At 39.3% G+C, this 144,179-nt stretch overlaps 7 protein-coding genes and 1 long non-coding RNA gene across 9 annotated transcripts; 3 read left to right on the forward strand and 5 right to left on the reverse strand.

Moving 5' to 3' along the window:
• Positions 1-10,494: 10,494 nt before the first annotated feature.
• Positions 10,495-13,023, reverse strand: LOC104232710 (G-type lectin S-receptor-like serine/threonine-protein kinase LECRK2). The gene has a single exon (XM_009785970.2). It carries the CDS (start codon positions 12,960-12,962, stop codon positions 10,587-10,589), a length of 2,376 nt encoding a protein of 791 aa, XP_009784272.1. The 5' UTR covers positions 12,963-13,023; the 3' UTR covers positions 10,495-10,586.
• A 552-nt stretch (positions 13,024-13,575) lies between these two features.
• Positions 13,576-15,963, reverse strand: LOC104232709 (G-type lectin S-receptor-like serine/threonine-protein kinase LECRK1). The gene has a single exon (XM_009785969.2). It carries the CDS (start codon positions 15,961-15,963, stop codon positions 13,576-13,578), a length of 2,388 nt encoding a protein of 795 aa, XP_009784271.2.
• Positions 15,964-17,048: 1,085 nt separating this feature from the next.
• Positions 17,049-21,534, forward strand: LOC104232708 (uncharacterized). 2 transcript variants are annotated; one of them, XR_712397.2, is made up of 5 exons: positions 17,049-17,138; positions 18,423-18,497; positions 19,517-19,604; positions 19,688-19,804; positions 20,937-21,534. It is a non-coding gene; the product is annotated as an uncharacterized lncRNA (long non-coding RNA). The 2 variants fall into 2 exon arrangements; XR_712398.2 differs by lacking the exon at positions 19,517-19,604.
• Positions 21,535-32,399: 10,865 nt separating this feature from the next.
• Positions 32,400-34,284, reverse strand: LOC104232707 (small ribosomal subunit protein uS13z/uS13y/uS13x-like). Its single transcript, XM_009785968.2, has 4 exons — positions 34,154-34,284; positions 33,883-34,043; positions 32,928-33,116; positions 32,400-32,730 (listed from the first exon to the last, which is right to left on the reverse strand). Exons 1-4 carry the CDS (start codon positions 34,154-34,156, stop codon positions 32,625-32,627), a joined length of 459 nt encoding a protein of 152 aa, XP_009784270.1. The 5' UTR covers positions 34,157-34,284; the 3' UTR covers positions 32,400-32,624.
• Positions 34,285-50,225: 15,941 nt separating this feature from the next.
• On the reverse strand, positions 50,226-51,353 carry LOC138868867 (uncharacterized). The gene has a single exon (XM_070146442.1). It carries the CDS (start codon positions 51,351-51,353, stop codon positions 50,226-50,228), a length of 1,128 nt encoding a protein of 375 aa, XP_070002543.1.
• Positions 51,354-56,365: 5,012 nt separating this feature from the next.
• Positions 56,366-57,877, forward strand: LOC138868868 (uncharacterized). Its single transcript, XM_070146443.1, has 2 exons — positions 56,366-57,173; positions 57,327-57,877. The coding sequence occupies exons 1-2, from the start codon at positions 56,366-56,368 to the stop codon at positions 57,875-57,877; spliced, it is 1,359 nt and encodes a 452-aa protein (XP_070002544.1).
• A 2,847-nt stretch (positions 57,878-60,724) lies between these two features.
• Positions 60,725-61,654, forward strand: LOC138868869 (uncharacterized). Its single transcript, XM_070146444.1, has 2 exons — positions 60,725-60,959; positions 61,095-61,654. Exons 1-2 carry the CDS (start codon positions 60,725-60,727, stop codon positions 61,652-61,654), a joined length of 795 nt encoding a protein of 264 aa, XP_070002545.1.
• Positions 61,655-132,377: 70,723 nt separating this feature from the next.
• LOC138868870 (uncharacterized) lies at positions 132,378-134,052 on the reverse strand. The gene is made up of 4 exons (XM_070146445.1): positions 133,901-134,052; positions 133,532-133,808; positions 133,035-133,151; positions 132,378-132,800 (listed from the first exon to the last, which is right to left on the reverse strand). The coding sequence occupies exons 1-4, from the start codon at positions 134,050-134,052 to the stop codon at positions 132,378-132,380; spliced, it is 969 nt and encodes a 322-aa protein (XP_070002546.1).
• Between the last annotated feature and the right edge of the window lie 10,127 nt (positions 134,053-144,179).

Genomic DNA, 144,179 nt, shown 5'->3' on the forward strand with positions numbered 1-144,179 from the left:
CTGCTCTTGTAGAAACTACTAGGCCCTCTTGTGAAGAACCTGACCCCTCTCCGGAAGAAACAGATTAGGGAACTCACTCCTAGGCCAGTTCTGCTCATGCATCTCCTCCTCCATTTTCTATTGAGCCCTTGGACATTCTACTTCCTGAGATGAGGTCCAGTGATGATGAGGATCTGGACAACGCTTCTTTTGATGCATTCATAGTCAAACTAAGGGTAGTGATCACTCCTGAGTCTTCTACTAAATGACCTACTACTAGGTTGCAAGCCAACGTAGCTTATGACTCTGCCCTTCAAAAGAGCAGGAAGAGCAGTAAAAAGAAAAAGAGGAGACTGGTGAAAGACAATGAAATAGTGTGTGATAAGGTTGTCCCTGTGGTTGAAGTTGAGGTGGAAACAATAGAGGACCCTAGTTCCTTAGTGAGAATCAAAAGAAGAAGTAGTCTGCTTCTGTAGAAAATGTTACAACCCCTAGTTCAAAATTGAAGGAAGTTATGCGTGAGCCCTCAGTTTCTGATGAGGATGTGTTGGTCAAGCCTAAAGGAAAATCAAAATCAAGTGGTATAAAGTTTGGGAAGAGGAAGATGGAACCCGTCAAAGAACCTGGTTCTGTGAAAAAGATGAGGAGTGAATCCAGCCCTGTGTCAGAACGATTAAGGAACCAAAAGGTCTTGATGGGTCACACTTTTGACCCAACAATTTCTGCTATGGCTGGTATGAGACAAGTCCTTGAAATGGTTGAGTTTCAATAGTGGGGACATCTCTTCCAAATGGATGCACCCAAGGTGTATGAGGAAGAAGTTCAAAGCTTCTATGCTTAACTCTTTCTCGTTGATACTGACCATATATGTGCCTTGGTTAATGGTGTAGATATTGTATTTGATGTGAGTCTGCTTGGAGAAATTCTTAACGTCCCTATTATTGGTGTGTCTACTGTGAAAGATGGGTGTGGATCAAACTTTTGAAATGTTGTTATGAAGGATAATGCGAACCAAAAGGGGGACCAGATTTACAAGAAGGCCTTACCCTCTGTCTATCAGTTGCTCTTCGAGTTGATGAACAAAGTTTTGTTACCCCGTGCTAAGAGGAGGTCCATGACTTCCAAGTCTGACCTATTTCTAATGGAGCAACTGGATGTCTTTACCCCTGTGAACTTACCTGCTATCATGATTGAACATATGCAGAAGGTAGAAACCTTCAAGGATGGCAATCATGGTCTTCCATATGGGTTTCTACATACGCAAGTGTTTAAGTTTTTCAAAGTGTCACTGGGGCAAGGCAAGGTAGGAACCAAGAAGTAGACTTTCTCTCAAACAACCTTGGAAGAATGTGAGTACATTGAGAAGAATAGGGGGACAGGAAGTACATCAACAATCTCACAGCTCATCAACATGCAAAACAGTGCAACTGAGGAGATTCGAAGGTTGAAGGCTAGAAATGCTATCCTGGAAGGTCAGCAAGCCCAAGGGGCCCCAGAGTCGAATGAGGAAGTGGTTCATTTGACAAAGGAAAACATTGATATCAGGGCACAAGTAGTGAACCTGAAAGTAGAACTGCTTAATAAGCAAAAGTTGGCCAATGCCCGAATAGACCTAGTTATCCAAACTCTTGTTGCAGCTTCCAAGTCCTCTACTCCTAGTTCCCCCTAAGCGACCCTTTCAGTGACCAGTTTCTGGATTGTCTCTTTGTTGTTTTAATGACTTGGTAGTTGTGTTTGTTTTCTTTTGTTTGATGTGGATGGGATGTATAGTACTGCTCCCAACTTTAACAGCCCAATCTTGCCTTTGCTTATAAAGCAAAGGCGTATGTTTTATATATAAAAACTATGCTCTTTTGTTGTTTAAATGTTTGTATTCCCTTTTTCTCTTCTCTATCATATTGTGTGCACATATGTGGTATGAGTTAGATTGGCTGGACTTCTTTATGTTGTTTGCCTGCTTGTGTATTTTTAATGATCCCAAAAGGGGGAAGATATATTATCTGAAACAAGAAACAGGGGGATCTAATTAAGGGGGAAGCATAAAGTCAGGGGAACTTCTGAAGTTCTTATTACTTCATCTAGTTATGTTTTACTCTAAATACATATTATCAATATCTAAGTTTGTCATCATCAAAAAGGGGGAAATTGATGGGTTTTCAATGTCTTTGCCTTATGTTTTGATGATCTAACAAACTTACTATCAAGAACCAGATAGGGAACCTGACACACTTGGCACACATTACAAATGAGCAGATTCCAGCCAGGACTCCAGCTAATGTGAACTGCTGCAAGTGTAAAAAATAGAGAAACAAGATAAGGACCTGATCCTTTGTGTTTCCCTAACAGCAGTATGAAAGTCAACTATGCACAGCTAGAAAGTGACTGCCACAGGAACAGTGCACACGGTGCAGCAGTTTTGCAGTTACTTGCCCTTTGACCAACCAAGTGCTTACATCATTCAAGTGATGTCATCAAAGGTGCATTAACAAGAGCAATATAACAAAACATTACTTGAACGCTTGAGAATTCACTTCAATCATTCAAGTCTTCTACAACAGTGAACTTAATTCTCAAGAGCTTGAAGAACAAAGTTAAACACTACAACGGACCAGTTCCAAAATCTAGTATTTTGTTGTCCTTAGTTGAGTTATAACTTTGTGATTGTTCTTATTGTAATTCCTAAATTGCTAAGCTAGAAACATGCTTAAGAACCCCTTTGTAAAACCATAAACTTTCTGAGTTTGTGTTGTGACTAGAGATAGTCATAAGTTAAAGTCTTTGTAACTAGTGAGTGACAAAGTGGCTTGTGGTAAGTGTATCACAGGTTAGTTGAGTTGAAGTATTTTTAATAGAGTCATTACAAAGTGACTTGTAATAGTGTATTTATAAGTTAGTGAATTTGAAAGCCTACAAGTGTAGGTTGTAATTTTTTTGTCCCCTTGAGTTGGAATTTTTCCACATAAAAATTCCTTGTCTCATTTACTTACTGTTTCATTAGTATTCTCAGTGGAAACTCATAGAGAACCAAGTACTCTATAGTTTGGTGGACTCATATAAACTAATAGCATTTACAACCATTGTCTCGCATTTGCGGTATTCACAATTGCGAACATGGCTTCGCAATTGCGACACCTGCAGCTGGGTAAAAGAGGGGGAAACGGGACTTAGCTCATTTCACACCATATTTCTACCCTAAACTCTCTAGATGCGATTTTTCAAGAGACTTTTCTTCCCAAATTCATTGGTAAGTGACTTCAATCCATCTCCATTCAATTACCCATTACATTTCATGAGATTCAACATCAAATTTAGGATTTACATGGTAGAAATTAAGAAATTGGGTAGAATTGGGGGGTTTTGTAAAATTGAGATTTAGACCTCGAATTGAGGTCGAATTTCGAAACAAATTACATAACCGGGCTCAGAGTGAATGGGTAATTGGGTTTTGGTCCGAACTCAGATTTTGACAAAGTGAGCTCGGGGTTGAATTTTGTTGACTTTTTCAAAAATGATCAAAATTGAACCTCTTTCATTTGTGGATAATTTTTAAAGCTTATTTTGAATAATTTGGTCAATAATTTGCTAGATTTGATTGGTTTGGCTGGAAGTGGAATTTATTGATATTAGGGACGGATCCCAATTTCGGAAGTCGGAATAGGTTTGTGATGTCATTTATGACTTGTGTGCAAAATTTGATGTCAATCGGAGTTGTTTTGGTATGAAGCGGTGTTGGTTTCAAAATTCGGAAGTTCATAATTTTCTAGGTTTAAATTTGGGTTGTGATTCGTAGAATTTATGTTGTTCGATGTGATTTTTTGCCTCAAGTAGGTCTGTTATGTTCTTTGGAACTAGTTGGTATATTCTGACGGGGTCCCGAGGGCCCCGGGTGTTATCCGGAACAAAATTGGACTTGTTGGATTGCTGAAGATTTGCAGCTTCCGGTGTCATCGCACCTGCAAATGGATTGTCCGCGGTGCAGAATTGTTGGTGCAGGTGGTCATGCGTAGAAGCGTAAAAGAGAGCCTAGAACTGGTGTGGAGAATGGGCGCAGGTGCGCCTCCGCAGGCGTGGTCTTTTCCTTCATAGATGCGGAAGTTGAGAAGGGGCTTTGGGGCTGGACCGCAAGTGCGGTCACTTTTTCCGCAGAAGCCGGCTCGCATGTGCAAGCCTTTCTTCGCAGAAGATAAAACCTTGGAATTAAGTGGAGTCCACACTTGCAATGGTTTTCCCGCAGGTGCAGTGTCGCAGAAGCGACAAAATACCGCAGAAGCGGAAGTCACTGGACAGAAAAGGGAAATTTGAGGGTTTTGATTGATAATTCATTTTGGACTTAGGGAGCTCGGTGGGAGGTGAATTTTCGAGGGTTCTTCAAAGAAAACTTTGGGGTAAGGACTTCTAATTCGTTTTTGATTAATTTACATGAGTCTATTGATGATTTCATCATTTAAATTAGTGTTTTGGAGTTGGAAATTGGAGAAAAATAGTAGAAACTCCTTAGGCTAAATTTTGTTAGCTTTGAAAATTTGAGGTCGGATTTGGGTAATACTTGTATGGTTGGACTCAATATCGAATGGGTGTTTGGATTTTGTAATTTTGGTCGGGTTCCAAGACGTGGGACTGGATTTACTTTTTGGGTTGATTTTTCAATTCTTTGCAAAGATCGTATTTTCATTGTTTGAATTAGTTTCCTATAGTTATATTTAGTTATGAAATTATTTTGGCTAGATTCGAGCCGTTCGGAGTTGGAAAATCGAGGGAAAAGGCCTTCTAGTGGATTGATTTAGCTTGGTTTGTTGTAAGTGGCTTGCCTAACTTTGTGTGGGGAAACTCCCTTAGGATTTATGATGTCCGTGATAATTGTGATGTGTAAGAGCCGTATACGCAAGGTGACGAGTGTGTACAGGGGCTAAACATAGAAATTACCAATTTTTAGCTATGTAAATTCCTTTCATGTCTTAATTGAGTTATCTTAACATGTTATAGTCATCATTTTTAGTCAAATTTCATATGTCTACTTGTCTTATCTCTCGCTTGCTAATTGCTCAACATGTTTAGTTGAAATTCTTATTTCTCTTATTTCGTATTCATTATTTAAATGTTGAATTCTTTACTCGAAATTGCTATTTCTTGGATTATCGTGTTGTTGAAATTGGTATTGAGTTGCAAAGGCCGCGATTCCTATTGAGGCAAAGTGTAAAGTTGTTAAATATCATTCGATTGAGTTATTCTTCCGGTTGTTATTTGTTGAGACTTTGTGTACATTGTGGTTGAGCTGTGGGCTCCTTATTGTGATATCTGTTATTGTTTGGTTTCTCTGGCAAGTTGTGATATTGGGTACTTGAGGTGCGAATTGTGATGCATTGTGATATTGATATGCATGCGGTGGTATAAGGTATGGGTGTTGAAATACATGCGGTGAGATGTGGTGGGCTTGATACGCGTGGCTAGTAGGGGAACTACTAAAATCCATGCGATGTGACAGGTGGACTAAAACACGAGATTCTATTTCAAGAAAAATGATTTTCAAAACTAAATGTAAAGCCTCCTGCAGTGATATAAGGAGAGATTGTGAGTTACTTTTGTGATTTGGGACTACGAGGCGGTACCTCAGTAGTGGCCCTTGATGATTTTCTCTATTTGTTGTACTTGTCTTGGTTGTTTGTTTCCTTAACATGTCGATCCTTGTGTTTCTTCTGTGTTGTATTATCTGCTTTGATTTTGTGTAGTTAACTTTTGGTAAATTCCTTATTGTTTCATTTCCATTGTCATTATCATTGTATTGTTATATCTTTCGTCATGTTTCCTATTATTTTTGGTAGGGCATTGACTTGACCTCATCATTACTCTACCGAGGTTAGGCTTGGCACTTACTGGGTACCGTTATGGTGTACTCATACTACGCTTCTACACATCTTTTTGTGCAGATTCAGGTATATCTTATCAGTCCCGGCACTAGTGAGCTGAGTTGCATTTTAAGACTTAAAGGTATACCTGCCCGCGTCTACAGGCCTTGGAGTCCCATCCTATCCCTTTTTATATTTCCCTTCTTTACTAGACATAGCTGTATATGAATTGTTTTGGTATTGTCATAGAGCTTGTGACTTGTATTACATCGGGTTTTGGGCTATCGTATATACTTTGAGCTGTAGAGATTTCTCTTTATATATATATGTTGCTGAGTTTTTGAGATTTTAGATTATTGTTTCATTCACTTCCGCATGTTTATTAGGCTTACCTAGTCTTGGAGACTAGGTTCCACCACGATATCCTAAGGAGGAAAATTGGGGTCATGAAAATAGCATTGTTATAAACCCTCTATAACCTCGTGAATGACCTTAATCCCTTCAAACTCATCTGAAGTTACTACGATTCATCCTAACGCTAAAGTACGAGATGTTACATTCGTCCCCCATTAGGAACATTCGTCCACGACTGTTGGATCGCAGCTTGGTGCTCTAACACATTACTTTTACATCTAGAGTGTACCATTCTGACAGGGACTTTGAATTTACTTATCTCTCCAATGGTAATCACATGAAGCAGAATGATTCTCTAAAGTCACAGCTCTACAGCACGATCCAGAGTACGAAAGAAAGCTAACATTTTCTAAATGCCATGTAACTTCCCAATTATAAGTGTGGCACACAACACACTCATAAGTGAGACTCTACTAGACACGATTTTGTAGACTCTCTAGGACACGACCTGCTCTGATACCACTTTGTCACGCCCCAACGTGGGGAGGCATGGCTGGCACCCGGTGTCGTACTGGCCTGAGAGAACCACTCTGTAACTCATGATCGTCCAAATAAAACTCAAACATACATAGGTTGAGTTGGCTAAAATCAGTCTTTCTGTAATCATCATGGGCCAACATGGCTACAACTCGTAATGCATAATTGTAAGTAGGCAAACATTGTATCAGAGATCCATCATACTTAAAACATAAATACACACGGGCCGTCAATGCCTATGACATACTGTACATAATGAACCCGTGTCTACAAATCCTCGAAGAGTATTCGATATCAAATGGGATATGGCCCTGGCCTACCCATAAGTTTATGGCAAAACTCTAATATGATGACTTATAGACTCGACTGCACTCCGTATGAAATGCAGTATTACCAATCCTTTGTTGAATGCTAATCTTGTCTACTATGAGCGCTCGACAAATTAATTATCTACACCTGCATGCATAAATGCAATGTTCACAATAAAGAGGATGCTAATACGAATAATGTATCGAGTATGTAAGATAGAACTAAAATATAACAATAAGTAAACATCAATGAAAGAGATATACGAATCAACTTGAATCTCTGAAGTGATATTGAGGACCATGATATGGATACTAATTATACTTATATATTCACTGCATCTCTTTGGGACTATTATTAATACCGTAACGTAGAACTTTTGAAATATTCAATTACCAATAAATCATGGGCATTTTATAAAGTTAATACATGCACTAACATTTCAAAGAGACGTGAAGGTTATAACATTGGTAAAAATTATATTTCATCAAATTCTAATGTTTCCCATCTAATCTCAATAATACAAATTTTTGTACTACTAATTCTCAAAATGGGAAAAGATAATTTTTATTATGAGAAAATAATTTTTGTCTTTATAACAAAGAAAATCCCATTTATAAACTTTTTCATATGAAGTGTACAATTTAAATCATATCTGGAAGTAGTAATAATAGTAACTATCCAAAATTATACTTAACAATTCTTTGTTAAAAGGTTTTACTTATAAGTAAATATATATACACCCTATCAAAATAACGTCAAACGGTATTAAGATTGTAAAACAAAATAGCATTTTCATAAACCCTCTCTAACCTCATGAATGACATTAATCCCTTCAAACTCATATGAAGTTACTACAGCTCATCCTAACGCTAAATTACAGGTTGTTACAAGACTGCCTTGACTGTAGCTCTAGTTCTATTTTTACCTTCGAGATTGGGTTCTTATACAGTCTATTGTGATGCTCACGGATTGGCATTGGATGTATGTTGATGCAGGAGGGTAGAGTTATTGCTTATGTTTCGCGTCAGTTGAAGCCCCATGAAAAGAACTACCTTGTACATGATTTGGAGTTGGTATCAATTTTCACACACTTAAGATTTGGAAGAATTATCTTTACGGCATGTCTTGTGAGGTGTTCACATATCACAGGAGTATCCAACACTTATTCAAGGAAAAGAATCTAAACTTGAGGCAACAGAGGTAGTTAGAGCTACTAAAGGACTATGATATCATCATTCTTTATCACCCGGGGAAGGCCAATATGGTGGCCGATGCTTTGAGTAGGAAGGCTGAGAGAATAGGGAGTCTTGCTTATATTACAGTTGGGGAGAGACCATTAGCATTGGATGTTCAAGCTTTGGCCATTCAGTTAGTGAGGTTGGATATTTAGGAGTCCAGCAGAGTTTTTGCTTGTGTTGTATCATTGTCGTCCTTGTTGAGCGCATTAAGGCGCGCCAGTATGATGATCCCCACTTGCTTGTACAAAGGGACATGGTGCTTCACAGTAATGCTAAGGAGATTACAAATGGAGATGATGGGGTATATAGGCTTCAAGGCCGGATCTATGTTCCAAATGTGGATGGAAACTACCTCAACCTTTTCTTCCATGGCTAACTTTAATTTTCTAGCTTGTTTTGTCTTGTGTCGGTCGCACCCAATTATGCAACTATTGAATATAATTTGGTGTATATATATATGTGTGTGTGTGTGTGGATGTACTATCAAGTTTGTGTTTTGCCCTCCCACTTATTATCCACGTCTTGTAGTTTAAGGGGATACCATATGATCTTCTAATAATGCTAGAATGAGTTGTATTTATAAAGTAATTAAAAGTCAAACGGTGTCACGTTGTATCAACTAATGTTAAAATAAGTTGTAGATATGCATGGTAATTAGTTGTTTTGTATTATTCATAATAAAATTGATCGTGCGTAATTAGTTATTTGCCCTCCCACTATGATCAACTTCTTGTCAACGGGAGATCATGATAATGCTGGAAAGGGTTGTAAAATATTAATTAAGTTTGTTGTTATCCTGAAAGTATTCATCCGCTAGTTGCTCAAAAGTCGTGCAATTAAATTACTAATCGTGAGGAACACAGTATTCTAATCATCCGGGGACCGCAAAGATGTATCATGTTTTGAGGCAGCATTATTAGTGGCGGAAGATGAAGAAGGATATTTTTGTTTATGTTTCTTGGTGTTTGAACTGTTAGCATGTGAAGTATGAGCATCAAAGACCCATTGGTTTGCTTGATTAGAGGCTTGACATTCCGAAGTGGAAGTGGAAGCATATCACTATAGATTCTGTAGTTGGGCTTGAGGAGATTCGATACAGTGTGGGTTATTATATTATGCTCCGCGGGAGCATTATTGTCCTTTGCTCTTATATCTATGCACTTGCAACACATTTACGAAAACAAAGAAAGCAACTAAGTTTCCGTAGTTGTGTGCTTCTGAAAAGTTTTCAAGAATTGAAGACAGAGGCGAATCGAGGATTGAAGGTTCATGGTGCTATATTATTTTGAACATAGACCTGTTGTTATTTACACATGCCAAATAGAGAAAACATTTGGTAAGTTTGATCAATTTTACACTTCCGTTTAGATTATTCGTCTTTTCAATTTATATATACAAATAGATCGAATGAAAAAATATAATAATTATTCCAACTTGACACGAAGAATAAAACTTTCAACAATATTAATGTCATAAAATTTTCTTCCACATAGTAATCTATAAATGACTTCATTAATGATCAATCTTTAGGTAGAACTTTCTAAATTTTCAAGCACTCTTTCGCATGGCTAGCAAGATGAGATCAGGCACTCTTCTTTGAGTTCAAGAAGTGAGGAGACAGAAGAAACCATGCCCTTTGTAAATTTTCATACATATACAGAAAAGAAGTTCATGTTGGAAAACTAATTCAAAGTTGTAGTAGGAAACCTAAATATTGTTTAGGATTTGATATGTGCTAGTTTATTTAATTTATGTCTAAATAGAATTTGTAGTCAGAAATATATAGTAATAAGTTTTCATGTTTCTAGTTGAAATAAGTTCTGTACAATTATAAATAGGGGTATTGATAACTTATTTAATATGCAGATTATGAGGAGAATTGTAATGAGCATTTAGAGATTTAATACAATAAATTTTCCTTCAGTTCAGAATCAAACATGGGGTAGTCATGCTACCATATGACCAAGTTTATGTGCTTCAAGTTTATCATACACACAAACTGCTTGACATCCATAAGGTTGAGTAACTTGTCAAAGTTGAAAGCCATATTTGTTGATAATGAAATTGCAGACTGATTTAAGGGAGAGTAACGCATACATTTATAGGGCGTAAGCATTTGTTGAAAACGATAAATGCCTTTATAATGTTCTTTCTTTCTTTCTTCTATTCACTCATTCAATCACAATGTGAACTAAGGTAGAACTTACTATTCTCATTTGCGATTATTGCAGAAATTTCCCTTTAAGATCAAAAGATATTATTGAAGAAAACAAAAGTAAACTAAACAATCATGCATACAAGTTAAAACTAGTGATTTTACATGAAATTAACTGCTGCTAATTGGACATGGAGGAATTGGAATATCAATAATTCCCTGTAACATCTGTAATACTTGTTTCATGGGAGGACGAAGAGCCGGTTCGTCCTGAATGCACCAGATCGCCACTGAGATCATTCTCTCCAAGGTATTCTTGTCTACTTCTTCACTTCCAACAAGCTTGTCTATTTCACTTTCTACAAGGCAACTATATGCCCATTTAGAAAGCTCGATTTCTTCTATTTTAGTCACATACACTTCAATGTTTCTTCTGCAGCAAATGATTTCTAGCAATACAATACCATAACTGTAGACATCTACTTTGACAGAGATAGGGGCATTTGTTTGCCATTCTGGTGCCAAATACCCTCTAGTCCCTCTTACGCCGGTGAATGTTCTTGTTTGATCAGGCATTAGTAGTTTGGCCAACCCGAAATCTGAGATTTTAGCTGTCAACAACTCGTCGAGTAAGATGTTTTGTGGTTTTATATCACAGTGGATGATTGGAGCTTCACATTCTTCGTGGAGGTAAAGGATTCCCCTGGCAACGTCTAGTGCAATATTTACTCTTACGTTCCAATCCGGCCGAGTAGCTCCTCGGAACAAGAGATTTGCTAGGCAACCATTGCTCATATATTCATAAACTAGAGCTCTTTTTGAGCCTTCAGCACAATATCCAAGCAATCGAACCAAGTTCCTGTGTCGAGTTCTGCCAATGGACTTCATTTCTGCTCTGAATTCCCTTTCACCTTCATCGACTACTTTCTCTAGCCTCTTCACCGCCACAAGGTTTTTACCTTTGTCGAAGCTCCCTTTATAAACTGCACCGAAGGCACCCTTTCCCAACTCTTCTTTGAAACCATCAGTTGCTTGTTTTAGCTCTCTGTAAGAGCAAGTTCTGAGTATGAAGTTTTTCGTTAAGCCTGTGGTTCCTGTCTGCAATAGCTTCCTGTACTTTATTATCCTGAATTTGAAGACGTAAAATCCTGATAATGCAAGAGCAGTACCTAAATACAGAACGAAACTTATCGATAAAACCAAGATCACTACCCATGGTGGCTTCACTGAATCTGTTGTTGGATTTTGCACGACTATATTGCTGACTTTGAAAAAACCAGTGTGAGATCCTTCAGGAGCGCCTTTGACATACCTCAAAGGCAGCTTATGTTTCATACATTGGCCATTTTCGTCGAAGAGGGCAGCATCACAATCACAGTCCTCAAAACAAGATTTGACACAATCTTCTTTTCCTAGAAATGATGTAGCAAAATAAGGAGGATCGTCCCAAGTAAGATTAGTCGTAGTAGTAATCTTATAGACACTTGAATCTTCTTTGCCATGAATGCACTTTCCTCTAGTGAAGTTCCTTTGACAATCACCAAAGCTTGGATCATTCTCTTTCAAGTATGATCCTGGTAGACACATACAAGAGTGTACATTGTGAGTTGTAACACAAAAGCTGTTAAGGCCGCAGAATCCCTTCACAAGACAGAGATCATCGATCGCCTCCCACTCCAACCGTATTTTGGAATTACCATTGGAGTCGAATTCATGAGAATAGAGTCGAAAATTTCCATCATGATCGAGTGTAGCCCGATAAATACCTGTGTTCTTCTGCATAAGTGGACTATATAATCGTCGAATTACTGAAGAATCAGTGTCATTGATCAGCAATAAGATGCCTGTACTGTTAAGAAGCAGATGATTTCTGCAACCAGAGCAATAGACCTGTGAAGCCCAATAGGCATCCACTGCCTCATTCAAATTTTTGGGGTATGCAACAAGGTTCCCATCGCCCTGCATCACGAGGCGAAATCTCCCTGAGGAATGATTTGTGGAGGAGAAACTAGAAATCAATTTAACCCCACTAGCTAGAATCTGGCCACCTAATATTGTATCACCAGGAGAATTGAAACTCTCATAAATAGACTCATGATCTTGGTTGTAAAGAACAAAGTTACCATTATCAAGCAAGTTGGCATAATATGCAGATTCTGATGAACTAGCAATAGTCTTATCCTCCTCATTACTTGTTTTCAGAATTACTTTTCCATCAATAAAGGCCAAGGTGGAATCTGCAGATATTTCTGGATCATCACGAAACGCGGTCCAGACAATAGTATCATTGTTATTGGAGCCTCCCACTAGCCAAATTCCTACCTTGTAACCACTTCCTTGTGGATAAAAACCAAAGGCGAAATGACCAGAAGCTGAGTACCATGCTGTAGGCTGAGTAGTGGGATGAAGAGAAGATCCTAATCCTATTGTATTTCGTGGCTTTGATTGAGCTCTAGCTGATCCAAAGATCACATACAATACAAGGAAGAAATATAGAGACATGATATTGGAGTAAGAGAAAGCAGCACAAGTTTTAACTTTTAACATGGTTTTAACCCCATCCTTGTCAAAATAAGAAAAAGAAAAAGAAAACTAGAGAAACAACAAAGACAAACAGAAAATCTCTTCTCAAGAAATATCCAAGAAGAAACTGGGAATATTACTTGGTCAAGTCAACCATTAGGTCTTCTTAATGAGTTAGCATCAACAGAAAACTATAAACAAGCAGGGAAATATTTTAATCGAAAAGTCTTCCCTGAGAAAAGTCGATGAAAGACCTGAGAAAAGGACAATTAATTCTATCTTTAAACTTTCCATGCGTAAAAATTCTAACTTTGAAAACAAAGGCTGAAAAGGACTACAAAGAAAGAAACTTTAACTACTCCCTTTGGTCCATATTAGTAGAAAATATTGTTTTAAATTCTCCATTTTTCATTCTTTTGTTTTCCTTTCCCTAGTTTACAATCAAAGTACAAAGGTCTGATATGAAGGCCAAGATCAAAGAGGTTAGAACATATTTGACGACAAAGCGCCAAAGTTATGCTCGACATTCAAACTGGTTTTGGTTCACATAAATAAAATGCTTGACATTCTATTACAAAGTAAAATTTATGCTTCATTATATATCAGTATGTTACAATATACAGAAGACATAAGAAACCTAAACAATGTTTGTGTATGCTAAAAATGGTATGTCCATAATTCCTTCTAACATGAGAACCACATTCCTCATAGAAGGGCGCAGATCAGGATTATCATGAATGCATAACAAACCAACCTTCACCGTCCTCTCTAAGGACTTCACGTCTACTTCCTCATCTCCCACTAGCTTTTTGAGATCATTTTCGACAAAGCATTTATGTACCCAAGTAGGAAGAAAGATCTCATCCTCAGTTGAGACGTTGACATCCATATTACTTCTACAGCATATGATCTCCAAGAGCATCACTCCATAGCTATAAACATCTACCTTGTCAGATATCAAGGCGGTATTCTGCAACTCTGGTGCCAAATACCCTCTTGTTTTGAGCTGAAGTTGGTTTCCTACTTGATTAGGAACCAAAAACTTTGCTAGCCCAAAATCAGAGATTTTAGCCGTCCACAAATCATCTACAAGGATATTGTGTGCCTTTATGTTGCAGTGAATTATGCAAGTCTCACATTCTTCATGCAAATAAAGTATTCCTCGTGATATGTCAAGTGCAAGCCTCATCCTTTGCTCCCAAGAAGGACTTGTTTCAGAATTAAATAGGATATCTGCAAGTGATCCATTGCTCGTGTACTCGTATACAAGAATCTTTTCGGATCCCTCCAAGCAAAAACCAAGCAAATGAACCAAGTTTTTGTGACGAGCTTGCCCAATTGCTGTCATTTCTGCTTTAAACTCCCTTTCTCCTTCATCCCCCATCTTCTCCAGTCGTTTTACAGCAATCGTTCTGTTACCTTCTGATAAAATTCCTTTATAGAGGTTTCCAAACGAACCATTCCTTATCTCTTCCTTGAAATATTCAGTGGCTTTTTCAAGCTCTTCGTAAGAAAATGATCGAAGAGTGAACTCCTCGTTTGGCCCCAAATATGGATTTTCCAACAGTTTTTGATATTGGCCCTCACTGCTTCTGTAGAAAAGATAACTGCAAATTGCAACAACCGTAAGCAGAAATGCTACGGAGCCAAGAGCCAGGGATAGAATCAAGATTATCTCTTTCCGGCTTTTATTTCTATTCCCAGCTTTTCCAGGATAGGGAACAGTGTGACCTGCAATTTGGGAAATATTGTAGCTCTGCTTGACAAAAGCCTTGACAGACTGATCAGTTGGATCAAGTGTTGAATATACTAATGGAAGCTTGAATTTGCAGCAAACTCCATTGACATATTGAGCAGCCCAACAAGTACAATCTTCCAAGCAAGATTTTCTGCAATCCTGCTCAACAATTGAAACCTGAGAAAATGGATATCCTCCAAGTTTCAAGTGTTGAATCATGGTGAGATTGTAGGCCAATAATGTAGAGTTGCTGCTTCCACAAGACTCTTCATAAACAAATCCCCGATAGCACCCTTGGAATTTCATTTCATGGTTGGCATATAAAAATCCTGGTAAGCAAGAACAAGCACCTGTGCTGCTGCTGCCATTTCTTGCAGTACAATAACTGTTTACGCCACAGAATCCCCTGGCTTGGCATTGATTTTGTAGCGATGACCAATTGATTTCCAAGCTCGATTCATCTCTGCCTTCAAAACTGTGTGTATAAAGCCTAAAAATACCATCAGGATCAAGAGTAGCGCGATAAATCACTGTCTTATTTGGTGTTCGAGTTGAGCTATTTGCTATTTCATTCACTTGAAAACCAAAACCATTAGAAGCATTTCTAAACAGTTGGCCTCTTGAAGTAAGACTCACAAAAACTGAATCAACATCACCGAATTCGCCTCTACTTTGTAACATGAAAGCCCAATAGGAAGCCTCAGGTCTATTTATGTAATTGGTTGGATATGCAACAAGATTCCCATCAGGCTGCATACTCAAATAAAATCTCCCAATTGAATGATCAATTTCACTGACACTAGAGACAAGGCTGTGGCCTGATATTAGGCGCTGGCCAACGAGGAGGGTGTCCGTTGGATAATCAAAACTTTCCCAAACGACATCTGTTTTATTATAGATAACAAAGTTACCAGAATCAAGCATGGAAGCTGAAGTTAGTGGCTTTGGAGATTCTGCAATGACTTTCATGTTCTGCTTTGTCCATAGAATAAGTTTGCCTTCTTTTGTAAACTCGAGGTATCCATCCGAATGAACTGGAGGATCATCTCTACTAGCACTCCAAACGACAGTTTTTTCGCTCGTGGAAGCTAACCATATGCCAACTTGAAATCCATCCCCTTTTGAGTAGAAACCAAATGCAAAATGGCCTGAAGAAGATAGCCAAGAACTCGGATTTCGGTTTGGATAAAGAATAGAACCTAAGGTTATGTTGGAAAGTTGCTTCTGTGCTCCAACTTCAACAGCTGCAAATAGCATTGGAAGCATCAAGAACATGAAAGTAGCCATGGCAGAAAGATGGGAAAATAGTAATATTTGCCACTTTTCGTATAAGGATATTTTGACTAATATACGCAGGGGCATTTTCAATTTTAAATGGTACCAATGATTAACACGTTAACAGGGAAAAGAGGATGTAAACGAAGGCTAACTAGGAAATTTCTTATGTACTGAGACGTTAAGATTTTGCCAATTCCTATTTGAATTTTTCTACCTTCATTTGCGTGTTAGGTGATTTAAGTTTGTCTTTTGCGCGTTGGATGGTTATATATGTTTTGATTTCATTAAACGGATATTTCTCTCTTTCCCCCTTCCATGTTCTTTCTTTCGTTATAAAAAGAAAACGATTAATCCAAAAAAAGAAATGCTACAAAGAATTGCATCACTAGAAGTCATGGATTACGTAGGGCATGGTTCCCTCATATTGGTCTTGTTTGACAGAACCAGCTAGGATGAATTTTGCTGTTACAAAGGTCAGAAAATCGGACAAACCATTTACCCTATTTAACTATGTTTTACTAAGTATAAAAACTAAATGTATCTTTTTTATAAATTTTACACATTCCCACAAAGGACTCCTTCTAACTAGTTATTACCTTTTAAAATCTGTGATTAGTGCGAATCAGTGATATCTTCTGCTTAAAAAAAAAAAGATACACAAAAATCACATACAAATAAGGTCAAAAAGTAATTGAACTAAACGATTGATAGTTGTTTAAACAACTAATTAAATTGCTTGAATAACCACTACTAAAAACACATCATTTTCTCATGGAAAAATTTTCAGTAGCAATTCCCACCGAAATACAGTGGGAAAATTAAAATTCCTTTTCCTAGAAGAATAATAACATTTGTCATTGACTATCCGTGGGAAAATTTTGGCACAAAAATGCGCAGGATTTAGTTTCTTTGGGAAAAATCATTTAAAAAATAATTATATAAAACTGAAAAACTTTCCCAGTGAAAACAGTGGGAACTTAAACAATAAATAATTTTTTTTTTACATATTCCCATAGACTCAGTGTGAACGGATATTTTTAAAATTTTCTTATAATCATGATAAAGATTTCCCAGTGTAGTAGCGGGAAAGTTTTATTATTATTCCCATACCTTAAGTTTTCCCTCATTCTATTCCACAGACGCCTCCCTCCGTCACTGCGTCTCTCACTTCACTCCATTTCCAGGTAATTCGACCCCTCTCTCTCTCTCTCTCACTCACTCACCCTCTCCTAAATCATTTTTGATTTCCCCCAAAGTACTTTGAAACTTAGAAACTTACGGATTTTATACTATTTCAAACCCTAGGTTTAAAAAAATTAATGTGAAGCGAATCTGATTTGTCATGGGGGTATCATTTGTCACCTAATCTTCTGTCTCTGTTACTGATTTGGGATGTATTGGCCAACCATCATTACTCCCTTTTTTATTTCAACTTTCCCTTTGACCGTATGTGCCTTTGTTCTCTTTTTGAAACTTAGGTTAAACTGATTTGTTCAGGTAGTATGTGCCTTTGTTCTCATTTTTGGTCGCTAACTTGTGCTAAATTGTGATATTACTTTTGAGGTGATGAATCTAAACTTACACTCTTATTTAAACATGAAATACACCTGGAGCTTCTATCTGTCACTTTTTAATATGAAAGGATAAACAGATTTAATTAGACATCTGGAGTATGTGTACTGAGTGACTAAGACCTTTGTTTGAAACTTATATTTCTGCTGGAAGTGGTTTTCTCCATGAAAATCGGTTTAACAATGCATATTGCAGAAGCATCATATTGAATAACAATGCAGACAGAAGATTAGGTGACAAATGATACTATTTCAAACCCTAGGAAAATTAATGATGGTTGCCCTCTTTTGCAATTTTTCTAATTTTGTCTTTGAAGTTATTAAATTTTTATAGTTCATAGCTGGTGGAATATAAACTCGTGAAATTATGGTTCAAACTTTGAATTTTTATAAACCAGCGGAATGAAAATGAATAAAGAGGGAAAATAGCTTATTTTTGAGCCCTACAGTTAGTTCCTCTGCGTGGTCCTATTTTTGGTTTCGGCTGTTGAGCAATTGGTATTTCTATTTCCCATTGGAATTGAATAACATTTAGAGCTATTTAATTGTATGTTTGTGTTAATTGAATTAAGGATAGTTTGTCTACTTACTACTCACTGGTAAGACGAGATAAGCATATCTTGATTGTTCTTTCCTCAGGACTTTGGTATCTAGTTAGGGAAGAAGCTTGAAATTTTTAATACTCTCATCTAATGCAAATGTGTTCTTCAAATATCACTCTGTCAACAATTTTCGTGAGGAAAAAGAACCCTTCTTTCATGTCCATTTACGCACTGATTTTTTTCTGGAGGTTCAACCTATATATGTTTTGGAATTTTCTATCCAAAACCCTAGCTGAAGAAGCTGCTTGGAAATTTGCAAAACAGAATGAGATTGACTTAGTTACACTTCATCCAGGTCTAGTCATCGGTCCACTTCTGCAGCCCACGCTCAATTACTCTTGCGAGGCTATATTGAACTTCATAAAAGAAGGTAAGTTTGTTCAGAATGGTTGGTAAGCTTTTTAAGCATTTAATATCAAATGCATCGGACAATGAAGTTAATAGATTGTTGCTTGAGTATTATATGTAACCATGGTCTCTTTGTGAATGTGCAGCACCTTTGATCTTTCCATTATACTCCTAACTTTTACAATTTATAATTGACATATTTATGCTTCTGTAACTACTGTATTAACAAATGCTTGAGAAGGCAAGTCTTCTGTCTCACCTATGGTATAAATTTTAAAAATTGATCAACCATAGAATATGAAACTTTGTTTAGTACATATTAAGGTCGGTATTAAGACTAACCAACAATTCACTTCAAGTTAAGATAACTCAAGGGAAAGAAAAGGATACTACACTGAAATAAGCAGAAAATGATATTAATCTGTCTATGGAATTCAAGTAAAACATAAGGTTAAGAATTTTACAGTCTAACTTAATTGTCAAGAACGTCTGTTTTGACTAATCTTCTAGGAAATAGATTAGCAGGATATTATTTCTTGCATATTGTTCGTTCTTTTATTACCAGATTTTAAGCTATCGTCAAAGTGCATAATACCACTATGCGAATATATATTTCTCCTTCTTCCCACTTTCTTATAAGGAGCAAGACTAGCAACTGAAAAAAAAGATAGGTTTCTTAAGCTTAGAGGAAAGAATTTAAGCATCCATTTGCTATCAACAACGCAGAATTCTAGGAAGCGCTGAGCATCTATACTCCTTTTTTTTATATAAATGTGTAGAGCTCTTCCAGAAATGGAGATAGAAAGTTGACAATTTTAAAATACACAGTTTAGTTTTTTTGGTTGTCGACTTGTGTAGTTATCTTTTAACAAGGACCATTAATCAACTAAAATATAAGAAAACAAAGTACATGATCAGTATATAGTGGTCAAATCCAAAGTAGTCATCTTTATCAATTTTTATGTATAAGGAATAGTTTATGAAACATTGTTTCATGATGTTTCACTGAGCGAATAAAATAAATTATGCTATATTATTTAGATGGCTCCTCAAGGTAAAGATGGTCCAGCGGGTACTGCAGCGGAGAAGGGTAAAACAAGAAAGAAAACAAAAGTTTCTAGTAACTTAGGTATCACTACCTCCCCCCCACATGCACAGTCTATTTATAACTATTTTAGTTACCATTTTTTAACATATTATTTATTTTTTCAGGAAAATGCTAAAGGAAGACCAGTTACTCATGATGAGGTATTTGAGGAAACCCACATGAAGAAGTTGAAGGATGGAACAAAAACGACTTGGATCGAGCCGCGCGCCGAGACAACCCATGTAAGATTAACAACATTCTTCACATATATGAATTAACAATATCGCTCTCTTATTGTTAAGTAAGTGATTTCCATGTATACATGCCAGCTTTAAAACCAGGTTCTCTATATCTCAATGCCTTGTGAATTTTCCCTTGACCAGCAGTTATATTCCCATATAGAGAGCTAATTCTCGATAAGGAACACCCCTAAATAGCAGCAAAACACTAATCAAATTAAGAGGATCAATCATGCACATTTTAAGCAGCTTTCTTTCGTGGGTTCACATAGTAAATTTGTTAGCTGCCAAATTAGTGGAAAGATACTTTTGAAATAACATAAACTTGATAAATAGTCTTACATGGTAAAATTCTTGACCATGAGATAGAAAATCTGAAACCATTCCGTCCTTCAAATTTCATTAGCTTTATGTCTTCCTACAGAACACATCTTGTAATAGAAGAGGATTATCTCCATGATTAATAAAAGCTTCTACTTCATTGTGTTTTCGATTGACTATTACAATCAAAACTTAAAAGTAATTAATAAGAGTGATACCTTGTAATGATGGTAAAAATCTACTGATTTGAGTGGCACGCTCGAAGGACTTGATGCATGAGTCATCCATCTGCCTTCTATCTGAAGCTTTTATGCTTTGAATCAGAAACATAGCTTCTGTAATCTTGTTCATATGCATCAAACAGATTGCCAGATTACTTTGCTTGTTCTTATCCGGTTCGAGAGAGAGTGCTTTTCTGCATTAAAGAAATTTCCTTATAAAGCCAATTTTCTACAAATAAAGGCACATCTCTATAGTACTCTTCTGCCAATTTAAAGTTATTCAGTTGTATGTGTGACCATGCCAAGTTCCCTAACAATCTGCAATTGTGTCGAAAATTCAAAAACGGAATCATAAAAGTAATTAAAACTTAAAAGTGATTAAAGTATTCATTTTAAATGAATTGTAATGTCTAAATTAAATTCCATGAAGTTCAGGGGAAGAAATATGAAAACAGAGTAAGCATAATTGCACAAGTCTCTATTTGATATTGTCCTAAGTTAATAAGTTTCTAAAGTAATTTAATTTAGACATGATGAAGACATATTTTTTGGTAGGAGCTTTTAAACTGATAATACTTGTAATTTTTGTACAGGACAATTTCAAACAAATCTTGGAGGAGTTCATTCAAAGCTAGCCGATTGATGATCAAGGTAGGCCAATCCAACCAACCCAGGAGGAGATCATGGATACGTGGATTAAGGCAGCTAGTGGCGTGCATAAGGGGAGAGTCTACGGCCTTGGATCAGAGTTTAGTCTCGGCCGTCGTACTTCTGGATTGTCTGGTTCTTATTCTTCGTCACATTGCTCGGTTGATCTAGATGAGTTTGAGCAATTGAATAGGAAGGTAGCGAAGATTACGGAGTTGTATCTTCAAGAAAGGGCTGCAAGGGAAGATGCATTAAGACTTGTCACTCGTGTGTTAAAAGTCTCAAGTGTCAGATAAACTCCCTCTTAGCATCTGGCGCATTTCCTGTGCCTCGTTCTCCAGCATCTGATGATAACTAAGGAGTAGTTTCTTTTATTAGTTTGTTTTGGATGGTACTTGGATGTTGAATATTCAATGTTGGATTTTTTGAGTTTTTGTTCTACTTTTGGATTAATTATGAAATGGATTGATTAGTTGTTTATAAAATGAATTGGATGGCATGTTGAATTAGGTATTTGAATGCTTAATTGTATTTAGTCTTGTATTGTTGGTTGTACTTTCTGTTTGGCAGGTGGTGTAGTTCTAAAAACAAATTTGGCCATGAAGATATTTTCTAGATTTTCCACGAATTTCCCATCGACTCCCTAGGAATTTTGTGCATTTTTTTTCCATCTTTCCCACTACTTCCATGGGTAAAATAAAAAAAAATATCTAAAATATTTTTAGTACTTCCTACGGATTCGGAGGGAAACTTAAGAAAATTAAATTATTTTATTTTCTTACTTCTCCCATGATGTTCGTGGGAAATTACACCCTCAGTGGGAAACTCGCTGAGAATTACCCGCGAATGTCGTGGGAAATTATTTTCCCACCAGCCATTTTCCCACCGAGCGTCTCCCCTGGGAATTTCGTGGGAATATTGAAATTTTCCACCGATTTCCCACCGATTCTTCCGTGGGAAAAGTCTGTATTTCTAGTAGTGAACTTTGCTAGTTGTTTAAATAGATAATTGATTTGCTTAGATAACTTTTGTAGTTGTTTAAATAACTAATTGAGTAGTTTAAATAAGTGATCGAGTTGCTTAAACAACTCTTGTTTGAGAAAGTGGTGAGTACATTAGATGATCGACGTGGGTAGGGTGGGTAGCTATAATTGTGATGACCTGATAGGTCGTTTTGAGTACTAGCTCTTACTTTCGTGTTTCGAACCTCCACTAGATTCATTTGGTGATTCTTGATTTGCATGCATGGTTCGTGTCTTTTTCCGAAAAAAATTGCGTAAAAATTTAAAGAAAATGTGATTTTTGGCTTTAGAAACAACTTGAGTTGACTACGGTCAATTTTTGGGTAAACGATCTCGGATCGATATTTTTTGATGATTCTGGTAGGTTCGTATTGTGATTTTAGACTTGGGCATATGCCCGAAATTGAACTCAGAGGTCCCTAGGTTGATTTGATTTATTTTGCCGAAAGTTAGCAATTTGAATGTTTGAAAATTTTCTAGGTTGGCCATAGGTTGATTTTATGGTTATCGCGTTCCGATTTTAGTTTTGGAATTTGGTATAGGTTCGTTTGCTATTTGAAACTTGTCTGCAAAATTTAGTGCAATTCAGAGTTAGTTTGATAGGATTCGGACATTTGGTTATGATTTTAGAGGTTCTTGAGTTTTCTTTTGAATTTCATACGTTTTGATGTCTGATTCATGGTTCTAGATGTTATTTTGGTATTTTGATCGCGCGAGCGAGTTTGTATGATGTTATGACACTCGTGCGTATGTTTCATTTGGAGCCCGAAGGACTCGGGTGAGTTTCAGATCATTTTGAACTTGGAGGACAGTTGTACGAAATAGGACAAATAGAATAGTAAATGTAACAATCATGCATAATGGCAAAACCCAATTTCAATTGAAACTAATTAGTTTAGTTAAAGTAGAAATTTTTTCTTCTCAATAATTATTTTTAGCTGCATATTCGAAAGTTGAGACCAAAGAATACAGCTTCAGTGAAAGTTCAGTGGAGAGGCTATCCAGTCGAGGAGGCTACTTGGGAGACCGAGCGGAAGATGCGGAGCAGCTATCCACATCTATTTAAGACTCCAGGTATGATTCTAGACCCGTTCGAGGACGAACGTTTGTTTAAGAGGGGGAGAATGTAACGATCCGACCGGTCATTTTGAGTATTGTAGCTCATTTCTCCATTTATTGCTTATTCTATATTCAATTGTGGTTATGTGACTTTTCGGGGTGGTTGGTTTGGTCCAAGGATGTTTCGGAATAAATTGGGACACTTAGTCCCAAGGTTGGAAGCTTAAGTTCAAAGAGTTGACCGGATGTTGACTTATGTGTAAACAACTCCGGAATGGAGTTTTGATGGATGTGATAGCTTCGTGTGGTTATTTTGGACTTAAGAGTATATTCGGATATTGATTTGGAGGCCCGTAGGTTGTTTTGACTTGAATTGGGGAAAGTTAGAAAGTTGAAAGTTTGGAAGGTTGAGAAGTTTGACCGAGAGCTGACTTTATTGATATCGGGCTAAGATTTTTGTTTTGGTAGTTGGAGTAGGTCTGTTGTGTCATATATGACTTGTGTGCAAAATTTTAGGTCAATCGGAGTTGGTTTGATAAGTTTCAGCATCGATTTAGAAGTTGGAAATTCATCAGTTTCGTTACGCTTGAATTGGGGTGCGATTCATATTTTTTATATTGTTTGATGTAATTTGAGGCTTCGACTAAGTTCGTATCATGTTTTAGAATGTGTTGTATATTCGGATGGGGTCTCGGGGCCCTCGAGTGTAATTCAGATTGAAATCGTATTAAATTTTGGACTTATGAAAAATTTGTTGGGTTCAGTTATGGTGTAACCGCACCTGCGAGGAATTGGCCACAGGTGCGGAGCCGCAAAAGAGACCAAGGGGCCGGAGAAGTGGTTTTAGGTGAGCTGGGCAGTGACCGCAGGTGCGAGGTTATTTCCGCATCTGCGAACCAGCAGATGCATGTTTGTTTCCGTAGAATTGGAGGAGGAGCTGGATTGGAAGTCCGTAGACGCGGATAAATATACGTAGAAGCGCATCCGCATGTGCGGTCATTGGTCCACAGAAGCGGAAGGGTACGGGGGAGAAAGAGTCATAGAAGCGGATATTTTCCACATGTGCGGGGTATGGACCACAGATGGTTGACCACAGAAGCGGCGATTGTGAATGCAGAAGTTGTTTTGCTTGATAGAATGATGTAGTCGAGGGGTTGATCCTTTTTCTTCATTTTTGGACTTCAGAAGCTCGGGTAGTGGCGATTTTTTAGAGGGATTTCACTATAATTCACGAGGTAAGCAACTTTTGATCACTTTTGTCCATTGATATTGAATACCCATTGATTTTTTCACCTAGATAATGTGTGTTTGAGTTGAAGTTTGGGGGATTTATGGTTTATGTATTGGAGAGTAAGATTTGGAGATTTGAAGTCCGATTTGTGGTTGGAATTGGATGATTTTGGTATGGTTGGACTCGTAATTGAGTGGGTGTTTAAATTTTATCAGGTTCTAAGGTACGAATCCGGGGTTGACCTTTTGGGTAAATTTTTCGAATTTGGTTAAAGAACGTAGCTTTATCGTATATAATCGGTTCTTATAGCTTGTATTGATTATATTAAGTTATTTGTGACTAGACTCGAGTCGTTCGGAGGCCGATTCGCGAGGCAAGGGTTTGTTGAAGTATTGAGTTGCGCACTTTGAGGTAAGTCACACTTCTAAATTTGGAACTGAGGGTATAAATCCCTGGAAAACTGTTATATGGTTTGTGTTGGGGTGACGCATATGCTAGGTGATGGGCGTGTGGGTGTCACCGTGGTATTCATGATTCGGTTGATTCTTTTGGACTGTGTTGTTATCAAGTCTTGTTCTATCTATGAAATCCTTACTTGTTAGAGTAATTGAGCTATAATTTATGTAAGAAAACATGTTTAGGCTATATGCTTATTCAGTTGAGGCCTACTGAGAATATTTCTGTTGTTTTGAGTTGTCTGGTTTAACTTCAATTATGTGCTCAGTCATGATCATTTGTTTGCATATCATATCTAAGTCTCTGTTATCATTCACTATTACATCACATATTATTATTGTTTGGGCTGAGTAGTACAAGGTTGTGAGACTTGAGACTTGAGAGATTGGTGACTGAGGTGGGCCTGAGAGGGTTGCATGCCGCAGTAGGCCTTATTGACTTATTTATTATTATGGATCGGGCTGCACAACGCAGCAGGCCTTATAAGCTTTATATTAGCGCTTGGGCAGGATCCGCCCCTCCAGCGTCTGACATACCAGCAGTGAGCGCAGGCGCAGATATATATATATATATATATATATATATATATATATATATGTGTGTGTGTGTGTGTGTGTGTGTGTGTGTTTTGGTGAGGGACATTGATGCCAGGTACCCCTACAGTGCGGAGTGATTTTTGTATGTGTGTGATGAGTGGGTAATTGAGACAGACAGATTTAGTACTCTGATAGTGTGAGTACCTAGGGAATATCATCGTGATTCAATACATTTGACATGCATATCTGACATGTAGGCTCAGAGATGTAACTTTTCTCATGTTAGATGTACTTGACTATTTTATCAGTGTTGGGCTTTAATTGTTGAACTTAAAAGCATGTCTAAATATTTGCACCCGAACGAGTTGATTATGGAAATTTCTCTGAGTTATTTGTTGTCATTGTCATTATCTTACCTGTTTTGACTTTATATTGGTTCAGACGGTATCCTTTTGAGCTCGTTACTGCTTTCAGCCCAGGGTTAGTTCTATTACTTATTGAGTACATTGGGTCGATTATACTCATACTACACTCTACGTGTAGTGTGACTTTATAAGGAAAGTCACACTCAACACTTGAAACCCAAATGAAGGGAAGCTAGGCCCAAGCTGGGAAGGACCGTACCGCGTCCTCGGAGTAGTAGGCAAAGGGTCCTACAAACTTGGCACCATGGAAGGCGAGCAACTTCCAAACAACTAGAACATATCAATGCTCAAACGCTATTATTGCTAAGGTATAACCTTCTCCCTTTTCGCTTTATGTCTCATACTAATTTCTTACAAGTGTTCGATGGGAGACGTCGAATCACCCTTCGACTCGAAGACCTTGGGTTAAAAAGCATGCGTTGCGCTCTTTTTCCCTTCGATCGAGTTTTATCCCAAATAGGCTTTACTGGCGAGGTTTTTAACGAGGCAACATCTATATGCTACCTAAGGAAAACTCAACAAGTATTCAAGGCTTCTTCTCAATCAGCCTCGAATACTGGGGGGCATCCCCCTTGGAGGTTATATTTTCAAAAAAATCGAGTTATGCATAAGAGGACCTCGATAGAAAATCATTGTATTGGGCCAAACGGTCAAATGAACCGTGTCCATGTAGAATAATCGAGCCTCTGAAGGCAAGAACATGTACACATATATCAAGTAATCAAAAAAGCCTCTCCACTTGTAAAAACGTTGTGTGCCTCAAAGAAGTTTACTACTCTCACGAAAACCGGCTCAAGGGCAAAAAATCCTCGAACGCTCGGGGACTGTCACCAACAGTCAGCTCATCGAAGCCATCAAAAGCTTAAAATCCGTAAGACCTCAATAAGGCAACTTTGAACTCGTAAGACCTCAGTGAGGCAGCATCTAAACTTATAAGACCTCAATGAGTCAATAACGAGCTTATAAGACCTCAACGAAGCGTACTCAAATTTATAAGACTTTAAAAAGGCATAACCCCGATATTAAGGTCAAGGCTATATATCTGAACTTGTAAGACCCCTAAAAGGCCATACCCTCGATATAGATGATAAGGTCACCACACGCGGGGACTAAAGGCTACGGCCAAACATAAATACTACGTCATATCAAAAGGCTTCGACCAAATTAACGAGGCTCGGAGACGTCTGACCGCCGCCATAAAATTAAAGGCCTTCAAATACTTCAAAAATACTTCGAAAAGAACCGGTTAATCAGGCTACCCCCTGCATAAGCAAAGGAGCTTCGATCATATCAGCTCCAAACAATGAAAAGGCTTCGAAACAATCAGCCTTCAGCAAAAAGGCTTCAAAAATCAGCCTTCAAGAGAACCTCCCGAGGTACTCAATTATCGTCGCATATCGACTCATAATCGAGGTTCTTATTTGAGCCGTCGAAGAGTCGGACGAACAAAAAACATGCCAAGGCATAATCAAAACTTCAAAGTCTTTAGCCAAAATGGGGAAAACTATATCCATATTAGAGGTCGCATCGACCCAATCTAAACGTGTCTAAGGGCCAATGCGTAAGAGCCTAAGGGCCAACCTAAAAATCCTCAGGGCTATCTTTGTTTCGAGTTCAAGCAAACATTCAATCGACTATTAAGCCTAAGGGCTACCCGAGTTCGAGTAAATTCTCACTCGGGGACTATTTACGAAGCCTCAGGGCTATCTTTGTTTCGAGTTCGAGCAAATGCTCACTCGACTATTAAGCCCAAGGGCTACCCAAGTTCGAGCAAGTTCTCACTCGGGGACTATTTACAAAGCCTTAGGGCTATCTTTACTTCAAGTTCAAACAAATTTTCACCCAATTAAGGGCTACCGAGTTCGAGCAAGTTCTCACTCGGAGACTATTTACAAAGCCTCAGGGTTATCTTTGTTTCGAGTTCGAGCAAACACTCACTCGACTATTAAGCCCAAGGGCTACCCAAGTTCGAGTAAGTTCTCACTCGGGGACTATTTACGAAGCCTCAGGTCTATTTTGTTTCGAGTTCGAGCAAACGCTCACTCGACTATTAAGCCCAAGGGCTACCCGAGTTCGAGCAAGTTCTCACTCGGGGACTATGTACAAATCCTCAGGCCTATCTTTGTTTCGAGTTCGAGCGAAGGCTCACTCGACTATCTATAAAGCCTTAGGGCTATCTTTATTTCAAGTTCGAGAAAATTCTCACTCGAGGATTGTCAACAAAGCCTAAAAGGGCTAGCTTTATTTTAAAAATCGAGACCCATCTCTCATTCAACTCGGACTCGGAAGTCCTAGCGACCTAAATCCGCATCAAATCAATCCAAGCTTGGTCCGAGGGATAATAAAGGGCTTTAATAAGCATCATATTAATCAATTAAAAACCTAAGGGTTTATTATGTTCCAGGTCTAGTATTCGGGCTAATCGTTAGAGTCATACACTTGGATTTTTCACAAACGAAGGCAGAATGGAGTTCAACACAAATCGAAGGCAAAATAAAGAAATTCTTATAGTAATAAAAGATGTTTACAAAGCCCACGAGGGGCCCTTACACAGAAACAAAAAACAATAGCCAAAGGCCTAATCTACTTTCGAGGGTATATCCTCAAGAGCAACATCTTCGAGAAACTTTTTCTCGGGGACTCCATTTTGATCTTTAAAGCGGCGTCTTCGAGAACCTCCTCCGAAATAGCAATGGATGAATATAAGGCTATAGCCTATCAAAGAGCAAAAGCTTTTAACAAGCGAAGAAAATTGTGGCTTGGTGAAAAACTTGACGAGTATGGGTCTCGTCAGCACTACTATTGTGAAGTCACTTCTTGAGACATTGTACTGGGGTAGGATGCAAAAGTTAGTAGATAGTGCCACCTAACTCCATGGAAAGCAAAAAGAATGAAGCGCCACACTAGGTTGAAGTTAAGAGAGATGAGCAGCGGTATAAGGGCCACATATCTTCTGATACGGAAAGAACTTGGTGCCCTTCTCTCATTATTTCGGGCTAACAACAACAACAACAACAACAACAACAACTCGGTATAATCCCACTCAGTGGAGAAAAGCTTCGAAAAAAAGTCATGGCATAACTGGAAAGTTGTTACCGTATGACCTTGTGGTCACAGGGTTGAACCGTAAAAATAGAAGTTTAGAAGAGGATATAGAGAAGGGAAAGGGCTAAAGGCTGTTGAAGAAAGAATGAGTGAAGTTTTGGTTCAAGCAATCCCTCATATATAAAGAGACAATGACGCAACCGATAGCGTAATCAATGCTTTTGTGGAAACGAATCAATGGCGCAATCAATGCTTTTGGAGAAACGGATCGACGGCACAATCAACGCTTTTGGGAAAATGGACCAGCGGTATATTCAATGCTTCTGGGGAGACGAACCGATGGGACGTTTCGATCACTTCGAACGCTTACATCACGAGTGTGACATCATCACGAGAGGCTCGAGAAAATCGAGGTCATAGTCGTTTCATATCATTCTATTCTAAGAAACGCGGGGACTATCTGTATACGGCCAATATCGGGGAGTTCGACTTAGGGGATACAGTGGCACTCCACGCCCAACCTCGAGAAGCTCGAAGCAGAGTATGGAGTGTGACCCCGAGGTGCGTCCCTCGAGGGAGCACATAGAAGGTTCACTATGATCAACCTCGAGGCAGTATAAAATCGATGACCATCATGGAAAGGCGGAAAAACTCCCGAGGACGCGTGGTTAGAGCTGATAAGGTCTGTAAAGAGAGTACAAGTCTGTTACACAGCTACACCAATAGCATTTCTCTGTCATGTTTAGACTTGTATTGTGTTGGGATTCACTCCTCCTATATAAAGGGGACCCAAACGTTCTTGGAGGGGCACACTTTTCACTTTGTAACACACATGAATATTGAATACAATAGAACATTCTCTGCTTTCCTTGCCTAAACGAGCTCAACAACTATTCTACAGCTTTATTGCCACTCATTTATTGTGTTCATTAGTTGTTTTTCATTTATTGTTCATTTATTGCTCTTCATTTATTGCTCATCATCAACCTCTAAAGGTTGTCCTCGAGGTCCCATATCGCTGAGCTCGAGGCCCTCAGTCTTGTGACCACACTGGTTTGCTTATCATTTCTTGTTCATTTACACTTAACATTATTCACATAATAATTAGTATTAAGATAAATCACGTATTTTTAGAACCACAAATCAAATATAATTGTTAATATCATTTTCAAGGTAAACACTTTAATGCAAATTGATTCTCGGTCTTTTGCTGATCTTGAAGTCGCAATTTTCTTTCTCTTTGTCTTCGTTCAAATTCTTTTTTCTTTTTCCTTTTCATAAATCATATAGAAAATTTTGACGATGAAAATCTCAAATTCGTGCCATTTCTAATTTTTGTGTTCATCACTTAGTAGTTAGTAGTACTAAATTCATAAAATATAACAAGAAAGAGAATTTATCTTAATACCTTCCAGTTTTACTCTATGGTGAAGTTCTCATTTAGGTTAATTAGGTATTTTCATATATTAAAAAAGATGGAGTATATATATATATATATATATATGAAAGAGTATATAAAAATAATATATTTGGCAAATTAAATAGCACGGTTTAATAATCAAACATTTTGCTTTCAGAATTAAGCTGTATTAAAGAATCAAATCGTTGGAAAATATCTAAAACATTAGTGAAAGAATTGGGTTAAATTCAAAAATAGCCAGATTTACAACTGGTCGTTCAAAAATAGCCCAGTTTCAAAAGTAATCGAAATTTAGCCACTTTTCATGTAAAGATAAATCTGAGCGAAAACACTATTTAAAACCCGAAAAATACGCCAGCATATTATGCTGGAGTTCCAGCATATTATGCTGGAGTTCCAGCATAAGTATGTTGGAACTCCAGCATAATATACTGGAGTTCTAGCAAGTATACCGGTCCAGCATAATATAATGGAATTTGGAGCACCGGTGCTCCAGTTTCCAGTATATTATATTGTAGCCAGCAAAATATATTGGTCCAGCATAATATGCTGGAGTTCATATACATGTGCACCGAACTCCAGTATATTATACTGGACCGGTCTTTGTTGCAGCAAAATAGTGGCTATTTTTCATTGACATGGTAAATGCTGACTATTTTTGATTGACCAGTCCGAAAACTGGTTATACCGTGCTATTTTTACGAAAGAATTAGGAGCTTTGGGTTGCTGCAATTAGAAATTTAGAACAGGAGAAAAAATTGAATAGAGATATACAAAAAGACAAAAGAAATTAACAAAATAAACAAAAGGCATTGGAGAAACATATGTGCGTTTGATTACTTTTTCTTCTTTTTCTTCATCCGTTTGCCTTTGCTATTTCTCTTTTTGTTTCATTTACTTCTTAGCTTTTGTTTAATTTTTATTTGATATATCAACCTTATGACACCAAACGGGAAAAACATAGGGATCAAAAATTCATACTAGGAAAACAAATAGCGAGAAAATGGCCTTAGATCAAGGAAGATGAAAGATTCTGATTTGCATATCCTCCAGATTTTTACACTACCAATTTTCCTTCTTCGGTATTTTTTTCTATTTTTCTTATTCAAGTTCATATATATTCGTTTAAATGGATTATTTCATATTTAGTGTGGAATATTTCTCATATTCTATTTGTCCGAGAATTTCATACAGGGTACTACTGAGACAACTATCAAAGAATATTTAATTATATTTTAATTTTTTCAGTACAACGCGAAGCGCAGACATATATAGTACTAATTTTCAATAGCTACTTTTTGCTGCTTTTTAAATTTCTTTTTTCATATGTTTAGCTGTTCATCCCATCCGTCAATATTTATCCAGCCAAATTTCTGATAAGCCTTTCCGTTGCTCCGTTACAGTGGCATAGAACCAATGTGCGTCATTGGCTGCTAGGCTTTTGTACAAAATCCAGAATTCACTGCTACATTTTTTATTACTCCTATAAGTTTATAACTAAGGGATAAAACCACCATATCTGAAACGACCGTTAAAACCAGATGCGTCACAGATAGAGTGAATAAATAACATTAACGGACATTGGGGCTGACCTAACAGGCCATTGCAATGACAAAAACCTAATTACATTGCTATTTGTCCACATCATCCCATAAACGTATAATATCTGTTCTAAGGCTGTTGATCATTGTCAGGCTACTAATCAACACCAAAATTGTTCCCAAATTTTAGCTTTACTTGGCACCCAAAAAATAAACATTCCTCATAAATCATACAGCAGCAACGAAAGCCAAAATAAAGATTAGCATTCTCTTCTGCTAAAGGAAGACCAGCACAAGTTCTCCTACCTGATCGAAATGGAAGCTCTCAGGCTTGAGTTTGTAGGGCCTTTCAACACACTTAAGGATCCCTATGAATTGCCCATACATTCAATATTGCTACTGTACTTGGGTATATCCTACGAGTATCAAATATTAGCCTTGGTAGTGCATGGTTTAAACGAAACACCCCCGGGGTAGATCAAAACATCCAAAGAGATCTCTACTGATATAGATTTAAGTCACACCGGGGTAATCATTCGTTGCCATAAGCTCTAATACTAGTCTTCCTAATAGCTAGTTTACCTGAGTGCTGGGAATAACCTAGAAACAACATCGTGATGCTCAAATTCAGGCTCCCAACCCGTCATTCAAACAGTCGAAAGAACAGAATACATTTAAGGAACTACTCATTCAATTTAATTCAAGAGCATTCTGCAAAACCTAGATCATAAAGCAGAGAAATCCATCTCACTTTCGAACAAAATTATACTGTAATCCACCAACGGAAAAGAAAATTTAAGCATACCAACACAAAATCCCCTAAAATATCTTAAACATATATCGCCCGGAGAACATAAAGAGAAAGCACATAACAAACTGAAACTGGCAAGTAGATGATTTATCTCTTTTTGGAGACACCAACAGTCTTCCCCCTGCGCCCTGTGGTCTTTGTGTGTTGACCACGCACTCGGAGACCCCAGTAGTGACGTAAACCACGATGATTCCTGTAACCATCAGATGATATAAATTTAGTAAAGATGAAAAATAAAAAGCAAGCACAGCGAAGCAAGATTTAGAAAACTACTACTCATTTACCATATGTTTTCCTTGGTTGAGAACTACAAGTGAGAATTCACCATATTTTGATTACCAAAGACAAAGAGGAATACTTAAACAGCAAAAGCATCGGATGACAGACTACCTGATCTTCTTCAGGCGTTCGAGATCATCCCTAAGCTTCATGTCAAGAGCATTAGAGGTAACTTGTGAAAACTTGCCATCCTTGTAATCCTTCTGCCTATTCAGAAACCAATCAGGTATTTTGAATTGACGGGGATTTGCAACAACCACCATCACACTGTCAAGCTCTGCAGCAGTAAGTTCTCCCGCCCTACAGAACAGAGCATAAAAGCAAACTCAGGTTTCAAGAAATAAATATAAAGCAGTAAAAAATCTATAGGATTGTTAACTCCTGTTTTACCCTCATATCATGCCCAACAAACTACAGATGAAATCAACCTTCACAAAAATCTCAAAGAACAATGCACAGAAAATTCTAAAGCGAGCTGAAAGAGAATCTTTAATCCTTGGCCAAAATTTCATTGGATAGGTAAGAACAAATAAGACTGTTTGCTAGCAAGAAAAGGGGGATGGAAATTATCCCTGCTTGAAACTGTTAAAAATGTCTTAAAGATGTTGCACATGCCATATACTAGAGAGATAAAAAACAATTAAAGATACTAGTTCAGATTCCCTGCTAAAAGAGCCATTCTGTTATACAACACTTAGTAATCACTCTCGGTCCCAAAGAAAAAACAAAGCGCCATCAGGCTCTAGGCAAAATATATTCTATCATCTTTATTCATGACTATAACTTAATTTAAGTTTCGGGTTAATGTTTAACTCAATAATGCAAGACAAAAACAATTACAAAATAAAACACCAATTAATCTTTGAAAAGTTAAAAAGCAACATACATCAAAAACCAGCAAACAAAACTAATATTTCTCTGTCAAATCAATAGTATAATAAGGTGGAATCTTTAACAAGGCAATAAGCTAAAAGGGGGAAATAGAAACACCATTGCAAATGGACATTTAATACACTTGAGGAATCTTCAGTGAGAGCTAAACAACTGCCAGTTTAAAGGGGCTAACCTCTTGTTCATGTCGATATCAGCTTTCTTGCAGGCAATGTTGGCGAAACGACGACCGATACCTTTGATTGAGGTCAAAGCGAACATGATCTTTTGCTTCCCATCGACATTGGTGTTTTGCACACGAAGAATGTGCTGAAATTCTTCATTTGCAACGAGCGACTGAGATCCAACAGCCAAAAATCAGAAAATAAGTTCCAAAACATTGATCAGTACAATAATCTTAGCAGTATATTAGCGAAGAGAATAAAGAGTAAGTGCTTAGGGCAAACCATTGCTAGGTTTCAAATCTTGCTCTGTGCGGCGGCGGCTTCTTCTGTATTCAAGAGATGTGAGCACCAAACCCTACTGGCGGAGAGTAGTGCCTACGCTTTTTATATAGAATGAAAAGGGGTAGTATCGTAATTAAGTTTAGGGCGCAAAAGCCACCTACATATTTGTTCGTCTCTTTCTCTTTTTTCGCACACGTCATGCTTTCACAACACACAACTAGTAATTAGACCGTTTTATATATTTTTTGCTTAAAGATAAGCATTTTGATTATAAAAATTTTAAATAAGTATACGAATATTAAATAAGCTTTATTCGCTTATTATATCTATATGCGTGTATCTCCTAAATATTAAAAATACTTTCAAATATTTAAAATATATTATTTTATTTAAAATTAATTTAAATTATTATAGGTAGGGGTGTACAAAGGAAACAGACAAACTGCATCAAACCGAGAATCTGAGTCAAAACGAGAAAAAAAACCCGACTATGGTTTGGTTTGATTTGGTTTGGTGTTAGAAAAAAAACCCGACCATAATTAGTTTGATTTGGTATTAACTAAAAAAGTTAAATCGGAACTAAGCCAACCCGACATTACATATATACAAGTTTTAAAAATATTTTATACATAAAAATAATTATTGTAATGTAATTTATAAATATTTTTTAAACTCTTTAATAGTTCTCTTTTTTAATATATTATTTCAAGCTTGGATTTAGAACTTTTGAATGGTCAAATACGTTTTATAACCTATAAAAATTAGTAACTCAAATAAAGCCCAAAGCATAATCAAAACAATACTATTGCTAACAAAAAAAAATTCAAGTCAATACTAGGAATGACAATAGTATTGAATATTTATATTTTTAATTTTGCATCGGCTTAGATAGTGAAAATGCATTACTTTTAATATTATTTAGTCATGTAATCAATACTTAGTACTACTTAGTCGTACTTATTTTAACATGACTTATACTTTTAGATTATGTTTATTTTTATTATGGCTTATGAATTAGCAATATTTATCTTATGCGATTTTTTGAGTATTTTAATATAATGATGATTCACCTTATATTATTTTGTATTATTTGTTGGGTAATATCTTATATAGTTTATCCTAATAGGACCTAAGAAATATTAGAATATAAATTATAAATTTTATGCTATGAAGATTTTGTCGGAAAAAATCCGAAGAAACCGAAAAACCCGAGAAAAATCGCGATTGAAAAATTCGACTTTTGTTGGTTTGGTTTATAGATTTAAAAATCAGATACAATTGATTTGGTTTGGTAATTGAAAAATATGAATCAACCCGGCTTATGTACACCCCTAATTATAGGTATCTAATGTATTAAATAATAAATAATATCTTCTTACAAAAATAAGTTTAAAAAATCAATTGCAGTTTTAATTTTTTTTTAGTTTAATCAAGTTAAAATAATCTACTTTTTTACTTGTTTCAATCTAACAAATAAAAAATATATATTTTGATAGACATGAGATTGAATGTATTTTTATAAATACAATTTAGTTCTAACCGGACCTTCTGAACACAAGTCCGGAACTTGAATAACAATTTTTGGACTCAAGAGACCAAAATAGGTGCTTAAAAAATTGGCATAATTTTATATATAGCATATGTATTACATGTGTTATACGTTAACGGAAGCTTGGAGCTTCTCCGTCTCTCTTCAAATTAATGCCTTCTCTTCAAAATAATATGATTTCCTCTACAAAATAACCCCCTTAGGCCTTTTTATTAGAATAGAATTAGGTTAGAAATTTTTCATAAATACCCCTCCGATGTCGGGTCTACGATTGCGGAAAGGACCGTGAAACATATATGCGGTCTATGAAATGGCCCTCCAGATTTTTAGTTGGAACTGGACAGATCTGTGGCGGATCCGTAATTTGCAAATGGTTCTGCAGTCCGTACATTGAACCGCGAATTCTCCATTCTCCTTCAAAAATTCACCAGTGCCTCTACTGATTTCGCGATGGATATGCGATCCGTGAAACAGTTATGCGATCCTCATACCCACCGCAAAATAACCCTCAAAATTTAGTTGCTCCTGCTTCAATCTGCAATGATTTTACGGATAGAGAAATCGACTCAAGTCCATATAACTAATCGCAGAATCGCCCTATCCTGCCGATTTTTCTACCCACTTCACGATGCATTGCGGAATCCATAAATCTATATCCTGACGAGCTTCTACAACCTTCAGAACATAATAGCTTGACTTTGGCACCATAAAACCTTAAATCTTTGGCGAACTTTTACAGGGCCTTACAGTCACGATGCACCTCAACATAATAGCAATATCTACCTTTTCCGCTTCGCACCCGATAAAATAGCAATATCTGCCCTTACCGTACGCGATACAATAGCGATATCCGTTCTGCACCCAACACATAGCAATATCTGCACTTATCGCTCCGCACCCGACACAATAGCAATAGCTGCTCTTATCGCTCCACAATTAATACAAGAGCATTATCCACCATTATCGCTCCGCACCCGATAAAATAGCAATATCAATCACATTTGCACGACGAAATCTCGTGTCAACGCCCAAACAATCCGCCCAACATGTTTACATGTGTCATAATCACAATAATACAATAAGGCAAATCATTTACAAAAGAATTACGCCCACAATTTATCAACAAAGTGCACAAAGGCATGAAAATAAATAAATGTGAATGAAGGTTCAACAAATAAAGCATGACTATGGCCAAATCAATTTAGTAATGATCCCATAAATGCCCAACTTGGTCAATTTAGGAAATGAAAATCCTAAAACATGATCTTTAGCATGAAAAGGGTAAGCTCGTGTAGTCATACAATAAATTATACATGTATCAAAGAGAGGCCACAATCAAATCAAGACATAGTAGAAACTTAAAGTCTAATCCGATTATTTTCATATATAGCACCTACATATGCACTCGTCACCTCGAATATCCGCCATATCACAACATCACAATTAAATGAATACGACACAAGCCTAAGGGTTATTACCTCAGACAAGATTAGGCAAGATACTATCTCAAACAAGTCTAATCAATACTCTAAAAAGCCTTTGCCTCTCGAATCAGCCTCCGAACGGGTCAAATTTAGTCAAAAATAACTCGATAACACCAAACATGGCTATAAAAATTGATTCCAAGTAGTAAAGCTCCAATCTTTATCAAATATCAAAAAGTCAACATGGGCTTGCCTCCTGGAACACAACAAAAGTCACAAATCCTGATCACTCATTCCAACATGAGTCCAAATATACAAGTTTCATCCAAATCCAACTTCAAATCGGGGATTTGAAGTTTTTTCAAAACTGTCACGACCCAAATTCCACCATAGATAGTGATGGAACCTAGTCTTTAAGACTAGGTAAGCCTATCATATAACGATATAAATTAGAATATAACAACTTTAAATTTAACAAAAATTACAAAATACAATAATATGAACAACATGGACATAATAATCAACTTTTCAAAATCCAATAATACTGAGTCATAATCTCTATATGGAATACATAACAAGTCTCAAAGAGTACAATACTATTTGGAATACATAAATAATAGAAAAAATAAAGTAAAGAGGGTGCCTCCTCCTATTTAACTACTTAAAGGTTTTGATCTAATTGAATGACTGTTTGGTTTATAAAGTGAATTCTTTTCCATGTCAAGATACTTTAGTTGTTCTTCCCTTAAAGAAATTGGTATTGTTTTTGTTGTTAGTACTGGAGCTTATGGGCATGTACCACTGCCCCAAGAAGAGGCCTGCGAACGGAATAGCAAGGGATACCTTGAAGTCTCTACCAAGCTCAAACACATCTCTCTAACGATCAGCTCGATCTCAAGTGCCTGGATCTATACAAAGAATGTGTAGAAGTGTAGTATGAGTACATCACAGTTGGTACTCACTAAGTATCAAGACTAACCTCGGTGGAGTAGTGACGAGGTTCAAGTTATGATACTCACTAGTCAAATAACATGTGCAATATATCAAAAAAAACTAACAACAGAATGTAACAAATACCAACAATCTCGTAGAGCGTATAATAACAACTCAATGTAGAATAACCCATCTTTATCAACAAAATATCAATAGAAGTTGAGCATGTAATAGTATGTAAAAATCAACTAAAAACTCATAGATCACAAGACGGGAACATTTAAGAAATAAGTATGTGAACAAATATTAACCTTGTTCCAGCACATGAACAACATCAAAGGAAAACCCCCCAAAATATCACATAACATCATCAATATTGCCACCCTTATGCCACCGCATGCGCATCACAATTAATACCTCCCTTATGTCGCCGCACGTGCATAAGCCACCCTTATCTCGCCGCATGCGCATCACAATAAAATGCCTCCCTTACATCGCACGATCTCAAATATATATTTTTCAAAGATGAAAATTACCCATGACACCATGAACTCAAATATATAATTTATTCCTAATTCCATTTTCAATTTCGTGGTCAAAATTAAAAAAAAATTACCAATTCTAGGTTTTTCTTAAAAAATCCCACAATTTTCCATATTAAATCCTTATGAAATTCATGAAATTAACTTACAATATGCAAGAATTACTTAATTACCTTGCAATAGATGATGAAAATCTCCTATTCAAGAGCTCTACGGATCTCCCAACCAAGAGAAAATAAGAGAAGAGTGAGCCAAATCCCGTACTTAACAAAGCATTCTGCCCAGCGATCATCGCACCTGCAGCCAAACAGTCGCACCTGCGGAAATTTCATCGCACGTGCGACTTCCACTTAAGCCCAAGCAAATCCGCTCATGCGAAGCACTGACCGCTCCTGCGACCCCACTTCTGTGGCGCACGATCGCACCTGCGGTCCAGTAGCAAATGCCCAGATTTCGCATTTGCGGTTCCTTCTCCACTTCTGCGGATGCGCATCTGCGCGCCAAACTCCGCACCTGCGACCCTTCCCCTGGGTGGCCCTCTTCGCTTCTTTGATGACTGTCGCGCCCCCTTTTTCTCGCGAAATCGGGTTTGTGACATTTGGTATAGGACAACTCGTTCCTTTCAGGAACTGGGTCTTGCATTTTTGAAGAGTCACCACCTAATGATTTAAGGTGCATTAGGACACCAATGGCCTTCAATTCTAAGTCATTTGAATAACCAGAGATAGGGTAAGGGCTTGAAGTTATCGCAAGAGAAAGATGTTAGGCACCCCTCAGGATCCACTAGTGTGGTTCCCGGCCAGACAGTTATTGTGAATTTAGCAGATATACAAGTACGGGCTCAAATATTAGGGGATTTAAACACATAAAAAAAAGAACAATTAAAAGAAGAGTTAAAAAAAAGAGTTTGCAAATAAAAGGAAATGGGATCCTAGGTTTATATTTAATATGGATCACATACGGTAATCACTCCTCAAAAGAGGGGTTACACGTGGTATTAACGCACTGGTCATTATATCCATATCTACCCTTCCCACCCCGTTAAGGTATTAAAGCGTGGATTGGTCTCGATTACTATTGCATGTTATTACCCGTCCCATTCCTATCAGTCCCGGAGACACTTATGACTACTAGTCCTAAAGGGTGGATATTAGGCTGATTGGTTTCAAAGGATAAAAATCTAAGGCGACATACAAAACACACATACTGCATGTTGGGGAAGCATATAAACAGATAAAGGCTCAATGCCCTCTCTCGAATCTTTGCTCGCTTGTGTCTTGGCCTTGAGAACATAGTCTCCGACTTTGAGTGGTTGTATTTTGGCTTTTTTGTTGTAGTACCTTTCTGCTTGTTGTTTTTGGGCTACCATTCTTATGTAAGCCATGTCTCTTCGCTCCTCTGCCTCGTTGAGGTCTTGTTTTCTGTTCTCGTCATTGTTTTGTCCGCTTTCATTGGAGTATCTCAGGCTGGGTTCCCCGACCTCGACTAGTATTGTGGCTTTAGTCCCGTAGACTAGTGAATATGGCGTTTCGCCTGTGCTTGTTTTTTGCGTGGTGCGGTAGGACCATAGTACCTCTGGTAGCAATTCTGGCCATAGTCCTTTGGCGTCCTCGAGATTTTTCTTCAAGATGTTCAATATTGTTTTGTTGGAGGATTCGGCTTGACCGTTACCGGCGGGGTGATATGGCATGGAGAGTATTCGCTTGATGTGCCATTTTTTGAATAATTCAGCGTTTTTCTTTCCAGTGAATTAGGGCCCATTATCACAATTGATTTCTTTGGGGATACCAAAATGGAATATGATGTTTCTCCATATAAATGTGAGGATTTCCGTTCGCGTATTTGGGTGAATGCACCTACTTTTACCCATTTGGAAAAGTAGTCAGTTAAAACCAAAAGAAAACGTACATTATCTAGCCCTGCTGGGAGGATGTCCATTCCCCATTTGATGAACATGGCGAAGTAACATAGTGGAGGTGTTCGCCCGCTTGATGTATCATATGTGCATACATTTGGCACTGTTTGCACTTCTTGACGTAATCGATGGCTTCCTTCTTCATTATAGGCCAATACTAACCTGCTCGAATGAGGCATCTAATGAGGGCTCGGTTGCCTATGTGGGCACCGTAGTGGCCTTTGTGTACTTCCTCGAGCACACGTCTTGTCTGATTCGGCCCTAGGCATTTCGCCAAGGGGCCTCCAAACGTTCTTTTGTATAGGTCATGATTTATGATGTTGTACATGGCCGCCTGAATTTGAAGCCTTTTAGCTTCCTTTTTGTCTGCTCGGAGTACTCCTTCCTACAAATATGTTATAATACAGTTGCGCCAGTCCCAAGTCAAATTTACAGAGTGTACCTCGAGCTGGTCTATTGATGAGTGTAGGAGGGTGACCACGTTTTCTTTTATGATGTTTTTGGTGGCCGCCGCTAACTTGGCGAGATCGTCTGCCTCTATGTTTTGTGCCCGATGTATCTGATCGAGTCGACATTCGTCGAACTCTAGTAGCAGTTTATGAATTTTTGCCTGGTACTTTTGCAGCCTCTGTTATTTGATTTGGAAAGTCCGTGTGACTTGGTTCATAACGAGTTACAGTTGTATCTAAGGACGACTCGTCGTGCTCCGTATTTGAGAGCTAGCTTCAATCCTGCAATTATGGCCTCGTACTCGGCCTTATTGTTAGTCATATCGGAACATCGTATGTATTGGCGAATGACTTCACCCGTTGGGACTTCGAGTACGAGTCCTCGTCCAGATCTTGATACGTTAGATGCACCATCAGTATATAGGACCTATAGGTCGGGTAGACAGACGAGGTACGAGAAGTTTCATTACTATTTTGGCACTGAAATCGGCGAGTACCTACAATTTTATCGCTGTTCGTGGTTGATATGTTATATCATTCTCTCTCAATTCTAAGGCCCATTTGTCCAATCTCCCCAACAGATCGGGTTTATGCAGGATACCTCGCAGGGGAAAGGTCATCACCACCGATATGGGTGGCATTGAAAATAGGGCCTAAGCTTTCGTGAAGCTATGGCCAATGCCAAAGTCAATTTCTCGAGGTGAGGGTACCTCGTTTCGGCGTCGACGAGGGTTTTGCTAATATAATATATCAGAGACTGTGTATCTTTATCTTCGCGGACCAATACTGTGCTTAACGCGACCTCTAATACGGCTAAGTATATAAGGAGACGCTCACCGAGTTCTTCTTTGGCGAGTAGCGGAGGAGATGACAAGTACGCCTTTAATTCTCTTAAGGCCTCGATGCATTCTGTATTCTATTGGAGCCTATTGTCCTTTTTGAGCATGTTAAAGAATTTGTGGCATATAGTAGAAGAACACGAGATGAACCTTGACAGGGCAGCTATACGACCTGTCAATTTTTGCACTTGTTTCTTGCTAGTTAAAACTTCATATATTCCCTCAATGGCTTTGATTTAGTCGGGGTTGACCTCGATGCCTCTTTGTGACACTAAAAACCCGAGGAACTTGCCTGATGTTACGTCGAAGGCACATTTTTCAGGGTTTAGCTTCATACCGTACTGCCTTAGTATTTCGAAGACTTTTTTCAGATGGTCGATCTGGTCTTCCTTCCTTTTCGATTTGACTAACATGTCATCTATGTAAACTTCCATAGTTTTGCTGAGCTGATCCTTGAACATTTTGGTTACCAATCTTTGATAAGTCGCCCATGCGTTCTTTAAGCCGAATGGCATGACTCGGTAATAGTATGTTCCTTGGTATGTGATGAAAGTAGTCTTTTCCTGGTCCTCTTCCTCCATGAGGATTTGGTAGTAACCTGAGTAGGCATCCAAGAAACTCAACAACTCTTGTCCTACCGTTGCGTCAATGAGTTGATCGATATTGTCACGACCCAAAATCCACTAAGAGTCGTAATGGCGCCGGACACCGCTGTTAGGCAAGCCAACCAAGATACTTAATTAAATTCTCGTTTTAATACTTTTGAAAACTATGATTTTCCTTCAATTTTACCAGTAAAAAATAATCATTTCAAATCGAATATGAATGTTAAGAAGTTAATACAAGATACCCCATAATCATCCCAGAATCCGGTGTCACAAGTGCATGAACATTTACTAGGAATAAAATAAAATATAGTAACTGTCCGGAATACAAGTGGACAGAAATGAAAAATACAGTGCAATACTCTGAAGGAGACTCTGCTGGTTGCGGTCGTCTCAATAAATGCAACTCACCTGAGTCTCCGTATCAACCATGCCGCTATGCCACACATAAACCTGTACAACAAAAATGCACAGCAAGTGTAGTATAAGTATGAAAATAACGTGTACCCAATGAGTATCTCGTCTAATCTCGAAGAAGTAGAGACGAGAGGTCGACTTCGGCATTTACTAGTAGTCTAATAGTAATATATTTTTAATGCGAGTAGTCATGGAGCAGTAATTTCAAATAAGTCACGAACAGGTAAAAGTTCCTTTTTATATTAAAAGTCTCCGGATTCATAATCTATTAATTAACAATTATCTCAAGTCGGGGAGAGCAAATATCAATATCAATAAATCTCCAGGCAAGCAATACAAGCATGCGCAAATCATGCCGAGGTCGTATGGCCCGATCCAACATAAATGTAAAATGTGCACTGCCGAGGGTCGAACGACGCGAACCATAGATGCATCTATTACCCCACTCGCAAATCATCCATGCAACGCGACCAACATAAAATAAACAAACACCCTGCTCGCAAATCATACATGCGATGCAGGTACACATAGAATCACATATTCAAACAGTTAATCAAGACTTCATCAGGGAACAACTATCCAAGGAAAATCCAATTCTCTTTTTACAATTCAAGAAAATGAAGCTCAATCTTTTAGAAATTCACTTACTAATCTGATGTTATTTAAGCAATTCAAACTGTCAATAGGATTACAAATATTTCCAAGTACAACATGCTTTTGGATCCTAGACTACTCGAACAATAGCATAATAGTAGCTACGCACGGACTCTCGTATCCTCGTGCGTACGTAGCCCCCACAAATAGGAGCACATAATCAATTAACTCACCTATGGGGACAATTTCCTCTTACAAGGTTAGAAAGGAGACTCACCTCGCTCTGAAGCCTATATTCCGATTCAAGAACGCGCTCAAACCTCCAATTTGGAGCCGAACAATCCAAAACTATTCAAATAGGGTAAGAACTAGTCAATACATGCTCAAAAGTTCATATTCTAATTATTAAACCAATTTCTCAACCCTAAATGCAAGGTTCCTAAATTTCATCCTCATGCCCACATGCCCGGATTCTAGAAATTTTTGAAGAAAATTGTTACCCACAACCTAAGGATCAAGAATATATGATTTTTACTCCATTCCCTAACAAATTTCATGGTTAAATCTTGTTTTTACCAAATTCTAGTTTTTTCATCTAAACCCCTTAATTTTTCCTAATTTTCACATGTTAATCTACCCATAATCTATGTATTTAACTTATGATGTGTAGAAATTACTTACCTCTTTGATGATGATGGAATCCCTCCTCAAATGCTCTCAAAAATCGCTTAAGGCCAAGTGGGAAATGAAGGAAATGGGCTAAGTCTCGGGATAAAAAGCCCTGAGTTTCAGTCGCAAAAATGTCGCATTTGCGACATCCGGCGACATCCGGCTCGCAAATGCGATGTTGTATTTGCGACAATTGCATCGCAAATGTGAAGCCTAGCCCACCCTGCCCTGGTCGCATTTGTGATAAAATTCTTTGCAAATGCGAAGGTGACATCCTCGCAAAATCGATCATTCATTCGCAAATGTGAACTTTCCACTAGAAGACCAGGCTCACAAATGCGAACAGAAACTCGCAAATGCGAGGTCGCATTTGCGACCAATGCATCGCAATTGCGATCATACCAGTACCAACAATCCTATTTCTTAGCAAATCACTCCGAAGCTATCTCAGATCACACCCGAGCCCCCGGGGCTCCAAACCAAACACCCGCACAAGTCCAAAAGTATAGAAAGAACTTGCTCGAAGCCTCAGATCACATCAAACAATGCTAAAACCACTAATCGCACTCTAATTCAAGCTTAATGAACTCTAAAATTTCAAACTTCTACTTTCAGTGTTTAAACCTATCAAATCACGTCCGATTGACCTCAAAATTTTCACACAAGTCATATTTGACATTACAGACCTAGTCCAACTTCCGGAATCAAAATTCGACCCCGATATCAAAAAGTCCACTACCGGTCAAACTTCTCAAAAACCTTCAAATTTCTATCTTTAGCCAAATGACTCCAAAATGACCTACGGACATCCGAATTCACTTCCGATCGCGCTCCCAATACCAGAATCACCATACAGAGCTATTCCTAGACTCGAAATCCCAAACGAACATTGATAACACTAAAATACACTTCAACCCAAACTTATTAGATTCTTCCAAAATGCTAACTTCCACAATAGGCGCCGAAACATTCCCGGGTCTTCCAAAACCCTGTCCGGACATACATCCAAGTCCGAAATCATCATACAAACCTGTTGGAACCTTCGAATCCCGATTCCGAGGTCGTTTACTTAAAAGCCAATCTTAGTCCATTCTTTCAACTTAAAGCTTCCGAAATGAGAATTCTCTTTCCAAATCAACTCTGAACTTCCCGGAATTCAATTCCTACCGTGCGCTCAAGTCATAATACCTGAAGTAAAGTTGCTCATGGCCTCAAACTGTTGGACGACGTGCTAGAGCTCAAAACGACCGATCGGGTCGTTACATATGAGGTAGGGGAAATGAGTCTTTTGGGCAGGCCTTATTTAGGTTTGTGAAATCCACGCACATTCGCCATTTTCCGGTTTTCTTTTTTACCATGACTATATTGGCGACCCATTATGGATATTTCGATTCTAAGATGGAGCCGTAAGAGAGTAGTTTATCTACTTCCTCGTTGACGGCCTCGTTGATTGCGGCATTGAATTTTCTTTTCCCTTTTTGTACTGGGGGTAGAAGGGGTCGACGTTCAACTTATGTGTGGTAATATCTTTTGGAAAATCTGGCATATCTGCGTGGAAAAAAGCAAACAGATTGGCGTTATTGATTAAAAACTCATGAAATTTACCTGGCTCAGAGAGCTTATGGCCTATATAAGCCTTTTTGTTGTTGTTGCTTCTATCCAGTTTGACGGGATCTAGATCCTTTATTGTTGATCCCATGGCTTCCACTACGTCGGGGTCCTTGATAACGTCTTTCTGATCGTTGAGTTTGGACCCCGACTTTGATAATTTCTATGCTTATGAGTTTGTTCCTTTTAGCTGTTGAGTAAATGTGTAGTATTAGGCGATGCGGTAGCATTCTTGGGCTATCTGATGTTCGTCTCAGATGCTGAATATGCCCCATAGGGTAGGGAATTTGATTACTTGATATAGACCGGATAGCTCTCATGGCGTGTATCCATGGTCGTCCTATGATTGCATTGTAAGTTGTATCCTGGTTCATGACATGGAACGTTGTTTCTAAGGTGACGCCCCCAGCCAGAATGGGTAGCGTTATTTCTCATGAGGTTCGTTTGACTGCATTGTTAAAACCCGTTAGAGTTATGCAGCATGGTACTATTTTGTCCTCGAGTTGCATTTGTGCAACCACTCGAGGGTGAATAATACACACGCCACTTCCGTTGTCTACCATTATTCTTTTAACATCAGTATCTGAAATATGTAAAGTGACGACAAGAGCATCAAAGTGAGGAAAATCAAACCTTTGGTATCTGACTTATCAAAGATGATACTTTCTCCAAGGTCATCATACCGATCGTGGGTGATTGACCACTTCAGCTTGTGTGTGGTGGTAAAATTTATGTGGTTGATTGTTGTTTCATCGCCTCCACCAATAATCATTTGAATGGTGCGAGCAGGAGAGGGCGGCTTTGGAGGGCCTTGGTGCTGTTCTCATCTGCGGCCGAAGTTGGCTCGTCCTCGGTCACTCATCAGCTCCTTTAGGTGCCCTTGGTTCAGCATGTTCACTACTTCCTGCCGTATGGCTATACAGTCCTCAGTTTTGAGACCCCGCTCCTGGTGAAATTCACAAAGGACGTTCAACTTTTGGGTACTTGGGTCAGACTTCATTTTTTGCGGCCACTTCACCTTTATGCCAAGCTTCTCTAGTGCGTACACTATTTTTGAAGGAGAAATACAAAAATTGTGAGCAGATAAGAGTGGAAGCATACCTCTCTCATTTCGCTGAGTCCCTGTGTGCGGCCTGGACGGCCTTTCCGTATGTTGAGGGGATGGTGGAATGGCTATTCTAACATAGGGTTGTTGTATGTCTCAATTGAGGTGTGGGCCTGACTGGTCTCTTCGACTGTCATTACGACGATCTTTCCTCGGCTCTGTTTGGATTGACGTCAAACGTTGGGTTGGACCATTAAGGTCATCGTCGTCTACTCTCACCTTGACACAATAGGCGTTGTGAATTTCTTCCCAAGTGGTGGGAGGGTATTTCATAAGCCTGCTTAATAACTTCCTGGTTGCCCTCGACCCATTCCTGTTCAGCCCATTTTGGAAGGCTGTTACCGCCATCCCTTCCGATATGTTTGGTAAGCATATTCTTACCCTGTTAAACCAAGCGAGGAAGTCCCTAAGTCCCTCTCCAGGCGATTTCCTCATGGAGAATATGCCGTTCACCATGGCCTCCGCTTTCTTAGCTCTGACGTGGGCGGTGACGAACTTGTCAGCTATTTCCTCGAATGTTGTTATAGACAGTACTAGTAGTTGTGAATACCAAGTTAAGGCTCATCCGGTTAAGTTTTTGCCAAACCTTTTTAGTAGCACTGATGGTACTTGCTCCTTTGATAGGTCGTTGCCCTTTACCACCGTGACATAGTGAATGATGTGATCTTCCGGGTCTGTGTTGCCATCATATATCTTCAAATATGGTGGCATTTTTAAGGTCTTGGGTATGGCATTTGGGCTGCCTCCTCGCTATACGGTGGTTCCACGAATCGGCTGACATTCCGCTTTGGTAGTAGTTTTGGGGCGTCTGGTATCTTATCTACCCTTTCTTGATGTTCTCTCATTTGGTCGCGGAGTGCTTTATTTTCGTTTTTCCATATCTTCCATTTTCTTTAGAATGGTTGTCAGTGCATCATTACCTGCATCAACTAGTGGTATGAGTGTTACATGTCGGGGGAGCGGGCTGTTCACCGGTAGTCGTCGTGGTATCAGCTGGCGCGACATTTCTATTCGCCCTTTGAACGAGTTTGTCGAGTATGTTATTTAGGGTACTTGTCAGCCACTCCTCCAATAATTTCTTCACTACTGGTGGTACTTCCTCAGCTGTGGATGTGGAAGCTCCCCTTTCGTGTGAAGCGGTTACACTTTCATGAGGGGGAGGTGAATCACTCCGCCTGGGCGTAACGCTCGGCGTCACATTCTCATTGTCTTCTCGGTCATCCTCATTGATGGTGTTAAAAATGTTGGTAGTGACACCCGCTATTGCTTTCTGCCTTGCATCTCCTTTTTCTGCCATTGTTAGTTTGTGTCCACGAGGAAAAGATGGTTGTCCCTTTTTTATGATCCATAAGAAACTAAAATTTTAACTAAAAAACTCCCCACAGACGGCACCAAATTGTTTGACCAAAAAAGTGTTGAACCTTTTAGTTAAACTAATTAATGATAAGATATAGGATGAATCTTCATTAAGGATAATAAATTCTAGATCAAATGTGTTGAGGAATTGATGTAGTGAGCGACGTTTGATAGCGTTAAAGAGCACGTTTATATTCAATGAATGCTAATAATGTGATAACATAAACATGCAATAAATGTAGAAGATAACAATAAATGTAATAAGAAGGAATCTACTACCCAATTATTGTGTGATTTGGATGGTTCCTTCCCCTGACAACAACGTGAAAAGAAGAGAAATGAACATGGTTATGGAATCTTTAGATCTTGTGGATCAAGATCGAGTAATATGTACTTGAATAATATAATCAATGAACAAGACAACTTTTCGTATATTCTCTTGAGTCAACCTTTAACAAAGTCTTTTTCTCAGAAAAGTGAAGATCCCCCTTTTGTTCTCTACCTCTTCCTATTTATAATGGATATTCCCAAGAAATCCTAAAAAATACAATGTGAGGAATATCCAAGAGAATATTCCTGGTTTCCTCTTCTTAGCATATCCTACTGTTACAATTATAACCCAGTTGCTCATCCTCGGCAATGACCCTTCTGAGGACGACCCCTCGTCACAATGCCGTGGTCGACCCCGTCCTCGACATGACTTATCTACAATTACCTAGTTGCCAAATTTTGACCAAAACACTCACTTTCTTAGTTCCACGAGTCTATCAACTTAAATGTAGTTTGACCAGAGCTACCAATAACGCGCATATGATCTGTATGTATTATAGGGTTATCATGTTCAAAAACTGTAAATTTGTACTATTTGGGGGTTAATTTTAAACTCTATTTCTTTACCTTCTATTTATAATGAGTTGCATCATTTTTTTTAGTACTATCATATTTTTGTGTTGAAGGGTTGCGGAATTTGTGCCATGAGAAGATGGACAACTATGAGCCAAAGTCAAAAAATTTACTACATTGAGTACATACATGCAGATGAGTGGATATGTTACTGTCTTGAAGGACTGAGTATCTTGTTGTCACAGGGGTGATTTGTGCCACTCGAACTCAGCCCGAGGTTCACCTCCGTGCGGCAGTCAAGCCCAGCCTTGACTTCAGCCTTTCCAACACTTAGTTTTATTTTTAGGGACGTTTGAACTTGGAATGAAAATAGGCAGCAAAATTTGTAAATAAAGGCACACGATATACAGAAATTTCTTCCCAACTTGTATTAATGAGTGAATACAAGAACACAAAAGTCAACCCTATGGCCAAGACAAAGAATTCCCTAATTCCCTGCCCCAAAATAGTTTTCCCACCCTTAGGAAAATAACTTAGACGATTTTTGGCTAACAATGCCTTAGACTAAGTTTCTGCCCCGTTTTGGACAGCCTAGGCAAATATTTAATGGTACAATCAGTTGACAAAGCCCCAACTGATGGGAAACAAGTTAAGACAAAGTACAAAAACGTGGGCACACTTTTAGGCCATGATCAGCATGTCTTAGAAGAGGTTGCAACTGCCAACTGCTTCCCATGTGCTTGGCACATGTTTTTCCAACTGCTGCTTGTGCATAGCTTGGTCCGATTTCGCCCAGCTGCTTTGTGCCAAGGCTGGCATTGCGCCCAACCTTGTCTTTGACACTGCTCCACGCCAATGTCATTGCCACAGCTCGCCATCCACTGACTTAGCCGCACACGTTCATTGTCAAAGCTGCCCGCCCATGTCAAGTCGCCCCCAACTTGATCAAATCTGTCCGTATCATTTGTCTTTGCTTGTCCCGCCTTGCCTTGCCTTGCCTTGCCATGTTTTTGCCCCTGCTTGACATGGCTTTGCCTTGCCATTGTTTTGCCAACCCGCCCATCTAAGTAAAATGCGCCTTGCTTCCGTTCAAGGTGCGTTTGTCGAACCCCGCATTGTCCGTCATGCCGAGCAGCCCTTCATGATGTTGCCCCATTTTTCAGGTTGTGTGCCAAGGCCATCATGAAAATCCTTGCCACAACCCACACATGCCGAGGACCTTTGTCAGGGGGTTAACAAACCACCCCCACCAGAAGAATTCGTCGTCCTCGACGAAGCAGCTTCCGCATTTTTCAGCACCACCATAGGTCCCAAATATGCTGTTGCTTGCACATGTTCTTCCTCGTTTTGTTCATCTTCACTCTTTTCTTCTTCAAACAACGCTGAAAGCTTTTCAATTCTCGGACAATCCCTCTCCATGTGTGGTCCTTTGCAAATAAAACAGCCATCAAACTTGTTGTTTTGTCCCTTGTTTGTCAAAGGTCCATCACATTGCTTTCCCTTCTCATTGCCATTGCCCTCAATAGCATTTCCCTTGTCATTTCCGTTTTTCCTCCACTCTTTTCCCTTGTCCTTGTTCCCATTTTTGGACTTTAAAGTAGTAGAGAAATCAAAACCATTTTGTCCCAATCGGAAATCACCCAACGCATCCGCAGTAGCAATGGCACTAGGAAGATCTTTCACATTTTGCCTTCGGAGTTCCATTTGCGCCCACGACTGCAACCCGTAAAGGAAATTATGCAGCTTGTCCTCCTCAGACATGTTGCTAATATCCAGCATCAAAGAACTAAAATCCTTGACGTAATCCCTGACCGTTCCAGTTTGTTTTAACTTCTTCAAACGATCTCTAACAATCCAGCCCGCATTGCTAGGAAAGAATTGATCCTTCAACTCTTTCTTCAGCCCTTCCCAAGAGTCAATCTTCGGCCTACCAGCACTTACATCATCTGCCACGCGCGTACGCCACCATAGCTTCGCATCATCCACCAAGTACATAGTCGTAATGGGGACTTTGTCTTCATCTTGCACTTTGGCAGCATGGAAGTACTGTTCCATATCCCACAGGAAGTTTTCAAGTTTCTTGGCACTCCTTGTGCCATTGAACTCTTTAGGCTCCGGAATTCTGACCTTGGTACGATCTGCCCCACGCTGTGCTTCTTCATTGCCAACAGCACGACGCAGCAACCCATTTTCCGTTTTCAGATCTGTGCACTCCTCGCTCAGTCTGTTCATCTCGGCCTCAAGATAGGCGAGACGAGTTAAGATAGTCAGAAATTGATCCCCATCAATAGTTCCGACAAGTGCCTCTAATGCAGCAACCTTTTCCCTTAGTTCTGCGTTGCCACCAGCCATTCTTCACAAAATTCAACCAATGAACGTTGTGTCTTCGCCCCGATCCAGCCACGCTCTGATACCACTTGTCACAGGGGTGATTTGTGCCACTCGAAAACAGTCCGAGGTTCACCTCCGTGCGGCAGTCAAGCCCAGCCTTGACTTCAGCCTTTCCAACACTTAGCTTTATTTTTAGGGACGTTTGAACTTGAAATGAAAATAGGCAGCAAAATATGTAAATAAAGGCACACGATATACAGGAATTTCTTCCCAACTTGTATTAATGAGTGAATACAAGAACACAAAAGCCAACCCTATGGCCAAGACAAAGAATTCCCCAATTCCCTGCCCAAAATAGTTTTCCTACCCTTAGGAAAATGACTTAGACGATTTTTGGCTAACAATGCCTTAGACTAAGTTTCTGCCCCGTTTTGGACAGCCTAGGCAAATATTTAAAGGCAACAAATCAGTTGACAAAGCCCCAACTGATGGGCAACAAGTTAAGACATTGGACAAAAACGTGGGCACACTTTTAGGCCATGATCAGCATGTCTTAGAAGAGGTTGCAACCGCCAACTGCTTCCCATGTGCTTGGCACATGTTTTTCCAACTGCTGCTTGTGCATAGCTTGGTCCGATTTCGCCCAGCTGCTTTGTGCCAAGGCTGAAATTGCGCCCAACCTTGTCTTTGACACTGCTCCGCGCCAATGTCATTGCCATTGCTCGCCATCCACTGACTTAGCCGCACACGTTCATTGTCAAAGCTGCCCGCCCATGTCAAGTCGCCCCCGACTTGATCAAATCTGTCCGTATCATTTGTCTTTGCTTGTCCCGCCTTGCCTTGCCTTGCCTTGCCATGTCTTTGCCCCTGCTTGACATGGCTTTGCCTTGCCATTGTTTTGCCAACCCGCACATCTAAGTAAAATGCGCCTTGCTTCCGTTCAAGGTGCGTTTGTCGAACCCCGCATTGTCCGTCATGCCGAGCAGCCCTTCATGATGTTGCCCCATTTTTCAGGTTGTGTGCCAAGGCCATCATGAAAATCCTTGCCACAACCCACACATGCCGAGGACCTTTGTCAGGGGGTTAACACTTGTCTTGATATAAGAGACAAGGACGATCGTTGGATTCGCATCTTGGATTAAGGTTGGTGATATGATTGTCCAACCGACCTGCTGGAATTGCAACAAGCAGGGCGGGCTCTATAGGTGTATGGGTTAAGGGGCCCCCAATTTTGGGAGACCCCATTTTTTTAGGAATATTATATATTTTATACGTTTATAAGTTTTTCTTTTTTAAAAAATAAATAATATATATAGTACTTTTTTACTTTTCATATATAAAAAAAGAATTTATTTTAATATATTAATAAAATAAAGCTTAAAATAGTACTAAAAAAATACTTGGATTTGATTTGACAACTCTACTTTTTGCTTTTCTTCCCAAATAATTCCAAGATCCAATCTAATATTTTAATTTCATTTCATTCTTCATATTTCATATAGGAGAATGAGACATAGTGACATACCTTCTTCCTTCCTTTTTATTCATGTTCATCTTCTTTTTACTAGATTTCTTTCTTTCTCCGAGACTCCAACAAGCCAACAACTAGATATTTTGGAATCAAAGTCTTCAAACTTCTTGAATCAGTTAGTCGGGTAATATCATTCTAACTTTCTAGTATCATTTTTATTTGTTATTTATTATTTTATTAATTTTACTATGTACATATTGTTTAATTTTTTTTAGAATATAAACATGTCTATAAGAAAATATGCATCCGCATATTTAAAAATCCAAAAGAAAAGAAAAGTTGAAAATTTAATAAAATCTCAAAAAGGAGCTCTTGAGAATTTTTTGACAAATAATGAAAAAACTAAATCGCAAAATGTAGGAGAATATTTTGTAGATGAACAAGTCATTAACTTTGAGTCAGATGATAACAAAATTCAAATTGAAGAAAAGGTTTATGAGAACTCTGACGAAAATACAAACTTTGGCCTTAGGCCCTATATGAACTTGAGCCGCCTCTGACCACAAGTTCATCCTGGACAGCGGGAACTATATCAAGGTGTGTAGAAATTTGAGTCTCTCTTTTATTTCGCATAGAATAGAAGTGTTGTGTTCTCTGGCTTTAAAGTTTAAACTCGAGCTTCTTAAATCTCCGTGGTGACTGCCGAATTTGTTATTACTATTTTTTAAGTAAATTGGATTTAATTTTGAAGTGTTAGACATTTTTTTCCAATGCTAGACCGATTATGGTGTTCATAGGATCATAATAGATTTAGCCTGTAGCTCACTAGCGTTGGGATGTTGGAGCTGCTTCAGGTCATATCATCTATTTACAGGCAAACATTAATTAATTTATAAATAATGGAGTTTTTGAAACATGCTAAATTTTAATTAAGTGGGTTTTTGAAATCAAGGATAACTTAAAGTTGTCGTTTTGATAAATAGGTAAGGCTGATTTCTTTCAAAGCTTTTAGTATTTGTGTGTGCTTGAATGAGCCCTGGCATAGATGAGTTATATTTCAAGCTGTCCAACATCTCTCAGATCTGGTATAAATACTAGAGAGTGAATTGAGTTACAGTGAGAAGAAGTACATTTTACATGCTCTTTGCTTTATTCTCTCAAATTACTAAGCTTTTTCTTTCCATATTATCTTAGGCATACGAAATTCTAAATTTACACGACTTGAATATGTTGAGATTCATGAGCGTGCTTTTCTCTTTATGCATTTGAATGTGTCCTTTTTAGAGAGAGATAAATATGTCAAAACTTTCACATTTTGAGGACTTGCATCTCATTTACATGAAAAATATATTAATGTTAAAATAATAATAATAATAATAATAATAATAATAATAATAATAATAATAATAATAATAATAATAATAATAATAATAATAATAATAATAATAATAATCTATCAACATAGTTAGGAGAAATTTGAAGTTGGCCCATTAGATTTGTTTGATTTCTTCTACCTTTAAAATTTGGAATTTTCCTCTTTGTTAGGAAAATCTTTATCGTCTTTCTTCGCTTCTTTATTTGAGATATGAGCACTGATAATTTATCACTACTTCATAATTGTACAGGTATTTTTAGTCAAAAATTGTAAAGAAGAAGAGACTGTATGGTAAAAGCATCACTGTTTGCCATATGTAAATAGTATTGGAATGTTAATTATTATCCTACATATAATGTAAAGAGTGTGACACTTTATAATGTTATGGATGTAAATAATGTATGCCAACAATAGAATATCTATTAATGGATATTTTATTCCAAAATATATGTGAATAATATCCAGCTGATTTGCATCAAGTTTTATTATCTGCAAATTTCATATCAAAATAAAGTTAATGAAAATAGCAACACCAAGTTTTACAATACCGGGCCTCAACACCAGTGTTTACAGTATTGACTCTAGCTCATTTCATCCATGATTCCTTTCATGTTAACCTGAGTTTTAGCAAAGCATTTTCCTATTATTAATGACCTTTGCAACAGTTTCGAGCACATTTGAATTGGCACACTTACTGGGTTCTCCCCCACATGTTCTTTCTCGCACTCTTTTTTGTGTTTATTTGAGGTCTTCTATGCAGATTTCAGATTTTATTATTGAATATCTATTTGTTTGGCGGTTGAGCTACTAAAATTAGTTTTGTGCCAGTTTTAGATTGACATTGATGTTTAGCTCAAAGTATATACATTTTATATGCATATCGTCTTATGTTTTACTTTTTATTTCGTGAATTTAGGATGTAAAATGTGTTGATTTATATTAATCTGAGGTGTTTTATGTGTAGGAATGATCCGGGAGCAATTGGGGACGAAAGGTACGAGATTAGATCCAAAACGGACTTAAAAGCAAAAAACGGCATTTTCAGCGCCACAAGTAGCGCCCCACGCTACCTGTGGCGCCAAAGGCAGTATGCTCCAATTAATAGCGCCTAGAGCTGGGCTGGGTGCTGGTGGCATGAATCATGTCTAATTTTGCACGGGACAAGGTTATTTCGGTCCTAGACCTACCCAACACGTATAAAAGCAAGACTAAGCTTTTAGAAGGGAGGCGCCACTTTGAAGAGAATTTACATACGAGAAACATTCGGGAGAGAAGAACATCTCAGATTTCTTCATCTTTTCATAGTATTTTCAATTATCCAATACTTATGAAATTGTTTGCTATAATCATGAGTTGCTAAAAATCCATAGTTCTGAGGTTGTGATTCAGCCATGAATATTGTTGTTTAACGTTGACTTAACCTTGATTATAATTCACTAATATATGTTTATTTCTTCAATACTGTGATTAATTGCTTAATTAATAGGCCAACAGTTAGGTTCTATTTACTATCTATGCTATGCTTGGAAAAGCCATGTTTAGATTAGAGAAGAATTGAAGAGAGCACGATCTTAATTCTTAGGGGGCGAATTTGTGGTTAGGATAGGAATATATCTAGTCACCGTGCTTAATTAAATATCATAATCTTAATGCGTTCTCAATAGATTGATTTCATCGGAATATAGACGTTAATCTATTTTGAATAGGCGAGTAGTACTTCGGGAGAAGGCTATGAGAGCAGCTATTGATTAATTAGCAACCATGAGTGAATTGTATGAAAGGGAGAGTTAACTAGAACACAATATAATTGGTGAATCGATCACAACCCTGGAATATCTGTCTCTACGGAATACACAACAACCATTTTACTGCTTGATAATTTAGTTAGTACTTAGAATTATAGTTTAGTATAATCACATTCTTGAACTTGATTTTGGCTTGACTGAATAACCATCTTGGTGATTTTAGTGGGAAGTTGATACAAGTCTCTATGGGTTCGACACTTGACTTATCATTTTATTACTTGTACGATCATGTATACTTACGTGTGCATTTAGGAGCAACAAGTTTTTGGCACCGTTACCGGGGACTTGAATATTGACTACTTTCTAGATTTTGCTTTCATTATTTATTTCATCAAGTCTAATGATACATGATTGTTGCTCTGATCTGATGAACTTTGATTGAATGCGCAAGGTCAGAAGCCAGGACCGACTTCTAGGCTTTAACCCTGAACTTGAGAGAACATTTCATATGAGGTTGAGGGAAGCAAGGGACACGAATAATATTCAGGCACTAGTTCAATTTCTTGTGAACATGGCAGAGAAACATATGACTGTTCAGGAGGTGGCAATGCCCAGTATTGCTAATGTCACCTCCAGCATTGTGAAGCCCAGGATCACTGGGCACTTTGAGCTGAAACAGAGCATGATCCATCTACTTCATGCGAATGGGCAGTTTATGGGTCTTCCACACGAGGATCCACAACAACATATCCTGAACTTCTTGGAAATTAGTGATACTTATATCACAAACGGGGTCACTCGAGACTATGTAAGGCTCACAATTTTTCCATTCTCTCTGTTGGGCGAAGCAAAGCGATGGCTAAAGGCAGAACCAACTAATACTATTACATCATGGAATGATCTGGCAAGGAAATTTCTGGCAAAGTTCTTCCCTTCAGGCAAAACTGCAAAGATCAGAAGTGAGATAGTCGCCTTCAAACATAAGGCAGGGGAGTCTCTATACTCAACTTGGGAGAGGTTCAAGGGGCTACTCAGAGATTATCCTTATCTCAATCAGACAAACGAAGTGTTAGCTTACACTTTCATAGAAGGGCTCCATCATGAAACAAAAATTGTGGTAGATGCTGCAGCTGGAGGTCAAGTGTTGGAGAAAAGATTTGATGAGATATATGCATTATTGAACAAATTCTTCAAAAGCAATCCGGATTGGCAAGGAAAAATGGGCAGACACACGGTGCAAAAATTTGCAGGTGTTCTCGAGTTAGATGTCATCTCGGTATTATCAGCGCAGATTTCTACACTGACCAACCAAGTCAATCATATGACCATATTTATTAACAAGTAACAAGATCAACCAGTGCAACAATTATGCCCAGTTAATCCAAAGTCTGTCTGCTTTGTAGGTAATGCAAATAGGGGCTACACAAACCAATATGGGAACACTTACAATCTCAACTGGAGGAACCACCCAAACTTCTCTTGGGATGGAAATCAAGGTGCTCAAAATCAATACCGACCACAAGCACCTCAACAACAATATAGACCACCTCAGGCTGAACAACAAGCAAACTCAACAAGTCACCTTGAGGAAACGATGAAGAAATTAATGGTTGATCAGCAAGCCCAAGCCACAGCAATGAGAAATTTGGAGCGCCAAGTAGGACAACTTGCTAGTGCCCAAAATACTAGACTAGTTGGAGCTCTTCCAAGTGACACTGAAGCTAATCCTAAGGCATCCATTAATGTTGTGTCATTGAGGAATGTGAGACAATTAGAAAAAGTCCAATCGAAAAAGAGAAAACGTGTGACTTTTAATAAGAGGCCAGACACTATAGAATCAAAATCAAAAAAATCAAAGGAGTTAGAGAAGCCAGCTGAAGAAGCAGTGGCTGAGAAACCCCCACCATTGGTTGTGAGGCCACTACCTCCGTTCCCTCAAGATTGCAGAAAGTGAAGGATAATGTCACTTATAAAAAGTTTCTTGATATGTTGAAGGAGGTGCAAATTAATATTCCATTGGTAGACATCTTGCAAGAAGTGCCCAAATATGTAAAATACATCAAGTACATAGTGGAAAATAAAAGGAGGCTGACCGAGTTCGAAACTGTGGCACTCACTGAGGAATGTAGCTCAAGAATTCAAAGCAAGCTACCTCAGAAATTGAAATATCCAGGTAGTTTCACTATCCAAATCTCGATTGGTAAGTATGCAGTCAGGCGAGCTTTATGTGATCTTAGAGCGAGCATCAATTTGATGCCGCTATATGTGTTAAGACAGTTAGGGTTGGGTGAACCACGCCCAACAACAGTAATCTTATAGTTGGCTAACGGCTCCCTTGCTCATCCTGAAAGAGTGATTGAAGATGTGTTAGTTCAAGTGGGTTCTTTCATATTCCCTGCCGATTTCATTATCTTGGACTACAAGACTGATTAGGAAGTCCCATTTATTTTGGGGCGTCCATTCTTAGCCACAGTCCGAGCTATTATTAATGTTTGCGAAGGAAAGATGACGATAAGAGTAGGTGATCGAGTGGAGGTATTCAATGTATATAAAGCACTCAGATTGCCATCCCACTATGAAGAGCTATCCATGATTTCTATGGTGGAAAGTGATGCTACATCCTTAGTGCCTTATATGAGCCCTATAGATCCTCTTGAACGAGCTTTGATTAGGGATGAAGAAGATAGTGAAGATGAAATGATGGGAGAACTTGAGCAAGTACTTGATATGTCATGCAGTTATGTCCATGGGTTTGGAAAATTTGAGGAGTTGGACGGGCCTGTCACTCTGACCCCTCCTAAACCATCTATTGAAGAAGCTCCGAAGCTAGAACTTAAGCCCCTACCAGCACATCTACGCTATGATTATTTAGGGAACTCTGAGATATTGCCCGTGATTATCTTATCTAGCTTGACTAATATACAAGAAGAAAAATTGCTCAGAGTACTTTGCGATCATAAAAAGGCTATTGGATGGACAATTGTTGACATCAAGGGAATCAGTCCATCATTTTGCATGCATAAAATCTTCTTGAAAGATGGACACCGCCCTAGTGTTCAGTAGCAAAGGAGGTTAAATCCCATTATGAAGGAGGTCATGAAGAAGGAGGTAATCAAGTTGCTCGATAAAGGTATTATCTTTCCTATTTCTGACAGCAACTGGGTAAGCCCAGTTCAATGTGTGCCCAAAAAGGGGGAATGACTATGATTGGTAATGAGAAAAATGAGCTAATTCCTACTCTCACTATGACGGGGTGGAGAGTCTACATTGATTATAGAAGGCTCAACAAAGCAACCCGCAAGGACCACTTTCCACTTCCATTCATTGACCAAATATTAGACAAATTAGTGGGGCATGAATATTATTGCTTCCTTGATGGTTATTCAAGATATAATCAGATTGTCATATGCCTAGAAGATCAGGAGAAGACTACTTTTACTTGTCCCTATGGCATTTTCGCCTTCAAGCGAATGCCGTTTGGTCTTTATAATGCACTAGCTACCTTCCAGAGATGCATTATGGCTATTTTCACTGATATGGTGGAAAAAATTATGTAAGTTTTTATGGATGATTTTGTCAGTCTTTGGGTCTTCTTATGATGATTGTTTGAAGTATTTGAGCAAGGTGCTGATCCGTTGTGAAGAAACAAAGCTGGTATTGAATTGGGAAAAGTGCCATTTTATAGTACATGAAGGCATCGTGTTGGGTCAAAGAGTGTCTAGGAGCGGTATTGAAGTTGATAAGGCGAAGGTGGAGGCGGTTGAAATTACCTCCACCTATTTCTATGAAGGGTGTCCGGAGTTTCTTGGGACATGCGGGATTCTATCGGCGCTTTATTATGGATTTTCTAAAATTGTTACTCCTTTGTGCAGGTTGCTTGAAAAAAATGTAACTTTCAATTTTGATGATGCTTGCCTCAAGACATTTGAAGAACTCAAAAAGAAGTTGGTGGCTGCTCCCATTATTGTGGCACCAGATTGGTCTTTACCATTTCAACTTATGTGTGATGCGAGTGACTATGCTATTGGAGCAGTGCTAGCCCAGAGGAAAGACAAGGTGTTTCATTCCATCTACTATGCGAGTAAGACTCTTAATGATGCACAACTAAATTACATCACTGCTGAAAAGGAGTTGTTAGTTGTTGTGTGGGCCTTTAAGAAATTTTGGGCATATTTGGTGGGAACAAAAGTCATAGTCCATACCGATCATAAAGCAATCAAGTATTTATTTATAAAAAAAGAATCTAAGGCTATATTGATGCGCTGGATTTTGTTGTTGCAGGAATTTTATGTAGCAATACGAGATCGAAAGGGCACAAAGAACCAAGTAGCTGACCATCTATCAAGGCTGGAAAATCACGACTACGTGGAGGAGGGTGGCCAAATTAAAGAAGTATTTCCTGATGAGCAGCTTTTTGCTATTATCTAAGGCCCTTCCCTATGGTACGCAAACTTTGTAAATTATCTTGTGAGTGGGGTACTTCCTCCTGAAATTGAATCTGAAGCTAAAAAGAGGTTTCTATATGATGTGAACTTCTACTATTAGGATGAGCCATATTTGTACAAGCAATGTGCTGATCAATTGATGAGGAGATACATTCCAGAAAAGGAGGTAGAATTAGTGTTGTATAATTGTCATGCATCGCCTTATGGGGGCCACCATGGAGGAGATAGAGCAGCTGCAAAGGTATTACAATCCGGTTTCTTTTGTCCAACTTTTTTCAAGGAAGCCCATTCATTTGTTAAGAAGTGTGACCAGTGTTAGAGAATAGGAATAATCACTAGGAGGTAGGAGGCATGAGATGCCTTTGAATAACATCCTGGAGGTTGAGATTTTTGATGTGTGGGGGATAAATTTTATGGGACCATTCCCATCGTCCAGAGGAAGCAGATACATTTTGCCAGCAGTTGACTACATGTCAAAATGGGTAGAGGCGATTGCATTACCAACAAATGATGCCATGGTGATAGCTGCGTTTGTGAAGAAAAACATATTTTCGAGGTTTGAGACTCCACGTGCTTTGATAAATGATGAAGGTACACACTTTTGAAATTGGTTGTTGAATAACCTTCCAGCTAAATATGGAGTCCGCCATAGATTTGCGACAACATATCATCCTCAAATGAGTGGGCAAGCTGAGGTGTCGAATAGAGAAATAAAATAAATTTTAGAGAAGACGGTGAGTGTGAATAGGAAGGATTGGGCTGCAAAGTTAGATGATGCCTTGTGGGCATATAGAACTACATACAAAACACTAATTGGGGAATCGCCTTATAAGCTTATTTTTGGAAAGGCATGTCACTTGCCTGTTAAACTTGAACACAAAGCATACTGGGCCATTAAAAAGTTGAATATGGACCTTGAAGCCACAAGTGAGAAAAGACTCTTACAATTGAATGAATTGGATGAATTCAGGTTGCACTCTTATGAAAATGTTAAGCTATATAAAGAGAAGACTAAAAGATGGCATGACAAGCGTATCAAGCCATGTCACTTCGAGCCAGGACAACAGGTATTATTGTTCAATTCTAGGCTCAAGTTGTTTCCTGGGAAGTTAAAGTCGAGATGGTCAAGCCCTTTTGAGGTGGTAAGAGTCACTTTTTATGGTGCTGTTGAGCCACACGCGTTAAATGGTGAAAGAAATTTTTTAGTGAATGGACACAGGGTAAAGCACTATTGGGGAGGAATAATTGATCGTGAGAAGACCAAAATTGTACTCGCTGATGAGTAAGCGAGGCCCGGCATGTTGCTGCGACGTTAAATCTGGCGCTTGTTGGGAGACAACTCAATTTTTATTGCTTTCATACGCTTCTTAATTTTTTTAGTTAGAGTAGAATGGATTTTACATTTTCTTTGTAGGCATAGAAATTATAGGTAAAATAGTTTAGGACATGTAAATTGGGTATATAAAAGGCTCGGGGAATTGAAATGTTATAAAAAAATCTCGAAAATAGCGTCGAGGCCAACGCCTCATGCTACCTAGGGCGCTGAAGGTAGTATGTTCAAGACCCCCAATGCGGAGGCGCTGGCCTGGGGCGCTGAAGGTAGTATGTTCAAGACCCCCAGCGCTAGGCATAATGCAGAGCGTTGGGCTGAGGGATGGCCAAGTAATTAATTTTTTTCTTTGTTTAATTAGATAAATAACCCATAACCATATAACCCAACCCATATACCCATATACACTAACATTATAACCTATTTACTAACCCATGCCCACCCCCCATCGTTAGTTAAAACACACATAAAAACCAAAGCACCTGTCTTCCAACTTCTGTTTTTGCTGCGACTTCTTCTTCTCTTCTCTCAAATGTTTTCAAGTTTTCTCTTGCTCTCATCCTAAACTCTACAGGTATGTTCTTCTTCTTTTTGTATTTTAATTGGTAGTTAACAATGTACATCCCATCTCCTAAGTGACCTAATCCTCAAATTTTCCCCCATGTTGTTTCTTAAGAAATTTTTATGGTAGTCCACATTGATCGAAAATTGTGTGGTTATTGTGTATACAGAGTAGTAAACTATAATTCCCTCTACTTCGTTGAAATTTGGGAGGGCCACCTATGAGCACGTGATTTTTGTTTACGCGACAATTACTCCAAAAGAAATCAAAAAAATAAAAATGATTTTGTTGTACAATTTTTGGATTTTTACGTGGCACTTTTGGCAGTTATTTGTAGTTTTGTTTGTGATTGTTTAGTTTTGTCGAACAAAATACAAAAATATATGTCGCATGTGAGTTTAGGATGTCATTCTACTATTAGGAATTAATCAAACTATAATTTGGTTTTAAAAGGAAAAATCATAAAAAATATGCATCTTTTATTCTATTTTCATTAAGTGATTTATTTTAATGTTTAATGTGAGGGATAATTGTTGTTTGAGTATTAATTAATATTTGTATGGTTTTATTTTGATTTTACAATTTAGTTAGGAATTTTATTTAAATCAAAAATTAAAAGAAGGAAAAAGAAATGAGTTGAAATCGGAATTGGGCCATTAAATTGGACCCAAAATCAGGCCAAAAAAAAAACGCTGCTTTGCCCGGTCCAGATTAGTTGGCCTCAGGGGCATCCAAACGACGTCGTTTTAATCATGCTTGATCTGGGCCGTTGATCTCAGAATGATCAACGGCCAAGATCACATCTCCATACCCACGTTTAAACCCGACCCGTTCAACCCCGGACCAACCCAACCCCCTTTTAGTTGGAACGACACCGTTCCCCATTAGTTGAAAGATCCTAGCCCTCAATCTTACTTCATCCAACGGCCAGGATCTAACCACCCACTACGTATATAAACCCCAAATCTTACCCCCACGCCTCCTAAGCCAGACCCCCCTTTTCCTTAGGTCGTCTCCCTCACCAGACCCAAACCCCACGAAACCCTAGCGCCGCCCCCCTTTCCCCTCACCGTAAACCCGGCGGAAACAATGCCGGTGACCCCCAGACTAATACCCCTAGGCCACCTCGACCCCCTGAACACAGATCTACTAACCGTAGGTCTCGAATCTTCCCCCACCGTCTCGAATCTTCATTTGAAGATTCGAGCCGGAACCCAACCTATGCCAAACCCCCCCCCAAATCCATACCAGGTGTCCCCCTGACCTCCCTCGTGACCAAACCAGGCTTGGTTTGGTCCGAATCTATCCAGAAAAACCTGAATCCCAAATCTGCCCTAAGAACCCTAGAAATCCAAAATCCGAGTTTTTTGTCCGTTTAAACAAGAAGGTTGAGGTCTAATAGACTTTAATCGAAGTATTCTCAGTTGAGAACACTTCGATTAAAGTCCGTTCAACCCCAAAAGAGGTTCGATTCCAAATCCGGGACAGGGCAGTCTGATTTTTAACCCTTTAAGGTATTTCTCCTTCTTTTCTTTATTGTTTCCATGTTTGTTTGGTTTTGTTATTTGTTCGTATGTTGAGTGTAAGTTTGATCTGTTATTGTGTCAACTATTCCATCCATCTCACCCTGATCTTTATTTGGTCGAATTGGTTTATGTGTGTTTATTATGCATAATTACAGTTTGTGTAATCGAGTCGAATAAGTTCCGTCAATCAGTTATGTTTTCCACAAATCCCTGTGCATGTCAACATGAAATCATAATCTGTGTTTGTTCAAGTTTGGTTATCTGCTATTGATTTGTGCGTATTGTAATTCACACAGTCGATTCGATACATGTCGTCGATTAGTTTCAGTTTGGAATGGTATTTATCTGACTCATATGGTTGATTTGCTTACTGAGGCTTCTGAGAATTGATTGCACTATGCTTAGCCTGTTTATTTGAATCAGAAATCACTTAAGGATTGGTTATAGCTGTTAGTGTTAGCATAGGTTTCAGATTGTAGTTTAATTTAATGACATGTATACTCACTTTTGACCTTGGGCAGCATGTGTTTTGTCAGTTGCTAATGAGTTAGAGTAGAATGGACAGCATGTGCTGTCAGGGCATATTCAGGCTGCCATACTTGCTTAATTTAATAAAGGATAGACCACTTTAACAATAAAAAGGGGGTCTGTCAGGGGAATCTGATGGGGAGGGCTTTTCTTTTAGTCTGTGAGTGGAAAAACAGGAGGAGAAGATGGGGGGAGTTTGAATTGTTTAACAGGCTGGTGGATAGGTTGATTCTAGGATATAAAAGAGGAGGTTTCCAGTAGTTTTAGGGAGATAGAGGAGTTCAGAGAAAAGAGAGAAAAGAGACCAGAAAAGATAGAGAAGGGAGAGTTCTGAAAGAAGACGGGAAGAGTTTAAAGAGAGATAAAAGAAATGAGACATTAAGGGTTAGAGAAAAAAAGGAGAGAAAAGAAAACAGATATAGTTGAAAAGAGTGTGTGAAAATCAGAAACTGTGTTCTATTATTGTGTCGGATTCACCTATTACCTGTTGATTAACATTGGAATTTCCTGGGTCTCAACTGAGCCTTTTTGAGTCTTTTACCTGGATATTGGGTACTGTTTCATTGAGTTACTGCTGGTTTATTCTGCCTGGGGGTGCTACTGCTGCTGTGTTTGTTGTTGTTGCTGCTATTCTTCGTTACTGCTGCTGACTTCTCTACCTTCTTCTTCTTTGCGTTTCAACATCCAGGTACACACTAGAATTTCACATTGTTGTAACAGTGAAAGCATGAAATGAAAGATGCGAAGAAGTTTAATCATTTGCTGCAGTAATTACAGCTTTTGTTAAATGTTGTTAGATTTGTGTAACTTGCTAGGTTGTAACTCACTAACATAATACAGTAGGTAGCTTTCGTACTTAACTGAAGCTTAGTCTATTTAAGTATTGTGATTTACAGTTGTTTGGTTGTACGAATGATATAATCATGCAATTTGTGGAATGCACGAGTAGTTGGCATATTGATAACTAGATTTCCTTTCAGCTATATATTGTATGTATAAGGTAGAATGCTTTAAACTTGCCGAATACAATGTAGTTTTAATCTTTTGAGTTTTAACTTTATCGGTTCCCGTTAGGCAGTTTATAGGACCACGTTCGAATCCCATAAGTAGCAGTTTCTAGTAGTTGATTCCATTAATCTAGTTCAAATAAGTTAGTTTAAATTCGAACTTGAAGAACATTTAGTGTAAGTTTAGCAATTTTATTAATCTTGTATGTAATCTCCTTTAGCAAATTAACAGCATGTTCACCCATGAAATAAGGCACGAAACAATTCCCGCCTCATAAACAATTAATCAGATAATTAACAAGAATCCGTAGTTGGCCAAGCATGCAATTCAATTTAGTATGTATTTTCTTTTTTCCATTCCTTAGAGACGAGCATAATAAAGATGTAGTCATTGTAGGTTTATCCTTTCGTAAAATGAGACGAGCCTCGCCAAATGAAATGCACAAACTGCGGGGCCCTCATAAATGCATATATTAAAAATACTTAGAATTTGGGATGGGCCGTTTAAGCGAATTTCACGGCCTTCCTCAAAGATAATAACGTGTTAGTCTCTTTAGGCACGTTTTTAATAATGTTATTTTCCTAAATTAGGGTGCGCATTTATGTGACCCAAATTCAAATCTCAACGGAGTCGGAATGTATTAACAACCACGGGTGCATTGATTGTGACGTGGTTCAAGATACATTTCCACGACGTTGCAATTCCATAAAAAAATAAAAATAAAAGCGGTTTAAACTTAATGAAAGCACATAAGTCATAACATGTATTAAAATCAGATATTTAGCCATTATAACAATTTAAGCGACCGTGCTAGAACCACGGGATTCGGGGGTGCCTAACACCTTCCCTCGGGTCAACAGAATTCCTTACTTAGAATTTCTGGTTCGCAGACTTCATTTGGAAAGTCGAATATTTTCCTCGAATTGGGATTCAAGATAAACCGGTGACTTGGGACACCAAAAGCCAAACCTTTCCCAAGTGGCGACTCTGAATTAAATAAATAATCTCATTTCGAATATTGTCACTTAAATTGGAAAAACTCCCTCGCGCATTTATCCTTCGGGGTAGGCGCGCAAAAAGGAGGTGTGACAGCTCTGGCGACTCCGCTGGGGACTCAACCCAGAACCACTGGTTCAGGGTTCAAGAATTCGAGCTTAGAATAATTGTTATATTTGGCTTTATTATCTGATCTTTATTACATGTTTTTGCATAACGTGCTAAATGTTGTCTTTTACCGCTTTGATATTATCTGAACTGTATATAAACTGTGCCGAAACCCTTCTCTTCTTACCTCCGGGGAGAAGCTCGCTGGTCGAGACTCCCTATTCTGTTAGTGTCAATACCTGAAATAAGAAAGAGGCCGGACAAGTTACAAAGCCGGACGATCTCGCGGGTCCCCGGTACGTAGCCCCCTCCTCGACTCGAGTTGTCCGCTCGGGTACACAGTCTAGAACATATACCCAGGTTATAAACCTAGCATAACAAAACCTCATGCCGGATCCCTAGTAGGAACGTTTATTTGCATCATGTTGCATTTGACATAGGGGACTCAACACAGGGGTTGGGTCCGTCTAGGACAGGCAACCTGAAATGAAAAGACCATCCTGCTGCATCCCGTTTGTTTTGCGCATTTATTTGCTTCAGTTCTGCATGCTGACCGGTTTCTAAAAAAAAAAACTTTTAAAATAAATAGCAGCGTAGGGAGATAATTACTTATTTTTGGAAAAAATAAAACCAATGTCCAAGTAGTGTCAAAACCTCGCCGAAATTTTCTTAAAAAAGAAGGAAAAAAAAATGAAAACAAAATTTGTCTTTTAGTTTGATTTATTTAAAAAATATATATATAAAAAAAAGAAATTTCCTTTTAATCACTTTCAAAATAAAAAAAAAAAGGTATTTATTTAAAAGTAAAAAAAAGGGAAAATTCAAAATTCAAAACAAATATTTTTCTTTGTAGTACCTCTCTCATTAAATTCAGACTAATAGTCCAAATACTTCCTTAAAAGATTTTTCGAAATTTCAAAAAAAAAAAGTAGAAAAAAAAGTTCAAAGAAAAAAATATTTCTTTAGTCTTCATCTCTTTTCAAAAAAAAAAAATATAAAAATCCAGAAAAAAAATATTTTTCTCCTTTTCTTTAAAAGATTGTATTCAAAAATGGGTTTAGTTTATTTCCCTATTCCTGATCGGCCCGAACTACGCCGGTTTGATTCTCACATGGTATGAGATACGTAGGCAACCCTCATCGGGTCCAACCTCCCCTTCTCTTTTCAAAATTAGCCAAAATGTCAGAATTTTAATTTATGAGTCGGGTGATGCCGTCTTGTCGAGAATAGCCAAATGTTCCCGAGAGGGACGCCGGAAGGCTGACTTTGCACAAACGGCCATTTTTGGTCATTTTCATTCTTCTGACCAAATTGCCCAACGACCGTAAGATCCTCGTCCCCGAGGCTCTGCGAGGCCGTGTTCCCCATGTTGGTTCATTACTAAAAAAGAGTCATAAATAAATCAAGTGATTGTTTTTGTCAAAAATAGCCAAATGTTCCCGAAAGGAACGGCGGAAGGCTGATTTTGCATAAACGGCCACCTTCGATCATCTTTTAGAGTTTTGATCGGTTGACCCTCACAGCCTTAAAATCTTCATCCCCGAAGTGCTGAAAGGCCGTGTTCAAAAATCGGATCTTCTTTTTAAAAAAATATAGTCAAAATATTTTTGAGTCAAATCATTTTTGCTTAAAGTCACCGTAATAAATGTGCAGGATGAGCACAATGCAAAATGAACACTTTTCGATAATGACTAAAATCCCTGTCAAGTTACGGCTATGGTGGAATGATCTAGGTGCTGAAGGGCAAGATGAGGTCAAGAAATATCTGAAAGGTCTCACGGGTTTATTGGAAATCCAGCCTCGGGGAGATATCATAAGAGCTTTGGTCACCTACTGGGACCCAGCACACAATGTTTTCCACTTCTCCGATTTTGAACTCACCCCGACTCTGGAGGAAATGGCTGGGTACATCGGAAATGCTGAACTTCCATTAAGGCAAAAATACCTGGTTGCCCCAAGAGCTGTCACGGTGCATCGATTTCTAGACTCACTAAAAATACCCAGGACGGTCCATAACCCAGATTTGGCCACCGGTTTTTGTAATCCATGCTTCATATACGACATGTATGGTCATGTAGGAGGATTCAACAATCCGATTAACAAGCTATGCAGTAAAGGTAGTCGTCAGAAGTGGGATGAGCACAGACGAGTGGCTTTCATGATAACATTTTTGGGCCTTCTGTTATTTCCGAGGAAAGATGGAAATATTGATCTAAAAATATCCGGGGTCGTCAGTACTTTGCTCACTTAGAATGACAGTACTCTCGCGCCTATGGTGGTATCCGATATCTTTCGAGCTCTCACAGCCTGCAAAGCCGGGGGGAATTTCTTCGAAGGGTGTAACTTGCTGCTACAAATATGGATGACTGAACATCTCTGCCATCGTTCCAAGCTTTTGAGCCATGGTTCCTCGAAGAAAACTTGCATAGAAGAGTTTTACACGAGAACCAAGGAGGCCAGTCTGCCCAAAGGAGTTATGGCATGGACCTCATTCTTTCAGACTCTCACTGCCAGCCAAATACAGTGGACACTGGGATGGTTGCCTGTTGATGAGGTCATGTATATGCCAGCAACTAGAACTCATTTCCTACTGATGGGACTTAAGAGCATTCAACCTTACGCACCCTGCCGAGTCTTGAGACAACTCGGAAGATGCCAGATAGTACCACACGAGGAAGATCTTAGTGCTCAAACAATTGAGATAAGCCTTGACGGACAATTTCCTGAAGCAAAAATCCGCCAGATCTGGAATGAATGTCAATATTTGAAAGCATATACTTGTGTGTAGGATCGGGCCAAAAGTGAAATGGCGCCAGGTTACCTTGCATGGTACATAAGAGAACTTGAACACAAAAGGCCGGCTAAAAGACCTCACATCCTGAATTTCGCCGAGTCGTCGCAAAAGCAGTGGGATTGGTTAGCAAAAGAAAGAGGCTATCGAGCCGAAATCAGCAAATTGAAGCAACAAGTTGAAGGTCTGAAATATGAGCACAACGTGCAAGTTGCTACCAATCTGGGAGAAAAGAACAGGTTGACTCAGGAAAACGAGATGCTCAGGGCCCAGATCAAACAGATGAGGGTAGATGCTGATAACCAGCAAAGGAGCCGGTCGGATGAAACGATTGATAAAAGATTTAAGGATGGAAATTGGGGAGTGCCGGAGTGAGTCAAAAAATACCATAACAGGGCTCGAAGCACACTGGGCAAGAAGGACAGAAAAGTGTAACCGGCACCTGCGGCAGTTGGAAAGGGATCACGAGCGAACCATTGCCAATCTGAAGGAAAAGGTGGACAGAGCGTTTGAGCAAACCCGAACCCTTGGAGTTGAAAATAGACATTGCCGCAAGCTTTTAGCCCAGATGGAAGTAGAAATTCAGCAGTGGCAAAATTAATGCCTCCAGGATTCTCGGGTTATGACAGCCCGTAAGGATCAAATAGAGCACCTACTCAAAGAAAGAAGGAAAACTAGGGATAAGATTAAGACCATTGCCCATGCCATCATCAGAAGGTGTCTACGATGTGAAAACATGACCAGCATTACCGTTCTCTCGGTAGTGATGATTTATGTCAGGCAGACCATACATGAGCTGGAACAACTTGAAAGGGACCTCACACCTAAGACCGCGGCAAGGCCGAACGATGCCCCGCAGGCGCCAATTCTCGGAACCTTAATGTATTCATAGGTCGAGTCGGTCCGTCTTTTGCATCAAGGTGTATTAGTCTGTTGAGTCTATACTTATTTCAAGGCTTGTTATTTTCCTTTTTTCGAAAATGTTAGTTTGTAATAGATTGTTTCAGTAATAAAATGTGTCCTTCTTTTACACTCATCTGTTATGAACTACGTGATGATCTGATTCACGCGGCATCGTGATACGTAGGCAATCCTCATCGGATCCGGTCACATCTTTTAACTGCAAATAATGAAAACAATAATAATAGGAAATAATAAAATAATAATAATAAAATAATAATAATAAATAAAGGAAAGCCTAAAAAGGAGCCGGAATGACGCATGTCTTCGTTGCAAACATGTAGAAATTCACTTAACTGTATAAGTGCATCACGCCCCAACGTGCGATTACCTATCTGTTATTTGTTTCAAACTAACCGTTTGCTTGCTGCTGAGCGTTTGTCATCCAGGTTTTTAGAAAAGGTGGTTTGGTTCGGTGGAGGTCTGGCCTCACATTCATACTTCACGAGGTCGAAAGGAAGTGTTCAATTACCCGTCATTAAGTCGAGAGGGAGTATTCACACTTACTTCACAAGATCAAAGGGAAGCATAGAGATGTCTTCAGAAATTCCTTTGCCGACAATTCCTATCTCCGATGAGAGTTCAATCTCGGCCGTCATGACGCCCGAGTCAACAACTGCTGAGGAAAACAGAATCCTACGGCTCCGCATGTTGGAAATGTTGGATGACTGGAATAACGGAAAAGAGCCACCAAGTGTAATCCCTGGGTTCCCTGAGTTGTTCTCCAGGACAAGTGGGACTTCCAACGTCCCCATAAGCTATCCAACTACCCCATTCGGGTACCCGGCCATTTCAGCCCACTCTGCTGGATCACCCTCTGATTCTTATCCCCGGATGTCAACAACAGATGTAGCTACGAACATATTCACTGCACCTCCCTGTCCAGTCGTGGCACAACTCGCTACACACAGGCCGAATTTTGACTCGTCCTCATTCACATTTCAAGCACCATCCTTCTCACTGGAACCAACTCGGTTCACCACCAGCACTCATCCTCAACAACCTCAATACGAGTTTGCACCTGGGCAGGATCAAAACCCCAAAGCTGCTAAACAAGATTAGATGGCAAAAAGAATGAGGAGCCTCGAGCAGAGTTTGAAGAACATGCAAGGTTTAAGCGGGCAAAAAAGTGTTTCCTATACCGACCTATGCATGTTCCCTCACGTGTACCTACCTGTGGGTTTCAAAACACCAAAGTTTGAGAAGTATGACGGGCACGGCGACCCCATCGCTCATCTCAAGAAGTATTGCAACCAGTTGCGGGGAGCCGGCGGCAAAGAAGAATTGTTGATGGCATACTTTGGAGAAAGACTGATAGGAATAGCTTCAGAGTGGTATATGGACCAAGACATATCTCGATGGCATATATGGGATGATCTCGCCAGAGATTTTGTGAGACAATTTCAGTATAATATCGACATTGCACCAGACAGAAATTCTCTGTCAAACTTGAAGAAGAAACCTTCAGAAAGCTTCAGAGAATATGCTATTAAATGGCGCGAGCAGGAATCGAGGGTAAAACCTCCCATGGACGAGATAGAAATGGTCACCACTTTCCTCCAGGCTCAAGAATCAGACTATTTCCAAAATATGATGTCAGCCATGGGAAAACCTTTTGCGGAAGCAATCAAGATCGGCGAGATGGTAGAGAATAGTTTGAAAACGGGTAGAATCTTAAGTCAGGCGGCCATAAGGGCAACCTCCCAAGCCGTCCAAAGCGGGTCCGGAGGAATGGCAAGAGGAAAGAAAAAGGAAGAAACGTCCATGGAAACATCAGAGGCGAGGGAATATTGTAATCCCAGGCCCCGTTTTCCAGAAAGAACCCCACATCATTACTACCCCCACCAAAATGTGACTTATGCTCCTCAACCCTACATGGTCATGAATACCCAGCCCTATGTCCATCCACCGCAACAAGCCAATCGAGGCCAAGCTCCACCTCCTAGAAATCAGCCTCCCTACCGGAACCACTATAATCTACAGCCCCCTCAAAATAACTTCCGCCCTCAGGAACCACCTAGAAGACGGACTTTCACACCCATCGATGAACCATATTTTACCTTGTTCCCAAAGCTAGTCCATATGGGTTTCCTGCAGCCAGTCCCTCAGACAAGGCACAATCCGGCATCACCTGCTTACAAAGCCGGTGTTAGGTGCGCTTATCATTCAGGAGCAGAAGGGCATGATACAAATGATTGTTGGGCTTTGAGAAGGGTAGTTGAGAACTTAATAGAGCAGGGGAAGATAGTACTAAGGGACGAGGAGGTCCCAAATGTGACTAACAATCCGTTGCCCGCTCACAATAACGGGCCGTTGATTGGAATGATTTGCGAGGACAAAGAATTTGATCCTGCTTTAAAAGCTATAATCGCCATTGTCGATGCAGGGAAAAAACCTAAAACCACCCCGAAGCTAGAGAAAGGGGAAAAGAAGGTCAGTACTGTCAAGGTTGAGCCCGAAGAGAAGGTTGAGGAAAAGACAATGAAGATGGTGCCTGTGAGGAATGAAGTTCTTTACGTTCCACGAGGTCGAGCAGAGAAGCCGCAGAAATTCGAAGTCAAAAGGGCAAAACCAATGTACGTACCAAAAGGGGCCTATGTGGTCCGGGGGACGATTCAACCATCTCGGCTGAATGAGCCAGTGGTTCTCAGACGCGTACCACAGAAGCCAATGACAGACCCGTCCACAGTACCGTGGAACTATCAAAGAACGTTGGTTACGTACAAAGGCAGAGAAGTCACGGGAGAACTTCCGGAGAGTACTTTCGTGGGAAGGTATTCGAACACTCAAGAGTTAAACGACGCCACACGGAAACGCTTCCCACCCAAGGAACCTGTAAGCGTTGAGGAAGCGGAAGTTTTCTTCCAAAAGATGAAAATGCCAGACTACGAAGTGGTAGATCAACTACGCAAGTGCCCCGAGCAAGTGTCCATGCTATCTCTGCTAATGAGGTCGGCCAAACACCAAAAGATCTTGCTCAAGACCCTGAACGAAGCATACATACCAGTTGAAACCTCAGTCGAACAACTGGAATGAATGACAGAGAGGTTCTTCGCCGTTAACCAGGTCTCTTTCAACAAGAACGACTTACCTCCAGAGGGAGCAGCTCACAACAAAGCCTTACATCTGACAGTTAAATGCGAAGACTACTACGTCAAGTAGGTAATGTTGGATGGAGGTTCAGGTGTTGACATTTGTCCGCTCTCCACACTGAAGAGAATGGAAATTGGGACCGGAAGAATCCGCCCCAATAATGTCTGCGTAAGGGCTTTTGATGGCGTCAAGAGGGACACCCTCGGGGAAATAGACTTGGTGTTAACTATAGGACCAGTGGAGTTTGAAATAACTTTCCAGGTGCTTGACATGGATACGTCTTACAATTTTCTCCTCAACAGACCTTGGATTCATGCGGCAAGGGCTGTGCCTTCCACTCTTCACCAAATGGTGAAGTTTGAATATGAAGATTGGGAAATTGTGGTCCACGGAGAAGACGAACAGTCTATTTATCGGGACCCATCCATCCCATATCTTGAAGCAAGGGAAGAGAGCGAGCACACGATTTATCAGGCTTTCGAAGTTGTGCTAGCAGAACAGTATGAAAAAGGAAGACCTTGCCCCCAACCTTTCTTGTCCAACGCCTCAATCATGGTGGCTAAAGAAATGATCCGACATGGATTCAGGCCAGGGAAAGGGCTTGGACGAGCGCTGCAAGGAATAAAGGAACCCATCACCTTGCCTTCCACTAAGAAACTTTTTGGGATAGGTTTTCAACCCACTCCAAAAGATGAAGAGTGCGCAAGGAAGAGGAAAAATGAGGGTTGGAAACTGCCTTGGCCATTGCCAGATTTATACGAAACTTTCGTCGGACCGAAAAACATCGAAGAAGAAGACGATGAAGTTTTCACGGCCGAAGAGATCGAGGAGATATGTGGGGCAATGAGTGGAGTGCTCTACGAAGCTCACATGGTTCAATCGGGAGAAGGCACAAGCACCGCTGAGATGCTATATGTGGGGCCAAATGCCAAGCTTCGAAATTGGGAGGCCACGCCATTCCCGACTAGGCAGGAGTCCGGGTAGACCTATCCTGCCACCTTTCCTGCATCACGAGTTATACCCAGGATGTAACTCAGATGTTTTTCCTTCAGTTTCTTGTTTTGAATTCCTGAAATATAAACTTTGTTATCTTCCAAATCCTAAGAAATAAAAATCAGTGTTTTCTCATTTTTCCTTTATTCTGATTTTTGTTATTTTTCCTTTATCTTTTCTTTCAGTTATAATAATGCGGCTTTAAATAATATGACATGCTTGCGAACTTCACGCCCAGATCACAACGAGCTGTTTAATTGTGAAATAATGAACAAGAATCAGAATATGACGAAGAAGAGGCTTTTAGGGAAATAAATCGAGAATTGGAACACTTTGAGAATAAACCTAAGCCGAATCTGAATGACACTGAACCGGTTAATTTGGGAACTCCTGAAGAAATTCGAGAGACCAAGATAAGCATTTACACGGACGAGAAAATGCGAGACGCGATAATTCAACTCCTTTTTGAATTTAAAGATGTGTTTGCTTGGTCATACGATGACATGCCAGGATTAGGTGTTGATCTAGTGGTGCATAAATTGCCAATTCACCCTGATTGTCCTCCAGTTCAACAAAAGCAGAGAAAGTTCAAAACTGATGTCAGTGACAAGATTAAAGAAGAAATCACCAAGCAGTTGAAAACGGGAGTAATTTGGGTAGTCCAATACACCACGTGGTTGGCGAATGTAGTTCCAGTGCCGAAAAAAGATGGGAAGACTCGGGTATGTGTGGATTATCGAGATTAGAACAGGGCGAGTCCCAAAGACAATTTCCCATTTCCCAACATCCACATCCTTGTTGATAATTGCGCCAAACATGAGATACAGTCTTTCGTAGATTGTTACGCTGGGTATCATCAGGTGTTGATGGATGAAGAAGACGCCGAGAAGACTGCCTTCACTATACCTTGGGGCACTTACTGTTTTCAGGTTATGCCATTCGGTCTGAAGAATGCTGGGGCAACTTACATGAGAGCCATGACTGCCATTTTTCATGACATGATGCATCAAGAGATAGAGGTGTATATGGACGACATGATAGTCAAGTCCAGGACTCGGGACAATCATATCCAAGACTTGAGGAAATTCTTCGAGAGACTAAGAAAGTACGACTTGAAGCTGAACCCAGCCAAATGCGCCTTCGGAGTCCCATCGGGCAAGCTTTTGGGTTTCATAGTAAGCAGGAGAGGTATCGAATTAGATCCAACAAAGATAAAATCTATCAGAGATCTACCTCCCCAAGAACGAAGAAAGACGTGATGAGTCTATTGGGCAGGTTAAACTATATCAGCCGATTCATTGCCCAGCTGACTAGCACATGTGAGCCCATATTCAAGCTATTAAGGAAGGATGCGGCGATCAAATGGACGGCTGAATGTCAAGAAGCTTTTGACAAGATCAAAGAATATCTTTCAAATCCCCCAGTTTTGGTCCCGCCAGAGCCAGAGAGACCCCTGTTCTTGTATCTGACAGTCTTGGAAAATTCTTTCGGTTGCGTCCTCGGGCAACATGACATAACCGGAATGAAGGAGCAGGCAATCTATTACTTGAGCAAGAAATTCACCAGCTACGAGGCCAAGTACACTTTGCTGGAAAGAACGTGTTGTGTTTTGACGTGGGTTGCTCAAAAATTGAGACATTATCTCCAAGCTCACACTACTTACCTCATAAGCAGGTTGGATCCTTTGAAGTACATATTTCAGAAACCAATGCCTACTGGAAGACTGGCCAAATGGCAAATCTTGCTTACTAAATTTGACATAGCCTATGTCACCCGCACGACAATGAAAGCCCAGGCATTGGCAGATCATTTGGCCGAAAACCCGGTTGATGAGGAATACCAACCGTTGAGTACTTATTTTCCGGATGAAGAAATAAACACCGTAGAAGTAGTCTTGGAAAATGCTCATGTTTGGAAGATGTTCTTTGATGGGGCCGTAAATGCCAAAAGTGTAGGAATCGGGGCAATTTTGATCTCACCATCTGGTCAGCACTATCCTGCTACAGCTAGACTGCGTTTCTTTTGCACGAACAATACAGCTGAGTATGAAGCCTGCATCATGGTCATGCATATGGCGATCGATCAGGATGTTGAAGATTTATTGATTATGGGGGATTCTGACCTAATTATCCGGCAAGCCCAAGGTGAATGGGAAACTCGGGATGTCAAGCTTATTCCTTACTGACAACACGTGGAGGACCTCGGCAAGCGTTTCAAATCAATAGAGTTCAGGTATATCCCGCGGTGTCACAATGAACTAGCAGATGCACTTGCTACCTTAGCTTCAATGTTACCCTACCCAGGCAACGCCCACATCGATCCTTTGGAAATCCAAATCAGGGAAAGAGACGGTTACTGTAATGTAATCGAGGCAGGATCACGTACACAGCCATGGTACCATGATATCAAGAGGTTCTTGAAGACACAAGAATACCCCGAACATGCTACTGGAGATCAAAAGAGGACTATCAGGCGGCATGCAGGAGGTTTCTTTTTGAGCGGTGAGGTACTGTATAAAAGGACCCCGGACCTCAATTTGTTAAGATGCGTTGACGCTGAGGAAGCGGGAAGGATCATGCATGAAGTACACGCAGGAGTGTGCGGGCCCCACATGAACGGGTATGTTTTGGCAAAGAAAATCCTTCGAGCAGGTTATTACTGGATGACCATGGAAAAGGACTGTTTTAGTTTCGTTCGAAAGTGTCATCAGTGTCAGATACACGGTGATTTGATTCATGCACCTCCCACAGAATTGCATCCCATGTCCGTACCTTGGCAATTTGTTGCCTGGGGCATGGACATCATTGGTCCGATCGAGCCGGAGGCCTCAAATGGACATAGATTCATATTGGTTGCTATCGACTACTTCAAGAAGTGGGTAGAAGCTGTCACTCTCAAATCAGTCACTAAGAAGGCTGTGGTGGATTTTGTGCATTCAAATCTTATTTGTCGTTTCGGTATTCCTGCAACTATCATCACAGATAACGCGACAAACCTGAATAGTCATTTGATGGGGGATGTATGCGAACAGTTCAAAATAACGCATAGGAACTCCACTCCTTATTGGCCCAAGGCCAATGGCGCTGTTGAAGCAGCAAACAAGAACATCAAGAAGATTTTGAGGAAGACGATCCAGAGTTCCCGACAATGGCATGAACAATTACCCTTTGCATTGCTGGGATATTGCACCACAGTACGCACGTCAGTAGGGGCAACCCCTTATTTGTTGGTTTATGGGACCGAGGCCGTGATACCAGCAGAGGTAGAAATTCCTTCGCTCCGAACCATTGTCGAAGAAGCAATTGAAGATAGCGAGTGGGTTAAGACTCGATTGGAGCAATTGACTTTGATTGACGAGAAACGAATGGCTGCGGTTTGTCACGGGCAGTTGTACCAACAAAGAATGGCCCGTGCTTACAACAAGAAAGTCTGACCCAGGAATTTTGAAGTGGGTCAACTGGTATTAAGGCGCATTCTGCCACATCACCAGGAAGCGAAAGGAAAATTTGCTCATAATTGGAAAGGCCCATACATCATCCGGAAGATATTGCCAAGAGGAGAATTGTATCTGGGTGATATTGAAGGAAATGATCCTGAAACAGCAGTGAATGCGGATGCCGTCAAAAGGTACTATGTCTGAGTTCTACTTCAGTGGTCTTGGCACGTTTGAGATGATGAAGGTTTTATTACCACTGCCCAAACACTATCAACTCTCTCCACAAGCCCTTTGAGTCGGTTACATTCCTTTGGCTACCTTTCAAAAAAAAAAAATCAAAAAAAAAAACATTGATTGAGCTTGAACTACGTCTGACTTGATTCCAAAAGGATACGTAGGCAGCCTCTCTCTGGGGTTCAGTCATACCAAAAATAAAATCCAATTTACCCTGAAATTGAAACCGGGGCACACCAAACGGCTTAGAAGTTGTAGTTTCTACCATTCTTTTACCAAGTACAAGTCCTTCGGATAAATCGCCAAAGGCAGGGGAAGCCGAGAGACATCATGATTAAAGGCCGGCACATTCAAATTGAGAGAAATAAAATGAGAGAGTCTTATCGGTGAAAACCTTCGAGCACCGTAAGGCGACGAGAGTAGAAAAATCGAAAATGAGAGAGCTTGTTTAGTAAAAACTCGCAAAGAGTGCTATCAAGCGACAACAAGAAGATAAATGATAGAGGTCGACTAGCGAAAACCCGCAAAGGGCGCTGTCGGCCGAAAAGATGATTCCACCTCAGAAAGTCTTGGCAAAGTTCCACCGGTTTGGAAACATAGATCCGCTTTGGTTCATGAGGAAATGCAAGTTCGTGAAGGTCAGGTGTCCAGTCCAAAAAGCATGTCATGTCAATTTAAAGTCAGCATGTTTTCCTCAGATAAGTCTTTCTTGTCTCGAAAGGGACACTCCTCTTTTAAATTTGTTTTCTCCGTTCTTTGTTTTACTTTTCTTTGAATCCTTTCATTTTTAACCCCAAGTTTCGAATATACTGGAAAGAATAGGTGGCAGGACCGGTTTCACGGAGCTCCGTTTAGTAAGAAGTAAATACCCCGCTTCAGTGGTACGTCTGTCCAGTCCCAATCGATCACGATATTGGTTGCCTTCGAAGTAAAGCCACACACACCCACACACATAAAAAAAAAACCGACAAATCCCCGCAGGGTCTCCCTTTGTACAAATCCCAACAGGGTCTCCTTTTGTAAAAATCCCCACAGAGCCTCCCTTGTAAAAATCCCAGTCTGCCCCAGCTAATCCCCAACGAGTCTGCCTTGTACAAATCCCCACAGAGTCTCCCCAATAAAAATTCCCACTGAGTCTGCCTCGGTAAAAAATCCCCAAGCAGAATGGGATGGAAGAACTAAAGCCTTACACGGGCAAATCATCACAAAATCCGGGAATGCGAGTTTGAGCAGTTTTTCGCCTGTTGAATCCAACCAATGGCAGAGTTTCTCAACAAGAATAAGGACGGGACAAAGCAATTGGAACAATCAAAGCCATCGAACCAACCACCATTTCCAAACTGACAATTGTTCTTTGTTTGGAAAATTGAAACAGGTGTGATCCAAAGCAACCGTGCAAGAAGTAGGTGTCGCCCAAAAAGAAAAGAATGAGTGCAAGAAACAGCTTTGCAATAAGGAATCTACCCCAAAGGGAAGCTTCCCCAAAATTCTCTCCTGCATTTTACTAAACAAAAAATAATAATAATAAAAAAGAAGTAAGAAGAAAAACTCAAAAAAGAGGGTTAGTTAGAATCCGCAGTTTTCTTTAGCCAGCATTAGGGCTCCAATCATTGAATTGAGCATTTTTCTGTTAAGCCAACATTAGGTCTCCAATCCCTGAGTTGAGCACTTTTCCATTTAGCCAGCATTAGGGCTCCAATCCCTGAACTGAGCATTTTTTCTGTTAGCCGACATTAGGGCTCCAATCCCTGAGTTGAGCGCTTTTCCATTTAGCCAACATTAGGGCTCCAATCCCTGAACTGAACATTTTTTCTGTTAGCCAACATTAGGGCTCCATCCCTGAGTTGAGCACTTTTCCATTTAGCCAGCATTAGGGCTCCAATCCCTGAACTGAGCATTTTTTCTGTTAGCCGACATTAGGGCTCCATCCCTGAGTTGAGCACTTTTCCATTTAGCCAGCATTAGGGCTCCAATCCCTGAACTGAGCGTTTTTCTGTTAAGCCGACATTAGGGCTCCAATCCCTGAGTTGAGCACTTTTCCATTTAGCCAGCATTAGGGCTCCAATCCCTGAACTGAGCATTTTTTCTGTTAGCCGACATTAGGGCTCCAATCCCTGAGTTGAGCATTTTTTCTGCTAGCCGACATTAGGGCTCCAATCTCTGAGTTGAGCATTTTCCTGTTAGCCAACATTAGGGCTCCAATCCCTGAGTTGAGCACTTTTCCATTTAGCCGACACTAGGGCTCCAATCCCTGAGTTGAGCATTTTGTTTTAGCCAGCATTAGGGCTCCAATCCCTGAAATGAGCGTTTTTCTGTTAGCCAGCATTAGGGCTCCAATCCCTGAACTGAGCATTTTTTCTGTTAGCCGACATTCGGGCTCCAATCCCTGAGTTGAGCACTTTTCCATTTAGCCAGCATTAGGGCTCCAATCCCTGAACTGAGCATTTTTTCTGTTAGCCGACATTAGGGCTCCAATTCCTGAGTTGAGCGCTTTTCCATTTGGCCAGCATTAGGGCTCCAATCCCTGAAGTGAGCATTTTTTCTATTAGCCGACATTAGGGCTCCAATCCCTGAGTTGAGCGCTTTTCCATTTAGCCAGCATTAGGGCTCCAATCCCTGAACTGAGCATTTTTTCTGTTAGCCGACATTAGGGCTCCAATCCCTGAGTTGAGCACTTTTCCATTTAGCAAGCATTAGGGCTCCAATCCCTGAACTGAGCGTTTTTCCTGTTAGCCGACATCAGGGCTCCAATCCCTGAGTTGAGCACTTTTCCATTTAGCCAGCATTAGGGCTCCAATCCCTAAACTGAGCGTTTTTTCTGTTAGCCAGCATTAGGGCTCCAATCCCTGAACTGAGCATTTTTCCGTTAGCCGACATTAGGGCTCCAATCCCTGAGTTGAGCACTTTTCCATTTAGCCAGCATTAGGGCTCCAATCCCTGAACTGAGCATTTTTTCTGTTAGCCGACATTAGGGCTCCAATCCCTGAGTTGAGTGCTTTTCCATTTAGCCAGCATTAGGGCTCCAATCCCTGAACTGAGCATTTTTTCTGTTAGCCGACATTAGGGCTCCAATCCCTGAGTTGAGCACTTTTCCATTTAGCCAGCATTAGGGCTCTAATTCCTGAACTGAGCATTTTTCCTGTTAGCCGACATCAGGGCTCCAATCCCTGAGTTGAGCACTTTTCCATTTAGCCAGCATTAGGGCTCCAATCCCTGAACTGAGCGTTTTTTCTGTTAGCCAGCATTAGGGCTCCAATCCCTGAATTGAGCGTTTCTCCGTTAGCCGACATTAGGGCTCCAATCCCTGAGTTGAGCACTTTTCCATTTATCCAGCATTAGGGCTCCAATCGACATTAGGGCTCCAATCCCTGAGTTGAGCACTTTTCCATTTAGCCAGCATTAGGGCTCCAATCCCTGAACTGAGCATTTTTTCTGTTAGCCGACATTAGGGCTCCAATCCCTGAACTGAGCATTTTTTTTCTGTTAGCCAGCATTAGGGCTCCAATCCCTGAACTGAGCATTTTTCCTGTTTAGCCGACATTAAGGTTCAAATCCCTGAGTCGAGCGTTTTTCCTTTAGCCAGCATTAGGGCTCCAATCCCTGATTTGAGCAGTTTGCTGTTAGCCGACATTAGGTCTCCAATCCCTGAGTTGAGCGTTTTTTTTTCTTTAGCCAGCATTAGGGCTCCAATCCCTGAGTTGAGCAACTTTCCTTTAGCCAGCATTAGGGCTCCAATACCTGAGTTGCGCATTTTTACCTTTTGTGACATTAGGGCTCCAATCCCTGAGTTGCGCTTTTTAGACTAGAGTTGTCCCATGCCCTCATCAATCCTATAGATTATTATGGCAATTAACTCACGAAATTTTCCTAGTGAAACTGGGGCAGAAAAATTTCGTTCGTTTGTTTTGTTTGTCTCAGCAGGTCTGACCTCGAGGCGCATGGATCGAGACGACCTACGGGATGAGTCTCAATCCAGAATAAAGAAAAGAAGAAAAGAACAAAAAGAAGATGTTCCCAAATATCGGAACAAACAAAGGACAGGTCGCTCAAAATTTGATCAAATCCCCGAGCTCCGCCAATCCCGTCTCACTCAATACTGCAGAAATAAACAAGTGCCTACAACCTGCAAGCATCAAGATTCGGATCGAAGTCTACAAGCAGAATCAGCTAAGACCCAGGATCAAGTTGTAAAAGAATTATAGATAGGAATTTTGTAACTAGCGGTTGACAGGCATAAGTAGTTATTTCAGTTTCAATTTTCCTTTGGTTGTAATAAGGCGGTCATTAAAGCAGCAGTGGCAACAGCAACAGCAGTAATAGCAAACATCGCAATCCCAGGGTAGTCCCAACTACCAAAGTTTCCCGAACTACATTGACCTGATTCCTGTTTAGCCCAGGATATGTAGGAAATCTTTGAAGCAAAGATTCGGTCAAATCTTTTAAAATATGCTTCACATGGAGTATTCCAATGGGCAAAAATCGCTCATATCCGCTCACTTTATCTTTGCACGAAAACTCTTCGTGTTTTCGGGCAAAGAGGGGCAGCTGTGAGCACGTGATTTTTGTTTACGCGACAATTACTCCAAAAGAAATCAAAAAAATAAAAATGGTTTTGTTGTACAATTTTTGGATTTTTACGTGGCACTTTTGGCAGTTATTTGTAGTTTTGTTTGGATTGTTTATTTTTGTCGAACAAAATACAAAAATATATGTCGCATGTGAGTTTAGGATGTCATTCTACTATTAGGAATTAATCAAACTATAATTTGGTTTTAAAAAGAAAAATCATAAAAAATATGCGTCTTTTATTCTATTTTCATTAAGTGATTTTATTTTAATGTTTAATGTGAGTGATAATTGTTGTTTGAGTATTAATTAATATTTGTATGGTTTTATTGTGATTTTACAATTTAGTTAGGAATTTTATTTAAATCAAAAATTAAAAGAAGGAAAAAGAAATGAGTTGAAATCGGAATTGGGTCATTAAATTGGACCCAAAATCAGGCCCAAAAAAAAACGCTGCTTTGCCCGGTCTAGATTAGTTGGCCTCAGGGGCATCCGAACGACGTCGTTTTAATCATGCTTGATCTGGGCCGTTGATCTCAGAATGATCAATGGCCAAGATCACATCTCCATACCCACGTTTAAACCCGACCCGTTCAACCCCGGACCAACCCAACCCCCTTTTAGTTGGAATGACACCGTTCCCCATTAGTTGAAAGATCCTGGCCCTCAATCTTACTTCATCCAACGGCCAGGATCTAACCACCCACTACGTATGTAAACCCCAAATCTTACCCCCACGCCCCCTAAGCCAGACCCCCCCTTTTCCTTAGGTCGTCTCCCTCACCAGACCCAAACCCCACGAAACCCTAGCGCCGCCCCCCTTTCCCCTCACCGTAAACCCGGCGGCAAAAACGCCGGTGACCCCCAGACTAACACCCCTAGGCCACCTCGACCCCCTGAACACAGATCTACTAACTGTAGGTCTCGAATCTTCCCCCACCATCTCGAATCTTCATTTGAAGATTCGAGCCGGACCCCAACCTTTGCCAAACCCCCCCAAATCTATACCAGGTGTCCCCCTGACCTCCCTCGTGACCAAACCAGGCTTGGTTTGGTCCGAATCTATCCAGAAAAACCTAAATCCCAAATCTGCCCTAACAACCCTAGAAATCCAAAATTCGATTTTTTTGTCCGTTTAAACAAGAAGGTTGAGGTCTAATAGACTTTAATCGAAGTATTCTCAGTTGAGAACACTTCGATTAAAGTCCGTTCAACCCCAAAAGAGGTTCGATTCCAAATCCGGGACAGGGCAGTCTGATTTTTAACCCTTTAAGGTATTTCTCCTTCTTTTCTTTATTGTTTCCATGTTTGTTTGGTTTTGTTATTTGTTCGTATGTTGAGTGTAAGTTTGATTTGTTATTGTGTCAACTATTCCGTCCATCTTACCCAGATCTTTATTTGGTCGAATTGGTTTCTGTGTGTTTATTATGCATAATTACAGTTTGTGTAATCGAGTCGAATAAGTTCCGTCAATCAGTTATGTTTTCCACAAATCCCTGTGCCTGTCAACATGAAATCATAATCTGTGTTTGTTCAAGTTTGGTTATGTGCTATTGATTTGTGCGTACTGTAATTCACACAGTCGATTCGATACATGTCGTCGATTAGTTTCAGTTTGGAATGGTATTTATCTGACTCATATGGTTGATTTGCTTACTGAGGCTTCTGAGAATTGATTGCACTATGCTTAGCCTGTTTATTTGAATCAGAAATCACTTAAGGATTGGTTATAGCTGTTAGTGTTAGCATAGGTTTCAGATTGTAGTTTAATTTAATGACATGTATACTCACTTTTGACCTTGGGCAACATGTGTTTTGTCAGTTGCTAATGAGTTAGAGTAGAATGGACAACATGTGCTGTCAGGGCATATTCAGGCTGCCATACTTGCTTAATTTAATAAAGGATAGACCACTTTAACAATAAAAAAGAGGTCTGTCAGGGGAATCTGATGGGGAGGGCTTTTCTTTTAGTCTGTGAGTGGAAAAACAGGAGGAGAAGATGGGGGGAGTTTGAATTGTTTAACAGGCTGGTGGATAGGTTGATTCTAGGATATAAAAGAGGAGGTTTCCACTAGTTTTAGGGAGACAGAGGAGTTCAGAGAAAAGAGAGAAAAGAGACCAGAAAAGATGGAGAAGGGAGAGTTCTGAAAGCAGACAGGAAGAGTTTAAAGAGAGATAAAAGAAATGAGACATTAAGGGTTAGAGAAAAAAAGGAGAGAAAAGAAAACAGATATAGTTGAAAAGAGTGTCTGAAAATCAGAAACTGTGTTCTATTATTGTGTCGGATTCACCTATTACCTGTTGATTAACATTGGAATTTCCTGGGTCTTAACTGAGCCTTTTTGAGTCTTTTACCTAGATATTGGGTACTGTTTCATTGAGTTACTACTGGTTTATTCTGCCTGGGGGTGCTACTGCTGCTGTGTTTGTTGTTGTTGCTGCTATTCTTCGTTACTGCTGCTGACTTCTCTACCTTCTTCTTCTTCTTCTTTGCGTTTCAACATCCAGGTACACACTAGAATTTCACATTGTTGTAACAGTGAAATCACGAAATGAAAGATGCGAAGAAGTTTAATCATTTGCTGCAGTAATTACAGCTTTTGTTAAATGTTGTTAGATTTGTGTAACTTGCTAGGTTGTAACTCAATAGCATAATACAGTAGGTAGCTTTCGTACTTAACTGAAGCTTAGTCTGTTTAAGTATTGTGATTTACAGTTGTTTGGTTGTACGAATGATATAATCATGCAATTTGTGGAATGCACGAGTAGTTGGCATATTGATAACTAGATTTCCTTTCAGCTATATGTTGTATGTATAGGGTAGAATGCTTTAACCTTGCCGAATACAATGTAGTTTTAATCTTTTGAGTTTTAACTTTATCGGATCCCGTTAGGCAGTTTATAGGACCACGTTCGAATCCCATAAGTAGCAGTTTCTAGTAGTTGATTCCATTAATCTAGTTCAAATAAGTTAGTTTAAATTCGAACTTGAAGAACATTTAGTGTAAGTTTAGCAATTTTATTAATCTTGTATGTAATCTCCTTTAGCAAATTAACAGCATGTTCACCCATGAAATAAGGCACGAAACAATTCCCGCCTCATAAACAATTAATCAGATAATTAACAAGAATCCGTAGTTGGCCAAGCATGTAATTCAATTAGTATGTATTTTCTTTTTTCCATTTCTTAGAGACGAGCATAATGAAGATGTAGTCATTGTAGGTTTATCCTTTCGTAAAATGAGACGAGCCTCGCCAAATGAAATGCACAAACTGCGGGGCCCTCATAAATGCATATATTAAAAATACTTAGAATTTGGGATGGGCCGTTTAAGCGAATTTCACGGCCTTCCTCAAAGATAATAACGTGTTAGTCTCTTTAGGCACGTTTTTAATAATGTTATTTTCCTAAATTAGGGTGCGCATTTATGTGACCCAAATTCAAATCTCAACGGAGTCGGAATGTATTAACAACCACGGGTGCATTGATTGTGACGTGGTTCGAGATACATTTCCACAACGTTGCAGTTCCATAAAAAATAATAATAATAATAAAAGCGGTTTAAACTTAATGAAAGCACATAAGTCATAACATGTATTAAAATCAGATATTTAGCCATTATAACAATTTAAGCGACCGTGCTAGAACCACGGGATTCGGGGGTGCCTAACACCTTCCCTTGGGTCAACAGAATTCCTTACTTAGAATTTCTGGTTCGCAGACTTCATTCGGAAAGTCGAATATTTTCCTCGAATTAGGATTCAAGATAAACCGGTGACTTGGGACACCAAAAGCCAAACCTTTCCCAAGTGGCGACTCTGAATTAAATAAATAATCCCATTTCGAATATTGTCACTTAAATTGGAAAAACTCCCTCGCGCATTTATCCTTCGGGGTAGGCGCGCAAAAAGGAGGTGTGACACCACCATGTTCCACTATTGTTAAACTAGAATGCACATACTTTATTCCCACAAGACGTTTGTTAAAATGTTTGAATGAAGATTTTGGTGTACCAATGAAGTCTGAGTAATCGAGTATATTTGTGTATGAATTTGGGCTAAGTATGGGGTATGTGGGGATGATTTTACATGCTAGGGAGCTTGGCTTCGATGCAAACATGTTGCTACACCATGTATCTTGTATAATGTATGTTATAGAATATTGTAGACTTAGCTAATTTAGTGTAGTTGTAGTAGTTGTAGAAAGGAGAGTAACATATGCCTCTTGCTTGCCTTAAGGTGAATTCACTAAGCCATTATCACTCACTTGTGTGTGGCATTTATGAGTGCCTTTTAGCTATTGTGTGGCGTGGGGAAGTCTTGAGTACCCATGGCTTTTGAATGCAACACTTGAGCATTTTAGATCTAAATTGTGAAGCATTGTACATTGTGCCTTCGGTTTTAAGTGTAGGGTCATTTATGACTTACGCGACAACCTTAGGCATATTTCTTGATGAGTTTTGACATTCATGCTTATTTGTGTTGCAGGATATTATGGCTCGTGATAGTTTATCAAGGGCAAGGGAATAGGCAAGTCCTCCACCACTGCCCCTATGCCCAAAATGCTCAAGCAGGGAGAAGGATCTTCACGACAAGCAAAAGGGAAACAAGTTGCTGAGGGATCACAACATGCTCCATTGCCACCAAGGCCTAGCTTGAAACTAGTATCTGATGTGGCTATTGCATGGCATAGAGATTTTGTGCCATATGGGCAGTATGTCTCCAAGATGGGGATAAATATCAAGGCTTTGGAACGAAACCTCTCGGATGTCCTTAGCCGGTTGCACGCATTAGACATGGATAAACTCATAGACTGCCCTGGGCATACAAATTTGAGCATGGTTTGGGAATTTTACGTTAACTGGAATTACAAATTGCCTATGTCACATGTACGTGGGAAGGACATGCTATTAGATATGCGGACCTTATGTGAGTTTTAGAGGTTGAGAATGCTGACCCAAAGAGGCTCCAAAAATTTGTCAGAAGCCCAAAATACACGTTGATACGTCACACTCTTTGTGGCATGGATTCAAATGCTAAGTGGACCAAGAAGCACGACGATATTCACCTTTCGATGGTTCGCTATGATTTCAACAAGACTACCAAAGTGTGGTAGAATTTTGTGCAAGCCAGACCCATGCCAGCGGAGCACAACAGTGATTCCACTCGAGCTAGAGTGCGTGTCATATTCTTTTTAATGACTTACAGACCCATTAATGTGGGTGAGATTATGCTCGGTGAGATGGCCCGCACAAGATTTGGGCGGCAAATTAAGAGGTTCTTCTTCGGGAACATACTCACACAATATATGCTCTCCCGGGATGCGCCGAAGTATCCAGGATATGATGAGGCAGTGGAGGCTCTTACAGGGTTATTAGACATCACATCATTGTTGGAGACGTCATCAAAGCTCACTTAGGCATCAAGGAATGAATGAGACGAAAACTTCATCAAGTACCTCTTAGCTCTTTGAATTTACTCATGAGCAAGGATGATATTTTAGACGTAGAGCGTATGCATTTACACAATGACTTGTTGAACTCATCCAAGGAGATGTTGGGGATGGCACCTGGCAGCCCCGTTCACTCGTCGGAGGATGTAAACATTGTCAAAGGGCTCAGACATAGAGGACGGGGTTGGTGATGATGTTACGGGACCTATGGCTTTGGTGCCTCTAGGACCGGATGATGATGTGCCCAGAGCTGCTGGTGGAAGGCACGCTGAGGAGGAAGACTCCGATTAACAGGGAGTTTTCTTTTCACCCTACTCTGTTTTACATTTTTATTTGCATCGGGGACTATGTATAAACTAAGTGTGGGGTGGGAGGAATACTACCTGTGATGTAGTTGTATATCTTGTATCAATTTACTTCTTTTATTAGTTTTACTTAGTCTAGTTTTAGTTTAGTTGTTTTAGAAAAGAAAAAAACAAAAGAAAAATATAAAAATACAAAAAAGTAAAAAAAAATTAGAAAAAGCTCAGTCTTTTCCCGACGATGGATCTTTTGGAAAATTTTCTTGAAGGATAATGTCCGATTAAAAATACCAAGAAGATTGTTTTTTTAGGATAGTTAGGTAGTATCCCTAGGTTTTTCTTTAGGCGCCAGTTCTTTTTTAAGGGTGTAGCTAGAATCGGGTACTTTATTTTTTTTAGGAGTAGTATAGGAAGAAACTGAGTTGCTCGGAGCTACCTAGTGACATGTTTGATGCTGAAACATTAGGCTATGACATACATTCTATCTTCCCGTATATTTGGTTTGAATTGTGACGTCTAAGTAAAGTAAATAGCCTATTTTGTGATGCCTTTTCTCAGTTGTTTGACTTGTATGCCACATAGTGCAATATTGCTTAATTTTTCTCCATTATGTGTGCTTGATTGACTTGAGAGTTGAATAGAACCATCTTGATTGAGTCATGTGCAATGTGTGTGTGAGGATTTGTGATATTCTTTGCTATCTATCATGTGTAGTCTAAAACTTGCCCCGTGTGTTAATCGAAGCGGAATTGTAAGTTGTGCTAATCTAGGAGATGACGTAGGTGTTTCTTGCTTGCTCATAGATGTGCTTGTCACACAAAAATAAAAATTTTCGTTGTTGACCCCTTTGAGCCTATAGACCTTTATTTTGGCACCCACATTACAAGTCATACCCCTATTTTGTTCTTAATTGAGATTGTTGAACCCTTACCTCCTAAGGCACTTAGTCGCTAAAATAAGTAAAGTGAGAGATTTGGGGAGTAGCACTTGAGTGGAACCATGGAAGGGCCCGTTGGAGCATTAAATGTTGAAATCAAAAGTCACAAGCCGATGAACTTTAATGTATGGAGTGTGTGAAGAGAAGACAAAAAAAAATAAGAAAGAAAAAGAAATATTGCAAGAAAAAAGAAGAAAAAAGTGATAGTCAAAGTATGTAGAAAAAATACACACCTCCAATTTTTAATAATTTGTGCTAGTGGGAGTATAGAAGTGCTTAATAAAAGTAAGGGCTATGTTGCATATGGTTTGTGGCAAGTGAATTGGTTGACATGAACATATGCTCGAACTGTGAGTGTAGTGTATTAAGGTGCTTAGGAGGATTAGTCACTATTTCTAAATGTATCACACCCATCCCTTAGCCTACATTACAACCTTAAAGTCGTAATTGATCCTAGATTTGGTTAGCTTAAATTAGTCAATATCTACACTACGGACAAGATTATGGTACGACCACGGGATGCATATGAATTATTTGTGAGATTGAGCGAATTTTGTTCAATTGTGTGATGTCCTTAATTATATTCAAAAGCATATTTGAGTGTGTGGACTAGTCTATATTCACTCTTTTGTTTGTTGGTGAGGGCACATGATCTCGTGAATAATTGGTAATATTGTAAACTTTCTTGTTGGGCGAGTACGCGAGTTGAGGGTGCTTAGTAGTTACAAGTCGGCTTTTGAGGTTGGGTGGTTACAAATAGGTTGTTGGAATTGATTGAATTGAAATGTTATACTTGGACATGCTAAAATGGGAAGAATGTGAAATTTTGTATGCTCATGCTTGTGTGCCGGTATTGATCATAGTCAAGGGTAGAGTATATGGTTAAAAGTTCAAATGCTCCTCGATAGTTGAGACTTGTACGTAGTTGGGGGGTATATTTGATAGTCCCATTGCTCGAGGACGAGCAAGGGTCTAAGTGTGGGGTGTTGATGTTTAGCTTTATATATATATATATATATATATATATATATATATATATTATATGTATATTGCCTCATGTTTTACTTTTGTTTCGTGGAATTAGGATGTAAAATGTATTGATTTATATTAATCTGAGGTGTTTTTATGTGTAGGAATGATCCGGGAGCAATTGGGGGCGAAACGTGCGAGATTAGAGCCAAAACAGATAAAAAAGCAAAAAATGGCATTTTCAGCGCCCCACACTACTTGTGGCGCCAGAGGCAATATGCTCCAATTAATAGCACTAGGGACATCGCCTAGCGGTGGGTTGGGCACTGGTGGAGTGACTCTTGTCTAATTTTGCCTGATACAAGGTCATTTCAGCCCTAAACTTGCCCAACACGTATAAAAGCAATACTAAGCTTTTAGAGGGGAGACGCCACTTTAAAGAGGATTTACACACGAGAAACATTCGGGAGCGAAGAACATCTCTGATTTCTTCATCTTTTCTTAGTATTTTCAATTATCCAGTACTTATGAAATTGTTTGCTATTATCATGAGTGGCTAAAAACCCATAGTTCTGGGATTGTGATTTAGCCATGAATATTGTTGTTTAACATTGACTTAACCTTGATTATAATTCACTAATATATGGTTGTTTCTTCAATTTTATGATTAATTGCTTAATTGTCTGGCCAGCAGTTGGGTTCTATTTACTATCTATGCTATGATTGGGAAAGTCATGTTTAGATTAGAGAAGAATTGAAGAGAGCACGATCTTAACTTTTAGGGGGAAGATTTGTGGTTAGGATATGAATATACCTAGTCACCGTGCTTAATTAAATATCATAATCTTAATGCATTCTTAATAGATTAATTGCATAGGAATATAAGCGTTAATCAATTTCGAATATGCGAGTAGTATTTGGGGAGAAGGCTATGAGAGCAATTATCGATTAATTAGCAACCATGAGTGAATTGTATGAAAGGGAGAGTTAACTAGAACACAATAGGATTGATGAATCAATCACAACCCTGGAATATCTGTCTCTACTGAATACACAACAACCATTTTACTGCTTTATAATTTAGTTAGTAATTAGAATTATAGTTTAGTATAATCACATTCTTAAACTTGATTTTGTCTTGACTGAATAACTATCTTGGTGATTTTAGTGGGTAGTTGATACAAGTCTTTGTGGGTTCAATACTTGACTTATCATTTTGTTACTTGTACGACCATGTATACTTGTGTGTGCATTTGGGAGCAACAAGCATTGATATACTAGCTGACGACATTTTGCTTCTATTGACTTTCTCACTTTTTTATTTTTTCCATGCTCTTTAGTTTTTTTTTATCTTTATTGTGAATTATAGAAAATAGTTGCAATGATCCGACTGATCATTTCGAGCTCTAGCGCATCATTCGGTGGTTTGAGGCTTTGAGTAGCTTTACTTCATGTATTATGACTTGTACGTGTGGTCGAAATTGAATTTGGGGAAGTTCGGAGTTGATCCGGAAGGAAATTCTCAATTCATAAGCGTTAAGTTGGAAGAGTTGACAAGGGTTTGACTTTTGAGTAAACGATTTCAGAATGGGGATTTGAAGGGTCAAATAGGTTCGTATGATGATTTCGGACTTGGGTGTATGTTTGGGTTGCGTATTGGGTTGCCTAGGAGCATTTCGACGCTTATTGTGGAAAGTTGGAATTTTAAAAGTATTAGAAATTTCAAAGTTTGACTTGAAGTGGACTTTGGTGTTATCGATATATTGGGATTCCGAGCCTTAGAATAGGTTCATATTGTAATTTATGACTTGCACATAAAGTTTGGTGTCATTCTAGGATGTTTAAGTATAATTCAAATACGTTCGGCGAAGTTTGAAAGTTGAAAAGTTGAAAGAAAGGTTTTGGCCGTCGATTCTTAAAATTTGATGTCGTTTGATGTGATTTTAGGCCTTGAGCAGGTTTACTATGTATTTTGGAACTTGTTGGTATGTTCGGACGGGGTCCCGGAGGCCCCAGGTTTGAATCAAATTGAAATCGGGATCATTTTTGGGCTTGTTGATTGTTGAAGACTGTTGAACTCCGGTGTCATCACACCCGAGGTGGGATTGGTCGTATGTGCGGACACATATGTGCGAGGGGGGTCATTGTTGATATCCAATTTTTCCCTGTATATTTTTTATATGCAAAATACTTTCAAAATAGCATATATATGCATATATAAGTATGTCCCAATGTTTTATTAATTTTCTTAATTTTAAAGATTTTTTAACCAATTTATTCCTCTGTTTTATTCATAAACAAACCAATAATAATTTCCAAAGTTATCAATCTTAGTGATTCATTTATTGGATTCTCGTATTTATACTAAAATATAGTCAAGATAATTTTTGCACATTTTTATAAATTTATTTAGTATTTTTAAAGTTAAATTGCATATAATTGCAATATTAGCCTCTTTCAGATTTAATTGCGTTTATATTTATAAAAGATTAAGTCCAGTATTTTTAAATTGATAATTATGTATTACAAATCATTTTAGTACCTTCAATTTATTTCCAGGAATTAATTTACTATTTTTTATAAAATTAAAAGGAAAAAATGGCTATTGCAATTATAGCCCAAATTGAGTTTCAATTATAACCCAAAACAGGCCCCCAATTTCCCAACCCAATTTCAATTTCAACCCGACCCCGACCCAATCTAAATAACCCAACCTGGATGCCCTACCTAACCCTTTCAATCCTAGCCGTTGATCATTTAGATCAATGGCCAATGTCGGCCCTTTCCATTTTTAACCTCAAACGACCCCTTACGCCACCTCATTTCATACCAAATGCTGCCCTTGAATCCCTTCCCCTCTCAACTCTCTCTGCAATCCCTCATGAACCCTAGCCGCCGCCACCTAACCCAACCCTAATACCTCTCAAATCTATGGTTTCCAAGCTTATCGGAGACCTGTATCAACCACCCATGGCTTCTACGTGTTCGATTCTTATGGTCTCAAGGCTAGATCTTGAAAGAGCTTGGTCCAGACCCTGTTTGATTTCAGTTCATGACTGTTCTTCGGTCAACCATGGCTATTCGAGTTAGACTCTTGACTCTCCTGCTTAGATCGATGGTTTTCAAAGCCTTTCTCATCACTTGGGTTTCTTCTGAAACCCTAACCTCTAAGGTTATTTCGATTTCTTTTAGATCTGTTTCAAGATCTATGTTTGCTCTGAACTGCTAAGCATTTTTTCTCGAAGTTTCTTTTAAAACTCTGCCCTCAAAACCCCTTATCTTTTCCGATTAGGGTTCTTGTTAGTTTATTTCAAAACTTTTTTCTGATTTTTGACATGTTCTGCTGTGTTTCCCTATATCTTTCTTCTACTTGAGTTTGCATGTTAAAAGCCCTAATTTCTTATGACTATTTATTAGACAAATGTTTGTTTGCCTGAGTTTCTGTCCGATTTGTTTGTTTATCCTCTTTTAAAAACTCTTCTATTGTTGAAAATCCTATGGTTTTGGGTCTGAGGCTGTTCGTTTAAGTGCATAACTCGATTTTGAAGTTCTTTATCTTAAAATCTCTTATTTCTCTGTGTGATTCTTCTGACTCTAGTTTTCTATCATCTCTAAAAATCGATTATGCTCGAAACCCTAATTTTCAAAAGGGGTTTTCTTCACCTGTTACTGTGAGATCTTCACATGCTTTGATATTCTATGTTTTCTTCACTACATGACCTACTGGGCTATCATGTTTTGAATGTTGCTATCCACTGAATTTTGTGGTACTATTGTATGCTATTTCCTTCTGCCAACAGGCTTGACCTCGCATGTATAGTGTTTATGCACCCTATTTATATGCTAAGTTTCCTTTTTTGTTTGACCTTCAACTTGTGACTGATTTCGAACTTTTCCTTTGTGAAATTTTGATTTCACTCGTCTGTTAGGGTTAATTGATTTTCTTTTCCTATTTTGCCTTGCTGAATTCTTTCCAAAATTAGTGTATCTCTGTACCTAGACTCGATGGCCTACTTAATGTTTTACTACTTCTTTTATGGCAACTGTCAGACTACTTATAAATTGATTTCTTTCCTTATTTTTTGAACCTGTCACTACCCGTTAAGTAAAGTGATCCCTTAATTAAAGGCAATCACTTGTATAATTGATTCTGAATCATGATTGTTTCCATGTTTGTAGCTTATTACCCTCTCTTACTCGTTTTCAAAAAACTATAAATACCATGCTCTTCTTTTTTTTTCAAAAAACACGAAAACAAGGCATAAACATTTGAGTTCAAACACATACTCCACCAAATCTCTCTTTTCTCTATTACTACTATATTGCTGCCTTACCTAGCCGGCTGAAAGCCAAGGCTAGGTTGTGGGAAAACCTGCTTATTTTATGCATTTGTATTTCTTACTGGTATGTTCTAATTAAGTTTTCTGCACCAACAACAATATGCTTATTTACCGTTTCTTGCATTCTTGTCTACCTACTGTTTGTATTTAGCCCAGTACCATTGTTTAGCATGCTGTAATTTCCTTTCTCCTTTTCTGAATCAATGTATCATGGCCTATGAATTCTAAATCCCTACCCCAATGTGTTTAATACTTGTGGTTGGTTTGGGGCATGACAGCATTAGAAATTGATGTGCATGACCCAAACTTGATCCTCTTAGGATCATAACCTCCATGTTTCTCTTATATGTTGTGTGTTCTGGTTGATTTACAGGCATGTCAGCACTTCCTATTGTTGTACATGCCCAAAGTTAACCCATGCCTAAGTGTATAAGATCCTTGCAATGGATTCCCAATCCCTTGCCCCCTTTGTGTGAAGTTATTGACTCCCTGAAATGTTAATGGCTGTCTCTCATCACCCTTTCCCTCTCCTTTATTCCCTCAGCTCTTAGAACTCTGTTTCTGCACTTTCACTCTCTTCTTAGACTTAAGTTCTGCCCCCCCTCATGTGAGCCTTGCCTTGGGACCCATGAACTCCCTCTGAACTTGGACACATGAGGGCTATCATTTCCACACTGCACTCATCTCCATTCTGGTTATGTAACTTGGGTGTGAGCACTGCCCGGGGTCTTATTGAGGCCCTTAGGGAGCTCTGACACACTCAAGTCTGAGAAAGGCTTTGGATCAATGGCATTTTGAGGTGGTTTACTCCATAACTCAGAGAGGAAGTCAAGAATCAGACTTCCTCTGGTTGTAACTTTTCTTTGTACTTTTCTGATGTGATTCAGTATTTTCGGTTTGTAATAATTTTAATGAACCTGGCTTGTGAAAAGGGTTGGGTAATTATGCATGCTCAAGGGTAGAAAACATGCCTATAGGACTGCTTTTAATTCTGCATATTCACATCACATTTAGAAACATCTATAGGACCTACTTGTTCAACTTCACATCTAGATAACCTGCCTATAGGAATTATCTAAAATTCTGCATGTTTGTCACCGTTTAGATATCATGTTTTTTAGGGCCCAATTGGCTATAACCCAGTCGCTTGTTAAAATCAGCATAATGAATAGAAATCATCCTTATAGGAATTCCCAAGCGAAAACCCGCCTGTTTCCATTGTCTACTAGATATTATGCCTATAGAGGTTTGACATTATTCAGATACTATGTACGCAAAGGTTTAAAATCGGCAATTATGACTACAAAGGTCTAAAATCAGTAATCTTAGATACCATGTTCATATGAGTAAAAATCAGCGATAGTGGATACTATCATCTGCAGAAACTGAAACTAGTCTAATTTAAAATTCGTCAATTCTGAATCTTTTTTTAATAATCTGATTCCCTTATTTTAACGAGGTTTAGCAAGCATGCCTATAGGATTTCAAACAATTCGCTTTGAGATCACTGTTTCACCACCTTCTGAATTAAGTAGATATCATGCCTATAGGACCTTGTCTAAATACTTAGGTAAGCCTTAGAGTAATGACTGTAAAATTGAGTCCGCCTTTGTTAATTGTTACAACCAGCAGGCAGGCCTGATTCAGACTTCTTATCTGAGTTATGTAATAAACAAATCTGCTTCAATAATCAAACTCCCCTCGTCTTTAGTATTTTTGAAAATAGACGCCCTCCACGTTGTACTCTTTTTCCCTCACCCGTGTTTTGTCCCAATTGGGTTTTCTCGGGGAGGTTTTTAATGAGGCGACAAAGGGGAAGTCTCGAAGTTCAAGTATAATTCATTGCCCCGCCTACCAACTACTTCTCCATGCCGAACGATGAAGGGACTGGATACATGGAAACTTCTCCAATATATGCATGAAACAAATGAAACTATGTAATATTCTATAATGAATGAAATAAAGCAGCATTTTTGACTCTCCACCAAGTCTTCTCACACTTTACATTCGACCTCGCTCGAATTATGTTGCATTTGACCTCGCTCGAATTATGTTGCATTCGACCTCGCTCGAATTACGTTATACTCGACCTCGCTCGAGTTATGTTACATTCGACCTCGCTTAAGTTATGTTACATTCGACCTCGCTCCAATTATGTTACATTCAACCTTGCTCGAATTACGTTATACTCGACCTCGCTAGAATTATGTTATATTTGACCTCGTCCAAAATCTTTGATGTTCGACCACGTCAAATGTCGATACCACCAAAAAACTAGGGGCCTCCCCACATAGCAAAAAGAAAAAAGAGAACACAAACCAAGAAATACGTAGCAAAAAGGGAGCTGTTCCATTACGACTATCAAATTACAATGCTTTTTACAAAGGGCCCAAAGACGCCCTCACAAAAATAGCAAAACAAAACAAAAAACTAAGTATGGCGGCTTTACGCCACATCATCCCCATTAGCTTACTCATCATCATACCAAGAATCAGAGGCAAGCTTATCCGCATCATCGTTAACATCATCCCTACTAGGTGTATCAGGGGCATAACCACACGCTTCATGGGCCGCACGTGCCTTAACACGGACGCCCTTGAGTTTTTCTTCGGAAATTTTCCCGTAGGATTTCAAAGACTTATACACATCAAGTTGAGCCTCAGCGTGAACCCACATCTCATACAATCCCCCGGCATGCCGAGATTGGTAGAAGTATGAGATGTGGACGACTGTGACTGTCGTCGCACCTCCTCAGCCTTTAAGGTAACGACCTGCTCGTTAAATCCAGATAACTCTACCTCCAGGTTCTAGATCCTCTCCTCTAACCTCGCCACCGTAAGTCTCGTAGTCTCTGCCTCATTCTTCCGCTCGGACATACAGATGCGGAGGGTATCCTCTAAGGCTGCCACTTCGGCCATAGCGACCACTATGCCTTTCTCAGCACGAGCCAATTCTTCGACCTTGGCACTCAACTCACCCGTAGATCAACAGCCTTCGCCACCCTCTGCCCAAGTTCAACAGTTAAAGATGCCACCCGCGCTTGAAGATCGGCATTCTCAGCCATAACCCCTTGCTCACGCGTCATCCTTGGCCTTTAAAGCTGCCTCAAGCTCGCTGCACCGACCGATGGCTCTCATTAGCTCATCGTCCCTCTCCTTTAACTCTTCATCTTTTTTGGCCAATTGCTCGTCCTTCTTTTTAAGCCCGTCACGAAACAGCTGAAACTCGCTATCCTGGTTAAAGACCTTGGCCAACGTTTGATGCTTAGTACGGTACTCTTTATATTTAGAGGTCACCTTCTTAAAACTGTCCGTTCTCCGCTCCTCCCGCCGGTCACGCTCAATCTCCATGATAAGAGTCTGACATGCAAAAGATAGAAGTCAGTATGAGTAGATTACACATGCGAAACAAATCCTAACATTAAAAAGCACTTACTCGCAAAGCCATGCCAGATATACTCAGTGCTAATTCCGCATCGCTCATCGCCTGTAGCGCCATGTTCTTAGAAGTCGCGCACAAGGGAGCAAAGGATGGCACCTGTCACACCTCCTTTTTACCTACCCCCGGAAGGGTAGTGTAAGGGAGTTTTTTTTCAATTTAAGTGACAATCAAAACGGGATCATTTATTTATTAAATTCAGAGTTTCCACTTGGGATATTTATGGTGTCCCAAGTCACCGGTTTTAAATCCCAAATCGAGGAAAGATTGACTCTGTTTTACAGTCCGCGAACACAGAAATCCAGGTAAGGAATTCTGTTAACCCGGGAGAAGGTGTTAGGCATTCCCGGATTTCGTGGTTCTAGCACGGTCGCTCAACTATTATAATTGGCCTATTATCTGATTTTAGTACATGTTTTAGCCTATGGTGTAATTTTAAACTTTAAAACCACTTTTAATTATTTTAAGGAAGATTTCAACGCCATCTAAAACATGTCTTTGGACCGCGCCACATGAAATGCACCTGCAATCCGAAACACATTTTATTCAACGTTGTTAAGATTTGGATTTGGGTCACATGAAATGCACACCCAAGTTTAGGAAGGTAATATTATTAAAATAACGTGCCTAAAGCAACTACGCGTCTTTAACTTTGCGAGAGCCATGGGAAATTTGCTAAATGGCGCGCCTCAAATTAATTCAAAGAGTTTTATTATTCGAAGTTGTTATAATCGGGTTACATGAAATGCACACCCAAATTGGAGATTACGTATCACAACTACATCACGGGAACCGTACCCGTTGCTATGGCAATTTTATTACATTCCGAAAAAATTCGCCTACGCACGTGTGGTCAGCTCAAACATGCTACTAGTGGAACGAGAAAGTAAAGTAAAACACTTAAAATGATAAATTCAATTTTTCCATTCTTGTTGTCCACCCCCCATTCAAAATGACAAAAATTCTAACATTCTTTGCATTTGCATAATGCTACATCTTCCAGATAATTACTACAGCCACAAACATCCAAGACAAATAAACCAGATGAAAACAAAGAGGCCTAAAATCCATATTAACATGGACCAAAACCAGAAAAGCTATTTGAAATTTCCATGTCTCGCACAACTCCAAAATCCTTAGTGCCTTATTTTTGTTAAGAAAACTTAGTGATGGATTAATGGTCCAACAGTCATAAGACAAAATCTATAAATTATTTTCAATCGAAAATTCAAATAAAAATCCAAACTCAAACAAGCATAAGAGAATAGAAGACTAGAGGAATTAAAAACTTAACCATGGATACAACGATTAAAGCAAGACTAAAAATAAAACACAAAACACTCATATGGGAAATGACGGAAAGGAGGAGTTTAGAATCAGACCTTAATAATATTAACAAGAACTCAGTTACAACACACTCCAGCGAACTCAATCTGACCGAAAAATGCAGCAGTAGCAGAAGTTTGGACCGCGAACCCTGTCGGCAACCTCGAATCTGCACCGAAAAGCTCGAAACTCGACCGACAATGAAACTAAAAGGGAGAGACCGTTTATAACAAGGTTTGGTAGTTATTTGGAGCTGAGTTCAGGTTCAATTCCAGCCGGGTTTCACGGCTGATTTTGCTGCTTTTTAGGATTGTTTCACGAGAGCTTTTGGGACTACTTTGGGGTTAAGCAGCTGCATATTTCTGGGACAATTTTTAGCTAGTTTTGGAGCATGTTTGAGAACGATTTCGAGCTGAAATTTCGCTCGTGTTTCTGGACAAACTTCGGACTGTTTCACGGAGGATTCAAGCAGGTTTCATGGTTTTTGTAGCTGTGATCGACGAAGAAGAAGAAACAGTGGCGACGGGATCCTTTGATGCTAAAGAAGAAGACTTCGAGAGGGGCTCGTTTCTTGTCACAAACGGCTGAAGGGTCGATTTTTAGAATTGCGACGCTGATTTTTTTCTTGGAGTCCCTAGGTCTTAGGCTCTCATTTCTTTTTGTATTCCCTTTTGCTGATCGTCCTTCGACCTTCTTTTTGTGTGTGTATAGGTTTAGATATATATAGTTTGTTTTAGGTTAAGGGGTATGGGCCTAGGAATTATGGGCGTAAGAATTATAGGCTAGGTACGGAAATTAGGCTTAAAAAATGGGTCGCTTGAACCCAAGCTTTATTCTTTTCCCGCGAACGAGACTAAAAATACGATCTCATTTATTAATTAATCCTACTATTAAAAGAATTATTAAAACAAACCTATTTTTTGGTATTTTCAAATATCATATTAACATAAAAATACGATACTATTTTTTGTATTTTTTAGGATTAAAAATGACTACAAAATATTAATGAACCTATTTTTTGTAATTTTCGTTTTCTTGTAATAAAATAAAGTAAAAGAGTAAAAATGAGTTGAAATAGCTATATTAGGCTTAAATTAAATATTTACGTGCTAAAATATAAAAAATCTTGGGGAGGGTCAAAAATCACATATCTACAGCTGCCCCTCTTTGACCGGAAACGCGAAGAGTTTTCGGACAAAGAACGACTAGACAGGTTTTTTGACCCGACCCTTATTTGGAGAGACTAAAACTAAGAGAGAGGGGAATGTGACCGAGCCTTGGTATTTGAGCTGCCTACATATCCTTGGCTATAAAGAAATCAGGCTACTTGTAGTTCAGAGGTGAGTGAGATGATGGAGTATGCCGAGGTGGAGAGCTAGTCGAGGTGCCATTCCGCCGAGGTTCCGGTCCGCGGGCCTATTATTACATCAAAATCAAAAGAAATGAAAAAGTCTAACTAAGCCTGTCAGCTACGAGTTACAATATTCCTATCTATAAGTCTTCTGAAGCTTGATCTTGAGCCTTGAATGGTTCTTCATGCATACTTTGGATTTGAACCTTGACGCTTGCTAGTTGCAGGTGCTAGCTCGTTCTTCTTCAGATTTTCGGATCAAGACTGGACATGTAGTGCTTGTTACCTCAACCATGTCTCGAGAAGCTCATATATGTCATCAACTTCTGCATTTGGATTAACTTCTTGCCTTTCTCTTTTTTTTTCTTTATTATGACTAACTTTTGTTGATCACCTCGGACTGCTGACTCGCATTCTTGCCGCGAGCTTCTTTTGTTGCTGACTTGAATTGTAATCTGAGATGCTTTCCCTTTTCTTCAGGTGGACGCCTGATTACTGAACTCGAATTATAATCTGAGATGCTTTCCTTTTCTCCAGGTGGATGCCTGATTACCAACACTTAAATTGTTTCCCTTCCTTAAAACTGGTGTTGCTCTCCCTTGCTCTCCAGGTGATCGCCTAATTGCCAAAATTTTATCTGTATTCCCCTGCTTTCCAGGTGGGTGCCTGATTGCCAAGACTTTGATTGTATTCCTGTGCTCTCCAGGTAGGCGCCTGATTGATGAACTTGAACTGTATCCCCATGCTCTCCAGGTGGGCGCCTGATTGTTGAACTTGAACTGTATTCCCGTGCTCTCCAAGTGGGCGCCTGATTGTTGAACTTGAATTGTATTCCCGTGCTCTCCAAGTGGGCACCTGATTTTTGAACTTGAAATGTATTCCCGTGCTCTCCAGGTGGGCGCTTGATTGCTGAACTTGAACTGTATTCCCGTGCTCTCCAGGTAGACGCCTGATTGCTGAACTTGAACTGTATTCCCATGCTCTTCAGGTGGGCGCCTAATTGCTGAAGTTGAACTGTATTCCCGTGTTCTCCAGGTGGGCGCCTGATTGCCAAACTTGAACTATATTCCCGTGCTCTCCAGGTGGGCGCCTGATTGCCAAAACTTTAACTGTATTCCCGTGCTCTCTAGGTGGGCGCCTGATTGCCGAACTTGAACTGTTCATCTGAAACTACTGCCTTTGAACCTGATTACAACAAATTAAACAAAACAAAAGAAATTTTCCTGCCCCAGTTTGGTGCTGGGCGCATCTATGAGTGTTAATTGAATTATGTCACCGAAATATCTCTATGAATTTGAAAGCTAAATCCCATTATCCAAGAGGGTCCTGACAGCTCCTAGTTAAACGACAATTTTAAATTTAAATTATATCTCCTAAAGGTATTACTTTCGCTACATCTTGTTATCTAAGCCGATCTTAAAACTACACCCCATTATCCAGGAGGGTCCTGACAACTCTTAATTAAATGACAATTTTAAATCTAAGTCATATCTTCTGCTACATCTTGTTATCTAAGAAAGTATTAAAGCTACATCTCATTCTCCAGGAGGGTCTTGAAAATCAAAAGTCAAGTTTTATCTTAAGAGTGACTATTTTACGGCTAAATTATATTACCCTACACCAGAACTTTACGCTAAAATTTGTTATCCAATGGAAATTTTAAAGCTAGGTCTCATTATTCAGGAAGGTCCTGACAACTCTTAATTAAATCCTATCTTAAACATGCAAACTTTGAAACCAACTTATATTCCTTGGGGTACATTTATGCTAGATTTTGCTACTTATGATTGTTTCGATTTTAAACTAGGTCCCATTTTCCAGGATGGTCCTGAAAATTTACGGTCAAACCTATCTGGTACTTACTTTTCCCCTACGAAGGGTTTCTCCGAAACAAACGAAATTTTCTGGCCCTGTTTCAACCAAAGAATAATCTTATCAGTTTAAAATGTTGTGTTTGGTTTGTGGCCTTGAACTTTGAGGGCGATTGCTCCTTCACTTCCTGTGGTAGCTTCAGTTTCAACTCGAAAGACCTTGCCTGTTTATTGACTGACCGCTTTTCTCTATCACTTTTATCACGGAGGATACCTCTGATCTGTTCAAACCCAATACCATTCATCTGTTGCATTGTGCTTTTGCATTGATATGTACCGAACCTTTGTGTTTCTCATGAATCCCAAAGCATGTCAATTTCCATCCACCTAGTGCGTATGCTGTTCTTTCCTGACTTCAATCACTGGCCTTGGACTTGAGGTCTATTGCTCTATCACTTGCCATGATAACTTTGATTTCTGCTTGGAAGACCTTGCTTGTCACTGGTTAACCACTTTCTTTGTCAATGATATCACAGAAAATACCTTTGATCTGTTCACCCTAACCCTCCATCTGTTGCATTGTTCATGAATTGATATATACCAAACCTTTGTATTTCACATGAACCCAAAGCATGTTGATTGTTACCAACTCAGTGCGCATGTTGTTCCTTCCTGACTTATGCCACTTTGATGTGCTAGCCAGATCCTGTTTTGTGCAATTTGGAAAGCTGGTGGTAAATTTTGAAGTCATTTCTCACTCATTTTGACCAAACAGACTCAGGAAGAGGAAGTAAACAAGACAAAAGGAACAGGGTAAAGGACAAAGGAAAGAGATGATTCCTAACAAGAAAACAACAAAGTAGAAACCTATCAGATGTGGATACCAACTCTAATGACTATGACATGGACCTGTGGCCTATTCTGTTGAGCAAGTCTGATGTTCAACTCCTGTTATACCCCTAAACCGTGAAACTGGGCTTCAATGCTCCGATTATGCAATCTGATTCACAATCCTTATTCGACTTGTAGTGCCCGAAGGGTTTCACCATCAAGCCTCTCTCATTTTGTTCTTTCTCTCAACTTATCGTCGCCTTACGGTGCCCACAAGGGTTTTCGCTAATAAGACTCTCTCATTTTTTATTTCTCTTAGCTCCCGTCGCCTTACGGTGCCCATTAGGGTTTTCACCAATAAGACTCTATCATATTCATTATTTTTCTGCTTGGACCAGAGTTTTGCCCCTGATATGAATTACCTCTCCTTGCTTGACTTGGCATCTCTTGAAGACTGATCTGAAGGTCTTTCTTTGGACCGTAATGTGGGCTTTTGGATAGAGTTAAAAAGAAAGGATATCAAAGGCTCAAAACAATTCACATGGGTTCAAAATTACAACTTTCGGAATCAGATTTCTTACAACAACCACAACTTCTGCCCCAGTTTCTTGCTTGGGGACTTTTGAATTTTTATTTTGATGGGATCGAACTATGAGGCTGCGTACGTATCCTTTAAAGGAATCAGCTCGAACGTAGTTCATGTCATAGGAATTCCTTTTTCTTCCTCTTTCTCCTCTTTTCTTTTCTTTCTTCTTTTTCTCCTTTTGTTGTTTTGTTGTTTTTTTTCCTTTCCTTTTCTTTTTCTTCTCTTTTTCTTTTTTTTTTCCTTTTCTTCTTCTTTTTCTCTCTTTTTCTTCTTTTTCTTTTCTCTTTTTCCTTTACTTATCTTTCACGCTTGCATTTCTGATCTTTGCTACTGATTCCGAAAGAGGGGTATGAAAGAAAATAAATAAGGCTCAAAGGGGTAACGAAGGATAAAGTGTTTAGATAGCAGAATAAAATGCCTTCATCATTCCAATCTCCAAAACATGCCAAGTGCAAACTATACAATTAAACAAACCAAGGAAAACATTTGTAACATTTTTTGATTGTACCAGATTTGATAACCATATCCACACATTCGTCTTCTGCATCTGTTAACTACAAAGCACCTTAGGACAATACCCTCACTCTCATTACCACGAACGACCTCTATCAATTTGGGTAAACTTGCCTTTAGCTTTAACCTGATGCGACATGATGCATTTTAATAAGGTTTCTTTATGTTCTATCTGCCCCAGTTTCACACAATTTGGGCTTGAAATGATCTCACAATGCCTTTACTTATTTCCCTCAAATGTCCCCATCATCTTCAAAATTGTTTCATTGCTTCCTGACTAAGCTGACTTTTAAGGCCAGGCCTAGAATTTTGCATGCATGTCATGTCACTAGAACCAGCATTAGACAAAAGACAAAATGAAAGGATAGAAAAGAACTAAACAAAGAAAATTACTGGAAATAACAAAAGACAGGAAATTGCATTAGATAGAAGGTGAAATGATTCGAATAACAAAACAAGTAAAACAAACTGGGGTACAACCCTTGAACAAAACTAGGTAACACTAAATGAGTTGCTACAACTAAAGGAACTAGGCAAAACAAAAGGATAGAAGGGTTTGAGTCACAAGATAATATCCGAGTTACAACCCTTGAAATAACCCGGACAACAGAAATGACAACAAAATAAACCACCAAAAACTCCTCCTTGTCTACCCAAGAAAGGAGCATCTTTCCAATCACCAAACTCAACATCTTAGCCACTGACTTCTGCATCAACAATACTGGGACCTTCACAAGTCTCCATCACATTGTTCTTAACAAATTGCTTTTGGGTTCCCTTTTCCTGCTCGTTCTTAAGATCAAACTCTGATAGCGCTGAAAGCTTAGTAGCACATGGACCTTCGAGGCTCCTAGAAGAATTCTCACATTCTCTTTCCAAATAAATCATACCCACCATGTGCGTCTCATTGTGCACAGGTGATGGACTTTGGCTGGTGTCTGCTGCATCTGGATTTTGCACGACAATGTCGCCTACATCAATAAGCTTCTGAATTTCTTTCTTCAGATGCCAACACTTCTCTATGTCATGCCCCAGGGCATCTGAGCAATATGCGCACCTTTGAGAAAAATCAAACTTCTTTGGAAGAGGGTTTGACATTTTTATCTGAATCGGCTTCAACATGTCCAATTTCCTTAGCATCTGGAACAGACTGGCATATGACTCTCCCAATGGAGTGAAGGTTTTCTTTCTCTGCAATCTCTCATTCTTAAATGCTTGATTGGGCCGGAAACCTGATCCAGTAGGGTTTCGGTAGGCTCGTGGGGGTGGGTAAGACATTTGGGAAAGTAGTGTGGGCCATCGCGAGCCTTGTGGGTATAGAGCATATGGTGGTGCATTGTGGACATGGTACTGGGAAAGTGATGTACGACTTTGGGAGTTCTGTGGAGAGAAGTAGCATTGGGGAGGCTCGTCTGGTACACAAGGATATCCACGGGGACGATGTCGAGGCTAGAAGTGTTGAGCAGAAAGGCCCATCGGATCATCTTTTCTATTTCTCTTTCTTCCACCCAAACTTACTAGGATGTTCTGAATGTCTTTCGTAGTATCTTTCAATGCCGAATAACTCATGATTTTGCCTAACTTGATTCCCTCTTCTACCATCTCCCCCATTTTTAACACATTATTGAAAGGCTTACCCAAGGCCAGGATCAAATGACTGAAGTAGGTGGGCCCCTGGGCTTGTAGGAAAAGCTCAACCATTTCTTTTTCACCAATCGGGGTACTGACTTGAGCAGCTTGCTCCCTCCATCTGAGCCCAAACTCCCTAAAGCTTTTCTCCGGCTTCTTTTCCATTTTAGATAGGGAGGAGCGGTCTGGTGTAACACCCAATCTGTATTAAAAGCACCGAACACAATCTTGAGCCATGCCACCCAATGTAGGCCACTTACCAACATCTTGACAATTATGCCATTCCAAAGCTACCCCAGTCAGGCTCTCACTGAAATACGCCATCAACAAATCATCTTTCTCGCCAACACTTCTCATTTCACTGCAATAATCCCTCAAATGGGCCACCGGATCTCCACACCCATCATACAAGTTAAACTTTGGCACTTTAAACCCCACAGGCAGACGAACGTCGGGGGACATAGACAATTCTTTGTAAGACATGCTACCCTGGTCTCTCATTCCTTGCTTGTTCTTTAAGGACTGTTCTATGCCTTTCAGCCTCCTGGGTATCCCATCTCGCCCTTTTCTTCCTATAAACTTTTCATTTTCAACATGAGGCTCATCCCGCGAGCTCTGCTTGTATGAGTTGGGAACCTTGTGGGCAACCTCTAAGGGGTAATATTGGGCAACGTGAGATTTGAGTGGGTGTTCATTGTTGGGGATGGTGGATAAGACAGGAGGGCAATTTTCGGGAAAAGTAATTGGAAGATGAGTGATGGAGCTACTAGGGTGGTTGGGAAAGCCATGATAAGTGGGTAGATCTGGAGAGTATGGGGGATCATCTGGCACTGTGATCGGTGTTTGGGTAAGGGTAGCATTTAGGAAGCTAGGAGGTGGCGGAGGTGGTGCCTTCCCAGTCATCCAAGCATGATACATGTCCGTCATGTGTTGTCTTAACATCCTTACCTCATCAGCCAAACCAATGTCCTATTCAACCAACTGCTTTCGGGCACCGGTATCAACCAACCCGATTTTGTTGTTGTCCGCCATTGCCTTTTGAATTTATGTTACGGAGAGGAGTTACTACTTCGGGAACCACAAACCAACCACCCTTTTGTGCTGAATTATCAACAACAAACTTGTTAGTGATTAGAGCTTAACAAATGGGCAACCGCATATTTGGGGAATGAATGCACCTAAGCAGTTAACCATTTCTATTATGTATTTGATCGGTTGCTTGTGTCATCCCGAATTTTCCTTATTTTCATTTGCAACTTCTTCTCCTTTATTTTCACTCAGGCCTTTCTATGCTTGATTTCTTTTTGTTTTTATCCTCTCATTTCTCTCTCTTGTTTTGCCATTGTTTCCTCCCCATGTTTTTTATTTTTCTCTCTTTTCTTTTCTTGTTTTTCCACTTTTTTTTCTTCTTTTCTCTTTTTTTTCTTTTGGTTTTGGTCAAATCCTATGGAGACTGCCTATGTATCATGATACCGTATGAATCAGACCTAATGTAGTTCTTGGATAAGTGTAAAAATATTTTGGGTTTTTCAAATTTTTTTCATAAAAATAGTTGTGATTACAACGACTCATCCTACCAAATTATAAAATTGACAGACTCGAAAAGGGAAATTAACCGAATCCGACGGACTCAAAACAGACTAACAGACCCTAGCAGAAAGCTGAAAACACAGACTCGAAAACAAACTAATAGACTCCAACAAAAAAAATACAAACTCGCAAAACGGCCTAACAAACTCCAATGAAAATCATGAATACATTAATGCCTCAAATGCTCATGGGGCCCGCGGGACATCGTTCGGTTTCGCCACGGGCCTATAGGCAAAATCCCTTTGAAGCCTCTCCAAGTCACTCATTATCTGGCGTACAAATGTCATTACTGGTGCGAAGAAAGTGGTGCGATTCATATCTTCATATGCTTGGAATTTCACAATAATGTAGTCGGCAATGGCTCTGACCCGCTCTCAGATTCTACCCTTTTCCTGGAGCAGACGCCCGACCTGTTGATTTCGGACTTCTAACACCTGAGTATCGTGGAGGTGTTGATTTTGCAACTGTTGTATTCCTTCCTCCATCTGATCCATCAAATCATAACAGTGTTCCCTATCAGCTTTGAAATCTTTAGCCTGCTTGGCTGCCTCATTCTCAAGAGTAGTTACTTTTCTTTTCAGGCCGGTGATTGTCCCTTTATACATTCTCTTCATTTGTTGCACAAACTGTGTTCGACCTTTTGTATTTTCCGCCTATTGAGCCCGAACTTTTGCCAGACTGGCCTCAGACCTTTCTAGGTCATCTTGACACTCAAGGGCTTTCTTTTTCAGACTGCTTATAAGCGGTTCATCCGCTCGGCTTCTTTCCGAGTTCTAGAAACTATTTTCATCTTCCGGATTTGAGCTTAGAGGGCTTCATTTTCCTGAGTTAGTTTTTTCTTTTCCCCCTCTCTACGGCGGCTTGCAAACCATTTTCAAACTGAAGATCCATGACTTGCCTTTCCAACTTGCTTATGGTAGCCTGTACTCGTTTTCTTTGGTCAGCCAGTCTCATTGCACCTGTGCTATGTCAGTAAATTGTTAGACATGGGTTCTCTTTGCGGGCCTTTCGGGCTCCTGATAAACTCGGGATATTTTACCATACCACGCAGTGTAACTAGGCTCCACCTCGCCTCTGGATAGATCTCGTACTTGAGTTCTAGGCTCTAAGAATCTGCACTGATGCCAAATCCGACACACTTTTTCTTCTGGAAAAGCGACTTTTGGTTCCAACTCAATAACCTACCGACTCAAATCCTCATCGTGTGGGATGGTCTGGTATCGGCCTAACTGACGTAGAACTCGGTGTGGGGCTTAAGGCTGGATACTTCGAAGACCCATTAACAGTAGAAAGCATACCTCAGCCGACATATAAATTACTTCACTGACCGAGAGCCAACCAAACATCCATTCGTTCTTGTTCGCAGTCAAGGATCTCAAGTGGGCATGCCATGCTTTTTTACCCTCCGGGAACTCATAACCCTCTACCCGCTTTTCATGTTTTTCAATGCATTCGAGACCACTCATACCATAATTCAGATATCCCGGGCGATGGTAAAGGTGTTCCTCCATCCACAGTTGTAACAACATATTACAGCCTTCAAAGAACTTTCCTCCTTCTCGGCAAAGGGTTAGAGCTTGGTAAATTTCCGCCAAGATCATCGGCACTATGGTCCCATTTGCCTTTTTCATCATAAAGTCAGCTATCCCCACGAGCCCCAACTCTATATTCCCATCTTTTCTGGGGCAAATCAAAATACCCAGGAACGCCGTTATAAAAGCTAATCCTCTCCGAGCTTCCCACTTGTCTTGGTTTCCTATGTGAGTAAGACCGGTATCTGGCGTCTCGAAGCCATGGGGATTCCCGTAACGTCGGTACAGAAAGTAGAAGGTATAGAATCCTTTGGCCAAATTTCCATCTCGGATGTCCCGACTGATGCTTACCAAGTCCAAAAATTTGTGAGGGGTTACTGTTCTAGGTGCCACTGGGTATTGATTTCTAATATTCCCCTCGAAACCGGCATAGCCTGCTATCTCTTCCAGTGTAGGAGTTAGCTCGAAATCAGCAAAGTGGAATACATTATGTGTTGGGTCCCAAAATGGTATCAAGGCCTCAATTATGTCCTTTCTCGGCTTAACTTTCAAGAGCCCAACAAGACCGCCCAACGCTTTTGTCACAATTTTTCTGCTATCGTCCCCCAAATCATGCCACCACATATGTAGCTCCAACGGGATCTCTTCACGGACTGAGAAAGGTTCATTTTAAATTGTGCTTATCCTGCACATTTATTAAGGTGATTTTAATTAAAAGAAAACTATGACTCATATTGACTTAAGAAAAATGACCATTTTTTCAAAATTTTCACAAAATATCCGGCTTTACCAATACGGCCTTTCAGCATTCCGAAAATGAAGATTTTAAGGCTGTGTTCGCTAATCGGCAAAAACCTTGAAAAATGACCAAAGGTGGCTATTCTTGCAAAAACGGCCTTCCGGCGCCCTTTTGGGGACATTCGGCTATTTTAGACAAGAATGGCATCACCTTACTTATTTGCAATAAAATTAAAAGTTTTGTTCTTTTTGGGCTATTTTTGTAAAAAGGAAGTTGGACCCGATGAGGGTTGCCTACGTATCTCACGCCCTGTGAGAATCAAACTGGAGTAGTTCGGGCAAATAAAATAAAACCAACTATTTTTCAAAACAAAATCATTTTTTCATTTTTTTTTCATTTTTCTCAAAAAATTCGGCAGAGTTTCAGTACCATTTGGACATTGGTTTTTCCAAAACAGGTGATTTAACTCACTTAACCCTCACATTGCTATTCTCTTTTTTCCAACTTTCTCCCATTATTCAAAAGTCGGTCAGCATGCAAATCCAAATCAAATAAATGCACAAGTAGCAAGTAAGATGCATCAGGATGATTTTGTTAATCTCTGGTTTAGGGTTCAGAATTCGAGCTTAGATGAATTGTTATAGTTGGCTTTATTAATTATCTGATTTTGTTACATTTTGGGCCAGAGATTCTAGGTTCTTGTCCCCAGCAGAGTCGCCATAGCTGTCATACCTCCTTTTTACCTACCTCCGGAAGGGTAGTGTAAGGGAGTTTTTTTTCAATTTAAGTGAAAATCGAAACAGGATCATTTATTTATTAAATTTAGAGTCGCCACTTGGGATATTTATGATGTCCCAAGTCACCGGTTTTTAATCCCGAATCGAGGAAAGATTGACTCTATTTTACAGTCCGCGAACACAGAAATCTGGGTAAGGAATTCTGTTAACCCGGGAGAAGGTGTTAGGCATTCCCGGATTCCGTGGTTCTAGCACGATCGCTCAACTATTATAATTGGCCGATTATCTGATTTTAGTACATGTTTTATCCTATGGTGTAATTTTAAACTATAAAACCGCTTTAGTGCCTTATTTTTGTTAAGAAAACTTAGTGATGGATTAATGGTCCAACAGTCATAAGACAAAATCTATAAATTGTTTTCAATCGAAAATTCAAATAAAAATCCCAACTCAAACAAGCATAAGAGAACAGAAGACTAGAGGAATTAAAAACATAACCATGGATACAACGATTAAAGCAAGACTAAAAATAAAACACAAAACACTCACATGGGAAATGACAGAAAGGAAGAGTTTAGAATCGGACCTTAATAATATTAACAAGAACTCAGTTACAACACACTCCAGCAAACTCAATCTGACCGAAAAATGTAACAGTAGCAGGATCTTGGACCACGAACCCTATCGGCAACCTTGAATCGACACTGAAAAGCTCGAAACTAGACCGACGATGAAACTAAAAGGGAGAGACCATTTATAACAAGGTTTGGTAGTTATTTGGAGCTGAGTTCAGGTTCAATTCCAACCGGGTTTCACGGCTGATTTTGCTGCTTTTTAGGATTGTTTCACGAGAGATTTTGGGACTACTTTGGGGTTAAGCAACTGCACATTTCTGGGACAATTTTCATCTAGTTTTGGAGCATGTTTGAGAACGATTTCGAGCTGAAATTTTGCTCGTGTTTCTGGCCAAACTTCGGACTGTTTCACGGAGGATTCAAGCATGTTTCATGGCTGTTGTAGCTGTGATTGACGACAAAGAAGAAATAGTGGCGACGTGATCCTTTGATGCTGAAGAAGAAGACTTCGAGAGGGGCTCGTTTCTTGTCACAAACGACTGAAGGGTCGATTTTTGGAATTGCGGCGCTGATTTTTATCTTGGAGTCCCTAGGTCTTAGGCTCTCATTTCTTTTTGTATTCCCTTTTGCTGATCGTCCTTCGGCCTTCTTTTTTTGTGTGTATAGGTTTAGATTAGTTTTATAGGTTTTTTTAGGTTAAGGGGTATGTGCCTAGGAATTATGGGCTTAAGAATTATAGGCTATGTCCGGAAATTAGGCTTAAAAAAAATGGGTCGCTTGAGCTCAAGTTTTATTCTTTCCCCGCGAACGAGACTAAAAATACGATCTCATTTATTAATTAATCCTACTATTAAAATAATTATTAAAATAAAACTAACCATTAAAACAAACCTATTTTTTTTGTATTTTCAAATATCATATTAACATAAAAATACGATACATTTTTTTGTATTTTTTTAAGATTAAAAATGACTACAAAACATTAATGAACCTATTTTTTGTAATTTTTGTTTTCTTGTAATAAAATAAAGTAAAAGAGTAAAAATGAGTTGAAATAGCTATATTAGGCCTAAATTAAATATTTACGTGCTAAAATATAAAAAATCTTGGGGAGGGTCAGAAATCACATGTCTACAGCACCGCCCATTCAAAGTTGGCCAGAAGGTCATAACCTACAGGAATGATTACGTGCTGGGTAGGATCCTTCGTCCTTACCTCCATGCGAGTATTCCTCTCCAAGAAGGCCCATATCTCTTTAGGATCGATATTCGAGACAGAACCATTGTCCCCCCAGGTACCGCTCTCTCTGTCCCAGTCGCCGATGACGCACCACCTTTTGCGATCCCTACAAGCTCCTCGTCATCATGTATCCCCTCAGCCCCAGAGGGACTCCTCTCCATAACAGCATCCACCGTAAACATAGCCCCTACATCTGGTGTAAGTGCAGACGCCGCTTCCGGAGCAAGGTGCTTCTCCGGTTCAATATCATTAACGACGGCCTTCCCGAGCTCGATCATTCGCCTTTTTCTTGATGGTGACTCCTCTCTATTAGACGACTCGTATACAAGATGATAGATAGGCCAGGAAGAGGTCTCATCTTGTATAATAGTAGTTTGAGGGGCGGAATCCCTCATCAATAGAGTTTGAGTACGACCTTCATGAACGAACTCGGCCAAAGCAAATCGCATCCCAGCCGATACGATAGCTAGGCAAAATGCCGGCACTAGGGCCTTCATCAATGGGCAATGGTGAACAACAGAAAGCTGAAGCAAAACAACACTTACCAAACGGGATCTTAGGTCCAAAACGCTTGTGGAATGCCACCCAATCACGAATCCCCACCATGTGAGGCAACACGCGAGCCACCCAATCTTCAATGTTGAAGATAGGAGAGGGTGTATGCTTTTCAGCTGAAAAACAAATCGCGAGTGAGCTAAAAATGAAAGGACGACAGAAGACAACGAGCGCATAATAAAAACACTTACGATTATGATTCCACTGCTCAGGAAGCCCAGTCGGGTCCACCACCAAGTGCTCGGTCTTGATAAAGAAATACTTGTGCCAGAATTTCCGAGTCGTTCTATCATCCATCCCGACTACCATCCCTCTGGTCCCATGATGCCATAGGTGTATCATAGTACCTCTATAAAAACTAGGCGAAAATAAGTGCAGCAGGTGGCGAATATTAACCTCACAACCAGCCAACTTCGCATACTTCGTCAACATCAAGAAAGCTTTATACAAGTAAGGAGAGAGTTGTTCCTGGCAGACGTTGTAAAACCGGCAAAATTCATCTGCTAGAGAAAAAGAGGAAGCGTATAACCGATCAAGAATGGGCAGACACAGAAGGCGTAATACCCGGGTCGATGGACTTCTACGATGTCGCCACCGGCCGAAATTATCTCGACATGGGGAGGGATGCGATACTTGGACCGAAGGTCGGCTATATGAGACGGTCCAGTCTCGAAGAGCACATGAGCGGGAGCAGGAGCAGGCTCCTTTGGAAAATCATTTCTAGCCAACAGATTTGTAGGAACTACCTCCTCCGCGGTAGGGAAGCTGTCATCTTCTTCAGCCATGAATTCCTTACCGCCGGAGGAGGGGCCACCGATAACGGAGTGGCGTCGGAAACTTCATCATGAATGTGAGGGGGTTGTGACATATTTTGACAATAAAATGTATCCTGCTAAGCCCAAAGAAGAAGACAACGATTGGGTAAGAAAGAGGGGAATGGAATCGGAGAAGCAGAATTTTAGTTCAGAAATTGGGTAAGAAGATCAAAGAAGAACAATACTCGTGCAAAGTAAAGGATGGTGAAAACTTCCGAAAATGAAACCTCCACCTATTTGTAAGGCTGGCTGGCACCAAAATTGAAGCAGCAAACCGACAATGGCACCAAAATCGAAGCGACAGAAGCACATGCGCTACCTCGGGAAGATGGTTAATGATGACGCGCGTGGTTGTGACGTCATCCCACGCCAAACGCACCAATCCTAGTCTTGCTGGCCATGTCTCCTCCTTTTGACCTCGGTTGCTTCGACCTAATCAATACGATCAAATTTCTCCTAAACAGACGCTAATCAAGTTCGCTTCTCGAGGGCGTGCAAGATCACGACCTCAACAAGCGGAGGGACTAACTGTATTGGTCAAAATTTGGCAACTTGGTAATTGTAGATAAGTCATGTCGAGGACGGGGTCGACCATGACATTGTGATGAGGGGTCTTCCTCAGAGCGGTCGTTGCCGAGGACGAGCAACTGGAGTTATAATTGTAACAGTAGGATAGGCTTAGAAGAGGAAACCAGGAATATTCCCTTGGATATTCCTCACATTGTACTTTTTAGGGTTTCTTGGAAATATCCCTTATAAATAGGAAAAGGTAGAAAACAAAAGGGGGATCTTCACTTTTTTGAGAAAAAGACATTGTAAAAGGTTGACTCAAGAGAATATACAAAAAATTGCCTTGTTCATTGATTATATTATTCAAGTGCATATTACTCGATCTTGGTCCACAAGATCCAAAGATTCCATAACCATCTTCATTTCTCTTCTTTCTACGTTGTTGTCGGGGAAGGAACCATCCAAATCGCCAGTAATTGGGTAGTAGATTCTGTTACATCCCGTAGCTTAGAGTTAGGATGTGCCGTAGTAAATCTATATGAGTTCGAAGGGATTATGTCTATTAGGAGTTTATGAGACCCTATAAATTTACAACCTTGATACCGTTAGATATTATGTTAGTATGATATTTTCTTTTAAATGAAGTATTTTAGTAAAAATTTTATAAGTATAATTTTGCATAATTACCATTATTACTATTTGCAGATATGATAAATTTTACACCTAATATAAGAAAGTTTATGAGATTTTCTTTATTGCAAAGATAGAAATTATTTTCTCACAAGAAAAGAAAGTTATCTTTTACCATTTTAAGAATTAAGCATATGAAATTTTTTACTCTTTATATGAGATTAGGAAAATTAGAAGTTGAGAAAATATATGTATTTTTACATGGATATTTTAATGAAATAATAATGTATGTGTTAATTTTATATGGTACCGCATGACCATGATAGTAAAGTATATTATAGTAAGGTATATAAAAAAATAAGTGGAATTTTAAGTAATTTGGGATAATTTTTAATTATGCGGGTAATTGGTTAATTACCGGATAACGGAATACTACCTAATTACCTTATAAATAGATAAAGATTAATAAATCCCCACCCCACCCCTCGCGTCAGCAAGCCACTAACCAAACAAATGACTCTTAAGCCATATTAAATTAGGTGGCATATGATTAGGGAACATTTGCTTACTTTGAGAGTTTACGTACAAAGAAGTACAACAAATGCAAAACTGACGGGAACCAACAAAATATCCTTCAATCAAAAATGGCATTTTTCCGTCGCATTTTCAGTGGATCTTCATCTTCAATTCTTCAATCACAGTTTCCTTCAATCCGCTTTAATTCAACCCTTACAAGTCCAAAGCTAGTTGTCAGCGGTATGTGTATTAATTTGTGGATTTGAGTGTAATTATGATATATATTCATCGCTAGACAATTTGAAATTGAAGGAATTTAGTACAATTTTCATTGGTTTCTAGACATCACTATTTTTGTGCTTATTCTGTTAATAATCTATTCTCCTGAAATTTATTGAATGAATCGTATAAATTATCTCTGTAATTTGCACTGTACAAAATTTAGAATTTAAGGTAACACGTTAAAAGTAAAACCTTTCAGTTCGTTCACATGAATAAATATAACTACATAAGGAGATAAAAGTTGACTTTTTGGAGGTTTTTTTTGAGCTAATTTTGATATACTATGTAACAACTTCTTTTAGAGTCTGCTATTTATTTATAATATTTTTGGTATTATTCTTTCTTTTCTCCTATTAAATTGTTTCTTGACCTTTTGTGGAGTGGAGTTGGAGGCATTTAAGTTCCTGTGATTACTACTAATTTCTAGTTGGGTTGAAAGGATTGGTGCAGTAAGTTGGTCCAAATCAAGGTCATTAGTTCCAAATTTCAATGGTTTTGCTTTCAAGTTTGATGCAGAAATGAAAACACTCGACTCTCTAACCACAAATGGCTCTATTCTTAGAAGTATTAGAGGTGCCTATATTCTTGATTCCCCATGTGTCATATTGTTCTATCATTTGTTCATAGGTCTCAGAAAATACGTAAGTTGATAAAGTTTATTTCATCATATTAATCAAAGGTATAATGGTCTTATGACATTCCAAGAGATTTTATTGGCGTACTTCTCATGCATTACATTCATTTATACATGTACATTGACTCATGACTAGATGATGTTATATACGCGTATATATGTATATATATGTATATGAGATATGGGAAAAGGTTATGTCGTTATATACGCACCACCTCCTGATCAACTGGTATACGTTGATGATTTTGCCCACAGTGGCACCAGATGGCGTTATATACGCGTATATATGTATATGGGATATGAGAAAAAGGTTACGGCATTATATACGCACCATCACCTGATCAGCTGGTATTCATTGATGATTTTGCCCACAGTGGCTGAGATGATATGATGAGATGCCCTCAGAGGCTTGATGATGTTATGTACGTACAGACCTATGCATCCCATGATATTCATATGCATATACATGACATTATAAATATTTCATGATTTACATAGCTATCCAGACTTTTAGGTTGAGTCCTTTACTCCATGTTTCTTCTATGTCCTTAATTAAATGTTAACTTACTGTTATGTTTCAATTTCACCTTACATACTCGGTACATTATTCGTACTGACGTTCTTTTGTTGAGGACGCTGCATTCATGCCTGCAGGTATTGACAATCAGTTTGACGAGGCCTTATAGTAGACGAGGTTAGCATTCAGTGAAGGATCGGTAAGACTCCACCTCATTCAGAGTGCAACCGTGTCTATAAGTCATTGTGTCAATGTTTTGCTACAGATTTATGGGTAGGTCAGTACCCTATCCCATTTTATGTCAAATAATTTTAGAGGTTTTGAGACACAGCTTTATTATGTACAATATGTCAGAGACCTTGACGGCCCATATGTATTCATGTTTACGAACGATGGTTCATTAATATAACATTTGGCCACCTACAATCGTACATTACGAGTCGTGGCCATGTTGGCTCGTGATAGTTACAAAAGGAATGAATGAGTTACAGAGTGGTTCGCTCGGGCCAGTTTGGCACCGGGTGCTAGCCACGCCTCCCCAGGTTTGGGGCGTGATAGATTCCTTCTTATTACATTTGTCATCTTCTACATTTATTGCATGTTTATTACATTATTAGCATTCATTGAATATAAACGTGCTCTTTAACGCTATCAAACATCGTTTACTACATCGATTCCTTAACACATTTGATCTAGAATTTGTTATCTTTAACTAAGATTCATCGTATATCTCATCATTAATTAGTTTAACTAAAAGGTTCGATACTTTTTTGGTCAAACAATAAGGTAGCTAAGTTTTTATTTTCTTAAAGTTATATGGCAAACAACAGCCATCACCGTCCAAATATCCCTTTGATATTTGTGCAACGTCAACAATAGTGAAAAATTCAACAATTGGACCTTCCTTCATGATACTTCCCACCACGGAAGTTACCTCTTTTTCATGATCATATTGGCCAAATAAAACCGCGTTCACAAACGGTCATCATTAGCTGAGGAAGGAGGTCGAATTGATATTGTAATGCAATTCAGGCTTTTTACTCTCTATATCCAACATAAAATTGAGCATGTAAATATTCAGGCTTGCATGCAATGTGTCAAATGATAGAAGCAGAAATAACGCACAAAAACTGAGTTATTGCTACTGTTCGGCTTAATGTACTAAGCAAGGAATTGGGATATCTATGCCCTTCTCAATGAAGGGAAATTTCAAACAGAAACAGAAGGAATGTTGAAAAAAAGAAAAACAGAAGAAAGAAAATAAAAAAAACAAGAACAAATAGAAACGCTTCAAATAAAATTGATACTTCCCTTTTTTATTATTGGTCTTTACTCACTTTGCTTTTGTAATGTGTTCATACAAAGTGATGAATATCAATATAAAATGGTAGCCTTCATTTAACTCTAAGTGAATAAAAACTTATTCATTTAGATAAGGCAATGCAGAAGTGATGATTATCAACTAAATTTTACGTAATTGAAGGGAGCTTATTGTTGCTCCCAAACGCATACGCAAATATACGTGGTCGTACAAGTAATAAAATGATAAGTCGAATGTCGAACCCACAAAGACTTGTATTAACTACCCACTAGTTTTACAAAGATTATTATTCAGTCAAGTCAATCAGAGTTCAAAATTGTGTTATTCTAAACAATAATTCTAACAAGTAACTAAATTATCAAGCACCAAAATAGTTGTTGTGTGTTCAGTAGAGACTAATATTCTAAGGTTGTAATCGATTCACCAATCCTATTGTGCTCTAGTTAACTCTCCCTTTCATACAATTCACTCATGGTTGTAGTATTCTCCCTAATTCCTACTCGCTATTCAAAATAGATTAACACCTATATTCCTATGGAATCAATCTATTAAGAACGCATTAATATTTAATTAAATACGGTGACTAGGTATATTCCTATCCTAACCACAAATTCGCAATCCCCTTAGAGTTAAGATCATGCTCTCTTCCATTCTTCTCTAATCTAAACATCACTTTCCCAAGCATAGCATAGCTAGTAAATAGAACCTAACTGTTGGCCAGACAATTAAGCAATTAATCATAGAATTGAAGAAACAACCATATATTGATGAATTGTAATTAAGGTTAAGTAAACTTTAAGCAATAATATTTATGGATAAATCACAAACCCAGAACTATGGATTTTACCCACTCATGATTATATCAAAAGTAATTCACAATGTTGAATAACTGAAAATACTTAGAACAAATGAAAAAACTGAGATATCATCGCTCTCGATGTTCTTCGTGTGTATTTTTCCTTCAAAGTGGCGTCACCCCTCTCAAAATAGGCTTAGTCTTGCTTTTATACGCGTTGGTAGGTCTTGAACCGAAATAACCTTGTCCCAGGAAAAGTTGGAGAAGTTTTCCGTCACCAGCGCCCAATGTAGCGTGGAGCGCTCGCCCTAACACTGGGAAAATCAACTTTCTGGAAATTGCGCCACAGGTAGCGCCCCACATTGCCTGTGGCACTACAATGGCCATCTTCAACATTTTGCTCCTTTTTGGCTCTAATCTCGCACCTTTCCCCCCCTATTGCATCCAGATGATACCTATATATAAAAATACCATGAATAAGCATAAATCAATACATTGCACATCCGAAATTCACGAAACACGAGTAAAATATAAGGCGATATACATATAAATATATATACTTTAAGCTAACTATCAACATCCCACACTTAAACTCTTGCTTGCCCTCGAGCAATGGGACTATCAACCGCATCCCAACAACATACACATCTCAACTATAGAGGAGCACTTCAAGTTTTTTCCATACACTCTACCCTTGACTATCGGTAATCAAGCATGAACAGATAAATTTCACATTCCTCCCGTTTTAAATATTCCCAAGCATATCGTTTCAATTCAATCAACTCAAAAACTATCTGTAACCACCCTACCTCAAGAGACGACTCGTTACCACTAAGCACCCTCAACTCACGCACTCACCCAACAAGAGAAGTTTACAATATTACCAATCCTTCATGAGATCTTGTGCCCTCACCAACAAATAAAAGATTGAAAATATAATAGTCCACACATTCAAGTATGCCTTTAAACATAATTTAAGGACATCACACAATTGAACAAAATTCGCTCGCTCTCACAAAGAATTCATGTGCATCCCGTGGTCGTACCATAAGCTTGCTCGTAGTGTACATCTCTAATAATCTAAGCTAGCCAAATCTAGGATCAATTAGGACTTTAAGGTTTTAATGTAAGCTAAGAGATGGGTAGGATACATTTAGGAATAATGACTAACCCTGCTAAGCACTTTAATACACTACACTCACAATTCGAGCATATATTCTTCTCAGTCAATTCACTCACCACAAACCATTTACAACATAGCCCTTTTTTCAGTTAAGCACTTCTATACTCCCACTAGCACAAATTAGTAAGATTAGGAGGTGTGTGTTTCTCTATATTATTTGAACTATTATATTTCTTTCTTGCAATTTTTTTAAATCTTTTTTCTTCTCTTTCTTTTTTTTTCTTTTTTACACACTCTCCATACATTAAAGTTCATCGGCTAGTGACCTTTTCTCACAACTTTAGTACACCATAAGGGCCCTTCCATAGTTCCACTTGAAAGTTACTCCCCAATCTCTCACCTTACTTCTTTTAGTGACTAAGTGCCTTAGGAGGTAAAGGTTCAACAATCTCAAATTAAGAACAAAATAGGAATATGGCTTGTAATGTGGGTGCCAAAGAAAAGGTCTATAGCAATGAAAAATTTTATTTTTAAGTGACAAACACATCTATGATCAAGCAAGAAACGCCTACATCATCTCCTAGACTAGCACAACTTAATGTTTTTGCTTCGATTAACGCACATGGCAAGTTCTAGACTACACAAAATAGCACAGAAGGTCACAAATCCTCACACACACATTGCACATGACTCAATCAAGACGGTTTTCTTCAACTCTCAAGTCAAGCAAGCATATATATTTGAGAAATTTTAAGCAATATTGCGCTATGTGGAATACAAGTCAAACAACTGAGAAAAGGAGTCACAGAGTAGGCTATTTTATTTTACTCAGGCATCACAATTCAAATCAAATGTATGGAAAGACAGAGCGCATGTCATAACCTAATGTGCCAGCACCAAACACGTCAATAGGTATCTCAGAGCAACTCAGTTTCTTCCTAACCTACTCCAAAAAAAACAAAGTACCCGGTACGAGCTACACCTATGGAAAAGAACCGACACCCAAAGAAAAACCAAGGGATACTACCTAACTATCCTAAAATAAAAAATCTTTTTGGTGTTTTTAATCGGACTTTAATCCCTCAAGAAAAATGTCCAAAAGATCCATCATCGGGAAAAGTCCAAATTATTTCTATTTTTTTTCTATTTTCTGTTTTTTTTCTTTTCTTTCTAAGAGAACTAGACTAAGTAAAAACTCATAAAAAATAAACAAATTTATGCGATTTATACAATGTACACTTAGCATATGCATAGTCCCCGATGCATGTAAATTGGAAAGCAAAGTAGGGTAAAATGAAAACTCCATGCTAGTCGGATTCTTCCTCCTCAGCATGCCCGCCATCCACATCTCTGGGCTCATCATCATTATCAGCTCCCAGGGTCACCAAAGCCATGGCCCCGTGACTTTATCACCAATCTCATCCTCCTTTTCAGAGCCTTTGTAAGTGTTTTCATCCTCCAACGGGTGAACGGGGCTGCCAGGTACAATCCCCAACATATCTTTAGAAGAACTAAACAAATCATTACGTAAATGCATACGCTACTCATATGATACACCCATTCTGGTCATGAGCACATTTAAGGAGTTATAGAGATACCTGTTGAAGTTCTCATCCATTTTATTCCGTGCTGCCTGGGTAAGCTTAGACGTAGTCTCAAGCAAAGATGTGATGTCCATCAACCCCTTAGGATCCTCCACAACCTCGTCATACCCGGGGTATTCAGGCACCTCCCAGGAAAGCATCTACTGGGTGAGCAAGTTGTCAAAGAAGAATCGCTTGATCTGTCGCCCAAATCGTGTGCGGGTCATCTCCCTTAGCATGATTTCACCCAAATTGATGTTGGCGCCCAGTCATTAAAGAGAATATCACACACACTCGAGCTCGAGCGCATTCACTATTGTGTTCAACTAACATAAGGTGGGCTTGTACAAAAATTTGCCACATTTTGGCGGTCTTGTTAAAATCAAAGCGGATCATCTCAATATTGGCATCGTCCTTAGTTTTGGTCCACTTGGAATTTGAATCGTTGCTACAAAGAGTGTTATGTATTGTTGTGTAGCTTGGGCTTTTGACAAAATTTTGTAGCCTCCGCAGGTTAGAGTTCTCAACCCCCTAAAATTCACATAAGAACCGCCTATCCAGTGGCACATCCTTTCCACGGACATATGACATGAACAAGTCTGCATTCCAATTGGCATACAGATCTCGCACCATGCTCAAATTTGCATGGTCTGTGAATTTTAGGAATTTTTCCATGTTTAGCTCTCACAACTGGCCAAACACGTCTGGGAAGTTCTTTTCCAAAGCTTTTACATTAATGCCCATCTCGGAGATGTAGCGCCCATACGGCACAAAGGTATTATTCTATTGAATGGCATCATCATGAACTACATCTAAGCGAGGGCTTGGTCTAAATGGAGCCATCGTCAATCTGTTGGCAACTTATTTTCCTTTCACTTGCCTAGATGATCCTTCCCCTTGCTTGCGCTTTTTGGGAGTGGGAGCAGTGGTGGAGGACTTCCCTAATCCCTTACCCTTGTTTGCATTATCATGAGCCATAACAACCTATAATACAAATAAGCATGAATGTGAGAATGAATCAAGAAATCCGCCTAAGGTTATCGTTAGAGTCAAAGATGACCCCACACTTAAAACCGAAGACTCAATGTACTATACTCACAATCGTGGTTTAAAACGCACAAGTGTTGCACCACAAGACAATGGTTACTCAAGAATTCCCCATGCCACACAATTATAGCTCATGAGCTATGCCACACAAATAAAGTGGTCGATCATGACGAAGTGATTTAGCCTTAATGCAAGCAAGTGGAACATGGTCATTAACCTCTACAACTACTACACTACATTAGCTAATTCTACAAAGTGTTACAACATATATAATACAAGATACATGGTGTGGTCGACATGTGCACATTAAAATCAAGCTTTGAAGTATGCAGAATCATCCCAAATGCCCCACACTTAGCCCGATATCACATACAACTACACTTGGTTACTCAGACTTCACCGGTGCACAAAGTACTTATTCAAATACTTTATCAAACACATTGTGGACATGAAGTGTGTTCAACTTAGTCCAACAATAGTGGAACATGGTGGCTCTCCCAAATTTCAACAAAATAGAGGGAATTGTTTACTACTCCATATACAGTGTAACAACAAAGTTGTCACAATCAATTTCGTTCCACATTCGGGCCACCCACCATAGAATAAGTTCTAAGAAGTAACTTAGGAGAGAATTTGGGGATTGAGATGGTTTGAGAGGGGAGGGTTTTTAGTATCATTTACCAAATAAAACATAAAGAAGAAGAAGAAGAAGAAGAAGAAGAAGAAGAAGAAGAAGAAGAAGAAGAAGAAGAAGAAGAAGAAGAAGAAGAAGAAGAAGATACATGTAGGCTTTAGGACGAGAGAAAGAGAAAAACTTGAGAGAGAGAGAGAGGAGGAAGAAGAAACATAACAGAAAGCTTGAGAGAAAGAGAGTTATGGTGAGTGAGAGAGAGAGAGAAATAGAGTTAAGGTGTTAGAGTTGTGTTTTAATTTAAGATGGGTATAGATTGTAAGGTAGGGTATAATGTTCGGATATTTTTTTATAGCAAATATAGCACTAGGAAGATTGCCTAGTGGCTGGAATATATATAATAAATAAAAATAAGGATCCAATGTTTACAATTTGTACAACTAAATCTCAAATAAATTAAATCTTATGAAATAAGAACTATTAAAAATAGTGTCATAGTCAATTCCCCACATATGATGGTGTGTGTATTTACATGCCAAGTACAAAACCTCAATATACCACCTCTAATGCTCTCACCAGGCACCAAGTTTTGCATTACAACGGACAATGCAAATGTAAATCTCCAAGCAACACCACCAATTAGAAGTGACCAAAACTCCATGTAGATTACCAAATCAATGAATAATGTAGGCACCAATTATGGCTTCCCTGCATAATATGAGTGTATTCTAGGCCAAAAGACACCTATGTAGAATGATAACATCCAAAGAGCAGCCGTAAAAGATGCCATATCCTACAATATATACCACTTGGCTGCACTACCATAACACCTCCAGATTGGACATGTATACATGTCAATACCACTGAATAATGTCATGACACTACAAAGCATACAAATCTGAAACATTGCACCCTCCAGTAACATTGGATACCAGCTATGATCCTTCAGAAAACCATGTAGTAATGATGTATTGCAATAAAAAAATATGAAGCTCCTATAGGAACCTAAGTGATGCAGCAATGCCTACTTGTAGTAGCCTATCCATATAGCCCATGAATGCCTTTATAAACAGCTATGTGCATTGCCATTACATCTCCAGATTGGGCATGAAATCATGCCAATACCATTGCTAATGTCCTAGCAGTACACATATACACATAGGTAATAACCAATCTTGTTGATAACATTGAATCCCAGCTTTTAAATTTCAACAACCATTGATCCAATATATGTTCAGGTAAGTAACACATAACCAACAGTCAATGCAATATACTGAGACTCATGACTAGACATTAGATTCTCTAGAATTATTATAAGATGTACTATCCATAGAGTGCTTATATGAAAGCCTCTATACACCATTAAAACACCTCCAGAATAAGCATGGTAACATGCTAATACCACTAGAAAGTACCCTAATAGTCTGTAGATTTTGAACATTACATTGTAACAAGCAAGCAAGTGCAATAACAAACCTAGCAACATCATCAATCTGGGGCTCTTCTTTTAGAAATCCTAACCCTAAGTTTAGGAGTTTGTGATTTGTCAAGGTTGATTAGCCTCCTCCCTGCACTAGGTAATGTAGAGTAAGTATGGAATTGAGTTGTACCTGCAAAAGCAAAAATAATGTTAGCTATAAAATCTGTAACAATGTTGCCTTTTCTGAACACATATTGAAAGATCATATTAAAGTGATCCCTCAACTCCTTAATCTTCTGCACTTCTGGTCTTATTGACCAAGGTGGATCTCATTCTCCTTCAATAGTCTTCTTTAATACCAATGAATCAGTCTCTAATAAGAGTGGATGAAGATCATGCTCCACACAGTACTCCAAACCTTGCAGTATTGCTTTTGCCTCAGCTACAACATTGGTGGTCACTCCTAAATCCACTACCCTTGCATACACTAGATCTCCTACATCATTTCTCACACAAAAGCCAAGTGAACCAGACCTAGGGTTTCCTTTTGAAGCTCCATCAGTATTACACTTATACCACCCTTGATGTGGGAGCTGCCAAGTAACTCTCCTAGTAATCAATATTGGCTTGTAGGCTTCAAAAAACTGGATCATATCTGGCCACAACATAGGTATGTGAGATAACCATAGATACCTCACCCCTGCCAAGTAATGCAATGTCTTATTGACTTTATGAATGGCTTTATTAGTAGAGACAGTTCCCCCATTCTTGTTTGTGTTCCTCTTTTTCCATACCTCCCAAGAAATGATAGCTGGAACTGCCTGAAACAAAGGTTTCAACTTTGGACAACATTTTGCAGTCCATCAATTCCTTATCACTTGCTTCACTTGTACTAATGGCACATTAATTCCTGCAGCTCCTATGAATAGTTTTCACACCTTTGATGCAGTAGGGCTAGTTAAGAATATGTGGTCTAATATTTCCTCCTGAGGATGTTGACAACACCAACATCTGGACATGACTAGATACCCTTGCCTTCTCCATAAATCATCAGCAGCTAACTTATGCCTCCATAGCCTCTATAAGGAGAAAGATATCTTGAATGGTAGACCTTTAATCCACATTTATTTGAATTCCTGATTAGGATTAGCTCTATGCCTTAAAATTTCCAAGCACTACTAACAGTAAACTTGCCTGAAGGAGTTGACATCTAGTATGGTCTATCCTAGTAATCCTTACTACCATTATAATGGACATTGTGTTTAATATGGTCAGCAATATCTTCAGAAAAGCTTTGATCATCCAGTTGTTCATTCCATAATCCTCCTTGCCTCAATTTTGCCACATCTTGCAAATCCTCATTTATTGGAAAATCTGGAGGTAGGACATGATAGAGAGCACCTAGTCCAGTCCAGTTTTCATGCCATATGTTGGTTGTTCCACTCTTTATCTCCCACATGATCTCATGTTCTACTTCTTCCCTAGCATTCAACATTCGCCTCCACATATGTGAACCCTATCTAAATTGCAATACATTAGGTAGCTCCTTTTTGCAATACTTGTTACTATGAATTTAGACCACAAGGATTTGGTAGTCCTAAACCTCCACCAAAGCTCAGAAAATAAAGCCCTTGATACATCATGTAGTGATCTAAAGCCTTGACCTTCTTCCTCTTTAGGGAGACATAGATTCTGCAATGAAGCCCAATGCCTACTCCTCCGTTATTCCTTTGTACTCCAAAAGAAACGTGCAAAGATCTTATACAAATGCTCTAATATATTATCTGGGGGATCAAGCACTGACAATAGATGAACTGGCATACTTTGCAACACACTAGTGATGAGTGTTGCCTTTCTTCCAAAAGATAGAAGTTTTCCTTTCCAGGAGTACCGTTTTGCCTTCACCTTCTTGATAAGGTCATCATAGTACTTCTTCCTCCTTTTAGTGTAAAAGATAGGGCACTCTAAGTATGTGAAAGAAAATTTACCTCTTGAAAATCCTGTAATATCACCAACTGCCTGAAACAGTACATTTGCAACATTGGCATGCATATAATAAGAACTCGTGTCATTGTTGATAAGCTAGACTGACACTTGCTCATAGTTACCCAATACTGCCATGATCTTATTCAAAGAAGGAGGGTGAGCTGAAGCAAAAATTATGGTATCATCAGCATAGGCCAAGTGGTTGAGGGGATTAGATCACTTGGGCATACCAAATCCAACAAAAGTCTTGTCTTCAAACAACCTATTCAAGGCCCTAGATAGCACCTCAACTGACAATATAAACAATGTAAGGGATAGTGGATCTCCTTGCTTCACACCCCTAGAAGACTTGAAAAAACCTGAAGATTGCCCATTCACCAACACTGATACTAATTATTAGACAACAAGTTCCAAACCATATTGATGAAGTGTTCTGCAAACCCCATTCTCTTAAGTATATGCATCAAATACTTCCAGGAAACCCTATCATGGGCCTTTGCCATATCAAGTTTAATCACAACTTTGGCAGGCTTACCTCTTAACCTTATGTTAGTGACTATTTCCTGAGTAAGTAATATGTTTTCAAATATACTCCCTCCCCCTTTCACAAATCCATATTGATTAGGATCATTGAAGGAAGAAATTTTCCAATCTATCATGAAGAACCCTAGATAGTACTTTATTAATGAAGTTGCTCAAACTTATGGGCCTTATGTCTAAGAAAGCCTGCATTCTTGGCTACTTTGGCAATTAAATAATATTAGTATGAGTGATGGACTTTGGCAAAGGTGTCCCTCCATAAAAGTGAAGTACCATATTGTGTATGCCATAGCATATTACCTCCCAACAAGCTTGGTAAAACAGTCCAGTGAATCCATCAGGACCACTGGAACTATCTCCACTCAACTGCAACCTTAACTTCTTCTAATATTGGAAATCTGCATAGCTCCAAGTTCTGCTTAATTGATACCATAGAAAGAACATTCTCCAGCATAGAAAAATATGTAGGATCTCTTTATTTAGTGAATTGCCTTTGGTAGAAATCAATGGCAACAATAGCCATTTGTTCTTGATCCTCTAGCCAATTCCCATTACCATTTTGAATTCTTCTCAATTGTAATTTTTGCCTTTTGCCATTAACATGATTATGAAAAGACTAGTGTACCTATCACTCTCAGCAAACCATGTCATCCCAGCTTTTTGCTTCCAGTACTGCTCCTCCAAACTCAAATATTTTTTCAATTTAGCTTGAGCTTTTTGTAGCAAAATCCTATTCTTAATTGTAGGTTCGTCCTCAAACAACTTCTCCTTTACTTTCACAATGTCCTCCAGGATAGCCAACTGTTTGAAAATATTACCAAATGTATCCTTGCTCCATTTATACAATGCTACCTTCACCTTCCTCAACTTATGCTCGAACATTAAGAAAGTGTCCCTAATGAAATCAGCATGCCAGTTTTCTCTCACCATATCCATGAAATATCATGTTTCTCCAAAAGTTCAAAAATCTGAAGGGCTTAACAAAGTTAGTAATCTGCTCTCCACAAGACATAAGCAATGGTGCATGATATGATCCAGTTCTAATCAAATGATCCACCTCAATTGAAGGAAGCATACTTTGAAATGGTAAGTTCACTAAGATCCTGCCTAGTCTTTTGAAGATACACTCAGCATTAGGTCTCCTATTCCACCATGTAAATGGACTACCTTTGTAGCCTTGATCAAATAAACCACAAGAGTTTACTTAAAATGCAAAATCCTCATATTCCAGAGGATGTATTGGTAATCCATCTTTCTTTTCATCTTCATGAAAAACCATGTTAAAGTCCCCTCCTACTATCCAAGGTAGCTCCATATCACTTGCCATATAGTATAAGTTATCTTACAATTCCAGACTCTCTAATGAAGAACACTTTGCATACACAAATGTCATCATAATATGTTGCCTTATTTCATGATGAAACACCTTTACAGTTAGCTGTTGTGCAGTTTCCATTACCAACTCCCGCTCTACCACAACATCAAAGAATTACCATATCTTCCCACTTAAATTTTAAAAAGTAGTCTCTATATTCAATCTTCTCCTATAACTTTGTATATGACATGCCTTCTGAAATAGTTCCATCAGTGCAATGACAAAGAAATTATGCTCCTTTTGCTTTTTGATCATCCTAGGAAAATCCTGCTGTGTATTCACATACCTATGTTCCAAATCAGTGTCTTGATCATCATTTAGTTTGTGAGACTGCCTTTCCGGTCATGATTCTTAGAGGTTAAAGAGGTTCCTTATTCTGAGTCTGCTTCTTTATCTTCTTACCCCCCCTTTTGCACTAGTTTTAGGAGATCAATCAGCTTCCTTTGCTACCTTGTTGAAATCTCCAGCAATTGATTCATCATCTCTTCTTCCAGTTGTTGTTACTCCATCAAATCTATTTCCACAGATGCCACATTGTGAGTGACTAGGTCATGCAATGTTTGAAACGAGACTTCATTAGAACATTGAGCTGAAGCTGCATGATCTGATCAGTGGCTGATGTACAAGCCATTGGGATTGCCTCTAATGCTCCAGTTGTCTTTGGTACAATAGCATGCTCCTCAGAAACCTTAGCATTCTGCTCCAAGTTGCCTACAACTTCTTGCATCATCCTGAATTGGAGTTCAAAGACATTGCCAGATTAGGGTTTACTGTAGCTAGTTTCCCAAAATTTATTGTTCCATTAAGATCAGTGGTCCTACCCTGAGCTGTTTGTTTATTTTCCCTCACTGTATCATCTAAAAAATTAACATTAACATTTTCAACCTTTTCCTTCCCCAAAATCTCCACCGGATCACCACTAGAATTGTCCAAAATCTAAATAGTCTTTCTAGGTCTTACTGTTCTATTGAGGTTCTTCCTCCAAGATGGTTCTGCACTTGATCCACCATTGATTCTAGGTTCTCCTTGTGCTCCTGTATCACCTCCAATTGGTTGCAAAGGTTGCTGAGCATTAGTCCTCTCTAAATCATCAACTCTAATTTCTTAGGAGCTAGGGTTTACTGTAGACCTAATGTCTACAATGTTTGCTTGTTCAAGTTGTAAGTTGCACCTCTAATCATCAGTTTTTGTGCTTATATTTGCCTCAAAATCATCATCAAACTCCTATACTTCATCACTCCATAATTGTCTACTGCCTCTAGTAGCTCCAGTTAACTTAGGTGATTCCACAAAGGTCTGAGAAGGTACCTCCTGACATAAGTGGTTTAGAGTAACACTAAGAGCTTCTTTGTGTGTGCCAAAGCTCCTTTGAACCCAATCAACCGTCCTCTACTTTGTAGCTGTATCCTTAATCCTATTACCACTAGGATTAGGGCTCCTATTTCCACCCGGATTCTCTTTCCCAGCTTCCATATTTTCCTCTATCCTAACCCGTGTATTACTAGGATTAGGAACACCTTCCTTAGCCGTTACATTAATCCCAAGACCATTAGGATTGGAGTTGGGATTTTCAACATTTCTTACCTGCTGCTTCTCCTAACCATTCCTAGAATTATTACCAATTTTTTTTCTCCTGCCCTTTCTTGGTAACATTCTCTAATTGTTCTTTCTCTTTTTCCTTGCCTTTTCCATCTCTTTTGCCATAAGTGATCCTTAAAGTTGGTCGATCAATTTCTTCTACCTCCAAAGCATCAAATTTGTTTTTTGTTGGTACTGCCTCATCTTTGTTCTTCCCCTTCCCATTGTCAACTACCTTCTCCTTTGTATTGTCAATTATATGACCCCTATTATCACGTTGATACTTATTCTTTCTTACTTGCATCCACTCCTGCTTGGCATTATTTGTGATTGGTTTACTAAAACTTTGTCACTTGAGAGTACTTTAGTTGAAGCAGTTCATTACCAACTACTTCCCTTCCAGTATCTTGATCCTCAACTTTGTCATCATACCTTTTATGCAATTATGCATGAATTACCCAGCATTCAATTTCATTGTGCCCTTGCTTTCTACATGTCTTACAATATTTTGGCAAGTAGCCATACTTGATCTTGATCCATTTGGATTCCTCCAGCCCAGTCTTATCTTCTTCTTCCACTATCTTAATTCTTTGAGGGAATTTTGTAAGTAAATTCACTTCTACCTTAACTTTAGCACAAATATGTCTTGTACCATTTTGTATAGCCAAATCAACATGAAGTGGATTACCTACTGCTCTTGCCAAAGAGAATACAAATTCCTTACCAAAAATATTTGGTGGCAGCTCTGGGAAGCTAATCCACATAATAGCTATGTGGGTCTCTTCATCAGGTTTCCACCAGGGGTTGTACTTAGTGCATCGCATCTGCCACATTTCACCTTATGCCTTCAAATAAAAAGCTGGCTTTGAGAGTAGATGAACATAGTCCTCCATCAATGATAACCTAATTAATACATGATTATCTTCAATGAGCCCTATGGAACAAGCACCCTTCAACTCACATTAGATTGGTATATCCTTGCACAGCTCGTTGATCACTGGTTTGCCATATGAAAATTTTCTCAGCACTGCCAGTTGCAAGCCTTGTTTAACTATTAATTGCTTCACTTCTGCATTTTCCAACATATTATAGGCTCTGCACGTAAATACTCCACTGGTTTTATAGGAATGACGGTTAGGGTTTGCATGGGAGTATTTAATGATTTTGGTTATAAAAGATTAACATAGTTTTGGATTGGATTTGTGGGTGTAATAGATGTAGTAGGTTGTGGGGGAGGTGTAGACGATTGACTAGCCCCATCATGTGGCTGGCCAGTAGCCAGCGATGCCATGAAAGAGCTTGCAAATTGGTGGGTTTGGGTTTAATATTAGGATATATGGGTATATGTGTCGGGGTTTTTTTTGTTATGGGTATTAACCTAATAAACAAAAACAAAACAAAAAATAAAAAAAATGTAATACTTACCTGCAACCCCCAGCCTACCACCCCATGCCAAGCTTGACATTGGGGGGACTTCGACCATTCTGTAAAATTGCGCCCCAAGCAGTGTGGGGCGCTGGTTCGATAATTTTTTAAAAAATAATATCTCGATCCCCCGAGTACTTATATATCCAATTTACATGCCCCACACTATTATACCTATAATTTCTATGTCTACAAAGAAAATAAAAACTCTAGTATACTCTAACTGAAAACTTAAAAACTAAACTATGAAAGCAATAAAAATTAGGTTGCCTCCCAACAAGCACCTGATTTAACATCGCAGCATGATACAGGGACTCACTTACTCATTAGCGAGTACTATTTTGGTCTTCTCACGATTAATGATTCCTCCTCAATAGTGCTTGGCTCTGTGCCCATTCACTAAAAATTTTCTTTCACCATGTAAAGCGTGCAGCTCAATTTCACCATAAGGAGTGACTCTCGCCATCTCAAATAGACCTGACCATCTTGATTTTAACTTCCCGGGAAACAAGTTGAGCCTAGAATTGAAAAATAGTACCTGCTAACCTGGTTCGAAGTGATGTGGCTTGATACGCTTGTCATGCCATATTTTTGTTTTCTTTGTAAAGCTTAACATTTTCATAAGAGTGCAACCTGAACTCATCTAACTTATTCAACTGCAAGAGTCAATTCTCGCTCGCGGCTTCAAAGTCCATATTCAACTTTTTAATGGCCAGTACGCCTTGTGTTCAAGTTCGACAGGCAAGTAACATGCCTTCCCATAAATAAGCTTATACGGCGATTCCCCAATTGGTGTTTTGTATGTAGTTCTATATGACCACAAGGCATCATCTAACTTTGCAGCCCAATCCTTCCTATTCGCATTCATTGTCTTCTCTAATATTTGATTTATTTCTCTGTTGGACACCTCGACTTGTCCACTTGTTTGCAGATGATATGATGTGGCAACCCTATGGCGGACCCCATATTTAGCTAAAAGGTTATTCAGCAACCAAATACAGAAATGTGTCCCTTCATCACTAATCAAAGCGCATGAAGTCCCAAACATCGAGAATATGTTCTTCTTCACAAAAGCAGCTACCACCTTGGCATCATTTGTTTGCAATTTGATTGCTTCTACCTATTTTGACACGTAGTCAACTGCTAGCAATATGTATTCGTTTCCTCTGAATAATGGGAACAGTCCCATAAAGTCTATCCCCCACACATAAAAAATCTCTACCTCCAGGATATTATTCAAAGGCATTTCATGCCTCTTTGTGATTGTTCATGTTCTTTGACACTAGTCACACTTCTTAACAGATGCATGTGCATCCTTGAATAATTTTTTCCAAAAGAATCCACATTGCAACACCTTTGAAGCTTTCCTATCGCCTGCATGATGGCCCCCATAAGGTGATGCATGACAATCATACAACACTAATTCCACATTCTTTTCTGGAATGCATCTCCTCTTCAACTGATTAGCACACTGTTTGTACAAGAATGGGTCATCCCAATAGTAGAAGTTTACATTATGTAGAAACCTCTTTCTTGCCTCAGATTCAATTTCAGGAGGAAGTACCCCACTCACAAGATAATTCACATAATTCGCGTACCATGTGGGAGGGTCTTGGGTGATGGAAAAAGTTTCTCATCAGGGAATTCCTCCTTAATTTGTCCACCCTACTCCACGTGGTCATGATTTTCCAACCTTGATAGATGGTCAGCTACTTGGTTTTCTATGCCCTTTCGATCTCGTATTTCTACATCAAACTCCTACAATAACAAAATCCAGTGCATCAATCTAGCCTTGGATTCCTTTTTTGTAAATAGATACCTAATTGCTGCATGATCGATATGGACTATCACTTTTGTTCCCACCAAGTATGCCAGAAATTTCTTAAAGTCCCACACAATGGCCAACAACTCCTTTTCAGTGGTGGTGTAATTCAGCTGTACATCATCAAGAGTCTTACTCGCATAGTATATGGAGTAAATCATCTTGTCCTTCATTTGGCCTAGCACTGCCCCAATAGCATGATCACTTGCATCGCACATAAGTTCAAATGGTAAGGACCAATCTATTGCCGCAATAATGGGGGCAGCCACCAGCTTTTTCTGAGATCTTCGAATGTCTTCAAGCAGGCTTCATCAACATTGAAGGTTACATCCTTTTCAAGAAACCTGCACAAAAGAGTAGCAATTTTTGAAAAATCGTTAATAAAGTGTCTATAGAACCCCGCATATCCCAAGAAACTCCAGACACCCTTCACAGAAATGGGTGGAGCTAATTTTTCAACTTCCTCCACCTTCGGCTTATCAACGTCAATGCCACTGCTTGACACTCTATGGCCCAACACGATGCCTTCTTGTACCATAAAATGGCACATTTTCTAATTTAGCACTAGATTTGTTTCTTCACAATGGGCTAAAACCTTGCCCAAATTCTTCAAACATTCATCATAAGAAGACCAAAAGACTGAAAAATCATCCATCAAAACTTTCACAAATTTTCCACCATATCGGTGAAAATAGCCATCATGCACCTCTGGAAAGTGGTCGGTGCATTACAAAGACCAAATGGCATTCGCTTGAAAGCGAAAGTACCATAAGGACAAGTAAAAGTGGTCTTCTCCTGGTCCTCTGGGTATATGACAATCTGGTTGTACCCTGAATAACTATCAAGGAAGCAATAATATTCATGTCCCGCCAATCTGTCCAACATTTGGTCAATGAATGAAAGTGAGAAGTGGTCCTTGTGGGTTGCTTTGTTGAGCCTTCTGTAATCAATACAAACTCTCCACCCCGACACGGTGCGAGTAGGAATTAGCTTATTTTTCTCATTCTCTACCACAGTCATCCTCCCTTTTTAGGCACACATTGCACTGGGCTTACCCAGTTGCTGTCAGAGATAGGAAAGATGATACCTGCATCGAGCCACTTAATTACTTCCTTCTTCACGACCTTTTTCATAATGGGATTTAATCTCCTTTGTTGCTCAACATTAGGGTGGTGTCCATCTTCTAGAAAGATTTTATGCATGCAAAATGATGGACTGATTCCTTTGATGTCAGCAATTGTCCACCCAATAGCCTTTTTGTGCTCGCGACATACTCTGAGCAATTTTTCTTCTTGCACACCGGTCAAGCTGGATGAGATAATCACTAGCAATGTCTCAGAGTTCCCCAAATAAGCATAGCGTAGATGCGCTGGAAGGGGCTTAACCTCTAGCTTTGGAACTTCTTCAATAGATGGCTTAGGAGGGGGTCAGAGTGACATGCCTGTCCAACTCCTCAAATCTCGCAAACCCATGTACATAACTGCAAGACATGTCAAGTACTTGCTCAATTTCTCGCATCATCTCATCTTCACTATCTTCTTCATCCGCAATCAAGGCTTGTTAAAGAGGATCTATAGGGCTCATATAAGGCACCAATGACGTCACAACACTTTCCGCCACAGAAATCATGGATAGATCTTCATACTGGACTGACAATATGTTTTATACACATTGAATACCTCCACTTGGTCGCCCACTATCATCGTCATCTTTCCTTCACATACATCAATAATAGCTTGGCTTGTGGCTAGGAATAGACACCCTAAAATAAATGGGACTCCCTGATCAGGCTCATAGTCCAAGATAATGAAATCAACAGGGAATATGAAAGAACCCACTTGAACTAACACATCTTCAATCACACCTTTAGGATGAGCAAGGGAGCAATCAGCCAACTACAAAATCACCGTGGTTGGGCGCAGCTTACCCAACCCCATTATCTGAACATAGATAGCTACATCAAATTGATGCTCGCCCCAAGATCACACAAAGCTGGTCCGACTATGTGCTTACCAATCGAGATTTGGATAGTGAAACTACCCAGATCCTTTAATTTCTGAGGTAGCTTGTTGAATTCTTGAGCTACATTCTTCAGTGAGTGCCACAGTCTCGAACTCTGTTAACATCCTCTTATTTTGTCACGTCCCAAACTCGGAGAGCGTGACCAATGCTCAACCGAGAGAACCTGGTTAAGCAAGCCTGTTGAACACACCCTACTCAAATTCACACTTGTTTCAAAGAGAGTTCATAACATTGCTAGTTAACCAATAATGAGATCATGTATGCAATACCAACGCGTTTCCATATGTTATTTTATTTTAAAGTCTCCAAAATACACACATTGTCGTAGTTTTAAGTAGAATAGATTATTCAAACATAACATAATTCGTTCGACTTTCCCCAGCACCCATATACAAATAACCCATGCTATGTCTACAAAGCCTCTAAATATATACAAAAGAGTACTACCAAAGTGCCGGCGACAAGGCCCCGTCTATGCCTCAAGTCCAATACATAAGGAACAAAAGATGCATGTCCCCGAAATGAAATGGGGCTCACCAAGACTGCTGGGAGGAGGATGTACTGCTAACACTGATCAGTGCTGCCTACTAGGGAACTACCTGCATCCATTTAAGATGCAGCGGCCCCGGCAAAAGGGACGTTAGTACCGTCGAATTGTACTAATATGTATAACTGAACTCCATCTCGTTAAAATGAACAATAATACAAGTAGGGACAATCATAATATCAGTTAAGGCATTGAACATCTACCAAACATCATATAAGAGATGGGATAAGTTTCGATTAAATTTCCATATTTTAAGTCGGGGAAGCCTTCAGTACCAATATGAAACCATTCACCATTTCGATTTCAATTTCCAATACAGTCACCACCATGTGTATGATATGGAGTCCGATCACAACCTTGATCGGCTAGGCCATCCCATGTGGGACATAAACCACAATCAATATTTCAATTTCAATGTCAGTTACAGTCACCACCACGTGTATGGCATGTCGTCCGATCACGACCCAATCGGCTAGGCCATCTCATGTGAGACATCAACCACCATTACAATTTTGATTAAAGGTTTCCGATACAGTCACCACCATGTGTACCGCATGGCATCCGATCACGACCCGATTGGCTAGGCCATCTCATAAGAGATATGAACCACAATTCTATTATTTCACTTGGCATGTTGGCCATATTTCATATTTTATATTTCATATTTCACTTTTAGTATTTCTTGCTTTGTATCTCATATTTTATATTTCATATTTCAAGTTCTTTTCCAGATCCTACATTACTATCATCATCAACAACAATAAGGCTTTTCATTCAAAACTTTGATTACACACATGAGCAATTTAGAATCTAAGGCACACAAAGACTTTCACACAATTTGGCGTAACAATCTTTGTTCGAATTTGACTTGAAGTCTAGGCGTTCTTAGCACATATTCCACATTTTGAACAGATCCTCAATTGATAAGATAACATGATGAAAACATTGAAATACATATTGCACATATATTTTTCAATGCAAGCACATTCGGAATAGCAATTTATATAACAATCAGTTTGGGACTTACACCGGTTGCATGAACACCATGGGATTCAGTTCTAAGAAGAGGGGTTTTTAGCCATACATACCTCAATGGAGCTTCGTTAAATTTGACTATATTCCGGAACTCTTAGTAACTTCAATCTATTTTAGGAATATTACAAGTTGAACCAAAAATTAGAAAGATAATCATGATTCTAGCTCATTTGAGCACATTACCAAACATTAGGTGTGTATTATGTTTTTAAGACCCTTTTGTAAGATTCCATCATGCCACCCTCCATTCTTTATCATTTTTAGCTCACAATCCTCATACACTCTTTTATCACACATGCATGCAAGATAAACAACTCCCTTACCCAAGTATGGTCTTATTAATTACCCATTGTTAGAAAAAATTTGAGGTTAAGAGATAGCGCATAGATTTTTACCTTTAAGGTGAAGATTTAGTGAATTTCCTTGTTAATCTTCAATGATTTGAGCAAGAATCGATGGGTAATAGGTTGAAGAACACTTCCCCACTCTAAGAACTCTCTCTCACTTCAAAAGTATCAGATTTAACTAGAAAAATGACCCAAAATGCTTATATAACAAGATTGGGTCAGTTATAAAAATCCCAAAATGAAGCCCCGGAATAGGAACTGCGGTCGCATAAGATCATTCATCCTCGAATAAGGGTCAAAGTTCCTTGTTAGCATCCGATGTAACTGAACTGCCATACTACACACCAACAAATCCCAATTAACTAACTCCCAAAATTTCTAAAAATTTCGCGAGAGTTCCCTTTGTAACTGGGCCTATCCACCTGTCAAAGAACCCTAGAACCACATCCTAACAACATGTATATGATCCAATGACGTAACATAACACAAAATGACACCAACCATGGCCTCATAAGCAACATATAACCAAAAAGAAACAACCTTACATCAACTGAACAAGTGATACAAAAATTCATATGTAGTAACTTCATAGAAACTATTACATAGCTATTCAAACAAATGCGGATAGTTCTTTTTCATTTCTTCCTCGGCCTTCCAAGTAGCCTCTTCAACCTGCTGATTTCACTATAGCACTTTTACGAAGGCGATTTATTTATTCCTCAACTTTCGGACTTGCCTATCAAGAATGACAACTGGAATTTCTTCATATGATATTTCTTCCTTAACCTCGATAGTCTCAACTGGCACAATAACAGACAGGTCCCCGATTACTTTCTTCAACATAGACATATGAAATACCGGGTGCACTAATGACATCTCTGGTGGTAGCTCAAGCTTGTATGTCACCTGACCAATCGTCTGAATGATTCTGTATGGCCCGACATACCTCAGACATAATTTCCCTTTCTTTCAAAACCGCATTATACCCCTCATGGGGGAAACCTTCAAGAATACCCAATCATTTTCTTTGAATTCCAAATCTCTTTGACGAACATCCGAATAGGACTTTTGATGGCTCTGAGAAGTTTTCAATCGCTCCTTAATGATCTTAACCTTTTCTATAGCTTGATGCATGAGGTCTGGTCCTATCAATTTAGCTTTCCCAATCTCGAACCACCCAATGGGAGATTTACATCTCCTACCATATAACGCTTCAAACGGTGCCATATGAATACTAGCATGATTGCTGTTGTTGTAAGAAAATTCTATGAGTGGTAAATGGTCATCCCAACTACCCTTGAAGTTAAGAACACAAGCACGCAACATATCCTCAAGCTTCTGAATAGCCCGCTCTGCCTGCCCGTCAGTCTATGGATGAAAGGCTATACTAAGATTCACCTGAGTACCCAGACCTTGCTGAAATTTCTTCCAAAAGTTAGCTATGAACTGAGCTCCTCGATCTGCAATGATAGAAACTGGAGTTCCATGCAGCCTGACTATTTCCTTGATATACAACTAAGCATATTGTTCCGCTGTGTCAGTAGACTTAACTGGCAAGAAGCGTGCTGATTTCGTGAGTCGATCCACAATCACCCAAATTGAGTTAAACTTGCGCGGAGTGCACGGTAGTCCTACCACAAAGTCCATGTTAATCATTTCCCACTTCCACATTGGAATTTCTATGTTCTGTGCCAACCTACCGGGCCTTTGATGCTCGGCCTTCATTTAATGAAAATTTTGACATCTTGCCACAAAGTCCGCTACATTCCTCTTCATGTCATTCCACCAATAGTCTTCTTTGAGACCGTGATACATCTTTGTAGAACCTGGGTGTACAGAATACCTGGAAGTGTGAGCTTCAGCCATGATTCTTTCCAGAAGACCATCAATATCTAGAACACATAGTCACCCTTTGTACTGTAGTGTACCATCGTCCATGCCAAGGGAAAAAGTCATAGTATAATGCTTCTGAATCCCCTTATTTAATTGTACCAACATTGGATCATTGTATTGCTTCTCCTTGACCTCCGCCACAAGTGATGATTCCGCTCTATTTTGCACAATTACTCTTCCTTCATTAGAGTCCGCAAGACAAACTCCCACACTAACCAATTGGTGAACCTCCCTGGCCAACGGCCTTCAACATGCCTCCAAGTGAGCCAAACTACACATAGATTTCCGGCTAAGAGTATCTGCCACAACATTGGCTTTTCCTGGGTGATATAGAATATCGATGTCGTAATCTTTGAGTAACTCCAGCCATCTTCTCTGCCTCAAATTCACTTCCTTCTACTTGAAAATATATTGAAGGCTCTTGTGGTTCATGAATACATCCACATGCCCCATACAAATAATGACGCCAAATCTTCAATGCAAAAACCACCGCCACAAGTTCTAAGTCATGTGTTGGACAGTTCTTTTCATGATTCTTGAGTTGCGTAGAAACATAGGCTATAACCTTTCCATGTTGTATTAATACACACCCAAGCCCGATCCTTGAAGCATCGCAATATACCACAAAACCATCTGTACCCTCTGTCAGGGTTAATACCGGCGCCAAAGTCAATCTTGATTTCAACACCTAGAAGCTCTTTTCACAAGCATTGGACTATTGGAACTTAACCGCTTTCTACGTCAATCTAGTCAGCGGAGAGGCAAGGGCAGAGAACCCCTCCACAAACTTCCTGTAATATCCTGCTAAGCCTAAGAAACTGCGAATCTCTGTTGGAGTTGTAGTTCTAGGCCAATTCTTAACTGCTGCAACTTTTTGGGGATCAACCTTAATTCCGTCTCTAGAGACGACATGACTCAAAAATGTAACAGATTCAAGCCAAAATTCACATTTCGAGAACTTCACATACAATTGGTGCTGATGAAGAGTCTATAGAACTGCCTGAGATGATCGGCATGGTCCTCCCGACTTCATGAATATACAAGAATGTTGTCAATGAACACTATCACAAAGGAGTCAAAAAAAGGCTTGAAGACTCGATTCATAAGATCCATGAAAGGTTTCGAGGCATTAGTTAACCCAAAAGACATTACCAAAAATTCAAAGTGCCTATACCGAGTCCTGAAGACTGTTTTTTAGAATATCTTGCTCCATGATCTTCAATTGGTGATACCCTGAGCGTAAATCAATTTTGTAGAAGTACCTAGCACCCTGAAGTTGGTCAAACAAATCATCTATTCTTGGTAGCGGGTACTTATTTTTGATTGTGACTTTGTTGAGCTGCCGGTAGTCAATACACATCCGTAGCGACCCATCCTTCTTTCTTACAAAGAGGACCGGTGCGCAACCGAAAATCCATTCACAATAGGCATAGACTCAAGTGTAGGTGCCTCGGCATCAGTGTCCGTTACCTAGACTAAATGGTAGATACATCCCTTATTAATTATTTTCATGGCCTTAAGGTAAGAAATAAACCTACCCTTTGGCATCAAATTATCCCCCTTCCGTTTGACCACTGACTCATTTGAAAATTCAAGCCTCATAGTTCTAGTTTGGTAGTCGAGCTTGGCAAAACATGAATAAAGCCAATATATTCCCATTATTACATCAAAATCAACCAAGCCCAATTCAATGAGATTGGCCATGGTATCCTAACCACGTACCGTGACAACATAATCTCTATGAACTCGCGCGGTCATAATAGACTCGCCCACCGGAGTAGATACAGAGAACGGCTCAGGAAGTTATTTCGATTTTATCCCAATTTTCATAGAAACATAAGGGGTAACATAGGACAAGGTGGAACCGAGAACAATAAGAGCATATACATAATGAGATTGGACAGTTAATATACCTCTAACAATATTTAGAGAAGCCTCTGCACTCTGGAGACCACTCATAGCATAGAAACAATTAGGTCCTCCCGAACTCTGCATACCACCCGTATCTGTACCACGCCCTACTGGTGTCGGAGTGCTTCGAGCTGGAGGGGGTGCTAAAGATATAGTAGCTGCAGCACTGGATGGTTGTGCTGTGCCCCTGCCCGCGCACTGATGGAAAGAATGACAATCTCTCTTAATATGACCCCTCAATCCGCACCCGTAGCATATGGGTAAGTCCATGTAGTAGATCCCTAAGTGCATCTTCCCACACCTGGGGCATGGGGGCCTCTACTGCTGTTGGGACCTCCCTCCTGACCGACCCTGCTGGTGGGGTCCCCTGTTGCCCTAACGAGGTCTGAAACGACTCTAGTGCTGCTGACTGGGTCCTGATGGCGGTGCACTAGCTAAAGACTGAGCAAAAGACTGGTATGGTTCTACGGTCGCATAAAAGGCCGCAAAAATGACATAAAAATGACCCAAAAGACTGCCTCACTATGCGGCCATTCTGTGGCCCCTAGAGTCATTATGCGAGCAGAGCAAGCAATAAGAAATGTTAGACTTGACGGAATAAGAAATTAAAGCAAAAACTAGAAAGTAGTCTATATTCAAGTCCCCGGCAATGCCGCCAAAACTTGTTACTCCCAAATGCACACGCAAGTGTACGTGGTCATACAAGTAATAAAATAATAAGCCGAGTGTCGAATCCACAAAGACTTGTATTAACTACCCATTAGTTTCACCAAGATTATTATTTAGTCAAGTTAATCAGAGTTAAAAATGTAATTATCCTAAAAAATAATTCTAACAAGTAACTAAATTATCAAGTAGCAAAATGGTTGTTGTGTATTCAGTAGAGACGAATATTCCTGGGTTGCTATCGATTCACCAATCCTATTGTGCTTTAGTTAACTCTCCCTTTTATACAATTCACTCATGGTTGCTAATTAATCGACCAATTGCTCTCATAGTACTCTCCCGAATTCCTGCTCGCTATTCAAAATAGATTAACACCTATATTCCTTTGGAATCTGTAACGGCCCGATCGGTCATTTTAAGCATTTACACTTTGTTCCATACTTTGGGGGCACGAGTAGCTACGTATGATATATTAGAACATATGTGCAAAATTTGAGTTCATTTCGAGTTGATTTGATATGTTTCGGCGCGAGTTTTGGAAGTCGAAAGTTCGAAAGTTCATTAAGTTGGATTTGAGGTGCGTTTCGTCATTTCGATGTTATTATACATGATTTGAGGCCTCAAGTAGGTCCGTATTATATTATGGGAATTGTTGGTATGTACGAATGGGTGCCGATAGGCTCGGGTGAGTTTCAGATAGGTTGGGCTATGTTGCGCTCGTTTTTCTTCTGCTCCGACGTCGTTTCTTCAAGCATAAATGGTACCACAATAAGCAAATGAGCTCCAATTTCTGTTTTGATTGAAGCATTACATACGTATTGCAATTATGGAGGTATAGCAAAAAATCATTGAATTTGAACATCGTATGAGGATTTTATGGCTATTTTACTAAGACTTGGGTTGCCAGATTTTTCAAATTAATTACGAAATTGCCACTCCTTCGTATTTAAAAATCTGCACTATTTCCAAATATTGAAACCAATATATTTCCTTCATTATAAGGTCAAATGGAGTGATTCAAAAGCCTATATTGACTGAAATTTCACAAAAAATCCATTGGAGGCATCAGAAGCAAGTTTCGAGATGGTTTGTTATGCAAAACGAGGCAGAACAACTAGACAAAATTACTTAATATGGAAGGCTTGTTCATTTGGTCATATTTTGAGTTGGGGAGCTCGGATTTGGACAATTTTTGGAGGCGATTTTAACCATATGGATTGGGTAAGTGTTCTATACTTGATTTGAGCTATATTTTATGAATACATCTTCGTTTTTGGCATTTGATTGATGACTAAACTAAAATTCGAGGGGTTTTGTCTAAATTTCATAAAGTGAATTTTGGAGTTTTGAACACAGATTTGGAGTCGGATTGAGTGAAACTAGTATGGTTGGACTCGTAATTAAATTGGTTGTCAGATTTTAAAAATTTTGTCGGGTTTCAAGGTGCAGGCCTGGATTGAGCTTTTGCACCGATTTTAGGCTTTTAATTAAAGATTCGACCTTTTTAGATTGAGATTGATTCCTTTAGCATTGTTTGATGTATTTGAGTTATTTTTGGTTTGTTTCGAGTTGTTCGGAGGTCAGAACGCACGGGGTGACATTTTTAGAGCATCGCTTGGCTTGCTCGGTATTGGAATTGGCTTGTTCGAGGTAAATAACTCTTTTAAACTTAGTGTTGAGGGTATGAAATCCCGAATTATGTGTTATGTCATTGGTGTTGAGGTGAAACACATGCTATGTGACGGGCGTGTGGGCGTGCACCTGGTGAATTGTGACTTCGTTGTTTCCCTTGCACTGTTCAGTGGCCCAATTTGTTGATATCTGTGTTTTCACCATGTGATTGATTAATTGAGTTGTCAATCATGCTAGATATCATGTTTAGGCTTTATGCTGATATTGTTAGGACATATAGTGGTCACTTCTTGCTATTACCTCACTAATTTCATTGATATTTCGTACTCAATCATATTCATGCATTCATATCATATCTTAGTCTCAGTTGTTATTTATTGATACATCATATCATTGTTGTCGGGCTAGTTTCATGACATTGAGGGCCCGAGAGACTGGAGAAATAGATGACTGAGTGAGGCCGAGGGCTTGATTGTGAGGATATTTATGGGATCGGGCTGCACGCCGCAATATGTTCTATTTATTTATGCTTGAGTGAGGTCGAGGGCCTGATTGTAAGGATATTTATGGGATCGAGCTGCACGCCACAACATGTTTTATTGATTTATGCTTGAGTGAGGCTGG

The sequence above is a fragment of the Nicotiana sylvestris genome, chromosome 5, assembly GCF_000393655.2.
Source record: "Nicotiana sylvestris chromosome 5, ASM39365v2, whole genome shotgun sequence".
NCBI lineage: Eukaryota > Viridiplantae > Streptophyta > Magnoliopsida > Solanales > Solanaceae > Nicotiana > Nicotiana sylvestris.

What these genes read in the sequence shown, in the direction of transcription:
- LOC138868869 (XM_070146444.1), top strand. Translation starts at nt 60,725, where the DNA reads ATGCCTTTGAATAACATCCTGGAGGTTGAGATTTTTGATGTGTGGGGG. An exon ending in TGCTTTGATAAATGATGAAG is followed by an intron (nt 60,960 to 61,094) that starts GTACACACTTTT and finishes AATAAATTTTAG; the next exon opens with AGAAGACGGTGAGTGTGAAT.
- LOC138868868 (XM_070146443.1), top strand. Translation starts at nt 56,366, where the DNA reads ATGCGCAAGGTCAGAAGCCAGGACCGACTTCTAGGCTTTAACCCTGAA. An exon ending in CACGGTGCAAAAATTTGCAG is followed by an intron (nt 57,174 to 57,326) that starts GTGTTCTCGAGT and finishes TCTGCTTTGTAG; the next exon opens with GTAATGCAAATAGGGGCTAC.
- LOC138868867 (XM_070146442.1), bottom strand. Translation starts at nt 51,353, where the DNA reads ATGGCTGGTGGCAACGCAGAACTAAGGGAAAAGGTTGCTGCATTAGAG.
- LOC104232709 (XM_009785969.2), bottom strand. Translation starts at nt 15,963, where the DNA reads ATGGCTACTTTCATGTTCTTGATGCTTCCAATGCTATTTGCAGCTGTT.
- LOC104232707 (XM_009785968.2), bottom strand. An exon ending in GATATCGACATGAACAAGAG is followed by an intron (nt 33,117 to 33,882) that starts GTTAGCCCCTTT and finishes TCTGTTCTGTAG; the next exon opens with GGCGGGAGAACTTACTGCTG. An exon ending in GAACGCCTGAAGAAGATCAG is followed by an intron (nt 32,731 to 32,927) that starts GTAGTCTGTCAT and finishes TGATGGTTACAG; the next exon opens with GAATCATCGTGGTTTACGTC.
- LOC104232710 (XM_009785970.2), bottom strand. Translation starts at nt 12,962, where the DNA reads ATGTTAAAAGTTAAAACTTGTGCTGCTTTCTCTTACTCCAATATCATG.
- LOC138868870 (XM_070146445.1), bottom strand. Translation starts at nt 134,052, where the DNA reads ATGTGCCATTTTATGGTACAAGAAGGCATCGTGTTGGGCCATAGAGTG. An exon ending in CATACTTGGTGGGAACAAAA is followed by an intron (nt 133,152 to 133,531) that starts GTGATAGTCCAT and finishes TTGTACAAACAG; the next exon opens with TGTGCTAATCAGTTGAAGAG. An exon ending in GCGATAGGAAAGCTTCAAAG is followed by an intron (nt 132,801 to 133,034) that starts GTGTTGCAATGT and finishes GTGTCAAAATAG; the next exon opens with GTAGAAGCAATCAAATTGCA.